The 143,777-nt window shown below is 41.6% G+C and overlaps 4 protein-coding genes and 1 long non-coding RNA gene across 14 annotated transcripts in view; 3 read left to right on the top strand and 2 right to left on the bottom strand.

Annotated features, from left to right (window-relative positions):
• Window positions 1–20,232, bottom strand: part of ZKSCAN5 (zinc finger with KRAB and SCAN domains 5) — a 20,284-nt gene extending 52 nt beyond the window's left edge. Inside the window, exons 1-6 of one of the 6 annotated variants that reach the window (XM_058285830.2) lie at window positions 18,426–20,232; window positions 13,305–13,443; window positions 9,044–9,135; window positions 8,637–8,772; window positions 4,337–4,770; window positions 1–1,619 (exon numbers count right to left, since the gene is read on the bottom strand). The exon at window positions 1–1,619 is cut by the window's left edge and continues 52 nt beyond it. In XM_058285830.2, the coding sequence (XP_058141813.1) occupies window positions 1,587–1,619; window positions 4,337–4,770; window positions 8,637–8,772; window positions 9,044–9,135; window positions 13,305–13,443; window positions 18,426–18,839 (1,248 nt within the window). In that variant the 5' untranslated portion in view covers window positions 18,840–20,232 and the 3' untranslated portion in view covers window positions 1–1,586. Of the gene's footprint in view, window positions 1,620–4,173; window positions 4,771–8,636; window positions 8,773–9,043; window positions 9,136–13,304; window positions 13,444–15,207; window positions 16,730–18,425 lie in introns of those variants that run through there. The other 5 variants (XM_058285825.2, XM_058285824.2, XM_058285827.2 and 2 more) reach the window with 5 other exon arrangements.
• Window positions 20,233–30,191: 9,959 nt separating this feature from the next.
• Window positions 30,192–39,617, top strand: LOC101412069 (zinc finger protein 394). Of its 2 annotated transcripts, XM_058285836.2 has the most exons (3): window positions 30,197–30,874; window positions 33,352–33,478; window positions 38,543–39,617. In XM_058285836.2, exons 1-3 carry the CDS (start codon window positions 30,422–30,424, stop codon window positions 39,610–39,612), a joined length of 1,650 nt encoding a protein of 549 aa, XP_058141819.1. In that variant the 5' UTR covers window positions 30,197–30,421; the 3' UTR covers window positions 39,613–39,617. The 2 variants fall into 2 exon arrangements, with proteins under 2 accessions (XP_058141820.1, XP_058141819.1); XM_058285837.2 differs by lacking the exon at window positions 33,352–33,478 and having other exon boundaries at window positions 30,192–30,874; window positions 38,543–39,612.
• Window positions 39,618–51,611: 11,994 nt separating this feature from the next.
• Window positions 51,612–62,799, top strand: LOC101443236 (zinc finger protein 394). 2 transcript variants are annotated; one of them, XM_004462674.3, is made up of 3 exons: window positions 51,626–52,301; window positions 54,776–54,902; window positions 59,368–62,799. In XM_004462674.3, the coding sequence occupies exons 1-3, from the start codon at window positions 51,849–51,851 to the stop codon at window positions 60,435–60,437; spliced, it is 1,650 nt and encodes a 549-aa protein (XP_004462731.1). In that variant the 5' UTR covers window positions 51,626–51,848; the 3' UTR covers window positions 60,438–62,799. The 2 variants fall into 2 exon arrangements, with proteins under 2 accessions (XP_004462732.1, XP_004462731.1); XM_004462675.4 differs by lacking the exon at window positions 54,776–54,902 and having other exon boundaries at window positions 51,612–52,301.
• A 2,217-nt stretch (window positions 62,800–65,016) lies between these two features.
• LOC105746542 (uncharacterized) lies at window positions 65,017–86,424 on the top strand. Its single transcript, XR_001118871.4, has 3 exons — window positions 65,017–65,104; window positions 82,524–82,637; window positions 86,096–86,424. It is a non-coding gene; the product is annotated as an uncharacterized lncRNA (long non-coding RNA).
• ZNF789 (zinc finger protein 789) lies at window positions 84,188–96,841 on the bottom strand. 3 transcript variants are annotated; one of them, XM_071211148.1, is made up of 6 exons: window positions 96,552–96,727; window positions 93,557–93,635; window positions 93,091–93,315; window positions 90,634–90,760; window positions 88,182–88,295; window positions 85,903–87,011 (listed from the first exon to the last, which is right to left on the bottom strand). In XM_071211148.1, exons 4-6 carry the CDS (start codon window positions 90,665–90,667, stop codon window positions 86,005–86,007), a joined length of 1,155 nt encoding a protein of 384 aa, XP_071067249.1. In that variant the 5' UTR covers window positions 90,668–90,760; window positions 93,091–93,315; window positions 93,557–93,635; window positions 96,552–96,727; the 3' UTR covers window positions 85,903–86,004. The 3 variants fall into 3 exon arrangements, with proteins under 3 accessions (XP_058141804.1, XP_012382291.2, XP_071067249.1); XM_058285821.2 differs by lacking the exon at window positions 93,091–93,315 and having other exon boundaries at window positions 84,188–87,011; window positions 96,552–96,841; XM_012526837.4 differs by lacking the exons at window positions 88,182–88,295; window positions 93,091–93,315 and having other exon boundaries at window positions 84,188–87,011; window positions 96,552–96,807.
• Window positions 96,842–143,777: the final 46,936 nt, after the last annotated feature.

The raw sequence follows: 143,777 nt of genomic DNA, 5'->3' as shown, positions 1-143,777 counted from the left end.
TAGTGGCTGGGATAACCATTTCTAGAAAAGATTCGTTGCTGAGGTACTGAACAGGTCTCATGCTGAAGAGTCCACACTCTTTCCCTGTGCTCTTCCCTGGATAAGCTGCTGTCAAGCAAGGCAGAAACTACAGGTGAAGCTTATTTCTAAAGCATTCATGAAGCCTTTCCCAGGTCAACTTTCTGAGTTTCAAAGAATAAGTGCCACCTGAAAAGTTTTCCTTCTGCTATTCATAGGTTTGCTTTCATCTAGATTCTCAAGCATGAAGGTGCCAAACAAAGCATTTCTCAATGGGGAAAGTGAACAGGTAACTACTGTGGTTTCTCCAGTGTTCCTAAAGGCTAAGTTCTAACTGAAGGATTTCAACATATCTGGTGGCTTTGATGGTTAAGTTGGAGAAAATGCTTGAGGTTGTCTTTACATTCATTATAGGAGTAAAGGTTCTCTTCAGGGAGGCTTCTCTAAAACTCAGTAAGAGCTGTTTCATGATAGAAACATTCATACACTTAAGGTATGTATTGGATCTGTCCTCTCATGGCTTCTCAGATGTTTAAAGAGGCTACAACTCCAACTGAAGCTCATTCCACATTCTTTACATTGAAAAGGCTTCTCACCAGTATGGATTCTCTCGTGTTGATTAAGATGTGACTTCAAAGTGAAGCCTCTTCCGCACTCGTTACACTGATGGGATTTTGTGCTGGAATGGATTTTTTGATGTTGTTTTAAGTGGGAACAGTGGCCATTTCCTCCACATAGATCACATTCGCTGGCTTTCTCTGCAGTGTGAGTTCTGTAATGCTGAATAAGGTCTGAACCATAACTAAAAGCTTTTCCACATACATCACACTTATAAGGCTGCTCTTGTAACTCCATCTTCTTATCTTCAATTACTGTTAAGTTCCAACTATATGTTTCCTCACAAATGCCATTTTTGTCATTTTTCTGGCCCATGTGGAGCACTTGATGCTCAATTAAACTAACATATTGAAAAAAGATTTCTCCACATTCCTGACACTGATGGGATTTCTCTCTTGAGTGGAGTCTCAGATGGCCAGCAAGGTGTGAACGCCTCCCAAAGCACTTCCCACATTCATTACATTTAAAGGGTCTCTCACCACTGTGGACACTCTGATGCTGAACAAGATGGGACCTCACTCTAAATGCTTTCCCACATAAATGACAGGTGTAGGGTTTCTCACCCGTGTGTACTCGCTGATGTTGAGTTAGGTGCACACGCTGATTGTAGCTTTTCCCACATTCATCACACCTAAATGGCTTTTCCCCAGTGTGTATTCGCTGATGCTGAATAAGATGTGCACTCTGAATAAAGCTCTTTCCACATTCATTACATTTATGTGGTCTCTCTCCCATGGAGGATTTTTTGTGGACATACGGGACTTCTTTCAAATTTATCCTCTTTGAAGGGGGCTGTCCCAGTATCTCTTTCATGGGAATTCCCTGCTTTCTGTCCAGCTTGCCTTGGTGTTCACAGCCTTCTCCAAAATCTTGAACTTGAGAAGCATTTCTTTGGATTTTTCCTGATAGTTCAATGTCTGCTTCTGAAAATTCTGAAATTTTCTTAACATTTAATTTTGTATTCTTACTTCTTTTGTCACTGCCTGAAAAATAAAGAGTAAATGCAAAAGTCATCTTTCCTTTTATAGAAAAAATTAAATAATCAGGAAAAAGAATAATCAGATGAAACTATTATATAATAGGAATCTCAAAATTGGATCCATGTATGTATTTGATACCAACAGGAATGAAAAGAACAACAGAACTTTTGGGATTTAGCCGGTGAAAAGAACAAGACAAAGAAGAGACTTATTGGAAGGGCAGAGAATGATTGAGGTTAGGGGATACTAGTGATAAAAATCTGTATTATATAGGAAGGAGGGTAAGGGATTCTGGAAATGGGAGGGGAAATAGAAAATGTACAGGGGATCATTATTCCAACATGAGTTAGGCAGAGAGAATGAGGCAGAATAAGAATATACATTTGGATGGTGAGAACTTAGAAAAAACTGGAAGAATGGGAAGCAAAGGATTATGAAGGGGATATGGAGCTGGGAGAACACCAGATTAGGAGGAAGGAAAAGAGAAACGAGCCAGCAAAAATAAAATACTGTCAAAAGTTTAAGTGGTACATTACTCCCTGCTCTCTTCTTCACCCTTAGTTAATTCTAGCTTCAGGCTCCAATTCACTGTACCCGACACCTCTCCTATGGGAATGTCCATCACTTTTACTATCTGATCCCTGTCCCCTGCCCATCAGCTCCACGAAGGCACTCTCTCTCTTGGGTTCACTGCTATATTCCGAGCACCCAGCACTTGAGGTTCTCAATAAACACGGTGAGATGAGCAAATAAAGGTCCCTCCTTTGATCCCATTCATAAAAAGGGTGGTAGTGGGGGAGGAGGTGAGTATTAACTGGGAAACTAGTCATAAGAATAATTAGGGGGAGGATATCAAAGAAAAGATACTATGCTAAAGTAACTGCTTTCCAAGCCCAGAGTGCCATCTGAGGGTTTCCCCCTATTAGGCTGTCACCAAGTAGAATGGGACAGCTAGTTCCATTCAACCTGGAACTTCATAAACTGCTATTCCGTTAGGGGGAAAGTGGCTGTGTTGTTAATCTGAATGAGGAGGAGCTCAGTTTGGGGACTTTGAAGGCATAATAAAAAAAAAAAATTCTTTGGCCAGTCTTAAGAGCTTTCTGAAGAATATTAACAAGAGCCCTTAAGTTCACAGCACAGTTTACGGTGATTCCACTGTAATGATTAACGTTACTTGAATAGGTAAGAAAAAATATATAAATAAACGAACAAGAAAACTACTTGACCTTATTCATAACCAAATTAATGAAAATGGATACAACAAAGAATCATCTTCTGCTTAGTCAATTTTGTTGAGATTTGTTTTTAAAACCCAGCAAAAATTTAGTAAAATCAATATTCTCATATGTGATGCAAGTTGGTCATATGCATTAAGAGTCAAAAATATTTGTATCCTCTAATTCACTAATTCCACTTTTGGGAATCTTTTACAAGGAAGTAGTCCTATAATATAGAAAAAGCCATAAGCACAGTTACAGTTATCAGGACAAAAGAGCAAAAATTGAGTCAACTATGATGCATCCATACCATGGCAGGTAATATAGTCAAAAACAAAGAGGAGGGCTGGGGTACACTGGCAAATGTGTACATCTAATATTTAATTGTGCTCTATGATTACAACTATATAATAATTGGCATATGAAAAAAGATAGAGGGAAATACACTAAATAATATTAGTTATATTAAGTAGCATGGTGGGATTATGGGTAACATTTTTCTCCCTCTTTCCCTGTACTATTATAATTTTAAAATAAAATAAGTGAAATAACTAAATTGGGAAAAGGAGAAAAAGGAGTAAAAGCATATAACAGAGGCAAACTCTTCATTTACTATAATAAAAAGTCAGGAAGCAGATGTGGCTCAAGCATTTGGGCACCTGCCTACCACATGGAAGATCCGGGGTTCAGTTCTCAGTGCCTCCTAGAAAAGGTCCGGGGCTCAATTCCCGGTGCCTCCTAGAGAAGACAAGCAATACAGCAAGCTGAACTGGCATGGCGAGCTGATGCAACACGATGACGCAAAGAGGAAACACAATGAGAGACACAAGAAAGCAGGGAGCGGAGGCGGCTGAAGTGATTGGGTGCCTCTCGCCCACATGGAGGTCCTGGGTTTGGTTCCTGGAGCCTCCTAAAGAGAAGACAAGCGGAAACAGAGGGTACAATGAATGGACACAAAGAGCAGATACCGGGGGGGGGGCGATAAAATAAATCTTAAAATAAAAAAAGTCAACAGGTAGTATTTAAAATACATCAGTCAAGAAAGAGCAGTATTATATTAAAATGTAGAACTACCAGAAGAAACAGAAATAGCTAAGAGAGCTGAAAGAGGTACTTCTAGGGAAAGGGAAGTGGGGGTAGCGGTGGGTGGAATGGCAGGGTGGGGCATGGACATAGGGTTTTGTTTATTAGGTTGACAATTGTAGTACAAATAAAAATAAAATAAGCTGTTATCTTTGCTCCTTTCTACAACTCCCAATATATCACAGCCCATCTGTCTTATTGTAATAAAACCATTTTTTGTCTCCATTTATACCCAAATACAAACTCCACGTGCATACATCTTTGGGATTTCTCTCTGACGTGCCGTTTCAGATGTTCAATCAGATGTGAATGGCGACCGAAGTTTTTCCCACATTCATTGCATCCGTAGGGCCTCTCTCCACTGTGCACACTATGATGCTGAACAAGATGTGAGCTCACCCGGAAAGCTTTGCCACACACCTGACATTTATAGGGTTTCTCACCAGTGTGGACCCTCTGATGTTGAGTGAGGTGTACACGCTGGTTATAGCTTTTCCCACATTCCGCACATTTAAATGGCTTTTCTCCGGTGTGGATTCGCCGATGTTGAATGAAGTTTGAGGCTTGAAGGAAAACTTTACCACAATCATTACATTTGTGGCCTCTCTCACCATTTGCATTTTGTTTGCGGTTATTGTCTATGATATCACCAAGATCTCTTTTCTGAGTCAGGGTCTGCCTTGATTTTCCCACAGTGGGGTTGACCTGCCACCTTTCCATCATGTCCCCAGGGTCACTAACTTCTGAAAACTCTTGACTCCTTTTACTGCTTCCCGAAGTCATCTGGTGTGATTCACCTCCATCAGAAATCTGCTTTACTATGAGTTCTGTATTGTCATTCCTGGGTTCATAATCTGAAATAATAGAAGGAAAATGGAAAAGTCATCTATTTCCTGCATTAGACTCTGAGAAAGAATTGAGGAATATAGGACAGTTAAATGAAACAAACATGCTAGAAATACATGGCTTTGTAAAATCATCTACAAAATGACATTTCATGCAGGGATGTGGTAAAGAATATTCAAGCAGAAAACCGAGAGGTTTTCAGGAAGCAAGGCTGGCAAAAATGGTTCAAAGGGATGAGACAGGGATGGCAGTCATCCTATTTACTGAAGATGCCATCCTCTTGGTATGGTCCTGACATGCAGTACCTGCTGTGAATACCTGTGCAGTGTAAAGATTCTGATTAAATGTGAAACTGCATTATGCAGTTAACTCAGTCTTCACCTTCCTCTTCCTATTTATTCACAGCCTGAAGAAAGATGATCTTTCTTTCCCAATTCCCAAAAAGATCTAGTTCAGGGGTTCTTAACCAGAGGTCCATGAGCTTGAACTGGAATTCCAAAGAGCATTATTCTTGTGGGGACATATTGGTGCAGGTGTGGTATATTTATTAACTACACAGTACAGTGTGGACTTAGTAAGGGGTTGGTGGTTTTCACCTGACTGGGCAAAGGGGTCCATGGAACAAAAAAGGTAAAGAACCCCTGATCTAGTCTAAAGGGGAGGGGTGGACAGTCTTTCCAAAGACTGTCCACCCCAGAAAAGAACCTATTGCGGTCATGAGCTAGATTAACACTCTGTATCACTGATGAACACAGACATTTAAGTGACTGCAACTAGTTCTCTTGTGCAACTCTGTAAGCAATATCCACTTCACCCAGAGCACTGAAGCTCAACACAGTTTGTAGAGACAAATCTTCAGGACTTAACAAAAAATAGGGACGATTACTTTTTAAAAGCTAGAGAGAGATCATGGCCTATTGAGAGTCACATAATATTTATTTTGTTAAAAGAATTCTCAAATATTGCATGGTAATGGTAGTAAGAGTTAACACTTGTTGAGAGCTTATTATGTGCCCAGCATTACACTAAGTGCTTTACAATTTTATGGCATTTAATCCTTACGATGACCCTTTGAGGAAGGCACTACTACTATCCTTTTCGACAAAGTTGTAAGTTTTAATTCTTATACCATGAAGACAACTTTAATTGTCATTTACCTTATAACTGTTTACTTAATTCTCCTCTTTCTAAAAAGAATGTTTAGTAGAAGAAACAGACATATAAACAAAAAAGAACCCAATCACAAAACCAGACTTTTTACATTTTTTTCCTTCCCCATCTAATTAGGTGGGAATCCCAGGCATCACAATTTGTTTTTCTCTTTTATTCACACCTACTAATAGGAAGAATTTGAAAAAAAAAAACAAAAACAAAACCAGATTACTTCAATGAACCTCTTTGGGGATATGAACAGCTGCCCTTTTCCAGAGAAGGCAATTATATGGCTTATACCAACTGGCGCATAGATGGTTAGGCCTGGGACACAGAGTAATGCAGCAGAGGGTACGAAAAACCCTGGTCAGATTTGATGCTTTACAAATTCATGATCTTTAACTACACTGGGTCTCGTATGGCAGTTATTTCCAAGGTGGGCTCTTTCCCAACTCGTTTTTCTTGGTGGTTGTATTAAAACATCTCCATCACAGAAAAGTGTGGATGGTATGCCATGATTTCACATGAACTTGTACATACAAAGATTCGTCTCAAAATGCTATCAAGGAACTGCTAACAGCTATGGCCTCTGTGAGGGAGCCAGGAGCCTGAGGATCAGGAGCAGGTGACTGACTTTTTACATTATACCCATTTGTACTATTGGGTTTGTTGTTTTTTTTTTTAAAAAACGTGTGCACTTATAATCTTTTTAAAACCAAAGTTCTCTACTGCCTACAAGCCTCTACTCTGCCACCTAATTGCTCTCTACAGGTAACTCTTTCTCTATTTCTGGAAAGCCCAGGCTATCCAGCCAAGAACTCCTTGCACATCCTACAACCATATCTCTACACTTACTGGCAGCCTCAATTTTTCACCCTCCCCTCTCTCACAACGGAAGATAGGCTCTTCCTACCCAAGGTCCATTCTTCCTTCCTCCTCTACCTCAGATCCTAGCAGGAGCTCCCTACATCAATTATCTACTCTTCCCTGCCCCAATATTCCAAACTCACTCTCTCCTAGTTCTTTCATTAACATTCAAATATGCTTAAGCCTCTCCCATTAAAAAAAAACCAGAACATATAAAAATAATCCATTCATCTAACTCAGATACCCTCTTTCTCTCTTCGCCTTTCAGAGTTCTTGAAAATTTATCTACAATAGCTTTCTCAAATTCCTGTCCTATATAATCCTTCCAAAAAAACCCATCTCTTGTTCCCCAGGACCCCAACTATTCCATGGAAAACCAGTCTCCAAGATCCATTCATTTATTTTTAAAAAAATCTTGTTTCTAAATCTGATGGATATTTTTAAATCCTGATCTTCTATGATTATGGGAGGAATCCACTGACATGAAACAAATGTAATGTGGCCTTCCCAAAGGAGGAGGCAGCAGCCACTGAATACATTTTTAACATAGAGGAGTATACTGATGTAGTCAAGATGTAATGAGATGGATAATGAGTGGGAAAAAAAGTTAGAAAGCTAGAGTTTTAAATGGCATGGAGAATGGTATAGAAAATAACTGTGCCAAATACTTCCAAATTTAAAGTCCATTAAATGTTTGTAAATTGATTGAAAAGAATAGAGCAGTACTAACAGACTTAAGTTAGACAAGTGAGCTACCAGAAATTAATTTTAAAAGAGAATAAAAGAATATTTGTATTAAATGTAACATTTACACTATACAAGTAGTTCCTTGCAGTAAAGAAATCACCACTAAGGTCCCAAGAGATAAATAAGCAGAGAAAAGGAAAATAAATCATAGAAAAGGAAATACAAATAAATACCAACAGTAATAAAAGAAATGGAAAACTTAAAAAGGCAGCAGTCAGTTTTGCACCTTTTAAATAGAAGCGTCTGAGTGAACTAATACACTTAAGACAATGTTAACTAGCGTAATATTTTTCAAAAGGAATTCAGCATTATGTACACTTCATCTATGGTCTGCTCGTATGCCTGGTGTGGGGCAGCTCTTCTAAAAGAATTAGCTCAAAGGAAGCAAAGAGCCATAAGCTCCAAAATGTTTGCTACAGTGCTGAGTTTTACAAAATTGCTCCAGACAACATAATTGAAGATTTAGCTTCCAGGATAGTAACTTATTTAGAATAAGAAGTTCCAATCCCCATTTGAGGCACAAAATTCAAGAAGTGATATGACACATGAGAAGGAGATGTCAAGGTGAGCATTGTGATTTAGGTTTTGGTGATATAAGAACTGTAAGGGACAGTGACATCCAGCCATCCATGCTTTAAAATGCAGGAAAATTGGAGTTTTTGGAGGTTTTAGAATAACTCCAATAATATAGTTATATATACGATAACTCCAATAATATAGTAGCTCTAATAATATAGTTACTCAACCAAGTCTGGGATGCTTTCATAAATCAGAATTATTCTGTAAGAATTATCAGAGTAGAATACAATGACCACTAAAAATTTGTCAAAGAAAAACAAAAAACCCAAAACCTATTTTTAATCTCTTTTATTTTAAAACAATAAAAAGACATAATTTGCTGGATTGCCCCTGATACTATCGATCTTCAACCATGCCCTTATTATGATGGAAATAATAAGCTGAATAAGGAATAAAAGTTTGATTTATTCTTTCAGAGAAAAAATGTCCTAGCAATTAAAACATATCTGCCTTTATAGGATATGCTAGGAAGTCTTCACAGGATAACAAATTAAGATGTTCCAATCCATGCAGGCAAAATAATTCTTACCCACTGAAGTAATACTCCCATAATTCTCCTTCCTGTCATCCCTACAGAGGTTCTTCTGGGGCTGGTCCAAATGCCCCCACTCCTCCAGGATGAAGGATACAGCCACATCAGCTACATCTTCAATCTTCACCAACTTCTGAAATATGAGATCGCCACTAAATTCCCATTCCCTGTGTCCAAATCTGGAGTGGGGAAGAACTGAGAGCGTTAAGGAGAGAAATAGGGAAAGGCCTATGCTCCAAAGAGGAGAGGGAGGTATTAGATAGAAAGGAATTAAGTACCAGCCCAAGAGAGGTCTGGTCTCCAGTTAAAGAAAGTGAGAACTCCTGGCGAAGATCAAGGACAGAGGCAGGTAACTGTCAGAGGGCCGAGAGGTCCTCACTGAGGGCAAAGGGATGCCAGCTCACCTGGGACCCAGCTGAGAGAAGTGAAGCTGCCAGCTCCTGGTCACTAAGGCTGTCTTTCAGGGGAAGGGAAGGAACTTGGAGAACAGGAAGGGCTGAAGGAGGAGAAAAACACGTTAAAGCAAGAATACCTTTGCCTAGTTCTTACTGCTGGCATGTTCCTCTTTCACGCAATAATCTATGGCTCCCAGCTGCTTGGAGGTCATATCCTTCTGCTTGGCTTTCAAGGCCCTTGATATTCTACCCTAATGTTTCCCTCTTCTCCCTCCAAAAGACTTCCTTTTGGTCAGGATAATCTCTGCAGTTGAGCCTCAGATTGTGCTAGTCCTCTCTCACCTCAAAGAACAACCAAAGTGCCACCTCTTCTTGTAGCAGAGGCATTCCCCATAGTGCAGGCTGGGTTCTCCAGCTTTAATCGGCAAGCGAATACCTATGGATCTTGTGACAAGGTAGGTCTGGAGTGGGGCCTGATAATCTCAATTTCTAACAAGCTCCCAGGTGATGCCCTTGCTGCTGTCCCCAGGCCCCACTTTTGAGTAGCATGATCTTAATTCACATTTTCTCCCTTAAAGGAATTACAATGGGTAGTTTTATAATCAGTCAAGAAGTGTGTATTATGTCTAATAAGTTATAGGAAGAGGTAGATAAAACAATTCTTGTCTTTAAAAACTTTACTAATGGGGAGGGCAGAAATGTGAGCCTTACTTACTTACAACACAGTGTAAAAGAGTACTACAGGGAGTGGATGAAGCTCATGTGGTTGAGCATCTGCTTCCCAAACACAAGGTCCCAGGTTCAATTCCCGGTACCTCCTAAAAAAAAAAAAAAGAGCCAGAGTGCTACAACTGAAGGTCACCCAAGTTCCAATAGGAACACAGAAGAAGGAGCACCTGAAGAGTAGAGTGTGTAAGGCGGGGTGTGTATGGAGGGGAGTGAGGATGTTTTCCAGGCAGAGTGAGCAGCAAGAGCAGTGCCTAGAGGTTCTGACCTCTGGATGCTGGTGACCCTCTGATCCTTTGATGTCACCTCTCCTTGTTCTGTCTAAGATTTAGGGCTCATCAGATCTCACTGTCTGTGTATGCCTTATTTGGACAGATCTATCTGGTATCACTCTTGAACCTGACCATTTTAGACCTTGCTATGGCTTCCTTGTCCTGGAAATATATGTAGCTTGCTTATTTTCGGTGACTAGGAAATAACCAGCAATGACACAAAAAGGAGATGGTTAAAGAGATGACGAAATCTGAAACCAGGAGTGGCTAAAGAGACAAAAGGACTCAGAAAGGAATGTTCATAGCCCATAGCTGAATAAACAGTAATTTTATTGGAATAAAAAAACTGACCAGGGTTTAGCTAATAGGGCAGAAAAGAGAAGAAGCACTTAGGAAACAGAAGGAAAAAGCAGCTTGATTTGATGAGACACCGAACATGGAATATGAGAGTGACTGCAGAAGGATGGGATTCTGTGCTTGGAGAATCTGGTGGTGAAACAAAGGCAGGCAGTTCAGAATGGGCCAGAGTATAGATTTAGAGTCAAACAGTGTGGGTTAAAATCCCTGCTCTGTGACTAAAGAGACAATGACAATTAAATTCAATACATGATCCCAGACTGGATCAAGTAACAGAGAAAAGGCCCAAAAGGACGTTATTGGGACGTATGAAAAAAATTGGAATATAGTCTATTAGCTTTATATGAATAAATCTACTGAAGTTGATAACTGTATATAACCATATAAGTGAATATCCTTGTTCTTAGGAAATGTACAGGAAAGTATTAAGTGTTCAAGGAGCATGATATATACAACCTACCCTCAAGTGTTCAGAAAACAGACAGAAAAATAGATAGAAAGATGGAGAGGTGGATGAACAAATGGATAAAATGTCATAGCACATGTGGTGAATTTGGGTATCTGAGTGAGGAGGAGTGGTTTATGTTGATGTTCTCTGTATGGGTATTGTATTATTTTTGAAATTGTCCTGTAAGTTTAAAATTATATAAAAATAATTTTTAAAAAATACCAGTTCTGTTACTTAATACTTTGTGACCTTGGACAAATTATTTAACCTTTCTAGACCTTGGCTTCTAAATTTCTAACATGGGATAATAATAATAATACCAATTTCATTGAGTTATTGTAAGGATTAATTCTTCTTACACCAATGAGGTCTACCAGACACAAATTTAGTGTGTGAGTTTCTTTTTTGAACAGTTTTAACTCAAAAACTGGATATTTAAGAGGGTACTTCAAAACTTTTATTCTTTTAGAGGTTTTCTAAGGAATAAAAAGAAAACTTATTTCATTAAAAAAAAATAGAACTAACACAGCCTATCTTGTAATTTCCATAGGGATCCATTGGATCCTTTTATAATTTAAGATGCATTTCAAGATCTGAGTGATCTTATTTTTCCTGTATGTTGAAACATTTTTCTATTTCATCATACTAGGAATTATATCATTATGACTAGTCATTTGTCATTAATAATTCCCAACTATGCCAAAAAAAGACTAAAATAATAAGAAAATGGAAGAACAATGGAAATATTTAGGGATTATGTAATGGTGAAATAAGTCATCATTTCACTATCATTATTGCATTGCCCAAAGTATTGTAATATCCTCCAAGAAGGTATAAAAGAAGACTGCTGGCATCTGCTTTTAGCTTCCATTAAACATAGTGGAAAGTTCAGAATCCTTCATTTCCTGCCCACATCAGCACAGAGAAAATTTGCAGAGGAAGACATTTCACTATTATCAGACAAATCAAAACATGAATGCAGAGAGACAGCACCCCCATCTAATGATAATGATGAGACCAAAAGTATAAGGGAAATCTTAGAGAGTCTTTAAATGAAGATGTCATCATCTGCATTTCCTCAAGCTCAAGAATCAACGATGAATAAGGTAATTTTAATTTCAAAATGGAAACAATGCATTTTCTCATCCATGAGTCGTTCAACAGCAAGGACTTCATCATGCAGTATGTTGTGACAATATCCTGGATGTGCGACAGTACTCTTATCTTTTATGGTGTTTGTGCACCAAAAGTACTTGATATAAGGAGGTTTAATTCTTACCACAATTTCTAAAAAAGCTGTTTTTCACTATCCTGAGATTCTTCTATAAATTATTCATAAAATGACAAAAACATAAAAAATAAAACAAATGCATTAGACCCAGATGGGAAATGGTCAGTCTATTTTTCCTGACACACTGGTTAAATTAGTTTATAGAAGTAAAACACAGTTCCCAACACACAGTAAGTGCTGTACCAGTAACAGTTGCTACTGCTGCTGCTATTATTATTACTACAGTCCAAGAAGAACTGGAAAAGGTTGGGCAGTGGGGCATGTCAAAGGAGAGACCTGACCGCTAAAGGGAGTCTAGAAGAGAGAATGGGACAAAAGAAAGGCAATACAAGTCCATCATCCCTTATCCACAATTCTGAAATCTAAAAGCTCTAAATACCAAAGATTATTTTTTCATTGAATCTGAACTAATTTGACAGTAAAACCTGACCCGATGTGAAGTTATTTAAAGTCTTTATTTAACCCGCTACTATAAATACACATACATTTCACAGCAGAAATATTAATGGGTTTGAGTGTAGGGTGTCACCTCAATCGTAATACTTTACTAAATCTGAAAAATACTGAATTTCAAAGGGTATCTTACACCAAGAGTTTCTGATTAGGGATTGTATTGTGGATATACATCATAATAAATATTTATTCGTCTTCTTCCTTGATGTATCTAATACTGGTTCATAAAATTTTAAGAGAGGGAAAAGAAAGAAAATAAATGCTCCCAAGGTTTCAGTGAGAAGCATTGCTTCAAATAAGATTTCATGGCTGAACAGCCAAAAATGAATGCAATTAGGGGCTGGACAGCTTTTTTTTTTTTTTAACATAAGCATCATGACAAGAAAATCTTTAAGGCAGAGTTGAAAGAATGTTCCAAAACAAGTGTGGTATTTTGTGATGTTCCTCTGTAGATCTTTTAATAAGCCCCTGTACACAGAGCTGTCATCATCTGCATTACTGCTTTTGAAGAAAACCTGTGGCACAGCTTCTAGCTACCATACAGGCTGACTTCTCTTTTAATACCAGGGCCTCAGCTCCACGTCCCCTGCCCTTCCCATATGCATTCCTGCTGGTTGCAGAAATACTGCCCCAGCTTAAAGTCTTTCTTGCAGGCACCACTTCCCACATGGCCACGGCTCCAGCTCTCTAGCCATATCATTCCACAGAATCACTGAATCTCACCATTCTCCTCCAGAAGACAAGGTTTCTGTGGCTCTTGATCAGGCTGGGTGTCCATGGACAGGAGCTGGGGACTGAAGGACTCCTGCATAACTCCAGGTGGCACCATCTTCTGAGGAAGCACTTCAGGACACGTGACAATCTAACAACCACAACCACAACAAACCACCTTAGGTTACAGAGGAGGCTGGGAAAGAATCTAGTAGACTTGACGTTATTCTTTCATTCATTCCTTTGCCTACTATTTTTTTTCTTAGTTTTTTATTTGTTATTCATTCTTTTGCTAAATATTTAATGTGTGCCTACAATGTGCCAGATGCTGATTATGCAGTGGCTTAATAAACAAGATTTACATCTAGTTGGCGAACACATCAACACACAAATATATGAGTACAAACTGGGTTATATGTTAGAGAGGAGAATGTGGGGACATGAGACCAAACAATCGATGAAACTGACTTCAGACTGGGTGGTCAGAGGCTTTTCTGCGGAAGTATCACTTAAGTAAGTACCTAAATGATGAGAGGAAGCCAGCCAGGAGCAGAGGAGGGGGCAGAGTCCCGGGCAGAGAGAATGACCTAAGCAGAGACCCTCAGGCAGAAAAAGTTTGATACAATTTAGGGACCATAAGGAAGCCAGTGTAGGTACCATTTAGTGAAATGGGGAGAGAGGTAAGAAATGAGACTGGAAAGGAAGTTAGAGGACTCAACAAGTCACATTTGGGGAACGGATGTGGCTTAAGCAGTTGAGCACCTGCTTCCCACATACGAGGTCCCAGGTTCAATCCCTGGCTCTGGTACCTCAAGAAAAAAAGAAAAAAGTCATACTTGGTTCCCTGGTGGACCAGGTTTGAGCAGGACATACTAATCCCAGGAGCAAAGTGGTCCACACCAAGGTACTACCATTCTCCTTTCTATTCTTACCTCCTGCTCAACCCAAGGGTCCACAGCCACTTTCTAAAGGCTGTCTGTTTTGGAAAGTACTAGCTCCTGGCATGCAAGCAGGTAATGAGATCCTGCGTTGAGACAGAGCTGCCAGGCTCTGTCCCCAACCCCCTTATGTTTCCAAGCACTTTAAATCTTAACTCTCCTCACACTGGTAAAATGTAGCACAGGAATTACATTAAGAGGCAGCTGCAAAATAGTCGGGGAATATATCACCCTGTATGCAAGTCTGTGTGTCTTTGTGGACAACACAAAAAAAAGAGTTAAGATGATTCCAAGTGTGTCAAAGGGTACTTGGGCACAAAAGCAACAAAAAAAAGCCCTTGAAGTCCATTGAGACCAGGACAAAGAAACCAAGGAGAGGTAAAGGACAATGCTTGAGAAAAGACATGGAAGAGACAAGAACTACTTGGAGATAAAGTTAAAGAAAAACATCAGGGATACTGGAAGGCAGACAGAGAGAAAGGAGAACAAAGTGAGTTGGGGGAGGCCCTTGGGCAAATCCTCTTTGGGCCTGAAGTCGCTGACTCCTACCAGCAATGATCTTTCTCTGTGCCCTTTGCAGAGACAGGCTGCATTTCACAAGGAAAGAAGTAAACAAGTAATTAATATCTGCTAGAAATTCTCAGTTTAGAAATCTTTTTTGCTGTAAACTATATTTTTTAAATATTTAATTCTGTAAAACAGTTGGTAAAAGTTTGTCCATCAGTGTCCCAAATTAGGTTAAAGAACAATAGTAAGCGCTGGATGTCCCCACAAACCTTTCATTCCTGCCCTGATTGAAGCAATATAAAGGTCTGAACATTTCCGTCTTCAGGATAATCATTCAGCACAGTTGCAGTCAGCAGCAACCTCCTCTGTGGCCTACTTGCCTCAGAGTGAGCTAGCCGAGCTTAAAAGGAGAATGTTCTGGAATATTGAAGAATCCCACACTCAGGGAGTAAGAACAATGAGACCAGTACCTTACATTGCAATGCAATGGGGTTCTAAAGAATGAGGGAAATTCTCCAACCAGCTGCAAATTCTTGTAGTCCTATCATCTCATGATTTGTGTTTCTTTGCTACAAAAAAAATTAAAGTTTAGGAGAGTGTGAGCCTAGTAGCAAGAGAAAGGTGGAAGGTTTGGTTGTCAATGAGTATAAGAAAGGCTTTGCAAAAGACTTTCAGGAGGTTTTCTCCTTTTAATGTTTTAAGCTTCAGAATCCATTTTATTAAAAAGAAAATTAAAACACAGTGCATGTAAACAGGAAACCTTCACAGAGTAATTCAATTAGCTTTAGTCCCTCTATTAACCCACTTTTACATGTATCTCTATAACCAGAGAGTTAATTTTGTTTATAGTTGACATATTTTTAATAAGGTATTTGTTTTGTTTGTCAACGAGAAGGCAGATTTATCATAAAGTTGCAGATAGGCCAGCAAATGAAATGATGGGAAAGATATCATTAAATCTCTAATGACATACATACTTGAGTGGTATATAAATAACATTTGTAATAAAATTCAAAACTTTATTAGGTTGTGACAGAATTTTTGATTAGTAAACTGATGAAGTAGCTAAACAGAAACAGAATCAGAGGAAAAGAAAGATAGTGTTTATAAGAAAACTCAGGGCTCCCCAAACCAGCTACTCAAGTACAGCTGGATCTCAGGAAAACTGCTTGGATTAAACCAAAGCCATTTTGAGTTTTAAGAGTTGAAACAGGATACACTTATTGTGAACCCTAACCTAAGGCTTCAAAATGGCCTGTCATGGGATCTGGTATAAACCTGTGGGAAGCATATGAAAAAGGAAGAAAAGGAATTTGGGAGGGAAACCCAGAGATCTTTCCACTGGTGAGAGGCTCAAAGGGGCATAGGCTTCTTTCCGCCCTTTTGGTATAGCAGGCACCCTACATCTATGTAATGAGTACTATGGGTTACCTTACTTAGGACCCACTAACCAGCTGGAGCAAACATAATGCCTGGAGGTCAACCAGACATCTTTCAACCTTGAAGACCAAAACCAAATGCGAAGGAGGGTGAAATAGTGCAATAGAAGGAACCTGGTGCCCTCGTGACTTTTGAAGAGCTGCACCAGCTGTGGCTTGCCTATCTCAGACTCTGATGAGGGGCTGGCTGGGGTTTGGGTTGTGCTTTCTATGACCTCCACGTGAAAACATTCCTGTTTGGGCCACGTTATCTTACTCAGAGTGTTCTATCAATCCTATGAAGTAAGCATACATTCTATTTTAGAGGTGAAAGAACTGAGGCTGGAGAGAAAACCTCACTTGCCTGGTCACAACAAGGTGAATTAGTGGGTACCACAGTGCCATGTAAAACCATGGCTTTGAAAATGCCCAAAAAGTTGGAATAACTCAGGGTCTACTCCCAAGAGCTGAAAAAGCTACATATTAAAAATCTCAAGTGCCCAGGAAAATCATCTGAAAGACTACTCCAAACCATAGGCTAATTCACTAGTGGGGCTGAGTAAAAAGTTAATATACAGAGAATTGCTTTCAAATAGCAAAACAAAAAAAGGTATAATGAAGCAAAGACCCCACTTATAATAGCAACAATAACTACAGAAAAAGTTAAAATGCTTAGGAGTAAATAAAAGAAAATACGCAAGATCTATATGAATAAAACACCAAAATGATTCAGAGGGAAACACACACAAAAAAGACAAACAAATGAAAAGGCATACAGCAATAATGAATAAGAAGATGCAACAAAATAAAGATATCAAATGTCCTTAAATTAATGTATGATTTAATGCAGTGTCAACAGAAATACCAACAGAATTTTGGGGTGGGGGAAACTAAATAAGTAATTCTAATATTAATTAAAAAAAAGAGAAAATGATGGGAAAAAAACTGAAGAGAGAAGAGGTAGCTTACCAGATATCAAAACATTTGACAGAGCTCAAATAATTAATACACTGATACATGAACAGATAATATGATCAATAAAATAGAATAGAAAACCCAAAAACAGACCAAATACATACTACAAAAACTGCTAGAGCAACCAGATAGATACTTTTGGGGGTGAGGGACAGGGGCTTAATCATACCAAACATAAGCCCTAATATAATAAGATTTAAACTCATTGCATAAAAATTTTAAAAATTCCTGCAAAACGATACTCTCCATAAGCAAAGACAAATAATGAAAACAAACTGGAAAAATCACATTTGCAACTCATGTCCTAGATACAGGGTTTATTCCTTTCTGATAAATAAAGAATATAAACAGTTCACACACAAAGGATACACAAGTAACTGTTATGTAGTGTGGTCAAACTCACGAAAAATAAGAAATGCAAATTGAAATTGGTCAGAAATAGAATATTTCATCTTCCAGAATGGCCACAATCAAAAAGATTGATACCATATTGTTTATCAGGCTGAGGTAAAAAAAATCCTCTTACACACTGCTGGTGGGAATATAAATGGGTATAACCCCTACGGAGGGCAATGTCCACGGCTATCGAAATTACAAGTGTGTATGGTTCTAAGCCAACAACTGACTTCTAAGAATTCATTCTATAATTAATGAGGTATGTAAGGATAGTCATGGCAGTCAAAAGTTTGTTACAGTAAAAATTTGTAAACAATCTGAAGGAAAAACCTAAATGTCCTCCAACAGAAGTTAAAGAAATTATGGTACATTCATACAATGGGATATAACACAGTTTCAAAGAGTGAAGCAGCTCTAATTGCACTGCCTTAGAATAAATCAAGATATAGTGTAAGAAAAAATATATACTGATTTGAAAACGTGTGTGTGCCTTTAAGCAAGTCATAGACATATATGTTTATATTGCCTGAACACAGTGTATCTCTATTAGGACACACAAGCATCAATATAACAGTGGTTGCCACTGGGGAAGGCGAGCTAGAAAGCTGGGGCATTAAGGGTGGGAGGGAAATTCATTTTTTATTACACCCTTATGTACCCTTTGAATTTTGTATATGTCATCCAAAAAATAGAGTAATTAAAAAAAATTGCAAATTGTCTTCTCCAAGTTAACATACTGGACATTGCTTCCTTTTCTGGAGTGGCAGGAAATCTACACAGTGCACCAGGAGAACAAAGGAATATGAAAGAAGCACCAGAAAGCTAAGGATCTCATCCCTGATCATCAGTTCCTTAACTCTCTCTCCTTTTTCCATTCTGCTTGAATGTCCTTCACTTACCTGTTGTCTGCGTTCCTCAAGCTCTCTCTGGATATTTTCTACCACAGCCACAGCCTCTTCCCCGCTTTCTGGGTGATGTTCTCTCACCCAGGTCTGGAACTCATCAGGAAGAATGGACAGGAACTGCTCCAGCACCAGTAGCTCCAGGATCTGCTCCTTGGTGTGTAGCTCTGGTCTCAGCCACTCACAGCAGAGCACACGGAGTTGGCTGAGTGCCTCCCGGGGTCCTGATGCCTCATGGTACTGGAAGTGCTTGAAGCGCTGGTAAAAAGTCTCAAATGTTGGTGGATTGTACTCCTGCATCCAGTTGCAGTCTTCTTCTTCCACCTTCACTATTAGGAGGTCTTCCTGCTCTTGTGAAATCTGAGCTGGAGGGTCTAAGTCTATAATTTCCTGGGATTCTGTCATTATCATTCCAACTCGGAGGGAATTATCTTTAGAGTAGCTCTGTGTTACACTGATCAAATTTCTTTTCAACTTTTCAAGATCTTCCAGACACTTTCAATAATGTGCAACCTACTGATATGAGAGGCATTTTTAGCAAAGCGAGATGACAAGGTCATCTATAGTATCAGTGCCACTCAACAGGGTAGTTTACCTAAAATTATGGGCTAAAAGGCAGTCATCACTCCACCCACAAAATAATAGAGAATACTGCCGACGTTTACAAAATGTAAAGGAGAGCATAAAAATCGGACATCGGGCCCACCACAAAACACTTTAGAGGTGAAGAACGTTTAGATTTCTTATAAATAATGGGACAAGACTTACTAACTAGTCCAGACGCAGCTATTCCTTTTCTCTATCACAAGTCAAACTTAAGAACAGGGATTAGAAAATTTACAATGGTCAAAACTGGTCCTGTCCTTCAAGCCACAAGGGCCTGAGAGACCAACGGGACACTTCATTGGTCCCGAAGGAAAGCAGGGTAATCGGTTCAGATTTGGACCTGGGCTCCTTGGAATCGCCCCTGACCCCGAGACACCGAGACCGCCTCGGTCAAGGTTGGGGACAGGACCCTCGTCCGGACACAACGCCCCACCCCTTCTCCTCAAGGCCCTGGTCCCGGGTAGATCTGGAAGATCATGCCCTCCAGAGCCAACGCTGGGAAGATGGGTCTCTTCTGACAAACGGAGAAAACCGAAGCCGACACTTCCCAACACTTCCTCGCCGGAAGTAAGTAAATCCAAGCCAGTCCAACTGGGTTGAGCCATAAATCCCACTTCCGAGTCCTCTCTAGGAATCCCGGAGGTCTTTGCCTCGCGGCGGGTCCAGCGCCTCGCTACTCTGACGTCAGACCCAGCCCCGCCCCGGGAGGGGGTACGGGCCAATCGGCGGGGAGGGTGGGACGCTGCGCGACATCGCAAGGCTACCTGTGGTAACGGAGTCGTTCCCCGCTCCACCGAAGCGGTAGGTACAGCGTCACTACAGCGGGAAGGAAAACTGAGCCGCCTTCCACCACACTTAAACATCCCGAGCTCCTCCCCTCTCGTTGGTGTGGGGGCAAAGCGTGCGGGCCTCACGGGTCGGAGTGGTTGCTAAGGCAACACGTACTTGCTCCTGATAGGTCCCGGGACTTGCTCCTCCCCTGCGCCTCACTTTAGTGAGCTGCCCCTCGAAGTAGGTCCGTACCTGTTTGCGAGCCAGTAACCCTCACTTTCCTTTAGTTTGGGACCCCTCCTTCATTCCAGCCTTCAACAATCCCCGCCTACCCTCTCCAAGCACGCCCATGCCTTTACTTCCCAGTTTGAAAGGTGGAATTCTCCGTCAGAGTTGCTGGAGCCGGCGGCCCCCAGGACTACATTTCCCAGGAGCGCCACGCGGGCCACAGCCTGCCAGCCAATAGTGTCGCGGGTGTCTTTGCAGCCTTGGTCCCGCGGGCCTATCAGAATGCGGGATGGCAGAGAGGCGTTTCCTTGGGATGACCCGTTAGTGTGGCGGGGCAGGTTGGTTCTCATCGCAGATAGCGGAGACCTGGCCCGAGGCGCTCAGCGGGGTAGAGGGACCGTGGAGAATCCGGCCACCAGAAAGGCCCGTACGGTCTGCGGCCCGCCCTCCCACTGTGTCCCTGAGCCCTGCACATCCTCCCCTTGCTCCAAAAAGGTTTTACTCTAGGACATTCCTCCAACCGTGTCAGAGAACCGATTGCCCATTCTCCTCAACGCTATTATCGCTCAGTTCTCCCTTGCCAAGCTTATAGCCAAATGGTATCACCAGTGAGCTCACTAGAGGGGTTGAGCGTTTTTTCCTTTTTTAAAAAAGAAAAAAAACACCACATTTGTATATGTTCCTTGAGTTTTCTGTTCACACCCTTTGCTCACTTTTAAATTCTATGGGTTTTCCATTTTTTTGTTTTTTAGGAGCTTTTTATATATTCAGGTAGTAATCGTTTGTCCATTACGTATCTTACAGATTTTTTTTCTCTCAATCTGTCGCATGATTTTTTTTTTTTTAATGAAGTCTGTCACTGAACTGAGGTTTTAAATTTTAAGGGACTTTATTAATTTTTCCTGTATGATTACCAGGTTGTGTGTTTTTTTTAAAAAAGATCTTCCCAACCCCGAGTTTTTATATATATATATAATTTTTTTTCATTAAAAAAAAAAATACTTTCAACATGTGTAGTTGTTAATGCATCATTCTATAGTCCATCTTGGAGTGGAGGGGGAGGGAAGTGGGGGGCAAGAAGAGGTGGAGAAAGAGAGGTGTTAGATAAGTCTCTAAATTTTTGTCTTTTTTTTTTTAATCAAATAGCCAATTTTCCCAACACCTGTATTGAATAAACCATCCTTTTTATCACTGGCCTAAATGCCACCATTATCGTACACTAGATTCCTATATATATGTGGATCATCTTTGTCCCTTGATAAAATGACTTTAAAACAGTCTGGTTAATCCTAGGTGGGCAAGGATATCAAATACAAAAAGTCAACCTAGAGGGAAGCGGATTTGGCTCAAATGATAGACCCTCTGCCTACCACATAGGAGGTCCAGTTTCAAACCCAAGGCCTCCTGACCCTTGTGGTGAACTGGCCCACACGCAGTGCTAATGCGCACAAAGAGTGCCGTGCCATGCAGGAGTGTCCCTGGTGTAGGGGAGCCCCATGCGCAAGGAGTGCGCCACTCAAGGAGAGCTGCCCAGCGCAAAAAAAGCGCAGCCTGCCCAGGAGTGGTGCTGCACACACAGAGAGTTGATGCAGCAAGATGATGCAACTAAAAGAGACACAGATTCCTGGTGCTGCTGACAAGAATGCAAGCGGACAAAGAAGAGCACACAGTGAATGGACACAGAGAGCAGACAACTGGGGGAGGAGAGAAGGGGAGAGAAATACAAAATAAATCTTTAAAAAAAAAATTCAACCTAGAAATAACAAACTAAACTGCAGGGTAACAAAGGCATTTATTTCAGGACTTAGAATTGCAATTCAGGGAGCACAGATATTTAGGCAATGGTGTCCATCTTGACATTTCCAGGCAAGGGTTTTTAAAGGAAAAGATTATTTGGGGTACTTTTAGTTGTCCTTCGGCTTAGATAGTTAACTGAATTCTTTATCCTGTGGTTTATGGTATCCAGATGTCCTTAGGATTTTCAGGACCATTGTTGCTTACGGTTTTGCATACTTCGGCAGTTTATGATATCTGACTGAGACCCGCATAAGACTAAGCTCCAGAATGACCTCCCCACTTCATTTATTTATTTATTTATTTTAAACCACAATTGCCTTTTTTCCCCCCTAAAGATTTATTTTTATTTATTTCTCTCCCCTTCCCACCCCCCACCCCAGTTGTCTGTTCTTTGTGTCCATTCGCTGTGTGTTCTTCTGTGTCCGCTTCTATTCTTGTCAGCAGCACCAGGAATCTGTGTCTCTTTTTGTTGCATCATCTTGCTGCGTCAGCTCTCCGTGTGTGCGGCGCCATTCCTGGGCAGGCTGCGCTTTTTTTGTGCTGGGCAGCTCTCCTTGAGGGGCGTACTCCTTGTGCATGGGGCTCCCCTACATGCGAGATGCCCTTGCATGGCAGGGCACTCCTTGCATGCATCAGCACTGCGCTTGGGCCAGCTTCACACTGGTCAAGGAGGCCCTGGGTTTGGACCTCCCATGTGGTAAGTGGATGCCCTATCAGTTGAGCCAAGTCCACTTCCCTCTCCACTTCATTTAAATTTCTTAGCCATAGTAACTGTATTTTGTTTTATTTATTTTAACACAACTAACAATCAAAACCCAAAACAGTATATGCTCCAAGGCCAGATATAAATGCTTTCAATATTATTCAGTATTAGTCATATTGCTTATATTAATAATTTTTATTTCCTACAATTGATCAAGAGCAGACTGCATCAATCCTTGTTTATGTGTTTCTCATTCTTTGCCCTGTTTCTTTCGGGAATTAAATAAGATACAGATTTCTCTTTGATCAGTCCTGCACTGATGAAACATGCACTCTGTAGTCTTGGTTTGAGGTTTTCACTTCTTTTCCAACCATCCTTCCCATCTAGCTCTACCTGTTCCCCATAGCAAGGCTCCCCATCCCTAGGATCTGTTACTGCATGCCAACAGAAGGTGGGCCTGAAGGAGATGAGCCACCACAGGAAGCATCGGAGTCCAGAGAGCATCCAGAGGCAAAGTTGGGACAACCAGCACCTGGGCTAGCCCTAGGAGCCAGAAAAGAGTTGTGGGTTGCCCATTTGGTGAGGGCCTAGCTGGATGGTTCTGCCGAGCTCCTCCTTTTGTCTGTAGTCACCTGATGGTGAGTGAGCTAAGCAGTTCTCTTTCTGGGGTTGGCTGGTTGTCAGCTGGAGTGCCAGGCAGCAACTGGCCACTTGTCTCTCATGGATCCACAGGTGGGCCCTGACTTGTTCACTTGGTGGTGGCAGGTTCCAAAAGCAAAAGAGCAGAGATGGCAAGGGCTCTTGAGACCCAGGTTCAAATCTCCTACAGTGTTCCTTCTGTTGCTTTCAGTTGGCCAAATTAAGCCACAATGCCTGCCAAATTCAAGAGGGTGGGAAAATAGACTCTACTTTTCGAAAGGAGGAACAGCAAGGGATTGTGGCCATTTTTTTGCAATACACTACAATAAAATACACTTCCGTGAGAGAGAAGCAAAGGGTTATGATCCAGTTGCGGCTGAGAATGGAATTTTCACATAACCATTAGTCTGCTGACACAATAAAATGTCTGGAATGTGTTGCTCTAGGGACCTTTTGTCCTCATATTAAATCAGACCATCAGAAAGCTGAATACTTAAGCCACACTGTTTTCTCCTTTCAAAGAATCAGTTTGACCGAGTTGTGGTTTGAAACCTTGCCATCAGATAATATTGGACACTTTTATGACTTTTATTATTTTATTTACTGCAGAGTTTCTCTCAGAAACTATGTCACATAGTGTCACATAGTGTCACTTCCCTCTTGCAACCCAGAAAAGCTGGATTCCTCCTAAGCAGCTATTAATAGTTTGCTTTTGCCCACGATCCAATGTGAATCATGTCACTGAGCTTATTTTCTCCTTACGATGGCTGCTAAGGCTTTTCAGAGCCAAATTGTAGACTAACTTTCAAATACACAGGAACTCAAAGTAGGCCTGTCCTAACCCTGGCTCCTTTTTATTTATCCCTGCTTTGTTTTCTTTTTTATTGCAAAAATCTTTCTGTTCTTAATTATTTCTTAAAAGGTAATGCAGCTAGCATTTTTCCAAGTAATTTCTACATACAAAACATGAAAAAAAAAATGGCATTGAGAACACAAAAATATGCCTTTCAACGGTTCAGCAAGAGCACTGGAAGCACTTGACATTCTGCATTTGAAAGCAAAAGCTGCATAACAGAAGAAAGGAAGAGAAGTGCTCAGCAGACCCTCAGTCCCTCGTGATTGGAGCCCACAGTCACACGACCCAGAGGCAGGAGCCGATGGGCTGGGCTGGTAATCAGCGGGCAAGCAGGCAGCACCTGCAGCTCCTCTTGCCAGGCTGAGATGCACAATGCTTGTCCTGATCTCCTAGTTCTTGATATTCTCATGTAGGGGCCACAGTTGGTTATATAGGTGGGAGATTTTCTGAAGTTAGGTTTACCTCTTCTATAAAGGGTTTCCTTCTTTATGAATATGCATTCTTCCCTTACCTCCCTTGCCCACCCTTGGCCATGTGACCTGAGTAAAGCCTTTATCTGCAATATTAGGAAAAGAGCTTTTCACTACCAGCTTTTTTTTTTTTTTTTTTGACTACCTGATTCTGTTAGTGTTCCCACATATATGAGGAAATAGATTTTTACAAAGCTCCCGCCCTCAAGGGATTTCAGACCCCTTGGAGAGAGATAATATAAACATGCAACAAGTTGTAAGTCATTACAATATCTCATATTGCTCCAAATTTCTTGAATGACAAACCTGAGCCTTGAAGGTAGTGAATTTGTTTCTCTAAAAGTGGATGTGTCCTAAAAATCAATCTTGAAATATCTGTCATAGCCTGATTTGATTAGTGCCTAATCAAAACAGACTACAGTGATGGATTAGTATAACCACTTAGCAACCACTCAGGTTGAAAGTAAGGTTGACTCCCTGTGCTTTTGCACAACTTTTGGATAAATCATTAGTTTGCCATTTAAATTTTAGCCCTTGGAGATGTCCTATGGAATTCTGACCCTGCCTGGAACTTTGCATTCATAAATCAGGACATCAGCTGTGCTCATTTAAATAGACAGTGAATGTTTAAGATATAATTTGGATAATTCTTCACTTATAAAATAATGCAAATGATTTCATGTAAATGTCAAACTAATGTACAGTATACTTCAATGAAATTATTTTGACCATTGAAAGTTAAATGAATATGAAACATAAAAGATTATATTTTTATTATATGTTCTGTTTCTTTAAGCAAGGAAAAAAATTTCACCATTAAATAGCTAGATTATTCTCTGTTTTGACTTCACAAGACTTCATCTATCTCCTTGATATTTAAATAAGTCTTCGATATTTTTATTTTCAAATATTTTATGATTATGAGTTACAATTGCATACAATAGTGTCCTAGAGCCAAATTCAAGCCGTCATAAAATATTTTAAAATGAAATAAAAAAACGTGACCAAACTCAGGATTTTTCACTTCTGTTACAAATTGAAATAAGGCTTAGTTTCAAAAGTTTAAAGGCATGATACTTGCCCACCTGGCCTCATTCATTCCAGGATTTCCCCTGGGAGGCAACTCTGCCTCACATCATCTTCTCTTGCAAAATATTTTTGTGTAATGATAGATAAAATTATAGAACAGATAATGAAAGAGAATATGGCTTATGGTTATTTAGAAAATGTTTATATATTTTTCAGCAGTTTAAAATGTATAAGTTTTTATGCAGGCTGACATCAAATTAATTTTAATACCTGAAGTACAGAACAAACAATCAGAAGCCTACTTGGGTATAAAGCTAAATCAGTCCCAAATTAAAATTATGCAACAGGTATTCTATTGTACGCAATATTTAACTAATTTTCTACCAGTTAGAAAAATTCATCTGATCAGTGCTTCTCATCTTAAGCGTTACACGAATCACCCAGGAATCTTGTTAAATTCCATATATTGATTCAGTAGGTACAGAGTAGGTCTCCGAGAGTCTCTCATTTTCACAAGCTCCCAGGTGGTGCCAGTGTTGTCTGCAGCCCCCACTTTAAAAAGCAAGGCCTGGGAAGCAGATGCAGCTCAAACAACTGGGCTCCTGCCTACCACACGGGAGGTTGCTGGTTTAGATCCCGGTGCCTCCTAAAGAAGACAGCAAGCTGGCATGATGGGCACGTGCAGCAAGGTGACACAACAAGAGACACAAGAAGAAAAAACATAATGAGGGACATAACAAAGCAGGGAGCAGAGGTTCCCAGTTCCTCCTAAAGAAGACAATGAGCTGATGTGACGGGCAGGCATGGCGAGATGACACAACAAGATGATGCAACAAAGAGATGTGGGGAGGAAAAAACATTATGAGAGAGACACCAAAGCAGGCAGTGGAGGTGACTCAAGTGATTAGGCACCTCCCTCTTAACATCGGAGGTCCCAGGTTTGGCTCCCAATGCCTCCTAAAGAAACAAGACAGACAGACACAGCAAGTTAAAAAGAATAAGGGGTAGGGAGAGATGAATAAATAAAATAAATCTTTAAAAAAAGCAAGGCCTCACATAGTCCAGTTGTTTCTGAGTGCATGCACATCTGGGCCAGGTGTCATATATTAAAAAAGAAAGATCTTGAATGTGTTTATTTCTGCTCTTTTTAAATTTTTTTCTTTAAATATATTTTTTCTTTCTCTTCTTTTTTTTTTTTTTCCCTTGGATGTGCTGTGCTGAAAATAAAAGAAACAGACTAAAAAAGGGGGTATGGAGCAAGTTTATTGAGCTAAATTTGCATTAATGCAGAAGCAAGTACCAAAGGAGTTTTCTGCTCAAAGGGGTGAGCTGGGGGAGCAGCTTATATAGCTGCTTGAAATAAAGAGAAGGTGTGGGAGAATGGGGAGGGATAAAGGCATGAGTTATGGTTAGTATGTGAGCTCCATGTGCTGTAAGGACAATGTGAACTGCATGGATTATGGAGGCTGTGGACTGTCTGGGCAGGGTGTCCTTGAGGCCCAGTTCATTAAGTAGCGGCTGGAATGCTGGTGTAAGATTATGGCCGTCTGGTGAATATCAGCAGAGTTTACTGGTGTCAGGTGATCTCTTTGTTAATTCTTCCTCCCTGGTGGGGGCAGGGGTATTGATTAGCATCTCAAAAGATCACTAGCATGTCTGCCTGCTTCAGTTAACCTCCATGTCTTCTCTGTAATCCCCCGGATAAAATGGAAGCTCAAGCAATTCAAGATGGTTAGTAAAACCATTTATCATTCCAATTTCACAGATGAGATGACTATTAAGCCACCAAGCTGCCCAGTTCCTGACATAAAAATACCTAATGGGATTTTTCATGCCCAACAAAGAGAGTGAGGTTTTATTAGAAATGAACGTCAGCATTTTTTAACGGTGCAGGTAGGTGCCCAGTGAAGTTTCTTACAGGGAGATCCACTTGCAAGGTAAGGTCCTATTTAACAAAGCTAGTTCTGCATTCACGATTCAGTTTATGGCAGCGATGCTTGATTAATCTGTTTATACCAAATAAGCCTCTGTACCAGCTGTTTTCTTTGGTCTTTGTCCTTGTGACAATAACAAAAGTAAACTAATTTGATGCTTTGCTGTTTGACCTTGAGGCAGGGAGCAAGCTGAGCTCTTTTTATTTCATCTGCTCCAACCTTAAAAAATAGTTATCCTTCATTTCTCCTCAAGTATATTCCTCTTGAATATCCCAAACTGTTTAATTTTAAAACTACCAATTAAAACAAAACAATACAATGACCCTGGAGCTATGAGGAAGATATGGGTAGGCACAGTCTGTGCTTACCACCTCCCTCAATTTCTTTCTTAGTGAAAAGTACTTTCCTCTCACGAATTGCGGGGTTTTCACCTTTTTGACTGTTCTTTCTTTAAAGTTCTAATGCATGAAGGATGTAATTTTTAAACAACCTATTGTTTGAAACAATATTATCACAGAAAATAATCTGGAGGCTAGAAAATTTAAATAATAGAAACCAGAAGAAGCTGAGGAAAGATGAGAGGGGGACAGTGTCTAGCTGGTACTTAAAACTGAGGGACAAGGGAGTAAATGAAGAGAACAGAAGAATTGAGCTTAGAGTAGGACAAAAGCCTTAGCATCTTTGATACCTGAATGTGAGTGGGAAGGAATGAAAAGAAGCCGGGCTTAGGGGACGGATATGATCTATGGTAGATAAATTGCCTCTATATTTATCTAAACCATTTTTGAATTAATATATGATTTGCGCTGACATCACCTTCTGAAACATCCTCTTCTCTGTGAAGACTCTGTACCTTCTGTGTTCTATCTCTAGTTACCTAAATGTGCCCTCTATACACCCCCAACCTGTCGCAATCACAATACTGGCCTGTAAGGGTTTGTTTAAATGTCTGTGTCTCTCAGGAGACTGTGAGATCCTTGTGGACAGGGACTCTTTTACCCAGTTTTGTGCCTATGGTCTTGAGTATAATGACTGGGCGTGTAGAAGATAATCTATAAACATTTTATAAATAAGTGCCCACATGGATGAATAATTGGCACTCATTGTAAAGTTGGATCTTTAACATTTACTAAAACTACTTTTCAAGTTTTAGAAAAAGGTTATCCTTTCATTTGTAACTTTAACCTTAAGGACTCTTAAGGACTCTAATAGAGTATCTCTGAAGGGTATGCAGAAGACTGGCTACAGTGATGCTGGGGGGTGGCGTCACAGGCGGGAAAGGATTTACTCTCTCCTCTAAGCTTTTCGCTTTGGAACCTGTCATATTTGAACAATGTCCATGTTTTACTTATTCAAAATAATTAACGTCCCACTTAAACATTTGCTTTTCAGTCTGAGAGAGAGTTATATGTATATTTTTGTCCCCAAGAGGGACAACCAAACTATCCACAATCAAATACTTGGGGGGAAAACTTGTTAAATTATTTTATTTCTACTGAAATCATTCAGATCATTTTTATGTATTTTTAAAGGTTTGCAATTTTATAATTTCAATAGTTGGCCAATTTCTTTCCCAGAAAACCATAACATCATAGAGATGTGTACTGGAAGTTGCATACAGAGTCCATAGCAAAGCTTCTTTCTTCCTGAAAAGCAACAGGTGAACTGTGCTTCAAGTAAATTCAGTATTCAAAACCCAAGAGATAGTGATTACTTGCGTTAGTGGGATAGCTTGAGGTACTTCTCAAATCTTCTTTCTCTTTTGGCTATCTTGGTTTACTGTGGATAGAGTCGCATTGACTTTGGAGTCAGCTATGTGAACTGCTCTGGCGATTGGAATGAGAGTGCTCTAATGTCTTCCTGAGGGATATAAATCCCATGAGGCTAGAGATACAAGCATACCTTGACTGAACCACGTTTTTATGTATCATGTCCAAATTGATAGGTTGTGCACACCAAATTGGACTGCCAACAGAACAGCAGAGGAAGAGGTGATTCTTCAAATCCTTCCTAGTCTCTGGGTTTTCTTGCTCTCTGAAGTAACCAGTGCTGCCTGTCCTCCACCCCCGACTTCATACAAGTGCTGTGAAGGCAGGAACAGGGTCCTATTTCTCTGCTATAACCTCGTCAACGATGGTTGCTCAGTAAATATTTAATGGACAATTGATGATGAAGACCTACCCTGTGCCCTGCACGTGATAGAGGGGTGCTGTGGCATATGCCAACAACGTTTAAAATTCAACTGCCTGCTTTTCTGATAGCACGTATGCGGTCAGATGTTTCTTTTTCTTTTAGATATTTCTTGAATGAAGGAAGGAAGGAGGCAGGCAGCTTTAGCCACAAATTATTATTACAACAAATAGCATAGGAGTAGAAGACCCTGAGTTTGGAATTTGAATGGGCGTGTGAGTTTCATTCACCAGTAACCAGCGGCTTGACACTGGCAAGGCAACTGCTTTGGTCTCAATTTCTTCCCCTTTGTTAGGCTCAAAGGTGATAACATCTGGCGTACATGGAAACTCTTGGTTGCTTTTTTTTCCCCTCTCCTCCCGACCTTGAATGTTCCCTGTGCTTGACGCTCGGCCATCCTCTGGGTAGCCGACTTATTTCTTGGCTGCGGGAACTGGTCCAGGACCGGCGGCCAGGGGAGGGCGAACCACCGAGATGCAGCCACGCCTACGGGTCGCCTAGAGAGGCCCAGGAAATGCCCGGCCGAAAGGCTCACAAGTCGGTGACGTACTTCCGGCAGGATGTTTGTTTGTTTGTCACTGAAGTGGGAGAGTCCCAGGCTGAAGAGCTGATTGAGAAGGAGGGAGCTCGGCTCGGGGCCCTGTATTTGGGGCCCGACTGTCGTGCGCATGTGCTTTGGGGACGGCCGATGAGTTCTTTAGTTTTTTGCAGCGTTTGCTCTCTTACCTAAAAGTCAAAACTCGCGGGAGGTCGGCACAGGCCGAGGAAAGATGAGTTCGTGGTTGAGCGCCCAGAGGGTTGACGCTGAGGCGGGACACTGCGTGAAGGCGGCGAGGCTCAGCGGCGGCGCAGCCCCGCCCGTGCGGGAGGGACTTTTGATAGTGAAAGTGGAGGAAGACTCCTCCGGAGGTCTGGAATCCGACCTGCCCGGGGACTGTCAGGACTCAGAAACTTTCCGACAGCTTTTTAGGCAGTTTCGTTACCAGGAGGTGGCTGGGCCCGAAGAGGCTCTGAGCCGGCTCAGGGAATTTTGTCGTCGGTGGCTGAGGCCCGAGCTGCGCACCAAGGAGCAGATCGTGGAGCTGCTGGTGCTGGAGCAGTTCCTGACCATCCTGCCCGAGGAGTTGCAGGTGTGGGTGCGGGAGCACGGCCCCGAGAGCGGGGAGGAGGCGACGGCCGTGGTGCAGGCCTTTCAGAGAGCGCTGGTTGGGGCCACACCGCAGGTGAGAAGTGAAAGGCAGCTTCTGGGCGTGAGAATGTGGAACGTGGAAGTGAATGGGATGCTCTGGGTTTCAGGCTTTCTTTCCTTCCTTAATACTTTTTGTGTGAACTTCGGGATGTGCATGAGAACTTCCTTTCTGTGGGAAACAGTGGCAAAGAAATCCATTCGGGAAATGACGGGAAAGAAAGATGTCAGGAGATCTGTACTTTGGAAAGTGGGCTGATCTTCTTAAACTACTTTTGCCAGAAGAACAATTTCCCAGCACTTTGTGAGAATTTCTTTTCTTTTCTTTTTTGAGATATGAGGGCAGGGACTTGAACCCAGGGACCTCAGGTATGGGAAGCCTGTGTTCACCCACTGAGCCACCTGGCACCCTGTGAGAATTCCTTTTTATTTTTTAACGGTTTGGCCACCCCCTCCTCCCACGATAATAATGATTGTCTTTTAAAAATTTTCAACCTACAAACATTACCTAGTGTTCCGTGGAAAGTTTGCATCACTGGTGGGTTTTCAGCCAAGGTAGACTCAGTATAATGTAGTAAGCTTGAAATAAGCCATGCCTTGCTGTAAACCTCCTTCTGTACTGTTTTGTTTCTGGCCATTTATTCCCATTCAGCTGTTGCTGGAGTAAACAAACCTAAAAGTAATTTAGCCATCAAAAAACACAGTCCGGCAGTCAAAAGAATGAAATATTTAGTGACATTGTATTCAGACATCAGCAGAAACGTGTGATCTTGGCTCATAGCTGTGTGTCACGTGTTCAGACTTTTTACTGATGACCTGTCATGCTTTTCCAACTAACTCTTTCTCCCCTGAAAACAGGAGAAAGGGCACATTCTACTGTGTAGTTATCAACACCCTTAAGCAGCTGATGGGAGGTCTCCAAGGTTGGTTTTAAAGGGGGAAAGAGAAGCAGGGGATTAAGCAGCTGTTCGACTTGGTCACCTGGCTGTAGGTTTTCCAGTTCTAACACCTGAGGATTCCTAGTACTCTGTTTGAATGCATTTCTCTGAACATTCCCTTTTGGGTCTCTTACCTAGTTTTTAAACTCTGACCGGGTTGGAAATAAGTACTCATCTATGTCGCTGCAGCATGTAGTTATGTTTTATTTATATTTAATTATCGAACAAACTAATGGCTGGCCAGTGTCATGAAAAGCCCTGCTGGGAGGAGAAGTAATATTTGTAGAAGATGGATATAGTCCATCCGTTGCTCTGAAGGTCTGGCACTTCTAAACGAAAAGGAGTCTAGGCAAGGAAAGGAAGGGTGAAGGGTCAGAAAAACCTAGGAGGCTTTTTCAACTTGTCCAAAGTCTTTTGTTCAGTAAGAAGAGAACTAGGATTCAGACCTGGGGGCTGCTTCCAGAATCCCCGCACTTTACCGCAAGGCCACACTGCTGAACTGGGGAAGGACTGAGAGAAGCAACCAGGAGATTCCGGAATGGTTGACTCTTCATTTCCAGCTGCATTCTTACTGCCATAGTCATAATCTAACCAGCAGCAAGGACAGGCTGTCACTTAAGCTGGAACTAAGGAAGGAATGACACGAGCCAGTTGCTTAGGAAGGGTATGAGGTGCTGAAGCCCCTGGAGCCCAAGGAGGTTCCCGACCATCTCATTCTCTGCATCTCTGGTGTTGGGGAGGAGCCAAGGAGGGCGTTTTACTCCTGTCAGCGCTCTGCATGATCCCTGGCATCCTGTTGGACACATTGTAGGGTGTTGGCTATTGTCTGGATTTTAACACAATGTAAGCAAAAGATGGTGGATGATAGTACCAGCTGTTTGAGGGAGAGAAGGAACCAGTGAAAAAGCAGAAGGTGTCTTCCCAGTCCCCTCCCTTGTCAAGGAGTAAGCGCCTTGGGGTTGGCTTATGACCTGTCACTGTCCACCTTAACAGGTTTAGAACCTTCCCATGAAGAATTGTGGTTGAAGTGCGAATAGTCAATCTATACTTAAATAACCACCCACCTCAGAAGACCCTCTTGTTGGGTAATTGTCTTATTGGAAGTGCTCGGGGGAAGGGAAAGGAAATAAGATTTCCTGAGCATCTGCTCTGTGTGAGGTACCTTCTGTCTTCTTGATATAAACATTTGTAGCCATTTCACATATGAGGAAACTGCGTCTCTGGGAGCCAGGATTGGAACTCAGGACTGTCTGGTTACGCGTTTATCTGTAATCTATATCACGTTTCCATTTTGATAAGTTACAGTGATATGAGGCAGATATTTTGCTCATACCCCATATTTGTGTACACAGTCCACAGAAGACTTTTGAGAGTTGCAGATTATTAGCCTCTGTTTTTGATCACTTTGAAACTCCCTGGTTAGTACAAGACTCACTGGTAAAGACTTCACAGTCCTGATTGTTCCTCCACTGTCAGCACTTCCTCTTTACTCTCAAGAGTCTCGCCTCATCCTGAGACCAGTGACCACACCATCCAGGGACAGCAGGTAGTAAATGGGGATCTCATGTTCTTTCAGGCGTTGGCAACATTCAAAGAAGTGGCCATATCCCTACCTAGGGAAGAGTGCGAACAGCTGGACCCAGCTCAGAGGGACTTCGACAGAGAGAGGGTGCAGAAGGATCACGGAAACACGTTCTCGCTGAGTAAGGACTATCCGTTTGCCTGTTCATAGCCGTGTGTGATTCAAGAAGAGTTTGGTTCAGTATTTTGGATTTTGATCCCTGAGCCTATCTGGCATTTTCAGAAATAGGTTAGAGTCTTCTTTGTGATCCCAGCAGAACTTTTCTGTTGTCTGTTGCCAGGCAGGAGATTCAGCTTTTCCATTTGGTTCTTTTTGGAGATACAAGAAATCGAACCCAGAATCTCATGTATGGGAAGCAGGCACTCAACCACTTGAGCTACATCCACTCCCAGTTTTGTTCATTTTTAATAAAACATTTCCTGTATGTAGAAAAGCATGAAAATACAATGACCACCTGTGTGTCTGTTACCCAAGTTTACCAAATTTAATATTTGTCCATCTGGCTCGATTTTCTTACCCCCAAGAACATTACATTACAGGTGCTATGTGGGGCTCTTGTGTCCTCTCCCTCAGGCTGGTCTCCCTCCCTCTGCAGCGGTAACCAGTGTCCTGATTGTGCTATTTATAATTTCCACGCATATTTTTGCATTCTTCCTACCTATACATGTAGCCACACCCACCCACACCCACCATGTATATTGTTTTTTTACGTTTTTATGGTATATAAATTGTATCATCACTATATGATTCTTTTGCATCTGCCTTTTCTGCTCAACATTACACTTGTGAGATTTATCCATGTTAAGACATGTAGCTGTAGCTTATTCAATTTAACACCTGTATATTTCATTGGAGGAATATTTCAAAATTCATTTATCCATTCTATTCTTAATGGACATGTGGGCTTCTAATTTTCACCATTACAAATAGTTATACTGAACATTCTTGTATATTTCTCCCTGTGTTCACATGTAGGAGTTTCTCAAGAGAATATACTTAGATCTTCCCATTTTGCTATCCAAAGGAATTGTACCTGATTTATACTTCTACCAGCAGTCCATGAGAATTCTTTCTCTGAATCCTTTTCCACATTTAATGGATCCAGCTGATGGTGTGAGGCCCGCCACAAGTTTTTTCTCAATACAGTAGCCAGAGTGTTCCTTTTAAAATGTTAGGCAGGTCGCAACCCTCCTCTATTCAGAACCCATCATGGCTCCCTATTTCATGCAGAGTAAAAGCCTTGGCCTCAGGTGTCTGCTGGGGCATGGCTCCCATTACCTCACTGACCCATCTCCTGCTCTCCCCTTCACCCACTCTGCTGCAGCCATATGGGTCTTGCTGTGCCTTGGACACGCCCTGCCTTGTGGTCTCTGCAGCAATTGCTCTCTTCAGAACTTTCTTCTGTGCTAAATGAACTCACCTGCTTCATGTTGCTCAAATCTCATCTTTTCTGTAAGGCCTAATGTTGGCCACACATTTAATACTGTACCTTCCCTCCACTGTCTTCTCCTCCCATACCACCAGTTCCCCTTACTTGATTCAACTCTGTCCATAGCATTTGTCACCATCTCACAGCCCGTGGAGTTTACTTATTGCCTTTCTACCCCTTCTTGAATGTAAGCTCCACGAAGGCAGGGATCTTTGTCTGTTCTGTTCATTGATAGCCCAAGCTTCTGGGACAGTGCCAGCACATAGTAATACTGGATGGGTTGATGGATGCATGGGATCTTGTTTTAACTTGTGTTGCCCTAGGTTCTACTAGGTTAAACATCTTTTCAGATACTTATTGGGCATTTTGGCTTCCTTTCCTGTGAATTGTGTGCTTTCATCCTTTTTCTCTCTTTCTCCCCCATTATCTTTTAAAAATTCATTTTGTGGTAGTTCTTCATATTTTGATAGTAATCGTTTATTTTACTAGGCATATAAGTGGGTTTTCTTTTTCACTGTTGTGTCTTTTGTTATATAGAATTTTAAAAATTTAATATACTCAACTTTCTCAAACTTTTACTCTTTGGTTTGTATGTTTTGGGTCTTCTTAGGAAAGTATCAGGTCCTCAATCCTGATGCCAACTTTGCAGAGACAGTTAACTTTAACTTTTAGTATTTTAGCTGTGTAGATATAGGACATATTTCTAAATAAGATGCTGATTCTGTTTTTCCCCCAATTTCAGTTATGGTCTCTTGACTGCCTACTGAGGAAGATGAATAATTCTGTTCCTCCTACATGCACATATTTAATAATTACCAATTCTCTCATTATAGTTAAATCATTCCTGTATTCGCCCACATAATGTATATGATTACATTTCTCTTCTTTTACTGTTTTTAGTTTTAATGCCTCCTTTTGCCTTTACCTACTTTTCTAATTGCTGATACTCTCAGTTAGAAAATGTAAAACTCTTTCTAGTGTGTACACATGGATTCGCTGTCAGTTTCATTTTTTTTTATCCTACTTAGAACAGTCCCTCCTGGAGTCTCCCCTACTCCAATGAGAATAGGCTAATTCTCCAGGCCCATGACTCAACTGTTGTCCTACAGCTTCCCTTCACTATCATCCTGGGAAATCCTTTTCTCTTTAATAGATCCCATAACATTTTCTTCTTTGGTCTGTTCCCCTGATTTGGTGGACCCCTTCTTCCAGTAGCCTCCAGAGAACATATACATGGGAGCTAATATTTTTTGAAACTTTGTATGCTGACTGTGTCTACTTTTTTCTCACATTTGGCTCATATAGTATGGCTGGATAGAGCATTCTAGGTTGAAAATGATTTTACCTTTGAATTTTGAAGACAGTGAATTTTCTAGCTAGCTCATCATGTTGCTATTAAGAAACCTGATGCCATTGTACTGTTTTATCCTTGGTGTGTGATCTGTTTGTTCTGTCAAGAAACTGATAGGATCTATTCCTGGTAGTCTGAAAATTCACTATGAATGTGGTTTAGTGTGAGGTTTAAATTTTTATTTTGTTGTTCACTGTTATGAGCAATAGGTGAACCCCTAGATTATAGATACCCATATCTTTGAGTTTGTGAGAAATCTTCTATAATACTATTTCATTTATATAATTTTTTTTTAAAAAGATTTTTATTTATTTATTTATTTAATTCCCCTCCCCTCCCCTGGTTGTCTGTTTTCTGTGTCTTTTTGCTGCGTCTTGTTTCTTTGTCCGCTTCTGTTGTCGTCAGCGGCACGGGAAGTGTGGGGGGCGCCATTCCTGGGCAGGCTGCTCCCTCCTTCGCGCTGGGCGGCTCTCCTTATGGGTGCACTCCTTGCGCGTGGGGCTCCCCTACGCGGGGGACACCCCTGTGTAGCACGATACTCCTTGCGCGCATCAGCACTGCACATGGGCCAGCTCCACACGGGTCAAGGAGGCCCGGGGCTTGAACCGCGGACCTCCCATGTGGTATACGGGCCTCCCATGTGGTAGACGGACGCCCTAACCACTGGGCCAAAGTCTGTTTCCCTATATAATTTTTAATCCCCACTTTTTCTCTTCTCTTTTGGAAATCCTTTTAGTCAGGTGTTGAAATTCATGGACTGACATTTTAAGGTCCCATCCACCCTGCTTCCCATTTTCCTTTTTTTTTTTGGTCTTATTGTTTGACATTCTAGGAGATTCCTTAACTTTATCTTCAACTCTATGTTGCAGTTTTTTCAGCTACAATTTATGTTGTCGAAAGTTTTTTCTTGGTCTTTAAATACTCTTTCTCTTACAGCCTCCTTGTTTCATGGATACAATGTCTTATCTCTCTGAGAATATTAATTATAAGTTATCAAAATTTCCTTTGTTTCATGCCTTGCCTGTCTCATCAGCATTTATAGTAGAGGTTTTCCAGAAATGTTGGTAAATACTAACTTTCCATTTGATCTATAAGTCAAACATGAGAATTCTGACAGGAAACTCTGTCTATTGGAATAGGACCTGTGGTACTGATGATCCTCACTGTAGAGTTGGTAATCAGCTGTACTTTCACTTGGGCTTTCCCATATCTGTAGGTATGTCACTGTCTCTAGGTCTTTAGGCCTGGATCGGTAATTTTTATTAGAGATTAATTCAATAAATATTGAGTGTTTACAATGAGCCAGGCACATGTTGTAGCTACTGAGGATACAATAGGGAATAAAGCATATGAACAGATATAAAAATCCCTGCCCTTTCTTCCCGGAGGTTGGAAGCTTTGGTCCTAACAATTTGGGACCTGAACTTAGGAAGGTGACTAGAGTCGAGGTTCTACCGGTTAGTGCATCAGTTTTCCCTTGATTCCGTGATTTGAGAGTGGTATCTGTCCCTGCTCTCAGCTGTACGTGATGTCCCTGATCCAGAAGTTATCTGGTTCAGCCTTCCTGGAGAGTAAACTGAAAAACTGCTCCTGAATTGAGGGAATCTGGTGATTTGACTATTCCTTTGATAAACTCTCAGCCAGACCTACTCTTATCTCCCCTGTTCCCCACCCTGCCCACCCTGCCCACCCTGCCTTCAGACCTTGGAGGCACCAGCTATGTCTACCGTTATAACTCATCAGATGAATTTCTTTTGTTAAACCAGCCTTCATTCATAGGATAAACTAGTTGGTCTGATACACCATTATATTTTTAAAATACGCCACTGAATTTCGTTTACTAACATTTTATTTAAGATGCATTCATTTATATTTCTGAGATTGGCCTATAATTTTCTTTTCTTGTATAGTCCTTGTTTGGTTATATATATCCTAATGAGTTGTGGAACTACAGAATTTAAGTGGAAAGAGAACCCCCACATCCTCTTTTACTTCCAGAGCCATCACCAACTAGTTGCCAGTTAACCCTGTTCCTCCACATGCCCAAGTTATCATGGCTAGGCATTTATAGTACTGAGCCCATGCTTTACAAAGTTGTAGGCTATACTGTTTTCTGGGTACCCCTTCCTAATTTACCTTTCATGATATATTAGCTTGTAAAACATTGGTGTGGGGCACAGGGAGAAAGATCAGTTGGTGAGAATAGGCAAAGTATAAAGGGAAAGAGAGGGGGTTTGTGCTGTTAGATATGAGCAAATCTGTCAGGTTAATGAAAATATTTTTAACTTCAGGAGAGGCTTAATGGAGAATATTAAAAAGGTTATTTGGTGGTTTTTCTGCTAGCACTTACTTACGTCACTTAGAACATGAATGAAATTCCTTTGTTTTCTATTTTATTGTTGCAGGTTTGGAAACAAGATCTGAGAACAAAGACTTGATTCCAAAGCAAGAAATTTTAGAAGAAGCAGGACAACAGAGGTGGCTACAAGAAGAAGGGTTCCAGAAAAAGGCTCCCCTATTCTCTGCGTTTGGCCTTACCCACAATGACAGAGTAGAAAAGCAGAAAAGAAATCCCTCTGTGTTGAAAGTTGAAAATTCTGAAGATCAAGGATTCACTAGCATGTCGGATTTCAACAAGAATGGTTCCTTCAAAGAGGGAGACTGTAAAAAGAGTAGATTTGGAAACAGGGCCAAATGTTCAAACTTTGTTCTTGACCCGCACAGCCAAACAACAGAGAGGCCCAATAATAGTGCCGTAGGTGGGAACAATTGCAAACAGAGTTTAGATGTGGTGAAACTCCAAACATCTATTGACAGTGAGGGAAATGTCCATAGCCCTGGCCTTTTGGGGACCCAGAGGCAATTCCGTGAAGAAAGACCTTATAAGTGTGATGACTGTGAGAAGAGTTTCAAACAGCGTTCAGACCTCTTTAAACACCAGAGAATCCATACTGGTGAAAAACCGTATGAATGTCAAGAGTGTGGGAAAAGCTTTAGTCAGAGTGCAGCCCTCATTAAACACCAGAGGACTCACACAGGTGAAAAGCCGTATATGTGTCCTAAATGTGGGGAAAGCTTCAGACAGAGCTCCCATCTAAATCGGCATCAAAGAATCCACTCAGGAGAGAAATACTATAAATGTGATGAATGTGGGGAAGTCTGCCATATTTCTAACCTTTTTAGGCACCAGAGAATACATAAAGGGGAGAGACCCTATAAATGTGAAGAATGTGAGAAAAGCTTCAAACAGCGCTCTGACCTCTTTAAACACCAGAGAATCCACACTGGAGAGAAACCTTATGGATGTTCTGTCTGTGGGAAAAGCTTCAGTCAGAGTGCAACACTCATTAAACACCAGAGAACTCACACTGGAGAGAAACCTTATAAATGTCCTGAATGTGGGGAAAGCTTTAGACAAAGTTCGCACCTTATCCGGCACCAAAGAATCCATAGAAATAAAATCTCATCATTTTGACATGCTCCTCTGCATGATCTGGTTTGTTTGTTTGTTTGCATTGTCTAGGATTATATCCTTTGTGTTTGAATTATTTCGGTCAGGCATGGGTCATATTTCTTTGGGTTTCCCACACAAGATAGAGTCAGTCTCACGTGAGGCTCAACAAATACTATTGCAATGAAGGAGGAATGTATAAGTAGGGAAGCTCTCCAAAAGATGAAGTGGTTCTGTGTAAAAGACCTCAATTATAAGAGCAAAGTCTGACATGTATACAGAATTCTGTTCTTGTCATTTCACTCTTCCTACTGCTGTTGGATCAAATCTTGCCCACTCCCAAGTTCTTCCCTAAGAATTTATTTTTAATCACTGGACATCTTTCTACCTAGATGGAGGAGAGGACTTCAAGTACTTCATAAGTATAACAGTGACTTGTAAAGTTCAGTGTATACAAGAGGTGTTCTGCCTTTTTTTTTTTTTTTTTAAAGTTAATTTTGTAGTGTTCCTCTTTCCCGTCCTCTGAGTTTAGGAGTTCAGTTTTATAACTTCTGTTGCTTTCTTTAAAAACAAGAAAGGCAAAAAAAATCCCACACATAAACACAGACACACATTCTTGTTATATCTTTTTCACAGGATTACTTCTAGTTCATAAAAAAGGTCATCACTGAACTTTTCACTAAGAGTTTTTGTGGGTCTTTGAAAAAAAAATTTTTTTTTTTTCCTAGAGAGAATTCTGAATGTTTGGGACATTGGAAGTATTCTCACAGGATTTCCTTGGGGACACTCTTAAAAGAAAAGACAGGACTGAAGCTCCTTCAGTTACTGCTTCTTAAAGCAGTGGTTGCTGATACTATGTACGACTGTTCAGGAAGTACTTCATAGATGTTTTTTCATTTGGTTTCCAAGAAATACTATGAAGTAAGAGGCTGTGTAAACTTTTACAATGATAAATACTTGAAGCTCATGCCTGATGCTTTAAGATCTCAGGAGATCTGATTGTTTGACCAATAAACCTGAGCACTAGTTTATCCCTTTTTGCTTTGGTTGCATTAGTGAATGTCCACCTCCCCATGATTTGCTCATTGTGTCTGACCCCTCTCATCCTCTCTGTCCAGGCAGAACATCTTTGCATGGTGAGCTATGGAGCCCAGTAGAGGGGATGGAGGAGTAGTAGGTGCAGTTGTGTACACTTACATGGTTACCAAAAATACAAGTTCTCAGCTTTAAACTTGATCTTTCTGCTTTCCAGTACTATATTTTTTCCACACCTTGGTAAGCAGATGAGGGAAGGACATGTAATTGCCTTTATTGTTCCCATTGTGTTAAATGGTAGGCACATGACTATTTTGTGAAAGAACTTAGATTAGAATCTAACTCATATCTTTCCAATTATATATACTGATAAAATGTCATATCCAGGAAAACGGACTTTGGCCCAGTGGTTAGGGCGTCCGTCTATCATATGGGAGGTCCACGGTTCAAACCCCGGGCCTCCTTGACTCGTGTGGAGCTGGCCATGCGCAGCGCTGATGCGCGCAAGGAGTGCCATGCCATGCAAGGGTGTCCCCCGCGTGGGGGAGCCCCACGCGCAAGGAGTGCGCCCATGAGGAAAGCCGCCCAGCGTGAAAAAGAAAGAGCAGCCTGCCCAGGAATGGCACCGCCCGCACTTCCCGTGCCGCTGACAACAACAGAAGCGGACAAAGAAACAAGACGCAGCAAATAGACACAGAGAACAGACAACCAGGGGAGGGGGGGAATTAAATAAATAAATCTTAAAAAAAAAAAAATAAAGTACTAACTGTGACAATAAAAAAAAAAAATACAAATAACTTAAAAAAAAAATGTCATATCCAAATTTGTTTAGAACCTTAATTTTCTAAATTAATAGAATATAGGAACATTATTGGAAATTTAGAAAATAGAGGGAAAAATTACCCCAAATCCCACCATCTTGATCCATCTGTTATTGTCATTTTGGTGTTTTTTCCTTCTGATTTTTTACTGTGTGTTTTTTATAGAATAAAGATCAGAGTGCATATATATTTTACATCTTTAAATATAATGCTATGACTTAAGTGTGTGTAGCCATCTTGCTTAATGGCTGTATCATTTCAATGAAGTGGATATAACGATGGAATCAGTTTCCTTTATTTGGGCATGTCAGGCGTTTCTACCTTTACTGTTACAAACAGTGCTGTAGTGAATGTAATCTTAGCATAATCTGAATTGTTCCTTAGAATCTTAAGGTTGGATGCCCAGAAGTTGAATTCCTGGATCTATGTGTGAACTACTTTATGTATTTTATGGCTCTTAATACACATTCCCAATTGCTTGCCCCCAAAGGGAATGCCAAATTGCACTTATAATATTATGAGTTCCACTCTACCCTTGTCACTTCAACAGCCAAAAAATAAATAAAACCATATTAAACACCTTTCAGAGCTCTCCTCTTCAATTGCAGACACCATACTAGAAATAGCATGTGTTCTCTTCTTCACCCTTTATGGTCAACAGCAGGGAATTGTGAGAAGGCTGGCATAGGTGTACTAAGGCTTTAGGGTGTCATGCTGAGAAATTAATTTATTTCAATGAGATTTAGTATTGAATTGTTTGTTTCCTAGACCGCTTAAAGCAAATACCATGAAATGGTTCAGCTTGAATAATGGGGATTTACTAGCTTATAGTTTTGAGACTGAGAAAATGTCCAAATCAAGGCATCCACAAGGTGGTGATTTCTTCCCAGAGATTGGCTGCTGGTGATCCTGGACTCCTCTGCTACATGCAAGGCACATGGCATGTCTACTGCTTTCTCCCTTCTCTTCAGGATTCCTTGATTTCAACTTCTGTGCTTTCTCCTCTTTGTCTTGCTTCTGTTTATAAAGGGCTCCAGTAATAGGATTAAGACCCATCCTGAATGAGGTGGGTCACTCCTTAACTAAAAAATCCTCATCAAAAGGTCCTACTTAGGGAAACGGACTTGGCCCAGTGGTTAGTGCATCCGTCTACCACATGGGAGGTCTGCGGTTCAAACCCCGGGCCTCCTTGACCCATGTGGAGCTGGCCCATGCGCAGTGCTGATGCGCGCAAGGAGTGCCCTGCCACGCGGGGGTGTTCCCCGCATAGGGGAGCCCCACGCACAAGGAGTGCACCCGAAAGGAGAGCAGCCCAGTACAAAAGAAAGTGCAGCCTGCCCAGGAATGGTGCCGCCCACACTTCCTGAGCCGCTGAGGACAGAAGCGAACAAAGAAACAAGACGCAGCAAATAGACACAGAGAACAGACAACCAGGGGAGGGGGGGAATTAAATAAATAAATCTTTAAAAAAAAAAAAAAAGGTCCTACTTCCAGTGGATAAGTAGGAATGGGTTAGATTTAAGTGTATGTTTTTCTGGGGTCTGTACAACTCCAAACTACCACACGAGTGCTGGGCTAAGAATGATATGTCCTAGGTATCAGCTGAAGCACACCATGAGCTGTGTCACTTTGGGAAAGAGGATGGGGACTCAATAGTATGATAAAATTGTTATTGTACATCAACTTATTTTATTTTATCTCTAGGCTTTCCTGTATGCATAGGCATTCTCAGGTAAAAATCAAAGGAGATAACCTTGTAAGGTAGCAGTGTATTCTCCAGACTCATCAATCTTATTTTCCTAATTTCATAGAGCTAGTAAGGGATCAAGCCATATTATAATAAACATCCTAGCCTAATGTTCATTTTACTATACAAACTGGGCAAACTCACAATGCCTGTCATCTGCATTTTCAGCCCCACCCCATTCTTCCCGTCCTCTTCTACCTCCCTGTAGTCATTTACTGTTGCTTGAACACTACTTGAATTTTACACATATATGTCTTTGGTCAAGATGTTTCTTCTGCTTAGAATCCCACCTCCCATTCCCTGGTTTCTAAACCATCAACTTAATAAAGGAAATGAAAGGAAAGTCCCCAATTCTGTAAAAAAATTTTTAAAATATCCCTTTGTTAGGTCCCAAAGCTGGGCCTTTGGTAATAACCAGAGATGTAGGAAAAAAAGCTTTAACATGAGAGTTAGGCAGAATTTAGATTTATTACATCTGCAGAGGTAAGGAGGCAAGGTCAGTCTAAAGCAACTGGGACCTGACTCTGTGGCTGTTTCACTCTTGTTTAAATCCTTGTTTAAATGCATTTGATTATGCATTAGCTTTTAGGCCTATGGATGAACATATCTAGCTAGTTACATAGTTGTATGATTAGTATGTTCAGGAAATCATGCACATACATTGCAGGATCAAAAAAGGTATGGGAATTCTACTATGTTAATTAAGTTGAAGTGAGCACAGCCAGGCTCTTCCGCACAGGTCCAGCCAACCAGTTGAAGCTTGTTTTCATACTTCTTTGCTTCAACAGGATATTCTCAACCACAAGAAAGGGAACTTGGCACCAAGAGAGGGGTTCATCTCATTACCTTCTAATTTACACATAATCCTTCACTTTGCATCCTGGCAACAGAGAGAGAAAGAAGTTACTTTCAGGTATTCATCATCCTACATCAATCCCCATCTCAATGATTCTACCCCAAAACAGTTTCCTTATTACAACACTAGCTGTAGGCTTCGTCCCCTGTCATGCAAACGGATATATACCCTAAGCCATCTTCGATCACTGTATTGTAAAGGGCGAGGAATGATCTTATTACTCTATATTATTCTATATCATTCAGCACAGTGTTCTGCACAGTGGGAATTTAGATTCTTGTTAAAGATTCTTGTTATAAGGAAAAAAACCTGATTGAGCCAAGAAAGAGTAACGAAGCCCTGTCAATCCTTTGTCTTAGTATGTCTTTGCTTATAAAGTGCCCAAGGTCTGTTCTGGAAAGCCCGCATCCGGAATTAAGTACAGGGCTTCGAGGGCAGGGAGGCGGGGCCGGCTGAGGCGAGGCCTGGGCAGTCACGTGGGGCTCAGACGGCGGAGGATCCGCCCCTCAACGGCTGTGATTGGCCTGCGCCAGGGCGGGAGTGGGCGGGAGACGAGGTCGCTGCTCTCACGCACTCCACCAAAGAGTTGCGAAGCCTCCTGGGTTCCTAGAGAGAACGTGGGGCGGAGCCGCCGAGGGGTAAGAGCCCCGGAGGCTGAGGTGAGTTGCCTACCAGAGTCCTACAGTCGTAGGCCACCATTGTTGCCGCTGTAGGTGAATCGGTGGAATGAGGGGTCATTGGACTGTCACAGCATGTCCTGGAGGCCTCCTTGGCCACTTGTCTTGGGTACCCAAAATCCACACATTGCTCCCCGTAAGAACCCACGGCTGAACTCTTGGTGAGCAAAGGGCCTGTCGTGATCCAGCTCCACACACTGATTGTCCAGTTGTCCAGTTGTCCAGGGTCCACTTGCCGGACTATATGGTTTGGCCATTGGCCACAGGCCAAGAATCCAATAAAAAAAATGTCCTCGTGCAGTCTTTGGGGTGAGTCGTTAGTCTTTCTCCTATAGCTTGGACTCGCCTATGATCCAACCCACTGTCTTTTAGTCTTCCACGACGCCACAAAGCTGGTAATTTCTATGTCAGGCGTCATCCGTACAACTGATAGGTTTGAAGTTCCATCTCTGGCCGAGGGCTTCTGGACGTGGCTGCTCATTTTCTGTGACCAGGCCCCTCTGCATCTGGCAATTCCCTATGGCTCAAGAACTAGGGATAGTTCTCCTTCCTGTAATCTCACGAGTGCCTGGATGCTTTAAGTGGTTATTAGAGAGAATCATAAATCCAAACTGTATCAGCCACGCTACTTTTGATGGTCAGTTTGTGTTTTATCATTGTTATTTTTAAAATGTCCTAAGGCTGTATTGATGAGTGCTTTCATTTTGTCATATTTTTACACACTTGGGTTACATCTAACTTTAAAACGTTGCACTGGGTCTTCTTATGCATGACTAGGATGAACTTCACACCTGTGGTAGCCATGCTTTTCTTACCTGTACAAAGACAGATGTTCCTGAAGTTTGGTTGTTTTCAGACCTTCTTGGTAATAAGTTTAGCTGAAAGTTCAATATTCTTTTGTTCTCTCTGTTTTTTAATTGAGTGAGTGCCTTTGTGACTTTTTTCACATATTTGTGTATTCAGAAAAGTGCGACGGTTTGCTCGGTCGGTAGAGGTGGGGTCTGGCTGCGGACGAGGGGTCGGTCCAGCTCTGGACGAGGGGTCGGTCCCGCTTGGGACGAGGGGTCGGTCCCGCTTGGGACGAGGGGTCGGTCCGGCAGCAGACGAGGGATCGGTCTCACAAGGGGTTGCGCGGTTCGGCTGACGGGGTCGCCCGGCGAAGCCGGCGACGAAGGGGTCGCCCGGAGAAGCAGGCGACGAACTGGGGACAAGGGAGGCCAGGCCCTTGTCGGGGGCTCTCAGGACTGGAGGGCGCACGGCAGAAGAACTACTGCGGAGACGAGGTAAACACGCAAGTCTACTTTACTGAGGGAGAGGCAACAGTTTTATAGGGGCTGGGGAAGGCTGATTGGTCGAAGCCACGCCCTGTTCTGATTGGTTGCCGGCGAAAGGTCAGTGGGCGGTACTGGACGGGGGAGGGGTGGTGGTTAGGGATTGGCTGTCGCTGTTGCTGGGGGAAGGGGCAGGGTTTAGGGATTGGTGGCTGCTGTTGCTGGGGTGGAGGGCAGACTTGAGTTTCCCGCCCACGCCTGGCTATTGCTGCTGTCGGGGGGAGGGAAAAAGGGCAGACTGGAATTTTCCGCCCTGCGCCTGCGCAGGGAGAAAGAAGAAGAAGGGTGCCGCCCCACAAGGCATCGTGTGGCGCCATCCAGGAGGAGGAGCGGCCACGGAAGCATGGCTGCCGAGAAGAGGAGACCCGAGGGCACTCTGCGCCCATGCCAAGCTTCCTTCAGGGGTGGCGGTGGGTCCGACCAGCCACCCTATTATGGGGGCAGCGGCTTGGCCTGCCGCGGCTGCTCCCCCGCCAGGCCAGCAAACCACACTTCAGCCCGAGGGGTGACCGCAGAAAAGTATTAGTCATGACTAAGGACCATAACAAAACAGAACAGCAAGAAATTGAAAGTTGTCCTCTGCTCGAGGGAGCTTTGGAGCCGGTTGGGTTGGATTGTCTCCCGAATTCAGTGGATATTGGCTGGCCCTTCATGCTGCACAAGAGTGGGCAGCTCTAACCGTGAAAGCAGTGTAATGGCAAGGCTGGAAGGAGGAGTCTAAGGAGGAAATGACTGCTCCGACCAGGAGAATTTCCACTGGCTGTTCGTGTAATTCCATCCTCATACCTTACCTGGACACCCCGAAGACCTGCATAGGCTCTCAGTTCTTTACCCTCAATAGCCGAGGGTGGTGTGCACACAGAGGAGTAGATCATGGAACTGCAGGTGCTAGAGCAAGGGGGCTCCAGCTTGGGTGCCAGAGGATCACTATGAGAAGTTGACAAGAAAAGAGAGTTGTGCCATTTTCTGAGGAAAATTAGCTGAACTGAGGAACGTGTCTTGCTTCTCTTCCTATCTGGTCTAGAATTCTTGGTCTTCTTACTTATTACTCCGTAGAGAAGATGATGGACATTGATGCATTTTTCAGGCAACTATTTCTTCTATTTAGTCCAGGGATCCCCAGGGTGTTTATGTCCTCTTTTTCATCCTAAATATTCTGCTTCAGTCCTGTTCCTTCAGTGTAATGGATATCTCTTTTCAGAGTAGCTTTGCTTCCTCAGTCCCCAGTCCCCTTTTTCTCCCTTTTCCACCTTGAGTTTAAAAGTAAATACATTGGAGGGAAGCAGATGCGAGTCAAGGGATTGAGCTCCTGCCTACCACACGGAGATTCCTGGTTTGGTTCCTGGTGCCTCCTAAAGAAGACAGCAAGCTGGCATGACGGGCAGATGCAGCAAGCTGATGTAACAAGATGGTGCAACAAGAGACATGAAGGAAAAACACAGCGAGAGATACAACAAAGCCGGGAAGTGATTAGGCACCTCCCTCCCACATTGAAGTCCAGGTTCGAATCCTGGTGCCTCCTAAAAGAAACAAGGAAGATGAACAGGTAGTAAGTGCAAACAACGCGGGGGTGGCGAGAAATAAGTAATAAGAATAAAAATCTAAAAAAAAATTACAAAGAACAATAAGGGAAGCAGATGTAGCTCAAGTGATAGGGCCTTTGCCTACCGTATGGGAGGAGCCAGGTTCAATCCCTGGGGCCTCCTGGTGAATAAAAAGAGAAAGTGTGCTTGCGTGGCGAGCCAGTGCCCATGTGGCGAGACGAGAGCCCATGTGGTTGCCAGCACGGTGAGTCGAGTGCCCGTGCGAGTACCTGTACAGCGAGTGCCCGCATGAGTACCACGCACAGTGTGCATGGGGAGCTGAGTGCCCGCTCAGCAAGCCGAGTGCCTGAGCAGTGAGCCAGTGCCTGCGCAAGTGAGTCACACAGCAAGATGATGATGCAACAAAGGAGAGATGAAGGGGAGAGTCAAGGTGAAGCACAGCAGAGACAGGAATCGAGGTGGCGCAATTGACAGGGAACCTCTCTCCACATCAGAGGTCCCCAGGTTCGAATCCTGGTGAATCCTACAGGAGAAAGACGAGAAGAGAAGAGAGAAAGAAATAGATGCAGAAGATCACACAGTGAATGGACACAGACAGCAAAAACAGCAGGCACGGGTGGGGGAAGGGCAGGGGAAGAGAAAAAAAGATGTTTCAAATCCAACAGCACATTAAAATAATTATAAAAATAAATAAATAGATTTATTTGTACGTGGGAAATAGATGTAGCTCAGTGGTTGCATGCCTGCTTCCCAGGTATGAGCTCACCATCTTGCTTGTCCTCTTTAGGAGGCACCAGGAACCGAACCCAGGACCTCCCATGTGATAGGTGGGCACCCACCTGTTTGAGCCACATCCGTTTCCCCCGGCATTTGCTTTTACCTATGCTATTATCTTACTGGACATCATTATTTCTTCATGTAGCTTTCACCTGTTCCCTATTGCCCTTTCTTAAACTTGCAGAACTCCCTTTAGCATCACTCATAGGGCTGGTCCCTCAGCTTTTGTTTATCTGGGAATGCCTTTAGCTTTCCTCATTTTTTTCCTACTTCATTTTATTTCCCTATATATATAACCTGAAATTCCCCTTTTAGCTACATTCAAATATATAATTCAGTGCCATTAAATATGTTCACAGTGTTGTGCTACCCTCACAACCATCCATTACCAAAACTTTCCCATTGTCCCAAATAGAAACTCCATAACATTTCAAGCCCTTACTCCCTATTCCCCGCTCTCATCCTGTCTGTATTAGCCAGCCAAAGGGGTGCTGATACAAAGTACCAGAAATCTGTTGGCTTTTGTGAAGGGTATTTATTTGGGGTAAAGGCTTACAGTTACAAGGCCCTAAAGAGTCCAACTCAAGGAACTATAAGAGGTACTTCTGTGTGATCTATGTATCTTTTAAAAATAAAAAAAAAATATATTAAATAATTTTTTAAAAAGAGGTACTTCCTCACCCAAATTCTTGTTAAGCGAGATGGCAGGTGATGTCTGCGATGTCCTCTCTCTTTTAATGCTTTGTTGTCCCAGCTCCTTCTGATCTCAGCTGTAGGCTGGAAGGCTTGTTTCCATCCAAGGTCAGCTGTAAACTATCCGGCAAATGGCTCATCTTTCTTCCTGGGGCTGTGGAATCCTCTTCTGTGTCTATGGAGCACCCTTCCTGTTTTCTTGCATATCTCTTCTGTGTTCCATTTATGTAGCCCACAAAGGGGACAGGGACTCAAACTGAGTTGCCCTGATGATGTTGTTGGACCAAAGCCCTAAGCTTAACATAATTTAATCAAAGGCATCTCAGCTGAATCTTTTTTTAAATTAAGATTTATATATTTCTCTCCCCTTCCCTCCCACCCAAGTTGTGTGTTCTCTGTGTATGTTTGCTGCGTGTTCTTCTTTATCCGCTTATGTTTTTGTCAGCGGCACGGGAATCTGTGTTTCTTTTTGTTGCATCATCTTGTTGTGTCAGCTCTCCGTGTGTGCGGCTCCATTCCTGGGCAGGCTGCACTTTCTTTCATGCTGGGTGACTCTCCTTACAGGGCGCACTCCTTGCACGTCGGGCTCCTCTACGCGGGGACAACCCTGCGTGGCAGGGCACTCCTTGCGCGCATCAGCACTGCGTGTGGTCCAAGTCCACACGGGCCAAGGAGGCCTGGGGTTTGAACTGCGGATCTCCCATGTGGTAGACGGAAGCCCTAACCACTGGGCCAAGTCTGCTTCCCTCAGCTGAGTCTAATATAATCAAAGGGTATTAGACCCAGAGGAACAGAGCAGTTTACAAACATGTTCTATATCTCTTTTTGGGATTCATAAAAAATATCAAACTGCCACACCAAACCTCATAACCTATATTCTAGATTCTGACTCTATGAGTTTGCTTATTCTAATTAAATGAATTATTCTAATTAATCTCAGTGAGATCATACAATATTTGTCCCTTTGTGGCTTATTTCACACAACTTGATGCATTCAAGTTTCATCCATGTCGCGTGGATCAACTCAGTCCTTTTTAGGGTTGAAAAATATTGCACTGTGTGTATATTCCGCATTTTGTTTATCTCTTCATCAGCTGATGGACACTTGGGTTGCTTACATCTTTTGACAATTGTGAATAATGCCACTAAGAACATTTGTGTGCAAATATCTGTTGAAGTCCCTGCTTTTAATTCGTTTGAGTATAGACCTAGTAGTGGGATTGCCGGGTCTTATGGTAATTCTGTACTTAACTTTCTGAGGAACTGTCAAACTGTCTCACAGCAATGGCACCGTTTTACATTGACACCAGCAATGAATGAGTATTCCTGTTTCTCCACATCCTCTCCAACACTTGCCATTTTCCATTTTCTTAATATTTGTCATTCTGGTGCATGTGAATAGTATCTCATTGTGGTTTTGATTTGCATTTCCCTGATGTCTACTGATTCTGAGCATCTTTTCATGTGCTTTTTGCTCTTTTGTGTATCTTCTTTGGAGAAATGTCTATTCAAGTATTTTCCCCATCTTAAAAATTTGATTGTTATTCTTTTTGTGGTTGAGTTGAAGGATTTCTTTATATATCCTGAATATTAAACCCTAATTGGATATATTATTTCAAAATATTTCCCCCATTGTATAAGTTGTCATTTTATTTTCATGACACAATCCTTTGATGCACAAAAGTTTCTAATTTTGATGAAATCTCTTTTATTTTTTAATTTTGTTGCTTATTCTTTGGGTGTAATATCTAAGAAACTAATGCCTAAGGTCCTGAAGATATTTCCCTACACTGTCTTTTAGGAGTTTTATAGTTCTGGCTCTTAAATTTTGGTCTTCAATCCATTTTGAACTGATTTTTAAAATTCATTTTTCTCCCCTGCCCCCCCTCATTGTCTGTTCTCTGTGTCCATTTGCTGTGTGTTCTTCTGTGTCTGCCTGCATTCTCATCAGTGGCACCTGGAATCTGTGTCTCTTTTTGTTGCGTCATCTTGCTGCATCAGCTCTCTGTGTGTGCGGCGCCACTCCTGGGCAGGCTGCACTTTTTCTGCCTGGGGCATCTCTCCTTATGGGGCGTACACCTTGTGCGTGGGGCTACCCTTTGCGGGAGATACCCCTGCGTGGCACGGCATTCCTTGCATGCAGCTTTATCCAGAAATTATTATTACAACAAATAGACAGCATAGCAGTAGAAGACCTTAAGTTTGGAATTTGAATGGGCGTATGAGTTTCATTCACCAGTAACCAGCGGCTTGACACTGGCAAGGCAACTGCTTTGGTCTCAATTTCTTCCCCTTTGTTAGGCTCAAAGGTGATAACATCTGACGTACATGGAAACTCTTGGTTGCTTTTTTTTCCTTCTTCTCCTCCAAACCCTGAATGTTCCCTGCGCTGGACGCTCGACCATCCTCTAGGGAGCCGACTTATTTCTTGGGCCGCGGGAACTGGTCCAGGACCGGCGGCCAGGGGAGGGCGAACCACCGAGATGCAGCCACGCCTACGGGTCGCCTAGAGAGACCCGGGGAATACCCAGGCCGAGAAGCTCAGGAGTCGGTGACGCACTTCCGGCACGGTGTGTGTTTCTTGGTCCCTGGGTTGAGCAGGTCCTAGGCTGAAGAGGTGCGGAAAGGCGGGAGCCCCAGCTCGGGGCCCTGTGTTTGGGGCCCGACTGTCGTGCGCATGTGCTTTGGGGACGGCCGATGAGTTCTTTAGTTTTTTGCAGCGTTTGCTCTCTTACCTAAAAGTCAAAACTCGCGGGAGGTCGGCACAGGCCGAGGAAAGATGAGTTCGTGGTTGAGCGCCCAGAGGGTTGACGCTGAGGCGGGACACTGCGTGAAGGCGGCGAGGCTCAGCGGCGGCGCAGCCCCGCCCGTGCGGGAGGGACTTTTGATAGTGAAAGTGGAGGAAGACTCCTCCGGAGGTCTGGAATCCGACCTGCCCGGGGACTGTCAGGACTCAGAAACTTTCCGACAGCTTTTTAGGCAGTTTCGTTACCAGGAGGTGGCTGGGCCCGAAGAGGCTCTGAGCCGGCTCAGGGAATTTTGTCGTCGGTGGCTGAGGCCCGAGCTGCGCACCAAGGAGCAGATCGTGGAGCTGCTGGTGCTGGAGCAGTTCCTGACCATCCTGCCCGAGGAGTTGCAGGTGTGGGTGCGGGAGCACGGCCCCGAGAGCGGGGAGGAGGCGACGGCCGTGGTGCAGGCCTTTCAGAGAGCGCTGGTTGGGGCCACACCGCAGGTGAGAAGTGAAAGGCAGCTTCTGGGCGTGAGAATGTGGAACGTGGAAGTGAATGGGATGCTCTGGGTTTCAGGCTTTCTTTCCTTCCTTAATACTTTTTGTGTGAACTTCGGGATGTGCATGAGAACTTCCTTTCTGTGGGAAACAGTGGCAAAGAAATCCATTCGGGAAATGACGGGAAAGAAAGATGTCAGGAGATCTGTACTTTGGAAAGTGGGCTGATCTTCTTAAACTACTTTTGCCAGAAGAACAATTTCCCAGCACTTTGTGAGAATTTCTTTTCTTTTCTTTTTTGAGATATGAGGGCAGGGACTTGAACCCAGGGACCTCAGGTATGGGAAGCCTGTGTTCACCCACTGAGCCACCTGGCACCCTGTGAGAATTCCTTTTTATTTTTTAACGGTTTGGCCACCCCCTCCTCCCACGATAATAATGATTGTCTTTTAAAAATTTTCAACCTACAAACATTACCTAGTGTTCCGTGGAAAGTTTGCATCACTGGTGGGTTTTCAGCCAAGGTAGACTCAGTATAATGTAGTAAGCTTGAAATAAGCCATGCCTTGCTGTAAACCTCCTTCTGTACTGTTTTGTTTCTGGCCATTTATTCCCATTCAGCTGTTGCTGGAGTAAACAAACCTAAAAGTAATTTAGCCATCAAAAAACACAGTCCGGCAGTCAAAAGAATGAAATATTTAGTGACATTGTATTCAGACATCAGCAGAAACGTGTGATCTTGGCTCATAGCTGTGTGTCACGTGTTCAGACTTTTTACTGATGACCTGTCATGCTTTTCCAACTAACTCTTTCTCCCCTGAAAACAGGAGAAAGGGCACATTCTACTGTGTAGTTATCAACACCCTTAAGCAGCTGATGGGAGGTCTCCAAGGTTGGTTTTAAAGGGGGAAAGAGAAGCAGGGGATTAAGCAGCTGTTCGACTTGGTCACCTGGCTGTAGGTTTTCCAGTTCTAACACCTGAGGATTCCTAGTACTCTGTTTGAATGCATTTCTCTGAACATTCCCTTTTGGGTCTCTTACCTAGTTTTTAAACTCTGACCGGGTTGGAAATAAGTACTCATCTATGTCGCTGCAGCATGTAGTTATGTTTTATTTATATTTAATTATCGAACAAACTAATGGCTGGCCAGTGTCATGAAAAGCCCTGCTGGGAGGAGAAGTAATATTTGTAGAAGATGGATATAGTCCATCCGTTGCTCTGAAGGTCTGGCACTTCTAAACGAAAAGGAGTCTAGGCAAGGAAAGGAAGGGTGAAGGGTCAGAAAAACCTAGGAGGCTTTTTCAACTTGTCCAAAGTCTTTTGTTCAGTAAGAAGAGAACTAGGATTCAGACCTGGGGGCTGCTTCCAGAATCCCCGCACTTTACCGCAAGGCCACACTGCTGAACTGGGGAAGGACTGAGAGAAGCAACCAGAAGATTCCGGAATGGTTGACTCTTCATTTCCAGCTGCATTCTTACTGCCACAGTCATAATCTAACCAGCAGCAAGGACAGGCTGTCACTTAAGCTGGAACTAAGGAAGGAATGACACGAGCCAGTTGCTTAGGAAGGGTATGAGGTGCTGAAGCCCCTGGAGCCCAAGGAGGTTCCCGACCATCTCATTCTCTGCATCTCTGGTATTGGGGAGGAGCCAAGGAGGGCGTTTTACTCCTGTCAGCGCTCTGCATGATCCCTGGCATCCTGTTGGACACATTGTAGGGTGTTGGCTATTGTCTGGATTTTAACACAATGTAAGCAAAAGATGGTGGATGATGGTACCAGCTGTTTGTGGGAGAGAAGGAACCAGTGAAAAAGCAGAAGGTGTCTTCCCAGTCCCCTCCCTTGTCAAGGAGTAAGCGCCTTGGGGTTGGCTTATGACCTGTCACTGTCCACCTTACCAGGTTTAGAACCTTCTCATGAAGAATTGTGGTTGAAGTGCGAATAGTCAATCTATACTTATATAACCACCTCAGAAGACCGTCTTGTTGGGTAATTGTCTTATTGGAAGTGCTCGGGGGAAGGGAAAGGAAATAAGATTTCCTGAGCATTTGCTCTGTGTGAGGTACCTTCTGTCTTCTTGATATAAACATTTGCAGCCATTTCACACATGAAGAAACTGCGTCTCAGGGAGCCAGGATTGGAACTCAGGACTGTCTGGTTATGCGTTTATCTGTAATCTATATCAGGTTTCCATTTTGATAAGTTACAGTGATATAAGGCAGATATTTTGCTCATACCCCATATTTGTGTAGACAGTCCACAGAAAGACTTTTGAGGGTTGCAGATTATTAGCCTCTATTTTTGATCACTTTGAAACTCCCTGGTTAGTACAAGACTCACTGGTAAAGACTCCACAGTCCTGATTGTTCCTCCACTGTCAGCACTTCCTCTTTACTCTCAGGAGTCTCGCCTCATCCTGAGACCAGTGACCACACCATCCAGGGACAGCAGGTAGTAAACGGGGATCTCATGTTCTTTCAGGCGTTGGCAACATTCAAAGAAGTGGCCATATCCCTACCTAGGGAAGAGTGCGAACAGCTGGACCCAGCTCAGAGGGACTTCGACAGAGAGAGGGTGCAGAAGGATCACGGAAACACGTTCTCGCTGAGTAAGGACTATCCGTTTGCCTGTTCATAGCCGTGTGTGATTCAAGAAGAGTTTGGTTCAGTATTTTGGATTTTGATCCCTGAGCCTATCTGGCATTTTCAGAAATAGGTTAGAGTCTTCTTTGTGATCCCAGCAGAACTTTTCTGTTGTCTGTTGCCAGGCAGGAGATTCAGCTTTTCCATTTGGTTCTTTTTGGAGATACAAGAAATCGAACCCAGAATCTCATGTATGGGAAGCAGGCACTCAACCACTTGAGCTACATCCACTCCCAGTTTTGTTCATTTTTAATAAAACATTTCCTGTATGTAGAAAAGCATGAAAATACAATGACTACCTGTGTGTCTGTTACCCAAGTTTACCAAATTTAATATTTGTCCATCTGGCTCGATTTTCTTACCCCCAAGAACATTACATTACAGGTGCTATGTGGGGCTCTTGTGTCCTCTCCCTCAGGCTGGTCTCTCTCCCTCTGCAGCGGTAACCAGTGTCCTGATTGTGCTATTTATAATTTCCACGCATATTTTTGCATTCTTCCTACCTATACATGTAGCCACACCCACCCACACCCACCATGTATATTGTTTTTTTACGTTTTTATGGTATATAAATTGTATCATCACTATATGATTCTTTTGCATCTGCCTTTTCTGCTCAACATTACACTTGTGAGATTTATCCATGTTAAGACATGTAGCTGTAGCTTATTCAATTTAACACCTGTATATTTCATTGGAGGAATATTTCAAAATTCATTTATCCATTCTATTCTTAATGGACATGTGGGCTTCTAATTTTCACCATTACAAATAGTTATACTGAACATTCTTGTATATTTCTCCCTGTGTTCACATGTAGGAGTTTCTCAAGAGAATATACTTAGATCTTCCCATTTTGCTATCCAAAGGAATTGTACCTGATTTATACTTCTACCAGCAGTCCATGAGAATTCTTTCTCTGTATCTTTTTCCACATTTAATGGATCCAGCTGATGGTGTGAGGCCTGCCACGAGTTTGTTCTCAATACAGTAGCCAGAGTGTTCCTTTTAAAATGTTAGGCAGGTCACGACCCTCCTCTATTCAGAACCCATCATGGCTCCCTATTTCATGCAGAGTAAAAGCCTTGGCCTCAGGTGTCTGCTGGGGCATGGCTCCCATTACCTCACTGACCCATCTCCTGCTCTCCCCTTCACCCACTCTGCTGCAGCCATATGGGTCTTGCTGTGCCTTGGACATGCCCTGCCTTGTGGTCTCTGCAGCAATTGCTCTCTTCAGAACTTTCTTCTATGCTAAATGAACTCACCTGCTTCATGTCTTTGCTCAAATCTCATCTTTTCTGTAAGGCCTAATGTTGGCCACACATTTAATACTGTACCTTACCCTCCACTGTCTCTTCCTCCCATACCACCAGTTCCCCTTACTTGATCAACTCTGTCTATAGCATTTGTCACCATCTCACAGCCTGTGGAGTTTACATATTGCCTTTCTACCCCTTCTTGAATGTAAGCTCCACGAAGGCAGGGATCTTTGTCTGTTCTGTTCATTGATAGCCCAAGCTTCTGGGACAGTGCCAGCACATAGTAATACTGGATGGGTTGATGGATGCATGGGATCTTGTTTTAACTTGTGTTACCCTAGATTCTACTAGGTTAAATATCTTTTCAGATACTTATTGGGCATTTTGGCTTCCTTTCCTGTGAATTGTCTGTTTTCATCCTTTTTCTCTCTTCCTCCCCCATTATCTTTTAAAAATTCATTTTGTGGTAGTTTTTCATATTTTGATAGGAATCGTTTATTTTACTAGGCATATAAGTGGGTTTTCTTTTTCACTGTAGTGTCTTTTGTTACATAGAATTTTAAAATTTTAATATACTCAACTTTCTCAAGCTTTTACTCTTTGGTTTGTATGTTTCGAGTTTTCTTAGGAAAGTATCAGGTCCTGAATCCTGATGCCAACTTTGCAGAGACAGTAACTTTAACTTTGAATATTTTAGCTGTGTAAATATAGGACATATTTCTAAATAAGATGCTGATGCTGTTTTTCCCCCAATTTCAGTTATCATACTCCCAGTTAGAAAATGTAAACTCTTTCTAGTGTGTACACATGGATTTTCTGTGAGTTTCACTTTTTTTTCATCCTGCTTAGAACAGTCCCTCCTGGAGTCTCCCCTACTCCAGTGAGAATAGGCTAATTCTCCAGACCCATGACTCAACTGTTGTCCTACAGCTTCCCTTCACTATCTTCCTGGGAAATCCTTTTCTCCTAAATGGATCCCATAACATTTTCTTCTTTGGTCTGGTCCCCTGATTTGGTGGACCCCTTCTTCCAGTAGCCTCCAGAGAACATATACATGGGAGCTAATATTTTTTGAAATTTGTATGCTGACAATGTCTATTTTTTTCTCACATTTTGCTCATATTGTATGGCTGGATATAGCATTCTAGGTTGAAAATGATTTTATCTTTGAATTTTGAAGACAGCGAATTTTCTAGCTTGCTTGTCATGTTGCTATTAAGAAACCTAATGCCATTGTACTGTTTTATCCTTCGTGTGTGATCTGTTTGTTTTGTCAGGAAACTGTTAGCATCTATTCCTGGTAGTCTGAAAATTCACTATGAATGTGGTTTAGTGTGAGGTTTAAATTTTTTTTTGTTGTTCACTGTTATAAGCAATAGGTGAACCGTGAGATTATAGATACCCATTTCTTTGGTTTTGTGAGAAATTTTCTATAATACTATTTCATTTATATAATTTTTAATCCCCATTTTTTCTCTTCTCTTTTTGGAAATCCTTTCAGTCAGGTGTTGAAATTCATAGACTGATGATTTTAAGGTCCCCTCCACCCTGCTTCCCATTTTCCTTTTTTTTTTTGGTCTTACGGTTTGACATTCTAGGAGATTCCTTAACTTTATCTTTAACTCTATGTTGCAGTATTTTCAGCTACAATTTATGTTGTCAAAAGTTTTTTCTTGGTCTTTAAATACTCTTTCTCTTACAGCCTCCTTGTTTCATGGATACAATGTCTTATCTCTCTGAGAATATTAATTATAGGTTATCAAAAGTTTTCCTTTGTTTCATGCCTTGCCTGTCTCATCAGCATTTATAGTAGAGGTTTTCCAGAAATGTTGGTAAATACTAACTTTCCATTTGATCTATAAGTCAAACATGAGAATTCTGACAGGAAACTCTGTCTATTGGAATAGGACCTGTGGTACTGGTGATCCTCACTGTAGAGTTGGTAATCAGCTGTACTTTCACTTGGGCTTTCCCATATCTGTAGGTATGTCACTGTCTCTAGGTCTTTAGGCCTGGATCGGTAATTTTTATTAGAGATTAATTCAATAAATATTGAGTGTTTACAATGAGCCAGGCACATGTTGTAGCTACTGAGGATACAATAGGGAATAAAGCATATGAACAGATATAAAAATCCCTGCCCTTTCTTCCCGGAGGTTGGAAGCTTTGGTCCTAACAATTTGGGACCTGAACTTAGGAAGGTGACTAGAGTCGAGGTTCTACCGGTTAGTGCATCAGTTTTCCCTTGATTCCGTGATTTGAGAGTAGTATCTGTCCCTGCTCTCGGCTGTACGTGATGTCCCTGATCCAGAAGTTATCTGGTTCAGCCTTCCTGGAGAGTAAACTGAAAAACTGCTCCTGAATTGAGGGAATCTGGTGATTTGACTATTCCTTTGATAAACTCTCAGCCAGACCTACTCTTATCTCCCCTGTTCCCCACCCTGCCCACCCTGCCCACCCTGCCTTCAGACCTTGGAGGCACCAGCTATGTCTACCGTTATAACTCATCAGATGAATTTCTTTTGTTAAACCAGCCTTCATTCATAGGATAAACTAGTTGGTCTGATACACCATTATTATATTTTTAAAATACGCCACTGAATTTCGTTTACTAACATTTTATTTAGGATGCATTCATTTATATTTCTGAGATTGGCCTATAATTTTCTTTTCTTTTATAGTCCTTATTTGGTTATATATATCCTAATGAGTTGTGGAACTACAGAATTTAAGTGGAAAGAGAACCCCCACATCCTCTTTTACTTCCAGAGCCATCACCAACTAGTTGCCAGTTAACCCTGTTCCTCCACATGCCCAAGTTATCATGGCTAGGCATTTATAGTACTGAGCCCATGCTTTACAAAGTTGTAGGCTATACTGTTTTCTGGGTACCCCTTCCTAATTTACCTTTCATGATATATTAGCTTGTAAAACATTGGAGTGGGGCACAGGGAGAAATATCAGTTGGTGAGAATAGGCAAAGTATAAAGGGAAAGAGAGGGGGTTTGTGCTGTTAGATGTGAGCAAATCTGTCAGGTTAATGAAAATATTTTTTTAACTTCAGGAGAGGCTTAATGGAGAATATTAAAAGTTATTTGGTGGTTTTTCTGCTAGCACTTACATCACTTAGAACATGAATGAAATTCCTTTGTTTTCTATTTTATTGTTACAGGTTTGGAAACAAGATCTGAGAACAAAGACTTGATTCCAAAGCAAGAAATTTTAGAAGAAGCAGGACAACAGAGGTGGCTACAAGAAGAAGGGTTCCAGAAAAAGGCTCCCCTATTCTCTGCATTTGGCGTTACCCACAATGACAGAGTAGAAAAGCAGAAAAGAAATCCCTCTGTGTTGAAAGTTGAAAATTCTGAAGATCAAGGATTCACTAGCATGTTGGATTTCAACAAGAATGGTTCCTTCAAAGAGAGAGACTGTAAAAAGAGTAGATTTGGAAACAGGGCCAAATGTTCAAACTTTGTTCTTGACCCGCATAGCCAAACAACAGAGAGTCCCAATAAAAGTGCCGTAGGTGGTAACAATTGCAAACAGAGTTTAGATGTGGTGAAGCTCCAAACATCTATTGACAGTGAGGAAAATGTCCATAGCCCTGGCCTTCTGGGGACCCAGAGGCGATTCCGTGAAGAAAGACCTTATAAGTGTGATGACTGTGAGAAGAGTTTCAAACAGCGTTCAGACTTCTTAAGACACCAGAGAGTCCATACTGGTGAAAAACCGTATGAATGTCAAGAGTGTGGGAAAAGCTTTAGTCAGAGTGCAGCCCTTACTAATCACCAGAGGACTCATACAGGTGAAAAGCCATATAAGTGTCCTAAATGTGGGGAAAGCTTCCGACAGATCTCCCATCTAAGCTGGCATCTAAGAAACCACTCAGGAGAGCAGTACTATAAATGTGATGAATGTGGGGAAGTCTGTCATATTTCCAACCTTCTTAGTCACCAGAGAACACATAAAAGGGAGAGATCTTTTAAATGTGGAGAATGTGAGAAGAGCTTCAAACAGCGCTCTCTCCTCTCCAGACACCAGAGAGTCCACACTGGAGAGAAACCTTATGGATGTTCTGTCTGTGGGAAAAGCTTCAGTGAGAGTGCAACACTCTCTAAACACCGGAGAATTCACACTGGAGAGAAACCTTATCAATGTCCTGAATGTGGGGCAAGCTTTAGACGAAGTTGGGACCGTACCCAACACCAAAGAATCCATAGAAATAAAATCTCATCATGTTGACATGCTTCTCCATGATCTGGTTGGTTGCTTTGTTTACAATGTCTAGGATTATATCCTTTGGTATTTGAAGTGTTTCAGTCATGGGTCATATTTCTTTGGGTTTCCCACAAGATAGAGTCAGTCTCACGTGAGGCTCAACAGATACTATTGCAATGAAGGAGGAATGTATAAGTAGGGAAGCTCTCCAAAAGATGAAGTGGTTCTGTGTAAAAGACCTCAATTATAAGAGCAAGGCTGACTCATACAGAATTTTGTTCTTGTCATTTCACTCTTCCTACTGCTTTTGGATCAAATCTTGCCCACTCCCAAATTCTTCCCTAAGAATTTATTTTTAATCACTGGACATCTTTCTACCTAGATGGAGGAGAGGACTTCAGCTACTTCTTAAGTATGACAGTGACTTGTAAAGTTCGTGTCTATAAGAGGTACTCTGCTTTTTTTTTTTTTTTTTAAAGTTAATTTTGTAGTGTTCCTCTTTCCCGTCCTCTGAGTTTAGGAGTTCAGTTTTATAACTTCTGTTACTTTCTTTAAAAACAAGAAAGGCAAAAAAAAAATTCCCACCCATAGACATGGACATATATTCTTGTTATATCTTTTTCACAGGATAACTTCTAGTTTGTAAAACAAGGTCATCACTGAAGTTTTCACTAAGTGTTTTTGTGGGTCCTTGAAAAAAATTTTTTTTTCCCTAGAGAGAATTCTTAATATTTGGGACATAGGAAGTATTCCCACGGGATTTCCTTGGGGACACTCTTAAAGGAAAAGACAGGACTGAAGTAACTAGTTAACTGCTTGTGAAAGCAGTGGGTGCTGATACTATGTACGACTGTTCAGGAAGTGCATTCATACACATTTTTCCATTTGCTTTCCATGCAATCCTATGAAGTAAGAGGCTGTGTAAACTCCTTTTACAATGACAAACACTTGAGGCTAATGCCTCATGCTTTAAGATCTCAGGAGATCTGATTGTTTGACCAATAAACCTGAGCACTAGTTTATCCCTTTTTGCTTTGGTTGCATTAGTGAATGTCCACCTCCCCATGATTTGCTCATTGTGTCTGACCCCTCTCATCCTCTCTGGTCCAGGCAGAACATCTTTGCACGGTGAGCTGTGGAGCCCAGTAGAGGGGATGGAGGAGCAGTAGGTGCAGTTGTGTACACTCACATGGTTACCAAAAATACAAGCTCTCAGCTTTAAACTTGATCTTTCTGCTTTCCAGTACTATATTTTTTCCACACCTTGGTAAGCAGATGAGGGAAGAACGTGTGGTTGCCTTTATTGTCCCCACTGGGTTAAATGGTAGGCACATGACTATTTTGTGAAAGAATGTAGATTAGAATCTAACTCATATCTTTCCAATTATATATACGGATAAAATATCATATCCAAATTTGTTTAGAACCTTCATTATTTTTTAAATTAATAGAATATAGGCACGCTATTGGAAATTTAGAAAATAGTAGGGGAAAAAATTACCTCAAATCCTACCACCCTGATGAACCTGTTATTGTCATTTTGGTGTTTTTTCCTTCTGATTTTAACTGTGTGTTTTTTTATAGAATAAAGATCAGAGTGCATATATATTTTACATCTTTAAATATAATGCTATGGCTTAAGTGTTTGTACCCATCATGCTTAATGGCTGTATCATTTCAATCAAGTGGATATAATGATAGAACCAGTTTCCTTTATTTGGACATTTCAGGCATTTCTATCTTTACTGTTAGAAACAGGTGGCAGACTTGGCCCAGGGGTTAAGGCATCCATCTACCACAGGGGAGATCCGGGGTTCAAACCCCGGGCCTCCTTGACCTGTGTGGAGCTGGCCCATGTGCAGTGCTGATGCGCACAAGGAGTGCCGTGCCATGCAAGGGTGTCCCCCTGCATAGGGGAGCCCCACGATCAAGGAGTAAGCCCAGTAAGGAGAGCCACACAGCACGACAAAAAGTACAGCCTGCCTAAGAATGGTGTTGCACACACGGAGAACTGACACAACAAGATGATGCAACAGAAAGAAACACAGATTCCCGTGCCACTGATAACAACAGAAATGGACAAAAAGACGCAGCAAATAGACACAGAAAACAGACAACCGGGGTGGGGGAGGGAAGGGGAGAGAAAAAAACAGTGCTGTAGTGAATGTAATCTTAGCATAATCTGAATTGTTCCTTAGAATCTTAAGGTTGGATGCCCAGAAGTTGAATTCCTGGATCTATGTACTTTATGTATTTTATGGCTCTTAATACACATTCCCAATTGCTTGCCCCCAAAGGGAATGCCAAATTGTACTCATAATATTATAAGTTCCACTCTACCCTTGTCACTTCAGCAGCCAAAAAAAATAAAACCAAATTAAACACCTTTCAGAGCTCTCCTCTTCAATTGCAGACACCATAGTAGAAATAGCATGTGTTCTCTTCTTCACCCTTTATGGTCAACAGGAGGGAATTGTGAGCAGGCTAGCATAGGTGCATTAAGGCTTTAGGGTGTCATGCTGAGAAATTAATTTATTTCAATGAGATTTAGTATTGAATTGTTTTAGTTTCCTAGACCGCTTAAAGCAAATACCATGAAATGGTTCAGCTTGAATAATGGGGATTTACTAGCTTATAGTTTTGAGGCTGAGAAAATATCCAAATCAAGGCATCCTCAAGGTGGTGCTTTCTTCCCGAAGACTGGCTGCTGGTGATCCTGGACTCCTCTGCTACATGCAAGGCACATGGCATGTCTACTGCTTTCTCCCTTCTCTTCAGGATTCCTTGATTTCAACTTCTGTGCTTTCTCCTCTTTGTCTTGCTTCTGTTTATAAAGGGCTCCAGTAATAGGATTAAGACCCATCCTGAATGAGGTGGGTCACTCCTTCACTAAAGAATCCTCATCAAAAGGTCCTACTTACAGTGGATAAGTAGGAATGGGTTAGATTTAAGTGTATGTTTTTCTGGGGTCTGTACAGCTCCAAACTACCACACGAGTGCTGGGCTAAGATTGATATGTCCTAGGTATCAGCTGAAGCACACCATGAGCTGTGTCACTTTGGAAAAGAGGATGGGGACTCAATAGTATGATAAAATTGTTACTGTACATCAACTTATTTTCTCTTATCTCTAGGCTTTCCTTTATGCATAGGCATTCTCAGGTAAGAATCAAAGGAGATAACCTTGAAAGGTATGCAGTGTATTCTCCAGACTCATCAATCTTATTTTCCTAATTTCATAGAGCTAGTAAGGGATCAAGCCATATTATAATCTGAAAGTCTTCTCATCCTAGCCTAATGTTCATTTTACTATACAAACTGGGCAAACTCACAATGCCCTGTCATCTGCATTTTCAGCCCCACCCCATTCTTACCTTCCTCTTCTACCTCCCTGTAGTCATTTACTGTTGCTTGAACACTACTTGAATTTTCCACATATATGTGTTTGGTCAAGATGTTTCTTCTTAGAATCCCACCTCCCATTCCTGGGTCTCTAAACCATCAACTTAATAAAGGAAATTAAAGGAAAGTCCCCAATTCTGTAAAAAAAATTTTAAAATATCCCTTTGTTAGGTCCCAAAGCTGGGCCTTTGGTAATAACCAGAGATGTAGGAAAAAAAGCTTTAACATGAGAGTTAGGCAGAACTTAGATTTATTACATCTGCAGAGGTAAGGAGGCAAGGTCAGTCTGAAGCGACTCAGACCTGAATGTGGTGGTTTCACTCTTGTTTTAATCCTAAATTACTACTGAGCATTTGATTATGCGTTAGCTTTTAGGCCTATGGATGAACATACCTAGCTAGTTACATAATTGTATGATTAGTATGTTCAGGAAATCATGCACATACATTGCAGGATCAAAAAAGGGGTGGGAATTTTACTGTGTTAATTAAGTTGAGGTGAGCACAGCCAGGCTCTTCCGCACAGGTCCAGCCAACCGTTGAAGCTTGTTTTTATACTTCTTTGCTTCAACAGGATATTCTCAACCACAAGAAAGGGAACTTGGCACCAAGAGAGGGTTTCATCTCATTACCTTCTAATTTACACATAATCCTTCACTTTGTATCCTGGCAACAGAGAGAGAAAGAAGTTACTTTCAGGTATTCATCATCCTACATCAATCCCCATCTCAATGATTCTACCCCAAAACAGTTTCCTTATTACAACACTAGCTGTAGGCTTCGTTTGTCCCCTGCCATGCAAACGGACATATACCCTAAGCCATCTTCAATCACTGTATTGTAAAGGGCGAGGAATAATCTTATTACTCTATATTATTCTATAGCATTCAGCACAGTGGGAATTTAGATTCTTGTTATAAGGAAAACCTGATCGAGCCAAGAAAGAGTAACGAAGCCCTGTCAATCTTTTGTCTTAGTATGTCTTTGTTTATAAAGTGCCCAAGGTCTGTTCTGGAAAGCCCGCATCCGGAATTAAGTACAGGGATTCGAGGGCAGGGAGGCGGGGCCGGTTGAGGCGAGGCCTGGGCAGTCACGTGGGGCTCAGACGGCGGAGGATCCGCCCCTCAACGGCTGTGATTGGCCTGGGCCAGGGCGGGAGTGGGCGGGAGACGAGGTCGCGCTCTCACGCACTCCACCAAAGAGTTGCGAAGCCTCCTGGGTTCCTAGAGAGAACGTGGGGCGGAGCCGGCGAGGGGCAAGAGGGGAACGTCGTCCGGCCCCGGAGGCTGAGGTGAGTTGCCTACCTGAGTCCTACATTTTGTCAATTTCTGAACAGTCGTAGGCCACCATTGTTGCCGCTCCAGGTGAACCAGTGGAATAAGGGGTCATTGGACTGTCACAGCATGTCCTGGAGGCCTCCTTGGCCACTTGTCTTGGGTACCCAAAATCCACACATTGCTCTCCGTAAGAACCCACGGCTGAACGCTTGGTGAGCAAAGGGCCTGTCGTGATCCAGCTCCACACACAGATTGTCCAGTTGTCCAGTTGTCCAGGGTCCACTTGCCGGACTACATGGTTTAGCCATTGGCCACAGGCCAAGAATCCAATAATGTCCTCGTGCAGTCTTTGGGGTGAGTCGTTAGTCTTTCTCCTATAGCTTGGACTCGCCTATGATCCAACCCACTGTCTTTTAGTCTTCCACGACGCCACAAAGCTGGTAATTTCTATGTCAGGCGTCATCCGTACAACTGATAGGTTTGAAGTTCCATCTCTGGCCGAGGGCTTCTGGACGTGGCTGCTCATTTTCTGTGACCAGGCCCCTCTGCATCTGGCAATTACCTATGGCTCAAGGACTAGGGATAGTTCTCCTTCCTGTAATCTCACGAGTGCCTGGATGCTTTAAGTGGTTATCAGAGAGAATCATAAATCCAAACTGTATCAGCCAAGCTACTTTTGATGGTCAGTTTGTGTTTTATCATTGTTATTTTTAAAATGTCCTAAGGCTGTATTGATGAGTGCTTTCATTTTGTCATATTTTTACACACTTGGGTTACATCTAACTTTAAAACGTTGCACTGGGTCTTCTCATGCATGACTAGGATGAACTTCACACCTGTGGTAGCCATGCTTTTCTTACCTGTACAAAGACAGATGTTCCTGAAGTTTGGTTGTTTTCAGACCTTCTTGGTAATAAGTTTAGCTGAAAGTTCAATATTCTTTTGTTCTCTCTGTTTTTTAATTGAGTGAGTGCCTTTGTGACTTCTTTCACACATTTGTATATTCAGAAAAGTATTAGTCATGACTAAGGACCATAACAAAACAGAACAGCAAGAAATTGAAAGTTGTCCTCTGCTCGAGGGAGCTTTGGAGCCGGTTGGGTTGGATTGTCTCCCGAATTCAGTGGATATTGGCTGGCCCTTCATGCTGCACAAGAGTGGGCAGCTCTAACCGTGAAAGCAGTGTAATGGCAAGGCTGGAAGGAGGAGTCTAAGGAGGAAATGACTGCTCTGACCAGGAGAATTTCCATCGGCTGTTCGTGTAATTCCATCCTCATACCTTACCTGGACACCCCGAAGACCTGCATAGGCTCTCAGTTCTTTACCCTCAATAGCCGAGGGTGGTGTGCACACAGAGGAGTAGATCATGGAACTGCAGGTGCTAGAGCAAGGGGGCTCCAGCTTGGGTGCCGGAGGATCACTATGAGAAGTTGACAAGAAAAGAGAGTTGTGCCATTTTCTGAGGAAAACTAGCTGAACTGAGGAACGTGTCTTGCTTCTCTTCCTATCTGGTCTAGAATTCTTGGTCTTCTTATTACTCCGTAGAGAAGATGATGGACATTGATGCATTTTTCAGGCAACTATTTCTTCTATTTAGTCCAGGGATCCCCAGGGTGTTTATGTCCTCTTTTTCATCCTAAATATTCTGCTTCAGTCCTGTTCCTTCAGTGTAATGGATATCTCTTTTCAGAGTAGCTTTGCTTCCTCAGTCCCCAGTCCCCTTTTTCTCCCTTTTCCACCTTGAGTTTAAAAGTAAATACATTGGAGGGAAGCAGATGCGAGTCAAGGGATTGAGCTCCTGCCTACCACACGGAGATTCCTGGTTTGGTTCCTGGTGCCTCCTAAAGAAGACAGCAAGCTGGCATGATGGGCAGATGCAGCAAGCTGATGTAACAAGATGGTGCAACAAGAGACATGAAGGAAAAACACAGCGAGAGATACAACAAAGCCGGGAAGTGATTAGGCACCTCCCTCCCACATTGAAGTCCAGGTTTGATTCCTGGTGCCTCCTAAAAGAAACAAGGAAGATGAACAGGTAGTAAATGCAAACAACGCGGGGGTGGCGAGAAATAAGTAATAAGAATAAAAATCTAAAAAAAAATTACAAAGAACAATAAGGGAAGCAGATGTAGCTCAAGTGATAGGGCCTTTGCCTACCATATGGGAGGAGCCAGGTTCAATCCCTGGGGCCTCCTGGTGAATAAAAAGAGAAAGTGTGCTTGCGTGGCGAGCCAGTGCCCATGTGGCGAGACGAGAGCCCATGTGGTTGCCAGCACGGTGAGTCGAGTGCCCGCGCGAGTGCCTGCACAGCGAGCCACTGTCTGCATGGGAATCTGAGTGCCTGCTCAGCAAGCCGAGTGCCTGAGCAGTGAGCCAGTGCCTGCGCAAGTGAGTCACACAGCAAGATGATGATGCAACAGAAGAGAGATGAAGGGGAGAGTCAAGGTGAAGCACAGCAGAGACAGGAATCGAGGTGGCGCAATTGACAGGGAACCTCTCTCCACATCAGAGGTCCCCAGGTTCGAATCCTGGTGAATCCTACAGGAGAAAGACGAGAAGAGAAAAAGAAACAGATGCAGAAGATCACACAGTGAATGGACACAGACAGCAAAAACAGCAGGCACAAGTGGGGGAAGGGCAGGGGAAGAGAAAAAAAGGTGCTTTCAAATCCAACAACACATTAAAATAATTATAAAAATAAATAAATGGATTTATTTGTACGTGGGAAATAGATGTAGCTCAGTGGTTGCATGCCTGCTTCCCAGGTATGAGCTCACCATCTTGCTTGTCCTCTTTAGGAGGCACCAGGAACCAAACCCAGGACCTCCCACGTGATAGGTGGGCACCCACCTGTTTGAGCCACATCCGTTTCCCCCGGCATTTGCTTTTACCTATGCTATTATCTTACTGGACATCATTATTTCTTCATGTAGCTTTCACCTGTTCCCTATTGCCCTTTCTTAAACTTGCAGAACTCCCTTTAGCATCACTCATAGGGCTGGTCCCTCAGCTTTTGTTTATCTGGGAATGCCTTTAGCTTTCCTCATTTTTTTCCTACTTCATTTTATTTCCCTATATGTATAACCTGAAATTCCCCTTTTAGCTACATTCAAATATATAATTCAGTGCCATTAAATATGTTCACAGTGTTGTGCTACTCTCACAACCGTCTATTATCAAAACTTTCCCATTGTCCCAAATAGAAACTCCATAACATTTCAAGCCCTTACTCCCTATTCCCCGCTCTCATCCTGTCTGTATTAGGCAGCCAAAGGGGTGCTGATACAAAGTACCAGAAATCTGTTGGCTTTTGTGAAGGGTATTTATTTGGGGTAAAGGCTTACAGTTACAAGGCCCTAAAGAGTCCAACTCAAGGAACTATAAGAGGTACTTCTGTGTGATCTATGTATCTTTTTTTTTTTTTAAAGATTTATTTATTTATTTAAATCCCCTCACCCCCCCCCCCCCCCCGGTTGTCTGTTCTCTGTGTCTATTTTGCTGCATCTTGTTTCTTTGTCTGCTTCTGTTGTCGTCAGCGGCACGGGAAGTGTGGGTGGCGCCATTCCTGGGCAGGCTGCACTTTCTTTCGCGCTGGGCGGCTCTCCTTACGGGGCGCACTCCTTGCGCATGGGGCTCCCCTATGCGGGGGACACCCCTGCGTGGCACGGCACTCCTTGCGCGCATCAGCACTGCACGTGGGCCAGCTCCACACGGGTCAAGGAGGCCCGGGGTTTGAACCGCGGACCTCCCGTGTGGTAGACGGACGCCCTAACCACTGGGCCAAGTCCGTTTCCCTGATCTATGTATCTTTTAAAAATAAATAAAAAATATATTAAATAATTTTTAAAAAAGAGGTACTTCCTCACCCAAATTCTTGTTGAAGCAAGATAGCAGGTGATGTCTGCGATGTCCTCTCTCTTTTAAGGCTTTGTTGTCCCAGCTCCTTCTGATCTCAGCTGTAGGCTGGAAGGCTTGTTTCCACCCAAGGTCAGCTGTAAACTATCTGGCAAATGGCTCATCTTTCTTCCTGGGGCTGCGGAATCCTTTTCTATGTCTATGGAGCACCCTTCGTCTTTTCTTGGGTATCTCTTCTGTGTTCTATTTATGTAGCCCACAAAGGGGACAGGGACTCAAACTGAGTTGCCCTGATGATGTTGTTGGACCAAAGCCCTAAGCTTAACATAATTTAATCAAGGGCATCTCAGCTGAATCTTTTTTTAAATTAAGATTCATTTATTTTATTTATTTCTCTCCCCTTCCCCCCCACCCAAGATTTCTGTTCTCTGTGTCTGTTTACTGCGTGTTCTTCTTTATCCGCTTCTGTCTTTGTCAGCGGCACGGGAATCTGTGTTTCTTTTTGTTGCGTCATCTTGTTGTGTCAGCTCTCCATGTGTGCGGCGCCATTCCTGGGCAGGCTGCGCTTTCTTTTGTGCTGGGCGTCTCTCCTTACAGGGCGCACTCCTTGCGCGTTGGGCTCCTCTACACGGGGACACCCCTGCGTGGCAGGGCACTCCTTGCGCGCATCAGCACTGCGTGTGGTCCAGGTGCACACGGTTCAAGGAGGCCTGGGGTTTGAACCGTAGACTTCCCATGTGTTAGACGGACGCCCTAACCACTGGGCCAAGTCTGCTTCCCTCAGCTGAGTCTAATATAATCAAAGGGTATTAGACCCAGAGGAACAGAGCAGTTTACAAACACGATCTATATCTCTTTTTGGGATTCATAAAAAATATCAAACTGCCACACCAAACCTCATAACCTATATTCTAGATTCTGACTCTATGAGTTTGCTTATTCTAATTAAATGAATTATTCTAATTAATCTCAGTGAGATCATACAATATTTGTCCCTTTGTGGCTTATTTCACACAACTTGATGCATTCAGGTTTCATCCATGTTGTCGCGTGGATCAACTCAGTCCTTTTTAGGGTTGAAAAATATTGCACTGTGTGTATATTCCGCATTTTGTTTATCTCTTCATCAGCTGATGGACACTTGGGTTGCTTACATCTTTTGACAATTGTGAATAATGCCACTAAGAACATTTGTGTGCAAATATCTGTTGAAGTCCCTGCTTTTAATTCGTTTGAGTATAGACCTAGTAGTGGGATTGCCGGGTCTTATGGTAATTCTGTACTTAACTTTCTGAGGAACTGTCAAACTGTCTTTCACAGCAATGGCACCGTTTTACATTGACACCAGCAATGAATGAGTGTTCCTGTTTCTCCACATCCTCTCCAACACTTGCCATTTTCCATTTTCTTAATATTTGTCATTCTGGTGCATGTGAATAGTATCTCATTGTGGTTTTGATTTGCATTTCCCTGATGTCTACTGATTCTGAGCATCTTTTCATGTGCTTTTTGATCTTTTGTGTATCTTCTTTGGAGAAATGTCTATTCAAGTATTTTCCCCATCTTAAAAATTTGATTGTTATTCTTTTTGTGGTTGAGTTGAAGGATTTCTTTATATATCCTGAATATTAAACCCTAATTGGATATATTATTTCAAAATATTTCCCCCATTGTATAAGTTGTCATTTTATTTTCATGATACAATCCTTTGATGCACAAAAGTTTCTAATTTTGATGAAATCTCTTTTATTTTTTAATTTTGTTGCTTATTCTTTGGGTGTAATATCTAAGAAACTAATGCCTAAGATCCTGAAGATACTTCCCTACACTGTCTTTTAGGAGTTTTATAGTTCTGACTCTTAAATTTTGGTCTTCAATCCATTTTGAACTGATTTTTAAAATTCATTTTTCTCCCCTGCCCCCCCTCATTGTCTGTTCTCTGTGTCCATTTGCTGTGTGTTCTTCTGTGTCTGCCTGCATTCTCGTCAGTGGCACCGGGAATCTGTGTCTCTTTTTGTTGCGTCATCTTGCTCCGTCAGCTCTCTCTGTGTGGGGTGCCACTCCTGGGCAGGCTGCACTTTTTCTGCCTTGGGCAGCTCTCCTTATTGGGCGTGCACCTTGCGCGTGGGGCTCCCCTATGCGGGGGACATCCCTGCGTAGCATGGCATTCCTTGCATGCATCAGCACTGCATGTGGTCCAGTTCACCACACATGTCAGGAGGCCCTGGGTTTGAACCCTGAACCTCCCATGTGGTAGGCGGATGCTCTACCATTTGAGCCAATTCTGCTTCCCTCATATATATATATTATATATATTATTTATATATATATAAATATTTTGTAATACCCCCCCTGTGGCTTTTTGCATGCTGTCTGCTTTCTGTGTCCATTCCCTGTTCGTTCTTCTGTGTCTGTATTTATTTATTTTATTTCCCCTCCCCCCTTGTGGCTTGCTTGTTGTCTGCTCTCTGTGTCCATTTGTTGAGCGCTCTTCTGTATTTTTGCTTGTCTCCCTGCTTTTTTTGTGTCACCTTGCTGAGGTGGCTCTCTGCAGCACCTGTGGGCTGGGTGGCACTGTGCAGCGCCTGTGAGCCGGGTGGCTCTCCGCAGTGTGTGGGTGAGTCTGCCTTCTCAGGGAGGCCCCAGGATGTGAACCCAGTGCCTCCCGTATGGTAGGTGGGAGCCCAGCTGATTGAGCCACAGTCGCTTCCTCTATTATATTTTTTAATGTAACATTTTGTGTGATCTATGTATCTTTAAAAAAAAAAACGATAATAAAAAATAAAAGCAAAAAGAATATCTTGTTGAAGCAATGAAGTATGAAAACCAGCTTCAACCAATTGGCGGGACCTGCACAGAAGCCCCTTGCTGTCCTCACAGGGGTGGAATTATCCACTCCTTTTTTGATTATGCAGTGTATGTGCAAATGTGATTTCCTGAACATACTAATCATACAATTATATAATCATCTATGTGTGTTCATCCATAAGCATAAAAGCTATTGCATAATCAAAGCAAATTTTAAGTAGTAACAAAGCAAAATTGAAACAGCAGCACAGGGAATCGGATCTGAATCACTGGACTTACCTTTGCTCCTTACCTCTGCAGACATAATAAATGTACGTTTGCCTAAAAAAAAAAAATCAGTCATAAATGTGAGGGTTGATTTCTGAGCTCTCAATTCAATTTCATTGATCTATATGTGTGTCCTTTTACCAGTACCATGCTGACTTGATTATTGTGGCTTTGTAATAAGTTTCAAGATCGAGAAGTGTGAGTTTTCCAACATCATTCTTTTTTTTCCAAGATGGCTTTGGCTATTTGGGGCCCCTAACCCTTCCATATAAATTTTATGATTGACTTTTCCATTTCTGCAAAGAAAGTTGTTAGGATTGCATTGAATCTAATTTGATTTTGGTAGAATTGATATCTGAACAATATTCGGTCTTCCAATCCATGAATATGCAATATCCTTCCACTTATTTATGTCTTCTTTGATTTCTTTTAACAATATTTTTTAGTTTTCTGTGTACAAGTCCTTTACATCCTTGGTTAGATTTATTCGTAGATATTTGATTCTTTTAGTTGCTATTGTAAATGGAATTTTCCTCTTGATTTCTTTTTCTCATTGTTCATTATTAGTATATAGAAACCTGCTGACTTTTTTGGTGTTTATCTAGTATTCCCATCACTTTGCTGAATTCATTTATTAGCCCTAGGAGCTTTGTTGTAGATTTTTCAGGATTTTCTGTTCATAGAACCATGCCATCTGCAAATAGGGTAAGTTTTACTTCTTTCTTTCCAATTTGGATGCCTTTTATTTCTTTTTCTTGGCTCATTTCTCTGGCTAGAGTTTCCACTACAATGTTGAATAATATCCTTGTCTTGTTCCTGATCTTAGAGGGAAAGACTTCAGATTTTCACCATTGAGTATGATATTAGCTGTGTGTTTTTCATATATGCTCTTTATCATGTTGAGGATGTTTCCTTCTATTCCTAGTTTGCTAAGTGTTTTTATCAAGTAAGGGTGCTAGATTTTGTCAAATGCCCTTTCTCATAATTGAGACGATAATGTTTTTTTCCTTCATTTTGTTAATGTGCTGTGTCACATTAATTGATTTCCTTATGTTGACCCACCCTTACGTCCCTAGGATAAATCCCACTTGATCATGGTGTATAATTCTTGGTGCTATTCAATTTGATTTGCTAGTAATTTGCTGGCAGATTGATAATTCATAAGAGATATTGGGGAGGTGGATGTGGCTCAAGCAATTGAGCTCCTTGCCTACCACACGGGAGGTCCCTGGATCGGTTCCCACTGTCTCCTAAAGAAGACAGTGAGCTGGCATGATGGGCAGGCACAGCAAGCTGACACAACAAGAGACACAAGAAGAAAAGTACAATGAGAGCTACAACAAAGCAGGGAATGGAGGTGACTCAGGTGATTAGGTGCTTCCCTCCCATATCGGAGATCCCAGGTTTGGTTCCCGGTGCCTCCTAAAGAAACAAGGAAGACGAACAGACACAAGTGCAAACAACAAAGGGCTGGGGAGAAATAAATAAATAAAAAAACCTTAAAAAAGAAGAGATTGGTTTGTACTTTCATTTCTCGAGTTATCTTTATATGGCTTTGGTAAGAGAATGATGTTGCCACATAGGATGAATTAGGGAGTGTTGCCTCCTCTTCAGTATTTTGGAAGAGTTTAATTCTTGGAATGTTTGGTAAAATTCCCCTGTGAAGCCATCTGGTCCTGGGCTTTCTTTTTTGGGAAGTTTTTGATTACTGATTCTCTCTCTTTACTAGTTAATTGTTTGTTGAGATCTTCTAGTTCTTCTTGAGTTAGGGTGGGTAGTTTGTGTGTTTCTAGAAATTTGTCCATTAAATCTAGGTTATCTACTATATTAGCATACAGCTGTTCATATATATAGTGTTCTCTTACAGTCCTTTTTACTTCTCCCTCATTTTTGAAAGACCATTTTGCTGAATATAGAATTCTTGGTTGGTAATTTTTTGCACTCAGCACTTTAAGTCTGTCATCCCATTGCTGTCTGCCTCCATGGTTTCTGATGAAAAACTGGCACTTAATTTTACTGGGACTCCTTTGTATGTGAAACGTTGATTCTTGTGGCTTTCAGAAATCTCTTTAACAAATCAATTTTATTGGTACATATTAATTAAGTATACATCTATCCAAAGTGTATAATCAGTGGTAGTTTTTATAATCACATCGTTGTGCATTCATCACCTCAATCATATTAGAGCATTTTCATTATTCCAATAATAATAATAATAAAAAAAAACAAATGAACAGCAAAAAAAACTCATCACCTCTCAGTCTCTCTATGCTTCCCCTTCCGTACATAGCTGCTATTCTGTTTCCATCTCTCTAGTTTATTTGTATTTATAGTTTGTAAAAACAATCTTATATATGCAATATTACCCATATTTGTATTTTCACGTGGGGTTTCACTAATTATACAGTCCTGTGTTATATTTTTTAGCTTTCCTTTTAGTAATAAGAAATCTCTTTAACTTTGGCATTCAACATTTTGATTATAATATGTTGCAGAGGGAGTCTATTCATGTTTATCCTGTTTGGAGTTCATTGAGTATCTTGGATGTGTGTATATTCATGTCTTTGCTATTAATGCAAGAATATTAAAATATTGCTGTTAATTATAGTCCTTAAATTACATTAATTGTATTTTTCCCATCCATCACCATATTTTTGCTATCTTATAATAGTGACATACTAGTTGGTGCAAAAGAATTGCAATTTTGGACGGTGAATTTTACATCAGTATAACTAGACTCAAACACATCTTTATTAATCAAAATAGGAACCATTACAATCAACATATTTTGCCAACGAGAAATAAGTTTGTTTATTCCTGTAGCATAGAAATCTGTGCTTCAGGATTCAGTGAACTCTTGGAAAGCATTTTCTGCATCCTGCTGGTTGTGGAAGCATTTTCCCTGCAAAAAATTGTTGAGATGTTTGAAGAAGTGGTAGTTGTTTGGGGAGAGGTCAGGTGAATATGATGAATGAGGCAAAACTTCATAGCCCAATTTGTTCAACTTTGGAAAGGTTGGTTGTGCGAAGTGTGGTCGGGCATTGTCATGGAGAAGATTGGGCCCCTTTTGTTGACCAATGCCGGCTGCAGGTGTTGCAGTTTTCAGTGCATTTCATCGATTTGTTGAGCATACTTCTCAGATGTAATGGTTTCGCCAGGACTCAGAAAGCTGTAGTGGATCAGACCATCAGCAGACCACCAAACAGTAACCATGACATTTTTTTGTGCAAGTTTGGCTTTGGGAAGTGCTTTGGAGCGTCTGGTTTTTGCTGGTTGTCGTATAAAATCCACTTTTCATCACTTGTCACAATCCAATTGAGAAATGGTTCATTATTGCTGAGAATAAGAAGTCAACACTTCACAATGAGTTTTTAAAATTTTGGTCAGCTTATGAGGCTCCCACTTATAGAGCTTTTTCACCTTTCCGATTTGCTTCAAATGCTGAATGACCGTAGAATGATTGACGTTGAGTTCTTCAGCAACTTCTCATGTCGTTTAAGAGGATCAGCTTAGACGATTGCTCTCAATTAGTCATTGTCAACTTCCTGTGGCCGACCACTATACTCCTCATCTTCAAGGCTCTCGTCTCCTTTGCAAAACTTCTTTTTTTTTAGATTTATTTATTTAATGTATTTATTTCTCTCCCCTTACCCCTCCCCCCAAGTAGATTTTTCTGGGTGTTTATTCTTTTTATATAGTTTATATTAGTGAGATCATAGAATTTGTCCTTTTGGTCTGGCTTATTTTGGTCAGCATAATGTACTCAAGATTCATCCATGTTGTCATATGTGTTTCAATTTCATTTGTTCTTACAGTAACATAGTATTTCATCATATGTATATACCACATTTTATGAATCTATTCATTGGTTGATGGACACTTGGGTTGTTTCCATCTTTTGGAAATTGTGAATAATGCTGCTATAAAATCAGTATGTAAATGTGTTTGTGTCCCTGTTTTCAGTTTTTCTGGGTATATTCCTAGTAGGGGATTGTCAGATCATATGGCAGTTCAATATTTAGCTCCCTGAGGAAACACCAAACTGTCTTCCACAGAGGCTGCACCGTTCTACATGCCCACCAACAGTGAAGGAGTATTCCTATTTCTTTATATCTTCTCTAGCACTTATAGTTTTCTGATTTTTTAAAATAATGGCCATCCTATGATGTGTGAGCTGGTATCTCATTCCGGTTTTGATTTGAATTTCCCTAATAGCTAGTGTTATTGAACATTTTTTCATGTGCCTTTCGCCATTTGTATTTCCTCTTTGGAAAAATGTCTAAGTCTTTTTTCCATTTTATAATTGGATTGCTTGCTCTTTTATCATTTAGTTGTATCATCTCTTGATATAGTATGGAAATCAAACCCCTATTGGATATGTGGTTTCCAAATATTCTCTCCTGTTGAAGAGGCTGTCTTTTCACCTTCTTGACAGAGTCCTTTTAAGCACAAAAGTATTTAGGTTTGAAACCTTCACCTACCACCAGGTCTCGAAGATGTATCCCTACATTTTCTTCTAGAAGTTTTATGGTTCTAGCTTTTATATATAGGTCTTTGATGCATTTTGAGTCAATTTTTGTGTAAGGTATGAGATAGGGATCCTCTTTCATTTGCATATGGATATCCAGTTCTCTCCAGTACCATTTGTTGAATAGACTGTTCTTCCCCAGCTGGCTGGGCTTGACAACCTTGTCAAAAATCACTTGATCATAGATATGAGGGTTTGTTTCTAAACAATCATTTCAGTTCCATTGGGCTATATGTCTGTCTTTATGCCAGTACTATATTGTTTTTTTACCACTGTAGCTAAGTAATATTTAAAATCCAGAAGCGAAAGTCTTCCAACTTTGTTCTTCCTTTTTAAGGTTTTTCTGGCTATTTGGGGCTCCTTACCCTTCCAAATAAATTTGTAATTCACTTTTCCATTTCTTTAAAAAGGCTGTTGGAATTTTTATCAGGATTGCTTTGAATCTATTTATCAATTTGGGTAGAATTGACATCTTAATGATAGTTGTCCAATCCATGAACACAGAATGTTCTTTCATTTATTTAGGTCTTTGATTTCTTTTAGAATGTTTTGTAGTTTTCTGAATACATGTCATTTACATCCTTGGTTAAGTTTACTTCTAAATATTTTATTCTTTTAGTCACTATTGTAAATGGAATTTTTTTCCTGACTTCCTCCTCTGATTGCTCATTACTAATATGTAGAAACACTACTGATATTTGCCTATTAATTTTGTATGCTGCCACTATGCTGAATTTGTTGATTAGCTTTACTACCTTTGTTATAGATTTTTTCATGACTATCTTGGTATAGGATCATATCATCTGTGAAGAGCAAAGTTTTTGGAAAAGTTTGAATAAGGTTGGTATTAAATCTTCTTTGAATGATTGGTAGAATTCACCCATGAAGCCATCTGGTCCGGGGGTTTTCATTTTGGAGAGGTTTTTGGTGACTGTTTCAATCTCTTTACTTGTAATTGGTTATTGAAGTCTTCTATTTCTTCTAAGGTCAGTATAATTTGTTCGTGTGTTCCTAGGAATTTGCCCATTTCATTTGTGTTGTCTAGTTTGTTGGTGTATAGTTGTTCATAGTATCCTCTTACAATCTCTTGTATTTCTCTGTGGTCAGTAGTAATATCCCCATTTTATTTGCCTCTCTTTCTCTCTTTTGGTTGTTGTTCTAGCTAAGGGCTTGTCAATTTTGTTGACCTTGAAGAACCAACTTTTGGTTTTGTTAATTCTCTGTATTGTTTGTTTTCAGCTTCATTTATTTCTGCTCTGATCTTAGTTATTTCATTCCTTCTGCTTGCATGGGAAATAGTTTGCTGTTCTTTTTCTAATTCCTCCAGTTGTGTAGTTAGAGCATTGATTTTAGCTCTTCTTCTTTCTTAAAAAATTTATTTATTTACTTTTTTTTTCTTTGTTTGTCCCTTCCTCCCCCAAATGATTCTTTCTTCTGTTTGCTCATTGTTTGCTCACCTTCTCCAGGAGGCACCGGGAACCAAACTCAGGACCTCCCACATGAGAGGTGAGTGCCAAACGACTTGAGGTCACATCACTCCCTGTAGGCTGCAGTGTCTGCTGGCTTGTGGCATCTACTCGTTGTAGTGGAGGCAGTGTCTAGCATGTTGCAGCAAGGATGGTGTCTAGCTCATTGCCACAGGGGTGGTATCTAGCTTGTTTTGGCAGGGGCGGTGCCTAGGCTTGTTGCAGTGGGGGCAGCATCTAGCTTTTTGTGGCTAGGGTGGCATCTGCTTGTCTTCTTTTAGGAGGCACCGGGATCCGTCCCCAGGACCTCCCATATGGTAGGTGGGCACCCAACTGGTTGAGGCACATCCGCTTCCTTATTCTTTTTTAATGTAAGCATTAAGGGCTATAAATTTCCCTGTCAGCACTTCCTTTGTTGCATCCCATAGGTTTTGATATGTTGTGTTTTCATTTTCATTCATTTTGAGATATTTCTGATTTCTCTTGCAATTTCTTCTTTGATGCACTGAATATTTAAGAGTGTGTTGTCTAATCTCCATGTATTTGTGAATTTTCCCTTTTTCTGCCTGTTGTTGATATCCAGCTTTATTCCATTATAATCAGAAAAAGTGCTTTGTATAATTTTCATCTTTTTAAATTTGTTGAGAGGTGTTTTATAATCCAACATATGGTCTGTCATGGAGAAAGATCCATGAGCCCTTGCGAAGAATGTATATCAGGCTGTTTTGGGGTACAACAATGTTATGTATGTCTATTAGGTTCATTTATCATATTCAAGCTTTCTGTTTATTGATCCTCTGCCCAGATATTTTGTCCTATGATGAGAGTGGTGTGTTGAAGTATCCAACTATTATTCCAGAGACATCTACTTTTCCCTTCAGTTTTGGTAGTATTGGCCTCATGTAATTGGGGCATCCTCATTAGGTGCATATACATTTATGATTATTAATATATAATGTCCTTCCTTGTCTCAAATAACAGCTTTGCTTTTAAAGTCTATTTCATCCAATATAATTATAACTACTCCAGCTTTTTTTTTTTTTTTTTTTTGTTACTGCATGTGTGGAATGTCAGCCTTTCATTTTCAATCTCTTTGTATCCCTGGGTCTAAGGTGAGTCTTTTGTAGATGGCATATAGATGGCTCATATTTCTTATAAGTTCTTCCAGTCTGTATCTGTTGATCGCGTAGTTTAATCCATTAACATTCAATGTTATTACTATAAAGGCAGTTCTTCACCCATTTTGACTTTTGGGTTTTATCTGTCATATCTTATTTTCACCACTCTTTTTACACTCTTAGTTACTTTTACCGATATAATCTTTATTTCTAGACTCTCTTCCAAGCCCCTCTCACTTGTCTTTTCTTTTTATGCTGTAGCACTCCCTTTAGTATTTCCTGCAAAGCTGGTCTCCTGGTTACAAACTCTCTCAGTTTCTGTTTATCTGTGAACATTTTAAACTTGCCCTCATTTTTGAAAGACAGTCTTGCTGGATATAATATTTTTGGTGGGAAGTTTTTTTTTTTCCATATCTTAAATATACCACTGTCATCTTGTCTCCATGGTTTCTGATGAGGAATTAGCACTTTATATGCTAATGTGAAGAATTGCTTTTCTCTTGCTGCTTTCAGAATTCTCTTTTTATCTTTGGCATTTGACATTCCGGTTGGGATATGCTCAGAGTAGGTCAGTTTAGATCTTTTCAGATTGGAGTGTGCTGTGCTTCTTATCTCTTTTTACAGCTCCTTTTCATCTGTTTATTGCCCTTTCTTCCTTGCTGGAGGCTGAGTGGGAGCTGAGGATGAAGTTGGTACTGTAAGCTGTCCTTGTTGCCCAGGAACTGATGAGGTTTCGCCCACACTTCTCCCCTGTCAGGGGTGGGGGCAGAGCCGTAGCTGTGTGCAGTAATTAAAGGTGTAAAGGCCAGAACTGTCTGTAGTTGCCCAGAGAGATGCATGAAGCACAGGTCCCCCTCTTCCCTTGCCAGGGCTGGGGATAGAGCCACAAGTGTGTACAACAACCTTGTCCATGTGGGCCAAAAGTGACTGCAGTTGCCCAGAGAGGCTGAGGAAGCACTGTTCCTCATCCTGGCCTGTCAGGGGTGGGGATGGGGCCACAGGTGTGCACAACAGTCTTTTCTGTGTAAGCTGAAAGTGAGTACAGTTGCCTGGAGAGGCTGGTGCAGATCCCCCCAGGTTCCTGCTGGAGGTGGGATTGGAGCCCAGGCTACAGCAGCAATCTGACCTAGGTAAAAAGAAGCTGGTCCCTACCATCAGTGTGATTTTCAATCAGCCCCACCTCCCCTCATGCCAGAGGTGGAGTTAAAATGGAGGCCACGGGCCTCTTTCCAACTTGGATAGTTTAAAACTTTACGTGTATTTAGGACTGGATTTGAGCCAGTTATTAATCAGTAGCTGAAATCAGTGCCCATTTTTTCCTCCCCACTTTTTGGAAAACAGAGCTTCCAGCTCCAGCCAGGGAATAGTTTCTGAGGAGGCATCTTGCTTGTCTGTGGGGGATGGGCACTGGTCTCTATGGCATGGAGGGCTCTACTCATGAATCTTCACCACACATGGCAGTCTTCTCCTTCATTCTTCTAAGGATGTTGCAGGATGCTCTTCTGGTCTCCTGAGACCCCCAAACAGGTGGTTTAGATAGGTCTGGATGATTGCTAACTGCACTGGAGAATGAGCTAACTTTTGGAGCTTTGTATTCTGTTGCTCTTGCCCTTGTCCCTGGGCTGGCTTTTTTTTTTTTTAGTAGGTACTGGGGATTGGACCTGGGACCTTGTATATGCGATGCAGGCACTTATGTACTGAGCTACACCCACTCCCCTGGATTGGCTTTTAATAATTGGAATTTGTTTGTTTATAAGCTTACAGTTTTGAGACTGTGAAAATGTTTAAATCAAGGCATCATCAGGTGGTGCTTTTTCCCCGAAGACCAGCTGCCAGCAATTCTGGACTCCTCTGTTACATGACAAGGCACATAGTGGTGTATGCTGGTCTCTCCCTTCTCTTCTGCATTTCCTTGCTTCCAGCTTCTTGCTTCCATGACTTTGTCTGTATTCATCCCATTTATAAAGGACTCCAGTATGAGGATTAAGACCCACCCTGGACCATGCCTTAACTGAAGTAACCTATTTAAAATCGGTTTATACCCACAGGAATGGATTAGCTTTAAGAACATGATTTTATGGAGTTTGTAAAGTTCTAAATCACACATACCCCTCAGACCACCACCAGACAGATTGACCCAAAAAGACATGCTCCCATGCTGGATATGGGGGTTACTCTGCTCCCTCCAGAACCAAGACCAAGTATCTGCACTGGGAGCATGGGCCAGCTCTACACTGAGCCAGTGGGGGCGGGGGGGGGGGGGGGACAGCCAGGGCACCAAGAGGTCTTACCACTGTTAAGAAGCCTTTTTCCTGATTTGGTGCTGGATGTCCTTTAACAGAGTGAGCTGTTAGTGCAGTCCTTTAGGTGTTTTCTGCCAGTTCTTGCTGGTTGTTCAAAGCTTCTGTAAGGGGAATGGAGCCCTGAAGTGTCTCACTCTACCATCTTGATTCCTCCTTTTGTATTTTAATTATACAATCTTACATCCATAAAAGATGTATTAGCATGGCAGGTAATTTTATGTGGAGTATATTATACTCTGAATACCATTTTGCAGCTAGATGTGCTATTTTTATACTGAATTATGTTCATACATGTAGATCCAATTAATTTAAAGTGCTATAATTTTTTAAAAAGATTTATTTCTCTCCCCTCCCCATCCCCCTGCGCCAGTTGTCTCTTCTCTGTGTCTATTGGCTGTGTCTTCTTTGTCCGCTTCTGTTGTTGTCAGTGGCACGGGAATCTGTGTTTTTGTTGCGTCACCTTGTTGTGTCAGCTCTCTGTGTGGGCAGCGCCATTCTTAGGCAGGCTGCACTTTCTTTTGCGCTGGGCGGCTGTCCTTAAGGAGTGCACTCCTTGCACGTGAGGCTTCCCTACGTGGGGGATACTGCTGCGTGGCACGGCACTCCTTGCGTGCATCAGCACTGCACATGGCCCAGCTCCACCCAGATCAAGGAGGCCTGGGGTTTGAATCATGGACCTCCCTTGTGGTACACGGATGCCCTAATGGGCCAAGTCCACCACCTTAAAGTGCTATAAGGTAATTCCTTAGAGAAAGAGAAATGTGGCAAATATTAAATGTGGTGTCTCTATGTAGAGTACATGGAAGTTCTCTGTATGACGTTACTTTTCTGCAAGTTTAAATTATTTCAAAATAGAAATATCAGTACTAATTCACTATATTAGGAATATGCAGTTGAAAAGGAAATGGGGAAATTTATAACAATGACACAAATAATTAGCAAAGAATTTAACAGAAAAAAGGTCAAAGGGCTTATCTGAAAAAATTATATATTGCCATTCTGTTTTACAATTTACTGTAGAATTTCATGTAGTATTTTTGCTTTGTAATCATCTGCCTCCTAATTCCCCTCTTCCTAATTTCTATCAGTTGGAGAAATATAGACAAATGAAGACGACATCTTGGACTTTGAGATGAAAGCTGCATTTGAACATGGACTTGAACAAGCCCAGTACCAATTCAGGTACTGTCAAAACTCTCACGGTGAGTTGCTGATGGTCTGAGCTGCATAATAGTCATGTAAAATAAGACCATGTTCCAACAAATGACCTTTTATGGTTAATTAACTGTAACACAAGTGTATAGAAATATGTGAAAATGAAGCATTTAAATCCCATTCCCTACCTTAGTCCAGTGGAATTGCACATTGTAGATGCCAGGTGGCTTCCAACAGGAGACACACTTACACTGAGCTAATGGTTGCTGAGTCTGTCCAGGCATGGAGGACAGTAGGTCCAGTCCATTAGCCAATTGAGAACCTTTGGAGGGAGGTCGTCCTCCTCCTTTAGGAAAGCCGAAACTTGAGCATCTTTTCTTGGTTTCCTTCTCTGGAAAGCTAGTTTGGAGCTCTTGCCATTGGCTAAAGGTTTGCAAACATGAACATATATTGACATTGGCATTGCTAATCTGACCCTGGGCTTGGCACCTGTCTAGACTTTTTTGGGGAAGGCAGGAAAACTAGCCTGGCACCCTGGACTCTTTTGAGGCAGAGGCTCCTTAGGAGCACCTGAACTGCTGACATGTTTCTCCAAAAGCAGGTCTATGACAAGTCTTCCAGACCAACCTATTCACGTTTCCTTGCCCACCTGCATCCCCCTCATCCTGCCACACTCTGTGTCCCAGGAATTCAGGGAATCAAATATTCTATGCGGGGGGGGGGGGGGGGGGGGGGGGGGGGGGGGGGGGGGGAGAATCAATTTTATCTTTTTTACTTTTTTTTTTTAGGAGGTACCGGAGATTAAATCCGGGACCTCATACATGAGAAGCGGGCACTCAACTACTCAGCTACATCTACTCCCCATGGGGGGCAATTTTATAGCGGGAAAAGAGGTCTATTTATTTGGAAATAGAGAAATGGTACCAAATACAAGCTCCCATTTTCCTACTCTTTTTTTCTCAGCAGAAAGCCCTTAGGGTCTGTCTGCCTGGACTGTCCAATACTTTTCTGTGATGAAGGGAATGTTCTCTATCTGTATCTGTGCTGATCTTGAAATATGACTTTTGGCTGAGGAACTTTAATTTTAATTAGTTTTATTTCAAAAGACCTCGTATGGCTACTGGCTGCCATACTCAACAGTGTAGCTCTAGATATTTTTGCCCTTTGGACAGATATGGCTGGTGGTAGGTGTGTCTGTTATTTCTGGACGCTAACTTAGCTGTGCCCCTTCCTATCTCTGGAGAGCTGGAGGCTTGGGCATCATCCAGGCAGAATTAGGCGTCACAGCCTGAGGCACCCTCCTGTGTACTCAGGCCTGGACCTGTTTTCACAGGTCCCAATCTCCCCAGGGTTTTTTCAGCAGGACTTCTCTCTCACTGGCTTATTTCCTCCCAAGTCAGAAGTCTTAACTTCATTTTGCTTAGGAAAATACAATTTGGCAACCCTTTCTTCTCACCAATTCATACTAACCAGTATAAAAACGTTGATTATGTATTTTGAACACAATTTACAGTCTGCCACCAATCATGTTCTCCCCTACAAGAGGTAAAACTCCCTGGTCATATGGGCTGCCACGGGCTTTCTTCATTCTCAGTGGAACTTTTAAAATATATATTTTATTTTTATATATACTGGCTAAGAAGTCATTGAATAGGTAGGGGCAAGGAAATAAAATCGAGAAGAAACTAGAAAGGATTTGAGTAATGTGAGAGGGTCTAAATAGCAGCAATTTATAAATGCAGACCTAGGATGATGTCAAGGATGCTGAATAATTTCAAATGGATTTCTTGTTTTAGTGAGCTGTAGGAAATATAAACAGCTCAATCTATTTAACCTGTAAGACAATGCTGAGTAACTGTGCAAACAAAAGGGCTATTGCTCCTTCAGGACTAGAAATACCTTTTGAGCACAAATAGTTTATTGGAGGTGGGTGGTGGAAATAGTGGTAGGAGGACCGGAGGAAAGACACAGAAAAGGGAAAGCAGCCAGTAAAGCAGCTGCCACCGTGGGTGAATGTGTGTAATCCCATGGAGGAAATTCTGAGAAGTTGTAAGAATGTACTTCAGAAATGCTGTACACAAGGGAAGAGAGTGATCTGGTATTTAGACTTGAATTCCCATTAACCAGTGATTGAAGGCTGCAGAGCAGAAGCAGTGGCCTCTCATGGTTTTAGAAAAAAAGCCTGCAGGAAAAGAGATACTGCTGTACATCAGAGGAAGCACACAGAAGAGGGGAAGCCAGAGGGATGGGCCTGGCACCAACAGCCTCTGCTGCAAGTATTGACTTAGAATGCTCAGGAGAACCTAGCAGCATGGTGATTTTGTGAATACATTTTAGTAATTCTTTTTTTTTTCTAAAGATTTATCTCTCCCCTTCCCCATTCCCTGCTCCCCCCAGTTGTCTGCTCTCTGTGTCCACTCACTGCATTTTCTTCTGTGTCTGCTTGCATTCTCAGCAGTCCCGGGAATCTGTTTCTTTTTGTTGCATCATCTTGCTTCGTCAGCTGTGTGTGTGGCACCATTCCTGGGCAGGCTGCACTTTTTTCGTGCTAAGCAGCTCTCCTTACAGGGCACACTCCTTGTGCATGGGGCTCCCCTACATGGGGGACACCCCTGTGTGGCACAGCACTCCATGTGTGCATCAGCTCTGCACGTGGGCCAGCTCTTCACATGGATCAGGAGGCCCTGGGTTTGGACACTGGACCTCCCATGTGGTAGGTGGATGCCCTATCCGTTGGGTCAAATCCACTTCCCTTAGTAATTCTTAATGTCTCACTAGTTACTAGTGTGTAGTCCTCATACTGTTTTTAGAAGTCTACGCAAGAATGGGTATAGCTCAGTGGTGGTTGAGTATATGCTTCAAACGTTTGAAGTCCCAGCTTCAATCCCCGTTACCTCCTTAAAAAAAAAAAAAAAAAAAAAAAAAAAGAGTCCATGCAGTATCATGTCTTCTATATGAACTAAGAGAGACATTCTCAAATCATTCACAATCCACCAAAAGGTCCCCAGCCCAGGAGACCACAGAACAAAGCTAAGTGCCTCCTTTCTGCTTTAACCAGAGTGGAGGCAATCAGGGTCTAGGGGACTTCAAGTGAGACTGGACATAAGGAGTCTATTACATTTATTGCATTTTCTGTGAAGTAATTCTTGACCATAGCAGGAAGGTGAGCTATAAAAAGAGGGTCCCCAGGGGAGTGGGTGTAGCGCAGTGTTTGAGTGCCTGCTTCACATGTATGAGGTCCTCTTTCTAGTGCCTCCTAAAAAATTTTTTTAAAATATAAAAAAACAGGGTTCCCAACAGAAACAAACACCATTTCAGTTTTTTAAAATTATTACTACATTTTAGGAAACAAGTTATATATACTTGCAATGGTGGTATGTTCTGGTCTTTAAATGGTAGCGTTCCTCACTAACGTCATGTAGATACCTGCCCTCTGTGAGTACCCTGATGCTTTATAAAGCTTGTGCGCCAACTGAAAGATTTTCCACATTTGTCACATTTATAGGGTCTCTCTCCAGTGTGAATGACCTCATGTCGATGAAGATTTGTCTTGAAACTAAAAGTTTTCCCACATTCTGTACATTGAAAGAATTCCTCCTTGGTATGGGTTCTTTGATGCTGAATAAGATCTACATTCCGACGAAAGGACTGCCCACATTCACTACATTTATGGGTATGCTGTTCAGTGTGAATTTGTTGGTGGCTCATAAGGGTTGAATGCCGACCAAAGGCTTTTCCACATTTGTGGCATTTATGGGGTTTTTCTCCACTATGGGTTAACTGATGTCGAATAAGAGTTGAATTCTGACTAAACATCTTGTCACATTCACTACATTTATAGGGTTTTTCTTTGGTATGAATCCTCTTATGGTCAACAAGATAGGTGAACTGACGGAAAAACTTTCCACAGTCATGACATTTATATGGATTTTTTTGCGGGTGACACTGTTTATGGGCAATAAGAACCGACTTCTGTTTGAAGGCTTGTCCACATATGTTACACTCAAAGGGATTCTCTGAAGAGTGAATTCTTTGATGGCGAATAAAATTTGCCTTACGTCTCATGACTCTTCCACATTCACTGCATTCATAAGATTTTTTAAGAATTTGCTTATGCCTCAAAAGCAAGGATCTCTGATTAAAGGGTTTCCTGTAATTGTCATATCTGCCCCATTTCTCCCTTCTTTGAGGATTCTGATCTTGAGGTAGGTTCAGGTTTTGAAGGAAGCCCTTGTTACATTCATCACCACCAGCAGGGAATGCAAGCCTGGAATTGTCCACAAATTCCTGACATGCAAATAATTTTCCTGAAGATCTCCTGGTCCTTTTCTGCTTTACCACTGTTATCTTATATGATTCTGTTTCTTCAGAAATTTTCTGCTCTGGAGTTAGCTTTTTCATTATGCATCTGGCTTCAGAACCTAGGCAAAGAGAAGAAAATAGATAAATGAACCATGCACTGCAGAAAGAAAAAAAAAACAAAGAAACAAAACCGAGAAGCCAGTTGTTTGCAACAAAAGACAATCAAACGAAACTAAGACATGCTCACTTTATTACATCATTATTCTAAAGAGGCCAAATGGTGAATTTCATAGTACTCTTAACAACAGAAAGCTTTTGACATCAACTAATCAACTAGAGAATGCACAAGAGTGTGTGCCAGGGAATGTGAGAACAGAAGAGATCCATTCCATTATTGGAAAAGCCATTCACCCTCAGGCTGCGCCCTGCTGATATGTATCAGCAGTGTCACATCAGTGTAGGAAAGGAAGCATTTTACACTTTCTAGATAAGTACGTTTTTAATAATTCTGGGTGAAAATGTTCCTTAAAAATGGAGAAAGTATAGGATAGAAAAGTATAGGATAGAACCAAAGCAGTAGGTACAAAAGTCAACTGAACAGAGAAGTGCTTCTCAACGGGGGGCATTTTTGTTCCCCAGGGGACATTTGGCAGTGTGTGGAGACATTTTTGATTATTACAGTGGGGGGTGGGGGTATGCTCCTGGCATCTAGTGGGTCAAGGCCAGGGATGCTGCTAACATCCTATAATGCACAGGACAGCCCCCACAAAAGGGAATTTTCTATCCCAAAATGTCAGTACTGCTGAGCTTGAGAAACCCTGGAGTAAAGGAGGTGAAAAGGGGAGAAGGGGCAAGAAGGACAAAATCAGTAGGGCAAAACAGGAACCCCAAGGGAGTATGACAAACCAAATGAAAGCAAGGTAACAAGAGATAAGTAATGAGAGTAAAGGAGTTCCTAGGATGGCAGGAGTGCCGTCGCTCAGAAACACTAGACCAGCTACTTCAGAGAAGCAGTTTACTGCAACAAAAAGATGATGGGCTTTGGAGAGACTTGAAATCAAATCCCAACTCTGTCAACCTACCAGCTGTGTGCCAGAAACCTTACACTTGTAGTTTCCCTCGCTGGAGAATGGGGGAGATGCTCACACCTGCTACCTTCCCAGGGCAGGAGGATGAATGATAGAATATGTGCCCCACGCCTGACTTGGTGCCTGGTGTACGGAACGGGCTTCACGAGCGGGACTTCCCTTCCTTGTCGCCATTTTCATTTGGCCCTCCTCCTCACCCACCTGGGCAAGCACTACCGGAAGCCTTCCTATTCCCAGCTCTCGGCAGATCCAGCATCCATGACTCTTCCCAGTGCTCCAGCTGAGAGATGACCTCAGGTTTGGGAAAGTGAAATCCTACCCATGGGGAAGTAAACGGGATGCGGCAGTTAGTGAGTCGCAGACAGACATCCCAGAGCTCAGTCTAAACCCCTTCGGTCACAGTGATAAGCAGAGAGGGCTGGTGAGACTAGAAATTGGCACAGCCTCTGCAGACACATGGCAACCTTTATTGAAACCTGAATAATATTTGTACCCTTGGACCTGAAACCTTCACTCTTAGGGGAAGGACTAAATAAAGTATAACAAGTTAACACAATGAAGGTATGCGTTAGGCAGGTATTAAAAACTCAGGTTTTCAAAGAATATTAAAATAGGAAAAAGCTCCCTATGTATTAGAAAGCAGAACACAAACCTCATATATAGCATGATCAAAATTTTGTTCTAAAAAACGATATGATTATATAAGAAAAGACTAGAAAACAGTAAACTAAAATATTAATAGTGGTTATTTCTGGGTGGGGGACCTGCAGATGATTTTTAATTTCTATTTTATTCATTGATGTATTTTCCAAAGTTTCTATAATAAGTATGTATTATTTTAATAAATAATAAGAGAGTAACAGATGCATTCTCAAATATAGATATTTGATATATTAAAAAGTACAAATTTTCTTGAAAAATTATTTGGTAATATGTGTATGTGTAAGACCTTAAAGTGCTCATAACCTTTAATTCAAATATTTCAGTTCTGGGAAGGTATTTTGGAGAATAATTAGAAATGTATTTAAAGGTTTATGGTAAGAAATGTCCATCGGAACATCATAATATAGAAAATGATAAACCTGCATGCAAGCAAGCAAACAAACAAAAACAAAGCCAAGCTAAAAGTACCAAAATGGAAAAATGATTCACTACTATGGATCACACAATGGAATTATATTATGATCACTATTTATGATGCATCAGTATGAAGTTTAAAAGGGATTACAGGGAAGTAGGTTTGGCCCAATGGATAGGGCATCTGCCTACCACGTGGGGAGGTCCAAGGTTCAAACCCCGGGCCTCTTGACCCATGTGATGAGCTGGCCCATGCGCAGTGCTGATGTGCGCAAGGAATGATGTGCCACACAGGGGTGTCTCCCGCATAGGGGAGCCCCATGAGCAAGGAGTGCACCCAGTAAGGAGAGCCGCCCAGTGCGAAAAAAATGTGCAGCCTGCCCAGGAGTGGCGCCGCACACATGGAGAGCTGATACAGCAAGATGACACAACAAAAAAGAGGCACGGATTCTGGGTGCTGCTGACTAGAATATAGGCAGACACAGAAGAACACACAGTGAATGGACACAGCAGACAACTAGGGGTGGGGGGGGGGTGGGGAAGGGGAAAGAAAGAAATCTTTAAAAAAATAAAAGGGATTACAGAATTATATATAGAATATGCTCAGCTACGTTTTTTAAAAACATAGGACCCAAGCCTAGAAGAAATTCTAATTAACAGTGTTACCCGGGTATGTTTTCCCCTCCCTTCATACTCTTCTGTACCTTCCATATATTTAATTATACTCTTGTAAGGCTTTTAAAAAGACAGTTAACATTACAAAAACCAGAGGTGTGTAGACAATCCCACAAGAGGTGGTCAAGACTGTGCAAGGAATGTTAGCGGGGTGGGAAGCGGGGTCAAACGTGTGGCCCCAGAAAGAAAAGTATTCCTGCGTCTTTACCTCTCCCATAGTAGGAGACAGCGCTTGGAATAAGACAAAGGGAGGCTCCTGGGAAGATGGAAGCACTGAAGGTTCAGAAATGAAGTTAAGAATGACTTCCTGGGCATCCACTGATGTTGCAAACAAGGAATTCGCTCATTTCCAGATAGAAGAAAGCAAAAGAGATTTTTTAAGAGAAGCTAGCCTTTGGAATCAAAATTGGCCATGATCTTTACAAGTGCTAGAGATCATACAGATGGGGAAGATGGGGTGAGGGTGGCGGCAAAGAACAGATTAAGAGTCTCTGAACTCTAAAATAAAACGCAACTATTCATAACCAAGATCCACAACCCCTTATCTGAAACACAGGTGTGTTTCAGGATTCAGAATTAGGCTAGATTTTAGAAAACTTATATTACATAACTCCCCGAATAGGATCTGGACCTGCATCCCCAATCACATTGACATTTCTGAAACTAAATATACAGATATGCACACCAAGTGGGAAAAAAAGGATTAGGAATAGTGTCATGTCAGATGAAATCAGGGTTTGACACCTGATGATTTCAGGTCAGGTTTTGTAGCCAAATGAATTATAAAAATATTTCTGGTGTTCTGAGTTTTTTCTGATTTTGGAATTGCAGATAGGAGGCTGAGGATATGAGGAGATACTCAAAACACAAACAAAGCCAAAACCTAAGACCAAGTCATTACCCAACAAGATCATGTTTTTATAATTCTCCAGCATCACATCTCGGTAGAGGTGCTTCTGGGCCCAGTCAAGATTTTCCCACTCATCTCTGCTGAAGTACAAAGCTATGTCCTCAAATGACAGCAACTCCTGGGGGGAAAAAAAGTTAATTACAACTTTGATTCTTACAGTAACTGTGGGAGTTATTATTCTATAGGTGAGGAAACTGAAGTTTGATGAGGTAAAGGGACTTGGCCAAGTCACTTTATCAATAAGTAGTGATTTCAGGAATCAACTCACAACTTTTGACTCTAAAGCCAGGCACATTCTGCCTTCTGTTCCACAGGTTGACGAACTCTTACTGTAAAGGGCTGGCCAAATAGTAAATATTTTTGGCTCTGCAGGCCGTTTTGTCTCTGCTGCAGCTATTCAACTCTGCTGTTGCAGTGCAGAAGCAGCCACAGGAAGACAGATGGGCATGGCTGTTCCAGTAAAACTTCATGAACAGGTGCAGCCCACTCTGCCCACCCTGCTCCATAAAATATTACTTTTTTACAGATAATATACGTCTACATTAGATATATAAAGAATGGGCAAGTGAGTTGAGAGTAATAAAATCTGCAACTGGAAGGGTGCAGACTGCATGCGTCTATCAGGTACCCATAGGAAACAGACGGCACACACAGATGAGATAGCTAAGGACAGGTTAGTGTGAGAATATGTACAAAGGAATGGACAGGCTTCGTGGAAACCACCAAGGTATGTTGAAGCATGACACACTGGGTCTGATGGAGTAAGGTCAGAGACAACCAAAATGTCAATGGAAAGGGTGCAGGACTGTAGCTGAGGCCTTTGAGAAGGCAGCCACTGCCATCCTGCAGCCTCGCTGTGGGAATAACCACCACCTGCCTTCCTGCCCCTGCTTTCTGTCCCCCTCCATCCCATGCTAGAAGCCAACCAAAAGCCAGAGGCAAAGGAACCCATGGACACTGGATTTCAAGGTCAGCTCCCAGGGTGCAGACTGAGGTGGAGAGTGGATCTGGAGGGGCAAACGTCATCCAGCACAATGGGGGAGCCAGAAGCGGATCTTGGTAATGGTGTGCCTGACTCATGTGGGCTGAGATGGGGATGCCCCAGTTGTGCAAGTGCCGCCTCTGGAGCTGAGGCTTGCTGTACAACACTCTCCCTTCTCTTGTAGTATATTACATCGTTTAGAGTTATTTTGTGCAGAAAAAGGGTAAAAATTATCTATTGCTTAATTGAGCCGTAATTGGAAACATCCACCCCTATCCTGAGAAGCTTCAAGTAGCTCTGCTCTGCAGACAAAACCAGAATCTCCCAAATCTCAGGCCTTTCTTTCCTTCCTCTCAACCCTGACTTCTATAGCTATGGTTTCAGACTCCCTCTTGCCATCACCCTGATGTCCCTCCTTTGACCAGACTTGCTCTGCCATCTCCTCAACTTGACCTTGCCACCCACCTGCATTCTCTGTTACCTACAAGAAGGTTAACAAGCACTGGGGGAACACTTGGGCTGCATCCCCCTAGACCTGGCTCTGCAAAGGTGCTGTTAAGGAGCCCTTAGGGTTGCTCAGTGCATCTGCTCTCCACATTCCTCAAAACCCATTGTTCCTTCAGTAAGCCTTTACTGAGGGCCCATGTGACAGCTTTTGTGCTGTGTGCCAGCGGGTAACATAGCCAAACAACTTCAGGTAGCAGGAAAGAGCTACCCATGACTGGGCCCCGCCCAACTCTGCTTGGAGGGCGCCCCAGACCCACTCAGTGCACAGCCTGCACAACCACAGTGGCTTCAGGCAGATGGGTGACACCAAGAGGTAATCGGGTCCAGGCCAAGTTGCTCAGCCCCATTCCCCTCCCCCCCCCCCCCAGAAGGCACCACCAGCTCTTCCCAGAAAACAGCCCTCAGACACACTCTCTAGTTCCCTCACTTTCCTGCCACTCCCCTGGGTTTCACCTCTGTTTTTACTTACACCCCTCCTTCTCAGAAAAAAGCTTTTCCCTTCTCCTGGCACTCCCTCCTCCTCTCTTTGACTTCATCCTCTCACATTTCCTCCAGGCTCTTGCTCCAAAGGACTTCCTTTCCTACATATTTGCCCTCTTTCCCCTCTCCACTAACCCTGAGCCTACAAGAACGCTCAGATCTCATGTACCTTAAAAAAAAAAAGACAATCCTTGCTCCCTCCTTCCGTCTTGCTCCTACTCTCTCCTCTTTCCTCACTGCACCTGCCTCCCCTCCCTCCCCCCCCCCCCCCAGCCATTCCTCTGGAGCTGTTCTTCTAAGCCTCCCACTGACTGCCTACTGGGAAGCACAGGAAGGAGGAATCTAATCAACTCAATTCAGGAAAGTCAGAGATTTCAGAAATGATTTTTTAGGTGAGTGTTAAAAGATGAGCAGGTGATTTTGCCTATTGACAGAGAGAACAGCATGTACAGAAGGATGGTGGAACGAAAGCACCGTACGCTGCTTTGTGCACATTCTTTGGCTGTTGGGGAGAGGGTGGAGATGGAGCTTCAATCCCTCAGACAATGGGGACACACTGGAGCCACATGGTCAAACTCTCTCTGGGCCAAGATGGTTCTTCCCGAAGATCTGCTGCTGGCGATCCTTGACTCCTCTGTCACATGGCAAGGCACACGGCAGCATCTGCTGGTCTCATCTCTTCTTCTCAGCCTCGGAACTGTAAGCTAATAAATCCCCATTGTAGAAGCCAACCCATTTCTGTTATAGTGTTTTCGGCAGCTCAGCAGCCTAAAGCAACCTGGATCTGAACCTAACTTCACAGGCTATGCTCTTTACATTGTTCCAAGAGGTCAAACAAACAAACAAAAACCCCGTGATACAGATGGCTTGACCTGAACAAAGGGGTTATAGCCTTACCCCGACAGCAGTGGTTGTAAGGGAGGAAGCAGAGGAAGTACAGCTCACCTTCCACCTGGCTGGTGGGTGCACAGCTTCCATGGCCTGGTCTTTTGAGGTGGGACAGGATTCCAATGTTCAGGCTGAGCTGAAGGAGAAAAGACAGGGAGTAAGGCCAGCCCTCACGTGAAACTCTCTCACTTGGCAGACCTGGGACAGTGGAATTCCACTGACAGTGGAATTCCTCCCAAATACCCAAGCTAATATAAAGCCATTGTGCTTGGTTTGGGAATATATGATAAAATGAGTTACAAAAGTAGGAAAGTAGTCCTCTTAGGAATTTCTGAAGCTAGATCAATTTTCAAAGCTTTTAACCTAGTGAATCCATGGTTCCCTCTCCCTGCCCCCGTACAGTGTCAGCTGAGTGTCAAAACTATTTTAGGACTGCTACTAAGGTGTCAGGCTACATATCATACACGTGGAGGTCATGTAAGTTCAATATTGTTAATCTTAGGGACTCTATGCAGAGTCCCTAAGGTGATCTTCATTTTCTTGTGCTTTTCTGTATTTTCCAGATTCTACAATGAACTTACTTTACTCTCATCAAACAAACTCACACACACAATAAATAGGTTTTATCCCCCCCATCACCTGTCATTTGAAAATAAAATTAGCCACATGTGGTAGTATAAGGCTTTTATGGACCCCAGAAAAGATCATATTCTTAGAGCTAATCCCTTCCTGTGGGTGTGAAACTATTATAGGTGGGACCTTTTGATTAAATTACTTCAGTTAGGGGTCTTTTGATTAGATTATTTCAGTAGGGCATGACCCAGGGTTGGTCTTAATTCTCTTACTAGAATCCTTTATAAATGGGATGAATACAGACAGAAAGCCACAGACTGAGAAAGCCACAGGTAGAGCAGCCAGAAGTTGAAAGCAAAAGAGCCCTGAGGAGAAGAGACCAGCAGACACTGTCCTGTGCCTTCCCATTGTGACAGGAGTCCAGGATCACCAGCAGCTGTGCCTTATAACTGTAAGGTGCAAGCCAATAAACTCCCATTGTAAAAGCCAACCCATTTCTGGGATATTGCTTTTGGCAGCTTTTAGCAAACTAAAACACCATCAAATTGGCAAGACATAGAGACACTAATCTCCAAGCTGACCCCCCTCCCTCAAGCCTGGCTGTAATGACCTGAAATAAGGTCACTTCAAGTAATGCCACAGGGCTATTTCTTTTTTAGAGCTTTAAAGGCCAGCGTGTCCCCAATCCTTCTCTACTGCTTGTCCCACCCACTAACAAGCAGATTTGGGAGGTGTTTTGGGTTCCCACAGCCACCCTCTAATTCAGTGATCACTAGACAGACTCACATGATTCAACAACAGTAACAACATGAACTTTCTCATCTGGGAACTGTAGGGACACATCTACAGAGCCCTCTCAGGCCTCAGGCTTCAGAGCTATTATATTATAGGAAGCTGGCCCCTCTGGCACATGCTGCTCCTTAGGACCCCAGCACAAAGGCCAGGTGCACATCATAAATCTTGATATTTAAGTTAAGCAGTTCTCACAGGCTGGCATGTTGCCTCCAGTGCATAGCATGGCACCTTTAATCAACACTTTTCATGCACAACAGTTCTCTAGGCTAATCCAAGGCTCTATACCAGGGGGCCAGCCTCCCCTGGAGAAGAGTAACTTTAAGTAAACCAGGCCTGCTTCTTTTAACTTTCCTTGCAGGAGGTTTTAAATTCAGAGATCCTAGGGCTAGCACCAGTTCAGCTTAGGAAAAAAAAAATTAAGTCGTTTGTGTCCAATAAAAATTACATGTAACATTAGAAAAAAGAATTAACCACTCAGTCTACACACACAAAGATACATGCTGTTAATTTATTTGTGGGTTTCCTTCCCTTTTTTTTTTTTAAAAAAAACAAAAACCCTTACAGATAAATTCCAAATACATTTTGATTACATAACATCATTCACTCATTCAATATATTACCTAGGTGCAGAAAAGGGACCATTAGTCTAAATTCCAGAAAGAGCCGTCAAAAGAAACAAAGTCACCAATATAATCAAGGCTGCAGATTTACGGAAAGAGAAAACTGCTGGAGCAGGGAGGGAAGATCTGGGGAAGTTGAGTAAGAGTCTCAAAATGGTGAGCAGGTTAAGGGCAATTAGAAGTTACAATGATTACTGGACATTAAAGTACCTCCTTACAGAGGAGGCTCTTACAAGGCAGGGGACACACAGACACTGGTCAGCGCGGCATATCTGTCTATTTCTAATAGGTTGTCTCTACTCAATGGAAACTGGCTCGATGTCAAGTGTTGCTTAATCTGCAACTTTGCCTGGCATAACTTGTTTTTCTGGAAACCCCCCGTGGTCAATTGTTTTTGTTTTCTGGAAAGTCCCCTGTCTCGCCTGCAATGCCCAATGCAGGTGGCTATTTTATTCGACTTGACATATCTTAGGAGACACACAAATTGAAAGGAGGCTTAAAGTCGGTTCTTTTCTTCCCATGGCTACTGGAGGGGCATGAGAATCGACCCATTCCAAGTGTTTCCTTTCCACAAACCTCTAAACTGAGCACACCTGTACACCAGAAACCAACCGCCAGTTAAAGAACTAATAATAAACTGTCTCGCCTAAAGAACATTTGGAAAGTCTCAAATATCCACCAATCATAATTCTTAACAATTTATGTAGTTTTTCTCTTTTTCTTTAAAAACCTTGCTTGAAAAACGCAAAACGGGACACAATTTGAGTTGCTGCCCAAACGTGTGCTCCTTAAATTGCAATTCTAGGACCCCAAATAAACGCTTTTGTTTACTTGCAGCTCAGTCTGCAATTCCTTCAGGGACAAACCAAACCATAACCAAACCACAGTATTAGTCAGCGTTGAACTCGCAAGACTTTGTTCCTCTTCCAGGCTGAAGATGCGACACCCCCCAAAAAGACTGTAAAGCTCGTGCCACAGCCCTCAAGACCTTCCGTAAAGGCCCTGGAAGGGGCCCTGGAGGCCCGGCGGAGTTACGCCTCCCACGGCTCCCGGCAGACAGTTACCTTCTCCCCACACCTGCTCGGTGCCTCCTTCCCCCTCTTCCCCGCCGCAGCCTCTTCCGGGGAGCCCTCAGGGTGGCCTTTTGCGTTCGCCCGGTTCCTGGGCCGCCTTGAGGTCCGGTCGTCGACCCCGCCCTTAACCCCAACTGGTCGCCTGAGGTGGCGGACGAGGAAGAACCACCGATTCAACCTTGGTCCACTTTCCGTGCCCCCCGCCGCGCTCCCCGCCGCCTCTCTAGGAACAGCGGAGGCTTGCAACTCTCTGGTCAGGCCCGTAAGTGCCGCGGCCGGGCGCCTCCCACCTCTGTCCCCCTGGACTGGACCAATCAAGGCCTCTGAGGGGCGGTGCCTCGGCCTACAGGAGCGCCACGTGACTGCCACCCGCCTCCACCGGCCCCGCCCACCCCAGCCGTCAGGTGTCGGCGAATAGCGAAGGGCCTTGAAAGTGCTAACTCAAGAGCCTACCTCCCGGCCAATTGGATTAAAAGCCTCCAGCTGAGGCAGTTCTTTTGGGTATTTTTTTTTTCTGGAAGTACACGGTTTTTGAACCCAGGACCTATACATGGGAAGCAGGTGCTCAACTACTGAGCCACAGCCACTCCCTTAATTGCCTAGTTTTAAAAGCTCCTCCTGTGATTCCAATGTGGGACCGCCAACTTTTTAGAGCGCCAACCACGGACACAGTCATACTGGACCAGGAAGCATAACATAATATATAATGAATTATTGTACTTCTGTTATTACTTTACCATCAAATTATGAAAATATGTCTTTATTTGAAATTAAATATTTTCCCATGTGGTTTACTTTTCTGTTAATGAATGCTGTTATTTAAACAACGAGGCTAGTTAACAGTGGCAATTAGTTGTAATATGACTAGTAGGGAATAATATGTGTGAGAAAACAATAGTTTTAAAATGTTTCTGGATATGGCAAATTATTTTAACAAACTCTATTGAACATTTACATTTTGTAGGCTATATATTATTGTGTATTTTCCAGATAAATAAATGAATAACTTTTAAAATCAAGACTGTAAATATAATAGGGCTAATGAAATTTATGTTATTTGAGGGAAAATAGTAGGAACATGGTTTGAAGTTGAAACATTTCCATAACGCAGACAGAAAGTGCAGGCTTTGGAACACCGGGCCTTGACTAGATGGAACACAGGCTAGTCAGCCTGAGAAAATGTTTGCATGATGAGGCTTTTGAACTTTGTATGATCTGTTCCTTATTATTGTAAATGTTGCATCCGTTCCTTATTATTGTAAATAACAAAGAGCAGCTTGTTAGTTCCTAAATAAATACGATGTGGAAACTAGGGTTGAGGTGCTCAGCTCCAGAGGCTGTGAATTCCCTGGTCCCATCTTTATTTCCTCTTTTGTGTCTCTCTTTCTGTCCTTTTATTTCTTTTTTTTTTTAAAGATTTATTTATTTATTTAATTCCCCCCGATCTCCCGGTTGTCTGTTCTCTGTGTCCATTCACTGCGTCTTGTTTCTTTGTCCACTTCTGTTGTCAGTCAGCGGCACAGGAAGTGTGGGCGGCGCCATTCCTGGGCAGGCTGCACTGTCTTTCGTGCTGGGCGGCTCTCCTTACGGGGTGCACTCCTTGCGCGTGGGGCTCCCCTACGCGGGGGACACCCCTATGCGGGGGACACCCCTACGTGGGGGACACCCCTGCGTGGCAGGGCACTCTTTGCATGCATCAGCACTGCGCATGGGCCAGCTCCACACGGGTCAAGGAGGCCCGGGGTTTGAACTGCGGACCTCCCATGTGGTAGATGGACACCCTAACCACTGGGCCAAGTCCGTTTCCCTGTCCTTTAATTTCTTAAGTTCTTTGTCACCTTCCCTTCAAGCCAACCTATTGCTGAGCTGGTTCACAGCAGTTACTTACATTTAAAAAATTATGACATATTTCTTGCTATCCTATGACACAATAGGATGTTTTTGCTTTTTGTTTCCTTTTCCAATAATCTCTGAATTGTGGGAAAGACTTTGGGACTTCTTTTTTTGTGAGGGATAAGATGAAAACAGACAAAAGTAAAATTCACTTTAACTTGTAGCTCTGCTCAGATTCCTGGTGTCAGTCCAATGTGATAGTATAAAGCTAAGAATTCTCTTGTCAAATGAGAAATAACAAAATAAGCTGCAAGACAACAGAGGCATTTATCTGTAGTCTTAAAATTTCAATTCGGGGGCACAGATCAGTAGCAACCCAAACAGTGTCCCATCTTGGCATTTCCAGGCAAAGGTTTTTTGTTTTGTTTTTTTCCTCTTTTTTGTTTGTTTTTATATTTTATATTACTGTTGGGGCATGTTTTTAAAGAAAAACAAGATTAGACAAGTTGTTTGTGGTTAGTGGATATTTGGTCTACTCCAGTTGTCCTTCAAGTTAGATAGTTTACTGAGTTCTTTATTTTATGGTTTGTTTTATGATGTCTGAGTGTCCCTGGGGTTTTGAGGAACATTGTTATTTGAGGCTTTGCATTCTTTGGCCCTTTGTGATATCTGGCTGAGACCTGCATAAAGGTAAATTCCAGAATGACTTCCCAACTCCATTTTAAATCTCTTAGCCATGATAACTCTGTTTTAATTCTATAAACATTTCCCCCTTTTGATCAAGATAGTTCTCTGAAAGCACTGCTGATCAACATTTGGTGTTGATCCCTCAGAGCCAGGGAGGCTTATTCCTGGGAGTCATGTCCCACACAGCAGGGAGAGTCATGTATTAGCAGAATTTGGCTTCGAGAGAGGCCACATTTGAGCAATAAGGTTTTCAGGGAGTGACTCTTCCTTAGGCAGTAATTATAATTAGGCTTAGTTGCCTCATTTCAGAAATAAGTTTTATAAGTGAAATCTTCAAGATCAAGGGTTTGGCTCATTAGCATAACTCAGGAGGTAGTTGCCGCTGTTATTCTGGAGATGAGACAACAAATAAGAGACATTGCATGAATTGTAAAATAAAAAGGATTAGCCAGATTTCAAAGTATGTTAGGAAACTAGTCAACCCAAGATCTAAGATTTAACCAGTTAAATAAATGTCTATGAGTGACAGATACAGGCCATTGTATATTTTGTTGGGACCTATGGAATTGTGCAATGCAAAGTGTAAACAATAATGTAGGTCATGGCTAATAACAATGCTTCAATATTTGTTCATCAATTGTAACAAATGTACTGTAGTAGAATTTGAGAGAGGTTCAGTTATTTTCGTATAGAGAGGCCAGGACTCAGGAATGATTTTGAGAAGAAAAAATGGTTTATTGACGGCAGGCCAGACTCGGGAGCTTTCTGTTTCAATCCCGAGATCTGAACAAGATTTTCGAGTTTCTTTTTATACAGACAGGAAAGGTTAAATGGTCCTTTCGTTCCAGTTCTCAATAGGCTTGAATTAGCATATATATCTTCCACATCTTAGGTAAGCTTTTAGCATGGACTTCATACATTCTCAATAAGCTTTTAGCACATTTGGTTTGCATTTCCCCTGAATATTTAAAGTTTATAGACCTTGCATTGTTAAACTGTTTCCTGGGATTGGTGTCGTTGCCATGGTCACCAAGGGCAGGACTGCAGCCTCTTACCATCTCACACACACAAGTCACGGACAGCTTAGGTTATCTCTGAAGAGACAAAGAGCTTCCCACCCATAGCCCACATCAGTACCACACTTATGAAAAATGTTATTAATGGGGGAAAGTATGAGAAGGGGAGGGGTTGGGGTATATGGGAATCCCCTATATGTTTGATGTAACTTTTGTGTAATCTAACACTTTTATAAAAATAAAGAAAAAAAAAAATTAGTGCCTGTGGCCATGGCCAATAACTGTGCCCTTCTCTGGAGCCTAAATGAGCACAGATCCAGAAATCTGATAGAATGCCTAGATGAATAGTCCTTTGTATGGCAGGGAAAAAGTGATAGGGAATGACAAGGGACCAGGAAGAGATGGTAAGGATGAAAAGACGAGTTTAAAAGGGGTAGGATTCATTGCAAGAGGGATATAAATGGACTGGGGTACAAAGAAGGGGTGAGGGATAAGAATGTGAATAAGAGAGCTAATAGAATAATAATGAAGGTTACAGCAGTGTTATTGAGTTCATTTCAATCTGATTGAAATCAGGTCTGGACTTGGTTCTTGGGTTAGCCAGTCATATCAGGTAACTTCTACTTCTGGGTGACTTAAGCCTAAGATCATCAGTAAGTATTAATTATACAGGCTTGGTCCTGGTTTTGGGATAGCTGTCTGTATCAGATGCTGTCGACTACTGATACTTGGTAATTTTGAGCTTTAGGTCCCCAGCAGGGATGGATTTCTAGGCAGGGTTAGGAGCTTTTATAAAAATAAGAAATATGAATCCAAGAATCAATATCTTCAAACTTAGGTGCTCGTGGGTAAGTCAGAAGTAGCTGATAGGGTCCTTTCCAGCAAAGTTGGAGTGCATCTTTATGGAGGTGTCTTTCCCAATATACAAAGTCGCCAGGCTGAACATTGCAGTTTTGATTATCTTCATCTCCTGTGTGCACACTGTAAAAGGATTGTTCTACTAGGGTTTCATTTTCCTTTAAAATTTTCATTAGTTTCTGGCACGAGGTTAGCATATTTCCTTTTATGAGACACAGCTCATATATTCCAGAGTTTATTTTCGTTAGGTGTATTAGTCAGCCAAAGGGGTGCTGATGCAAAGTACCAGAAATCTGGTAGCATTTATAATTGGTATTTATTTGGGGTAGAATCTTACAGTCACAAGGCCATAAGGAGTAAATTTCTTCCCTCACCAAAGTCTGTTGCCACATGTTGGAGCAAGATGGCTGCCAGTCTCTGTGAGGGTTCATCCTTCCTCTTCCTCCTAAGGCTCCATGGTCCCAGCTCCTTCTGCTCTCAGCTGTAGGTTAGCATAAGGCTTGTTTCCCTGGGGCTTGTTCCTTTCTGGGCTTTCTCAACTGTTCAGGGCTCTGGTCTCTTCAGCTGCAAACTATCAGGCAAACAACTTCGCTCTCTCCCTGGGACTCCAGTGTCCAAAACTAAACTCTCTGTGTATTTATTTCCCTGTCTTTGATTGAGCATCCATTTCTATAGCCCACAGCTGTAGGCTAGCTGTAGGTGGGGACTCAAACCAAGCTGCCCTAATGGCGTGGTCAGATAAAAGCCCTAATGGCGTGGTCAGATAAAAGCCCTAATCTTAATCTAATAAAGTGAAAGTGGGAAGCAGACTTGGCTCAACAGATAGAGTGTCCACCTACCACATGGGAGGCTGGGGGTTCAAACCCAGGGCCTCCTAACCCATGTGGAGCTGGCCCACGTGCAGTGCTGATGTGCACAAGGAGTGCTGTGCCACTCAGGGGTGTCCCCGCATAGGGGAGCCCCACATGCAAGTAGTGCACCCCATAAGGAGAGCTGTTCCGTGCGAAAGAAAGTCCAGCCTGCCCAGGAGTGGCGCTGCACACACGGAGAGCTGACACAGCAAGATGACACAACAAAAAGAGACACATATTCCCAATGCCACTGACAAGAATACAAGTGGACAGAGAAGAATACAGCGAATGGACACAGCAGACAACTGGGGAGAAAAGGGGAGAGAAAAAAAAAAGTAAAAGTGAAACCTCTGAGTCTAAGACAATCTAATATTCCCAGAGGAACAGACCAGTTTACAAACGCAATCTAATATCTATTTTTGGAATTCATAACAATACCAAACTGCCACAATAGGTTTCTCTGTTATAGTTTTAAATGTTATATGTTTTCCCAAAAGGAGTAGATTTTAGATTTAATAAGACTACAGGTAAGGCTTTTGGCCGTGGTAGATTGAGGAATTCCATGCTAACTTAGCTAACTGAATTTTAAATTACACCAGTTGTTCTTCCTATTAAGTCTGAGGATTGGCAGGTGATGGGCATAATGAAAATATTGCAAGATAGGCCATGTTTTGCATATTATTTTCATAATTTTCCTATAAAATGGATTCCTCAGTCACTTGAAGTTTCAAGGGAATTCCCCAATTTGGAATTTAAAATAATAATACCTTTGCTTGTCTACAGGAAAAGGCTTCAGCTCAATGGGAGTACATATGAATCATTATTAAAACATTACAGCCTTGGAATGGGGGTCATTGAATGAAGTCCAATTGCCAAAATTCACAAGGTCCAATAGGTAAGGGAAAATGTCTTTGAGAGGTATGAAAAGGTTTTCCTGATTATGTTTGGGACAAATGAAATAATTGTGATAGATTCTCATAGCTGTTTTAGGGGATGGTTTCCAGAAATATTACTTGCCTCGGTTTACTTTTGTATCAGTATTCCAGTGAGACATATTATGAATAATTTTCAAAACTTGTTTTCTGGAGGCAAGTAGAGAGGATTGGTTTACCATTAGAGCTAATCCATGATTTAATTGCAGGCTTATAAAAACAACCAGCATTTTCCCATTTTTTTAATCTCCTGAGGAGGGGTATTTTGTTGAGTATCAAGGAGTAATTTTTTAAAATGTTTCCAATAGAGTTATTTTGTTCAAAAGTCATTATAGAAATAAGACTAGAATTTATTGCTACATTTTTTTGCAGCTGTATCTGCCATGTGATTGCCAAAGTTCTCCTCCATATTTGTTTGAGACAGGAATTTTAATTATAGCCAAAGCCTTGGGTAACAGTATAGCATCTAGCAATTCCATAACATAAAAGCTGTTTTTTATTTTTTCACATTTTTCCTCCTTTGGATGTTAAAAAAACCCAAAACACCTCTTTGTTTCCATAACATCCCCCAAGTCATGAACAACTCCAAAAGCAAACTCTCAGTGTATATATTTTGTTGTGCTAAAAGTAAAACAGACAGACTTAAAAAAAGGGTGCAACGCAATTTTATTGCGCTAAAGTTGCATTAATGCAGGAGCCACACCAAGAGAGGTTCCTGCTCAAAGGGGTGAGCTGGGGAGCAGCTTGTATGACTGCTTGAGACAAAGGAGAGGTTGTGGAGGAATGGGGAGAGATAAGGGGACATGATTTACGGTTAGTGTGTTCTGTAAACTGTGTTGAGCTATGTGGGCAGGGAGCCCTTGAGGCCCCGTTTGTTAATTAGCAAGCAGGATGGGGATTCAGGATTGCAGCCATCTGGTGAACGTCAGCAGGTCTTGCTGGTGTCAGCTGGAACCCTTTGGTACAGTTCTTCCTCTCAGGCTGGGGCAGGGAGTTTTATCACCACTGCAAAGGATTGTTGGTATGTCAGCTTGTTTCATTTAACCTCCGTTTCTCCTTTACAACTCCCTGGGAAAAAAGGAAGCATAAGCAAATCAAGATGGTTGGTCAATTCATTTATCATTCTAATCTCAAAGTTTGCTGGTTTTCCTTCTGCAAGTATACAGGTTCTTGTGAGGTCAAGAAGTTCAGTTTGCTGGGCGGAGGTGGAATTAGGTAAGGAATTTGCTTCTATTTGTTTTGTGGTTAGAGTTAACAGCAAACCCAGCGCAAGAGATTCCTGAGTTATCTTTAAAGGTGGTAACTAGCTGTATAACAGATAACATCTGCACTATTAATTGTGAGGGTTTTTTTGGGTACATTTATTCTTGGGGTTAATTATTAGTCGTTAAAACTATGCAGTCATGGGGAGTTTCCTCAGAAATAGTAGGAAGTTTCCTCAGAAATAGCAGATTAAGGTTGTGACAACCAACAAAGGACACATTGAGAGAGCAAAGTGAGAGAATTTCGTAAGAAGTTCATCTGTTGGTAGAGAGATGTTGAGTGTGATGAGAATTAAGAAGCCATCAACAGAATGAGAAACATAAATAGTTAAAGGAGATACCGTAATTAATGTTTCCATTGATTCTAGAAGTTTAACGGTTGCAGCAATGGACCTCATTCAAAGGGGAGTCTTGGCTAAGGCGTCTAATTTCTAGCTTTAATATCCTAGAGGCTTATATTGGTCTCTATGCTTTTGTGAAAGGAAATTGTTAATGAAATATCTGAGAGAACGTCTTTAAAGGCAAGAAGGGAGTTTTACTGAGCAAGAGCGCATGCATGGGAGCAGCACCAAATGAGAGTTTCTGCTGCTCAAACAGCTTACGCGGCTGTTAAGGAAGACGGAGCGAGGGGGTGTATGGGTTAATCAGTGTGGAGTGTCCTTGGGCAGTGGTTGGTAAATCAGCAAACTGCAGGAGTAGGGTGTTTGTGCAAGAAAAGTGACATTTGGTGACTGTCAGCAGACTTCCTGTCACCAGCCTTGATTGCTTTTTCCTTTTCTTACAGGGCCAGGGGTCTTTGTTGCTACTGCAAAGGATCACTGGTATGTCAGCTTGGCTTAGGTGGCCTCCTTTCCTTCTTCATAGCTCCCCTGGATAAAATGGACTCTCAAGCAAATCAAGGGGGTTAGTAAAGTCACTTAGCATTCCATTTTCACATTCCCTCCTTTCAGTCAAGGGAGTCCTTTGAGTCCCCGAAGACCAAGTATGGCTTTCTTAGGAACTTATGGATTGATAACCTAGATTTCTAAGGGATTTTGAAGGATAGGTCATGTAGTTTCAAAACATAGCATCAGCATTAAAGAGGCATCTGGGTTACAGTACAGTGATTTACAACAGTTACAGATATTTGCATCTGGCTACTTTAGAAGGCCATAATTAAGTAAACTTAAACTATTAGAGTTTTATTGGTCTTTTCTTTTGGCTACAGTGTAAACTATCAGAAAGTTAGCAATTGCTGAAAATACAATTCATTGAGTCAAAACACAATTTTTTTTAAAGTTACAAATCTCCTATCTTCTTTTTGCTAATTCCTTAATCTTGAGGGATTTATAGGCATCAATCATTACAGCTACTTTGTGCTGAAAAGGGGTGATGTGCTCATATTCTTAGGGGTTGGAGGAGGGAAACGTCTTAGATTTCAACTGCACCTACTCTTTGACTTTGGGTTTCTGCTGGACTATTAATGCCTTTTCTGCTACTTTAGTTTGGCAAGACTGAGATAAAAAACAAAGACAAACTTTAAGAATGAGTATGTTTATAATTATTAACAATGATATTATTAGACATACTTGTAATATGGAATGGAACCAGTGCTATTCTTTTTTTAAAATTTATTTTTATTTTTATTTATTTAATTCCCCTCCCCTCCCCCGGTTGTCTGTTTTCTGTGTCTTTTTGCTGCGTCTTATTTCTCTGTCCGCTTCTGTTGTCGTCAGCGGCACGGGAAGTGTGGGCGGTGCCATTCCTTGGCAGGCTGCTCCCTCCTTCGCGCTGGGCGGCTCTCCTTATGGGTGCACTCCTTGCGCGTGGGGCTCCCCTACGCGAGGGACACCCCTGTGTGGCACGGCACTCCTTGCGCGCATCAGCACTGCGCATGGGCCAGCTCCACACGGGTCAAGGAGACCCGGGGCTTGAACTGCGGGCCTCCCATGTGGTAGACGGATGCCCTAACCACTGGGCCAAAGTCCATTTCCCACCAGTGCTATTCTTGAGGGAAGTTAGCACCCCTTTTTTTTGAGGCTTTGCATACTGTGGTAATTTGTGATATCTGGCTGAGGCCTGCATAAGAGTAACCTTGACTCTGTTTGAAATCTCTTAGCCATAGCAACATTATTTTATTTTAATATTTCTCCCATCCTTCTGGTTATGATTATTCCCCAGAAGCATTGTTCATTAAAATTTGGTGTCAGGAAGGCTCATTCCTGGAAGTTGTGTCCCACGTAGGAGAGAAGGTAGTAAATTTATTTGCAGGGTTTGGCTTAGAGAGGAGCCACACTGAGTAACTAACAAGGAGATTTTTCTGAGGATGACTCTTAGGCCTTAATTATAATTAGCCTTAGTTTTGTCACTATAGAAATAAGGTTTATAAACCTTGTAAAGTTCTTTGTAGTTTCAATAAACTGGGAGCTTTCCTTGCCTGAGAGAGTGGCAAGAATTCTAATTCCCAGATAGGGAAGTTTACAGTGCTGTGCTTTTCTTCCTTAGTCCCTCAAAGGACTTTACAAGTACTTTTATATTTTATGCCCCAAACTTTCTGAACTGCATTAAAGTATTAACTTGTATAGAGTAGTAGGATTTCACTCCTTATTTTATATTCTGTGTTAAATAAGTCTGAGTATGGTTGTTCATATAGAATAATTAGGTTAAATAATTAGACAAAAAAGTTTAAATCCTTAGACAAAATTAATTTCTCCTCCTTTTTGGTTTCACACAGAAATTAAAATTTTTAAAAATATAGACAATATCATTCTTTCCCTCTAGTCTTAACTAGATCTGTCCTGTCACATTTTTAGTTGAAGATTTTTAATTGATGTCTGATTCCTTCTTTAGTTTCTTAAATAGTGGCTGCCTGGAGTTATCTTTTAGAATTAATGCAGCTTTTTCAGTATTTCCAGAGCTGGAGAACTTTAACTCTGAGTTTCAGGTATCACACTGTATTTAAAGTTCCCGGAAGTTACTAGGTTGTATATAAAGAAGAAAGCATTTTAAAACTTAGAAGTAACAAAGTTTAAAAACAAATGTGACTATTTTAAGAACTTACAATCTAGGCCTTAATTTCTTTATGAGCATTTTTTAAATGAAGCTATTTTCTGAAATAAAAAACACTTGAAATTAACATAATGAGGTTATTAACCATAGACTATAGCAGAAACTTTTGTTTGTTTGTTTGTTTACATTTTTACTAGGGTTATGCTATTTAAAAAGCAGAATATAATTTATAGACTTGCTTTTTTTTTTTTTTTAAGGAGGTACTGGGGATTGAACCAAGGACCTCATCTGTGGGAGCCGGTGCTCAACCACTTGAGCTATATCCGTACCCCCTTGCTTTTCTTTTAAAGTTCCTTTTTTCTGATCTGTGGTTGACTGTGTGTACTATTAGAGAGGCAATAGAGCAAAACAATGTAACTAAGAAAAGTTGGCTGCTTTTATGACATACAATATCTTTAGAAAGCTAAAAGCATGACTAATAACATTCTACTGTCATCTAATATTATGCAAAAACCATTGTCAAAGCTCTTGGAATTTTATGCAATTTAAAAATATTTATATGAACATTTTATCCATACAAATTTAGTTAACATAAGTTTAGAAAATCCCTTTTAATTTTTATAATACTTTTTAAGTATTTCCCATGCAACTTATAGCAAATGAACTTAAATATTTTTTAACACTTAACTTTTTACATGGTGAAAGAACAAGTCTTTTGCAATAGTTTGAAATAAAAAGGTATCCTTTGGGGTTTGACTATGAGAAGGCAAGATGTTAAAAGTTGTTAGATTTGAATATTATGTGCTTTTAAAAGCAAAGACTTGTTTTTCTTAAACAATAAAGTTAACAAAAGGTACAAGAAGTTATTTTGATAAAACAGGCTTTTACCTTTTATACTGATTATTCAGGAGAAAAACTCTTTATAACCTTTTACTAAAAACAGACTGATGATTTAAGAAAGTTGGTCACTTTAATAGAGAAAGAAACAAATTTTAGTTTTGTGTCAGTATAATTTTTGATACTAAGGCTTTTAAAACTTTATAGATCAACCCATCAAATCTTACCCACAAGGAATTTTGACCACAAAAATTCCTTTTCTGTGAACCCTCTTCATTTTCTACATTCACTCAGGTTTTGTCCCACATTTCCTTCTTTCTTAATAGCCATTCATTTTATCTCAGGACAAAATTAGTTCTTTTTCCTTAATTAAAAAAAAAACACATTCTATTTACCTCATGTATTTAAGTTATTAAAATGATTTTGGAAACTCTCTTCAAACATTTTACAACATACAATTACCATCAAAATTGTCAGAATAATGACTTCAGTTAAATGTGAATATAATTTCTTTCTTCATTTTAAATACTTCGTAGATACAATATTAGCTTCTTTGATGAGTAAATCTGTATAAACTTAGGGAGAGCATATTTGAAGTATTTTTTTTTCAGTTTACTGTTTTATCAGTATTTTAGTGAAATATGTTAGGAAACATTTACAAAAACACATTTCTGGAGGCATATTGTGGGGCTGGTTGCTATCATGGCTTAGCCATGATATAACTGCATGTTTGCAAAAGTGGCCAGCATTCTTTCTATCTTAATCTTTTTCTCTTATAGAGTTATCTAGTTCAAAAGTTACTAAATTTCAACAGCACCAATTTTATTAATGTGGTTATCTGTTGGAAAGAAAGACATAATGATCTCATATGGATAGACATGCTGTTTCCCTGGTAATGCACTGTAAGAAGTTCGGCAGTTGGGAGTGTTGGGCAAGCAGGACGAAGCTGTCATGGGCTACAAGAGTAATGAACATATTTACTTGGTAGTTATACAGAACATCTAGAGTTTGTACTCCAAGATAAGCTCTTTTAGTTCCTTGGGATGGATGGGTAACTTGAGATAATAGTTGATTGAATTCCATAGGTTATAGGTAATATTAATGATTAACTATATGTAGCTGCTGCTTGTTCGCACGTATGCTGGGGTATATATAGAAGCCCCTCTGAGGCAAAAAATTTGTCTGATGAGTCTTTACTCACAGAGCCCCTGATCCCTTCTCTCTTTGTTGCATTCCTGATACCCTTCAAGCCCTGGTCTCCAACATCTGGCACCCAACGTCGGGCTGAAAGAAGTGTCAGTGTCTTCCACAACAGTATCAAGGAACCAGCGGAAAGGGCTCCTGAGAGGGTCATGGGTGTCGTCCAAAGAAGTTTGACTCGAGTCTTTTTGGTAAGTAACATTTCCGTGGATCATCAGGGTTATGGGTAATCAACTGACGTTTGGAAGATTATTCTCAGGTTCTAAAACCTTTATTGACTAATGGGGTATCTGTGAAAACAGCTGATTTATTGGAGCTCTTTGCATTGGTCCAGAAACACTGCTACCGGTTCCAACCTCAGGGTCGCAATCTTTTAAATTTGAAACAGTGGAAATGTGTAATGAAGGCTTTACGTAGAGCAGATCAAAAGGGAGAGTCTATTCCACTCTAAGAATGGGCTTTGTGTTAACAAATAGCTGCAGCATTAGACCCTTTACAGTCAGAAGATGAGGAAGAAGAAATTACAATATTTTCTAAGCCAATAAATAAGTCAGAGCAGCAAAAGGATGAATCTGAGGAAACACAGGAAACTGAGGATGATGAAGAGTCTCTTGGCTTTACGCCTCATCCTAGTACCAATCCTTTTGCAGATAAAAAGAGAACTGTTGGTACTTATGAAATGTCCGATCTGCACATGCCTCATCCAGGTGCTTATGCTGGCGTATATTCAGTTCAACCTACTGTGCCTGGTGAGCCGCCACTTGTGGCTGCCTTGACCTCAGCACCTGGATTTTTTTCAGATACAGCAGATGCTTTGCCTTATACTAATAAAATGTTTGTGCCTACCCCAGCTCCTCCAACACCTATGATGTGCTGTTTATTGCAGGGATCTAGACAGGGGTACCGTGAAGCCACGCAATTATTATCTGCCTTTCCAGTAACAATATGTCCGATACCACCAGATATAAATAATCCTCAGGGAGGTGCTGAATTCCGTCATGAACCAATACCTTTTAAACTATTGAATGATTTAAAACAGGCAGAAGTGCTAAATAAGGCCCTTGTTAGTGAAATCAGGCTTGTAAGAAAACTCTCAGTTAAAGTGTTAACTAAGATAAGGAAATTATTCTGGTGGCAACTCTGTAAACCCCCTGCTGTTTACATGGTAATGTAGCTGTGGGCTAATGGGGGTTAATAGAATTAAACCACTGGAAAAGGAGAAAAACATTGCAACATTGGTGTTCTGTTTTCTTTCCATGCTAATTCTAATTGGGCCTATTTAACCAAACTAATAAAATTAGTACAAAATTTTTTATCGAGGTGTTAAAAGGAATTTTCAGTTTTAAATCAATAGTTTACTCCTGAGCTTCAAATCTCAGTGTAGTCTTAAAGAGTAGTAATCTAAAAAATTTGTGTTAACAGTCTGTCTAAACTGCTAAATAAAAGGCTTAACTACCTTTATGCTGCTCAAGTTATCTTAACTAGTTGCTAATAACTAATAAAAGTGTTTCCAAGCACAAGCTTGCATGTTACAGGCAACATGGATTCCAGAAGAAATCTTAAAAACCGTAAAATCTTAGATGTGAAATAATGGAGAACTTGAAAACAGCTATATCGAAAATGTAAGAAAGTAGAAATTATGAGTCAAATAGTAAATTTTATGTTTCTATTGGTGTGTTGTATGTGTTTTGTGTTTGTTCAATGTCAGTGTATATTTTGATACCTCTGGATGGTAATATAAATTAATAAATACAAATTTCTAAAAGAGCGCTATTCATATGGTCAAAAATTAAATATAAGCACTTATATTAATACTTAAGTTTAAATGTTAATGAGATCTCTACAATGATAAAAATTTTAAGTCTTAATTAATGAAATTACTATGTCTCTTTGTAAAAAACGATTCTTGCCTAAATTGAAATGAGTTTATTTTTCTTCACAAAATAAAATAAAGGATGTTAAACTTGAATAAATATTTTAAAAGGTAAAAGTTTGTAGAAGTGCTAACTAAAATTTGATACGTTTGTTCAAAAAAGTGTATTTTGTCCTAAAATGAGACAGCTGGTTTTCATAAAATCAGAAAGAACATATGCAGGATGGGACTTTGAATGCACGTGGTAAGTTATAAAGGGTATTGTGGTAACTTTGGGTAAAGGAATATGTTCTGTAAAGGTAAAATTTGTCTTAGGATAATATAATTATAGTCTATATGGCTATAAATAATAAGTTTATGGAAGTATTGTTTAAATTAAAGTGTCTAAATGGCAAATTCCAAGAAGTCATTGTTAAACAAAACTAAATTGATAGTAACAACAAAAAGTAATTTTACAACAGAAAATCATGTTGGCAGCCAGCCTCCCCTGCCAACTTGTTTCTAAAAACTGTTTCTAGTATTGCATGCTACTAGGTATTTGAAAGAAAGAAAAGTTATATTTGCATATATCCAAATTGAATCATTATTTTTGACAAGTTTGTTTGTGGTTAATTAAAGTTAAGTAAGATTTGATGGGTCTGGCTATAAGGTTTTAAAAGTTTTAGTATCAATTAGTATACTAATACAAAGTTAAATTTTGTTATTTCTTAATGTTTCTCAAGTCATTATGTTGTAGAAATCACGAGAAGTTCAATTATTTGCGTATAGAAAGACCAGGACTCAGGAATGATTTTGAGAAGGAAGGAGTGATGTATTGACGAATGGCCGGACCTGGGAGCTTTTTGTTTCTGGCCAAACAAGATTTTTGAGTTCCTTTTGTACAGAGAGGAAGAGGCGAATGGTTCTTTTGTTTCAGTGCTCAATAGGCTTGAATTTGCATATATTTTCCACATCCTAGGTAAGTTTTTAGCATGGACTTCATATGTTCTAGATAAACTTTTAGCACATTTGGTCTGCATTTTTATAGAGTTTGCATTGCTAAATTGTTTCTCCAGGACTGGAGTTGTTGTCATAGTTACCAAGGGCGGGGCTGCAGTTCTTACTGTCCCAGGAGGACTGCACAGAAAGCATGCTGCTCTGGTTATCTACGAATGTATGAACAGCCCCCCAACCCAGAGCCTACATTGATTAGTCTGTTTTAGTAAAACTTTATAAAAAGTTTTTCTCCTTAATAATCAGTACACAAAAAAAGTCTGTTTTATCAAAATAGCTTCTTTTTTTTAAGATTTATTTATTTATTTATTTAATTTCCCCCCCCCCCCCCCGGGTTGTCTGCTCTTGGTGTCTATTTGCTGCGTCTTGTTTCTTTGTCCGCTTCTGTTGTCGTCAGCGGCATGGGAAGTGTGGGCAGCGCCATTCCTGGGCAGGCTGCACTTTCTTTTCACGCTGGGCGGCTCTCCTCATGGGCGCACTCCTTGCGCGTGGGACTCCCCCACGCGGGGGACACCCTTGCGTGGCACGGCACTCCTTGCGCGCATCAGCACTGTGCATGGCCAGCTCCACATGGGTCAGGGAGGCCCGGGGTTTGAACCGCGGACCTCCCATATGGTAGACTGACGCCCTAACCACTGGGCCAAAGTCCGTTTCCCCAAAATAGCTTCTTATAGTTTAACCTTATCATTTCCTTGGTTTTCTAAGAAGAAGCAAGTCTTACCATTTTCAAAGGAACATAATGTTCAAAACTGCTTTCTCAAGGTCAAATCCTGAAAACTATCCATTTATTTCAAACTCTTGCAAAAGATTTGTTCTTGCCAAAAGGAAAGTAATAAAATAGCTGAGTTCCTTTAATATAAGTCAAATGGAAAGTGTTTCAAAGTATTATAAAATTAATTGGAATTCTTTAACCCTCTGTTAATTAAAGTTGTATGAGTAAAAAGTTCATATGAATACTTGAAGAGTGTATAAAATTACCATTGTTTCAGCATAATATTAAACAAAAGTATTTACTGAATTGGCAAAACAATTTATTATGGCAGGCTGCTCTTTCTAATTTTATTGGGATACTTGATACACTTTTTTTATTATCAAATAAATTTCTAACATTTTTTCAAAACACAACTTTTGTCATCAATGTAATGGTATGGGACCAACCAATAAAAAATGCTAGTATATATTTTACAGATGGAAATGGAAAAGGAAAAGCTGGATATTATAGATCTACTTTCAAAAAAAATTATTAATACTAAACAAACCTCACCCCAAAAAACAAGAGTGTCAACTGTTATTCATTTACTTTCTGATGTACATGAACCCATTAATATAGTAGTTGATTCTGTTTATTTTTGCTATACTGTTAACCATATCGAAACTGCTTATTTTTCTGAAAGTATGGAGATTGATTTACTTTTGGCAAATTAGCATACACCCATGTAACTATAACTACATGTAGTAGATTTACTTAGCCTTCTGCTATGACAGGAGAAACTGCAAAACATGTTATTCATCATTGTCTTGCTACTATGCTATTATGGGTGTGCATAATAATATTAAAACTGACTATGGCCCTGCATATACTAGTAAATCATTTTCTAATTTCTCTAAAGCATGAAATATCCAACATAGTACTGGAGTCCCCTATAGTCCCGAAGGACAAGTTATCATAGAAAGAACTAATGGTATTTTAAAAACCTATTTATATTAACTTTTAAATAAAAAAGGGGGAAATGAAGGGACATTCCCCCATAGACATAACATAGATGAGTTTAATTAATGATTTTCGGCCAGCAGTTATATGATCAAAGCCCTTTGCCCTCTGAACATTCCTAACATTCAGGCTAACACTCATACATCAGCAGTCGGATGGTTCTGGGAGGGAAAATCAGGACTTTGTAAAAACCTTCAATAACTGATATATTATAAAGAGCTTTCAGATAATACATGGTACACTGCTATGGTAAAAGTTGGTGGGGGGGGCGAGGATATGCTCTTGTCATTACAGAAGATGGGGAACAAAATTGGCTGCCAGCTCAATGGATTAAACTGCAGATAGAGGAGAAGAAAGAATTTTGATGATGATTTCTCCTCTCCTGATTGTATTAATGGTAACTCTGGGTCATGCAGGTGAAAATCATACTTACTGAGCATACATTCCTAACCCACCTCTAATACGTGCTCTAACATGGAGGGATCCATCATTTCCTATACTTTTGAATAAAACATATGTTTCCTAAGCCTATGGATGATAGACTACCCTTAAAACCTAATGAAGAAAGGAGGAAAATATATACTCTTACCCTTCCTTTTGATCACAGACCATCATGTATAGAAATAAGTCCTCCCTGTATGCAAACACAAAATTGTACTTTGATAACTATGAAAGCTAATAGTACCAAATTATTAATAATGGTATTTCCATCATACAATTCTTTTCTGACCAAGACACAGAATTATAATTGTCCACCCCAAGAACCTGGAGAGAAAGAAAGATGGGAAGAATGCCATATAGAAAGAAGATCTGTCATTTCTAATGATTCCTATGGAATAGTTCGGGATAGTGCTCCTATGGGGACTCCCAGTAATAGCAGCGGCAGTTGTGCTTGGTATGGACTTAACAGTAAGAGTCAAGTAATCAGTAATATGCAAGATCCCTTTTCATGGTCTGCAGAGGAATGAACTGTATTTACTAACAAATCTATTAGGTGGAAATACCAAGGAAAATGGATACTGGTCCCTTGGGTTAATGACACTTATAACCATAATATACAAAAGAATTTGTGGAAAATATTCTTGGAATTGCCCCTACTTATGAATGGTTGGGAAATAAAAATAAGACAGGACAGTATTTGACCCTTAATCAAACATATCATCTTAAAGCCTATGTTAGAAATCCATTTGTTTTCATAGCTGGTAAGATAACTATTAAGTATGACTCATTGTTCTATGAAATTGGTGCCTTGTATACTTGTCTATCAGAAAGTGTGTTGCAGGATGGAGAAACAATAATGATGGCAAGAAGAAGAACAGGCATCTGGATACCTGTAAGAATCACGTGATTTTGGCAATCCTCCCCTGAAAGCCAGTTGCTGCTTCACTTGGCACAAGAATTTCTGAAGCGAACAAAACATTTTATTGGACTTCTTATTGTCAGCATCCTGGGACTGATTGGAATTATTACTGCAGCTGCTACTGCAGCCATAGCCTTACATGAAACCGTGCAAACACAACAATATGTACATGATTGGCATAAAAACACGAGTGATTTGTGGCATAGCCAAGAATACATTGATGAACAGTTAAATAATCAGGTAAATGATTTAGAATCGGCAATTTTGCATATTGGCAATCAATTGTATAATTTAAACTTAAAAGGATGGAAATGTGATAGGAATGAAAGCAACTTTTGTATTACTCCTCTTGCCTATAATTCATCAGATATGGTATGGGAAAAAATTAAGAATCATTTCTTAGGGCATAAAAGTAATATTTCTCTAGAAATAATCAAATTACAAAGGAAAATATTAGAAATGTCTCAAAATCAAATTCATGTAGCAAATGATATGGATATTTTCTTGGCTATGATTTCTCATATTACAAAATTTAATACAGTTAATTGGTGGAAATCACAGCATTTCCTGTCAACTTTAGGAATAGGGCTAATCATATTTGTTCTGTTGCTCATGATTTTCACCTGTGCTGGACAGTGCTTCAGAAGAAAATTGCAAAGCATAACAGCCATGGGACAAGCTAATAATTTGGTGCTAGCAAAAGCACTTCAATAACTTCCCCTAGTCGAAGAGCTTGGCTGGTAGTCAATGACGGGTAAGACTCTTGAGAGGAGGGCAACCTAAGACAGGCACAGTCACCTCGACTAAAACAAAAGGGGGAAATGTTGGAAACAAAGACATAATGATCTCATATGGATAGACATGCTGTTTCCCTGGTAATGCTTGCAATGTAAGAAGTTCGGCAGTTGGGAGTGTTGGGCAAGCAGGACGAAGCTGTCATGGGCTACAAGAGTAATGAACATATTTACTTGGTAGTTATACAGAACATCTAGAGTTTGTACTCCAAGATAAGCTCTTTTAGTTCCTTGGGTGGATGGGTAACTTGAAATAATAGTTGATTGAATTCCGTAGGTTATAGGTAATATTAATGATTAACTATATGTAGCTGCTGCTTGTTCGCACGTATGCTGGGGTATATATAGAAGCCCCTCTGAGGCAAAAAATTTGTCTGATGAGTCTTTACTCACAGATCCCCTGATTTCTTCTCTCTTTGTTTCATTCCCAATACCCTTCAGGCCCTAGTCACCAACAGTTATCTAGGTCCAATTAGAATTTACATGGAAACAGAAGAGAGAATATTAATGTTGTTAAGGTTTTTTTTTTTTTTTACTATTATTCCTTGTTCTTTCTATATAATATAGTGAAACTATACAAATGAAACTGAAAACATGTTTTGCTCAAGCAGATTTGTTAAAATACTTGAAACACCTTAGTCAATGCACTTTAAAACAGTAATATACAATTTTTAAAACAAGTATTAATGGCCCATATAGGTATTACATTATGTTTCCTAAAAAAACCAACAACAATGCAATGTATACAGTTGAATTTTATATGAATTTTGAAACTCATGAAGGTATTTTGTCTCTACAGTTTTGCTAAATCCTTTGTAATTTGGTACATAGACAAATTCAATTCATACAAAGCTTATAGAGATGCTTTTTCCTTAAATGAATTACTTTTATTTATTTTTTATTATACTCTATTTTTATTATAAGGTTCTCAGACTGCAGTGATTGAAAAACACCTTAGCTTTTTTACAAATAGTTCTATCTGCTGAAAGAGTCTGGGATATTTGCCCCAGACCCTTTCCGCATGAGGGTCCCTGGGGCATCTCCTAGCAGGTGCTGGGCCGTGCCCACCCAGGCCTCAGTCTGGCCTACAGATGATGTGTGCTGATAGATCCCCAACATGACATCACATCACAAATCCCCAATCCACTGCCACGTGCATCAGCTCCCAGGCTGGCAGCGGGAGGGAAAGAAGCCTGTTCTTTGATATCAGAGATGACCCCGGATTCTCTGCAGGCAGCCAAAGGGCCCCCTGGGCCAGAGAAAATCTCTGGAAAAAGCCAGGTATTAACTGGATCCAAAGAATGAATGAGAGAGAGAGAGAGAGAGAGAGAGAGAGAGAGAGAGAGAGAGAGAGAGAGAGAGAGAGAGAGAGAGAAGAAAAGAAAGGAAGAGGAAAAGAAAAGGAAAAGAGCAAGAAAGAAAAGATGATCCCTTAAGCAAATTGAAAACTGAGGAAGGGATGTTTATAATAGCCAGGGAAGTAGAGTCCCTAGCAACTTGATACTTGATAAATATTTGTTGGTTTACTAGTTGGATGGATGGATGGGTGGATGGATGAAGAGCCTCTAATATGAGATGGGTGGATGGATGGATGGGTGGATGGATGGATGAAGAGCCTCTAATATGAGATGGGTGGGCGAATGGATGGATGGATGGGTGGGTGGATGGATGGATGGGTGGATGGATGGATGGATGGATGGATGGATGTATGGATGGGTGGATGGATGGGTGGATGGATGGATGGAGGGATGGATGGGTGGGTGGATGGATGGATGGATAGCCTCTAATATGAGATCACAGGGCTGGGAGGAGGCAGGAGGGGAGGAAAGGTGGCTGCAAAGGCTCGTGCATGCACATGTCAGCGCTCCTCTTTCTCCACTGGCCCTCCCTGGTCCAGGAACAAAAAATTAAAAGTCCAAGTGTGGCAAAACAAAACAAAACAAAAAACAAAACAAAACAAAACAAAACAAAACACACAAAACAAATAGTTCTATCTATCTACATTTTTACATGGCTTTTACAGCAGTCATGTAAATTAATTGGCAAGGTCTGACTATCCAGGCTGATAAATCTGAATGATAAGATTGAATTCTTTGTAACACCCACTGAATCTTCATTAGGACTTGGAAAATCTTATCGTTATAGGAAGGGTGTTAAGGTAAGATAGAACACAGAGGGAGAAGACAAAAGGATTTTCAAGAACACTAGAAGCTCAGCTTCTCCAATTTTTTTTGAGACTCTAGGAGTATTAATTTATATATATACTCATATATATGTATATATACACACTTATTTATCTTTAAGTAATTTGAATGGAGCCCTTCTAAGAATTTTATTTGTTAGTTTAGTATTACTGCCTGGAGGTAGGAAAATATACATCAAATAAACAGATATAAACCACAGAAACAGAGAAGCACAGAAATATAAAACTTACTAGTCTGAACCATAATTTTGCACCCATTTCTGCAATTTCTTATTCTGATTTTAATTCAGCCTTATGTTCCCTTTCTGTGGACTCTAGGAGCCATTTGTTAAAAAGCATTTAAGTTTTTCTCTCAGTTAAATTTGGCTTGGTCAAAAGAGTCCTATTGTGGCCATGCAAATTTTGGTTCATCAGAAATTTTCTTAACCCATTCACTAAAAATAGTTGTAACTGTTGATACTGAATTCTTATACACGTAATAAGTGGTTGTTCAGACAGGAGTTTCCCCTAAGGGTGACCTCAGTTGACTGTTCACCACCCATAGTCACACAAGCAATAAAACAGTCAACAAACTAGAGAACTCTTACCTGGCAGTTCAGTAATGAATCCACAAAGACAGGTGTACAAAGACAAGAAATTCAGTTATGAATTCACAATGGCCTTACCAGGCTACTTGCTCAGCAAAATAGATTTTGACCTCAACAAAAAGAGACAAAAGTTTGAAGATGTGAGTTGGAGCTTCCAGCTCTCCTCATTGATGGTACCAGAGAGGATGGAACTCAATGGGCTCCTGTGGTTGTCTTCAAGTTGTGGCAGGCGGGCAATGGAGTGCTCAATCAGATCCCACTTCTGACACCAGAAATGTTGACAAAAGAAATCACTGAGAGACCTTCTATAAAGCAAGAAGGAAGTTTTATTGAGTAAAAAGCACATTCATGTGAAGAGCACCAAATTGGAGGTTTCTGCTGCTCAAAGTGTTAAGCAGTAGAAGCAGCTTATATGTTCAGGTAGGAAGGAAAGTACTTAATCCTACATCCTGGTCTGTTGAATATGGTTCTAAGAGTTCCAAGTTAATTTCTGCCTTTTGGAAGAAAGATATTCATGCTTGGGAAAATCCAATGAAATCAAATAGCTAGAGGACAGGTAGAAGTGGCCTGAAAAAAATGTTTTAGGGTTTAGGGCACTAGGGGAAGGCTGAACACCACCCAGAAGACAGAGGAGCAAAAGAAAAGAATCTTGAAGGGAAAACTCTGTGAGTAAAAGTTGCAACTGCAGCTGCCGATGCCCATCCCCCCACCCTTGGAGTACACAGCTTTGAATTCTCCATTCTCTGGCCAGTGGCAATGGACAGAGAGGGCCATACAGATTCACCTCACCAGGAAAGGGGAGAGAGAGGGATGCAGCTTAAAGCTTAATCAACTTTTGGCCAACAAATTTGGTCTGCTGCATCCCACAAGCCTTTCAGGCTAGGTGGACCTGCACCATTTTTTGCCTTGGGAGCCAGCACTGAGCTAAAGAGATCCAATTCTCACAAACACACTCTCTACTGACAAGGACTGGTTACTGAGGATGGAGAAGGAAGTGGAATTATATCCTACCCAGAAAAAAGGAGGGGTCTCCCAGCAAAGTTTGGAAAAAGCCTCTGAGAAAGTTTGATTTGCGAGGGTCTGAATAGCCTTGAAGCAGGATCCTCTGTCACATTGTTTCTGTTGGGCTTGCAGCAAACACATTCCAACCAGGGTTTGAACTGAGAGGGATGTCTAAGAGTGCCACCTGCTGGTGAATCAAGGAAGTGCATGTGAGGAACTTAAAAATAAATGAGGGTTTTTTGGACTTTTATAGCCTCCCACCCCCAAGGCCCTTTGAAGCAGGTCTGCAACCCATTACTGGGTCCATGGCCTGGATTTGAGCAACCAAATAAGCATAATGCTGATGAGCTAGAACATGTTGAACCTAGAATCAAAGAATGGCAGTAACACACAGCCTCCTACCACTAAGACCCTATGCAAGAGAGAAATTGAGCATTAGAGTAAACTCACCATCATAATCAGATGCTTAGACATCAGCAAAAAATTTCAAGCCATACTAAGTAAATGAAAAGATATGGTCCAAGTAAAGGAATATATCAAAGCCCCAGACGAGACACAGGATTTAAGATAATGAATTCGATACAAATCTCCTAAATCAAATCAATGAGTTGGAAGACACTATGGCTAAAGAGAGAAAGGGCATCAAGAGGACACTGGGTGAGAACAAAGAAGACTTTGAAAACCTGAATAGAAAAATAACAATTTATAGGAATGAAAGACACAATAGGTGAGATAAAAGACACATTAGAGGCATACTACAGCAGACTCAAAATGATAGAAAAAAGACTACATGATACAGAAGACAGAACAGCTGAAATTGAAGAGAGAGAACAGAGAGAAAAGAATGGGAAAAATTGAGCAGGGGCTCAGGGAGGTGAATGATAACATGTATAACAACATACATGTAATGGGAGTTTCAGAGAGAGAAGAGAAGTGAAATGGAGCAGAAAGAATATTTGAGGAAATAATGGCTGACAATTTCCCGAATCTCATGAGAGAAATCAATTTATGTTTTACTCCAACATTTGGCAACAGACTTTGTTGAAGGAAGTAACTTACGCATTAGGGCCTGGTAACTGTAAGCTTCTGCCCCAAATAAATATTCTTTATAAAAGCCAACAGATTTCTGGTATTTTGCATCAGCACCCCTTTGGCTGACCAATACAAAAGTATTACTGTAGGCATAGCTATTTCCAATAGCTAGGCCCTCCTGATCCAGTGCCACAAAGGACAAATACATCTCTTAGTGAGAAGGTGATTTAATGTGAGTGCACAGGCAAGGAACTGGGGGAATATTCCCCAAACCAATTCAGAGTAAGAATGGGAGTTAGGGATTTTATAGGCAAAGGAGAGGTGTGGGGAGAAGAAAAATAAGTGATGTCAGGGGTCTTGTGAAGAGGGTACATGCAGTTTCTCAGTCCTGTGTTGTCTCAAGCACATCAAACTTCTCCTTGATTTCAGTGACTAATAAACCACAGTTTAGATATAGTTGTGCAGATGCAAGGCCTTCATGGCTCCTTTCTCAGCCAACCCTCAAAGATATCAAGCTTTTCATATCTGAGAAAAGTTACAGATTTACACCATTCTGTCTGGCTTTGCTTTGAGACATTACTTTATTCCTGTAAGCAAAACTAAGGAAGTCTGGTTAATAGCCTTCAAGGAACTAAGTACAAACAGTGAACTTCTGAAATTAGATTAATAGAAAACCAGCTCAATTTGTTTTAGAATGTTCAGAGCCGCTTAGGTAAAGAAATTTTGATAAGTACATTTTCCAGCTGTCAGAAGGTTCTGTTGTCTGATGGTTTGGGCCCCTGTGAACTGCAGGCAAATCTGACAAAGTTTTTTTGTGTGCTATTTGTATGAGCAGAAACACTCCTAGCCTGGACTGTCAGAGAAGGGGTGAATTGAAGGAAGGATTTCTTTGAGGGTAGAACCATGGAAGCCAAGGTCTGGACTGAAGAGGTCTCCTTGGGCCAAGAGAGCAGGTCCCCTTGGGTGTGGAAAGGGCACTTCCACCCCTGCCTTTGGAGGGGGCAGGCCGTTTTCCCAGTGCTTGCGGAGAAATGCTCAGCGAGGCTGGAGCCTGTGTCCTAGCTGCAGAACAGAGACTGACCACCATTCCAGTGCTTAGAGGAGGTAGAGCCTTCATCCCAGTTTTCAGGGAGAGCATGGCCACTGTGTAAGCATTTGGGAGGTGTGTGGTGGCTGCGTCATCAAGCCTGGAGGATAAAACATCGATCCAGGGATGACTCTCTGTCCCAGGCATGGCAAGGAGTTGTGTAGAACGACGGCTTCCCCCCAAACCTAGGTGGACACGTCAGACCGGAGAAAGACTTGGACAAGTCCAACTTGGTGAGTAATGAGCATTTATTTTGGGGGTTATGTGGGATCCTCATCCTTGGTGGCAGGAGAAGAGATAGCATTTTCCAGGCTCAATCCTTCACCCTCACTACAAAACAAGAGGGGTCTTCTGTAATGCATGTCTACATGCAAATGTGGAAGGCATGTGAGGGGCAGCAGGACTTCTAAAGAAGCAGTGTGACAAGACGTACTGCTCAGTCACCAGTTCACAGCCAGTTCCCAAGGCTTGCCCTTTAACTATTTTGGAATGGAAAGTTGTGCAATTGGAAGGGGAAAGAACTAGAAGCATTGGAAGAGAAAAATGCAAAGTCACAAATGCCACACTTTCAGACCTTGAAATCTAAGGGAGTTTGTCCTGTTTGGTTTCAGATTTATTTGAGACCCCTGGCACCTGTTTTCCTTTCAGTTCTCCATTATGGAATGGGAACGTTTATCCTATGCCTCTCCTTCCATTGTATATTGGAAGCAGTAAGCTTGTTTCCTAGGTTTCACAGGTCCGCAGACAGAAGAGAATTATGTACCGGAACAGACCACATCCATTGCCCATTTTGGATGAGACTTTGTACTTAGTGTTATTACTGAAGTGACTTAAGTAAAAGCTCGGAATGTTGTGATGGAATGAATGTATTTTGCATGTGGAAAGAACATGTCTTTTTGGGGTCCAGAGTGTAGACTGTGGTGGCATAGAGCTATGTACCCCAGAAAAACACGTGCTTAAACTTAATCCATTCCTGTGGGTATGGATCCATTATAATAAGATCTCTTCAAGATGTTACTTCAGTTAAGCTGTGAAGTTTAATCTGGGTTATTAGAGTACTTCATAAACAGAATGAAAGTCAGATGGAAAAAAAGCCAAAGGAAGCAGCCAGAAGCTGAATGTTAACAGAACCTGGAAAAAAAGGGAGAAGCCATGAGGGGCTGTCATGTGCATTTCCGTATGACAGAAAGTCAGGTACCAAGGATCTGTTCTGCAGCTAGCCCCAGAACACCAGTCTTCTGGGGGAAAGCATTGCTTTGATAACACCTTGATTTTAGACTTCTAGCCTCAAAATCATGAGACAGTTATTCCCATTGTTTAATGCATTGCATGGTTTTTGCTTTAGCAATGAGGAAATTAAAACACCAATTAAGGGAGATTTCCAGGGAATAAGGTGGAGTAGGGAACTCCAGGACTCAGTCCTCCCACCAAAACAACTATTCAAGAGGCAGGAATGGTCTAAAACAGCTATTTTCAAACTCAGAGCCCAGAAAAGCACTATACAGCATCCATGGAAGAGCAGGAGGAAGAGGCAGAGAAATTATGGTTAAGAACTGTAAATTGCTCTCTCCATGTGATGCTAACAGCATCCACCCCCCTCTTTTGGCAAGCCACCACAGGTCCCAGTCTCTGGCTAGCTACTGGTGACAGAAAAGGACATAAAAATCCTCATCCCCAAGAACAGGGCTAGAGATGACTGATTGCTGATCATGGTTTTTGATTAGCAAATTCATATTGCTGGTTCTCAGCTCTGAGAGCAGCTATTGTTTCAACCTGCCCTAGACAAAGACAGTACCAACTATTGTTTCAGCCCTCCCCAGACAAGAGAGGAGGTGGTAGAGATTTAAAAGTGCAGCACTTCCTCAGGGTTGCAGAGGACAGTTTGATGAGGGGCTGCATTTGCTGGGAAGGTCAGGAAAGCTCAGCTTTGGGGAGCCATTGGATAAGATTTGGGAGCCCCTCCTGCTCCCTGCCTCAGGGCACTTTGGATCTGGTCAGTGTCCTTGCCCTGTTTGGGCTGGGAAAGACTGAGTTGGGAAAGTTCTGTCCTTGGTGACCCTCTTCTCCGAATTTTCACTCCAGATGAAAGCAGCATGAGATAATGAAAGGAGTGTAAAAAGCTACAGAGGGAAACGGACTTGGCCCAATGGTTAGGGCGTCCGTCTACCACATGGGAGGTTCGCGGTTCAAACCCCGGGCCTCCTTGACCCGTGTGGAGCTGGCCCATGTGCAGTTCTGATGCGTGCAAGGAGTGCCGTGCCACGCAGGGGTGTCCCCCGCGTAGGGGAGCCCCACGCGCAAGGAGTGCACCCCATAAGGAGAGCCGCCCAGTGCGAAAGAAAGTGCAGCCTGCCCGGGAATGGCGCCGCCCACACTTCCCGTGCCGCTGACAACAACAGAAGTGGACAAAAGAAACAAGATGCAGCAAATAGACACAGAGAACAGACAACTGGGGGAGGGGTGGAATTAAATAAAAATAAATAAATCTTAAAAAAAAAAAAAAAAAAAGCTACAGAGGCAGATAGTCTGGAACAAAGGCCTGCCAGTACCAAATACCCAGGAGAGGGAGGTCTATCTCCTGGGAAAAAGAGGGGACAACTAAACTCCTGTAAACAGGGAATTCTGAAACAACTAACAAGCACAAGCCTAGGACAGGAGAGAGGCCCAGAAAGACAGGGAAAGTTCTGTTCACTGCATACACCTTGGACAGACATTCCTGATGGGAAGGTTAAAGCTCAAGAAAATCTCTGTCTTGTCACTATCTGGTTACAAAACCAAGATACATATACCCCAGAGAGTAAATCCCAGACTTTTTTTTTTAAAGATTTATTTATTTATTTCTCTTCCCTCCCCTGACCGCACCCCGGTTGTCTGTTCTCTGTGTCTATTTGCTGCGTCTTGTTTCTTTGTTCGCTTCTGTTGTTGTCAGCGGCACGGGGATCTGTGTCTCTTTTTGTTGCGTCATCTTGTGTCAGCTTTCCGTGTGGGTGGCGCCATTCTTAGGCTGCACTTTCTTTTGCACTGGGTGGCTCTCCTTACAGGGCGCACTCCTTGTGCGTGGGGCTCCCCTACGCGGGGGACACCCCTTTGTGGCACGGCACTCCTTGTGCGCATCAGCACTGCGCGTGGGCCAGCTCCACACGGGTCAAGGAGGCCTGGGGTTTGAACCACGGACCTCCCATGTGGTAGACGGACGCCCTAACCACTGGGCCAAGTCCGTTTCCCAAATCCCAGACTTAGTATTTTAAAATATTAAAATGTACAGTGTACAACAAAAGAGTGTAAGACAAAGAAACAGTAAATGATTGCCCACCCAAAGGAAGAGGCTAAAAATACAGAAAACACCGATGAAGAATAGGAGAATGTGGACATACCAAACAAAGCCTTTAAAAAAGATGATCTTAAAAATGCTCAAGGAAAAACAAAACAACAAAAATTTAAAAAATGCTCAAAGAGATGAAGGAAAGTACAGAGAAAGAACTAAAGGATATCAGGAAAACAATGAATGAACAATATGAGAGTCTAAGTAAAGAGCTAGAAATTTTAAAAAGGAATCAAACAGAGCTACTAGAGTCGAAGAGCAGAATAACTGCAATGAAGAATGCCCAGGAGGGCTTCAAGAACAGACTGGAGCTGGCAGAAGGAGGACTCAGTGAACCCGAAGACAAGACATTTGAAATGAGTCAGGCTCAGGAGCAGAAAGGAAAAAGAAACACTAAAAGCAAAAATAGCCTAAGACATCTATGGGACACCATCAAGTGCACCAATATATGCATAATGGGAAGACCAGAAGGAGAAGAAAGAGAAAAAGGGCCAGAAGGAACAGTCAAAGAAATAATGACAGAGAACTTCCCAAACTTAGAAAAAGACATGAACTGGCATATTCAAGAAGCTCAGAGAATACCAAAAGGGATAAATATGAAGAAAAAGACAGCCTTCGTATGAAGAGAGTTCTGAAAGCTGCAAGAGAAAGGCAATGTATTACATACAAAGGAATCCCAATTAATTGAGTGCCAATTTCTCATTAGAAACCATGGAGGCAAGAAGGTAGGGGATTGAAACTCTTAAAGTGATGCAGGAAACAACTGCCAGCCAAGAATTTTATACCCTGTGAGCCTCTCTTTCAAAAATGAAGGAGAGATTAAGACATTCTCTCCCAAAAGCTGAGGGAGTTCATCTCTACTAGATTGGCCCCACAAGCAATGCTAAGGGGGGTTCTTCAGACTGAAAGGAAAGGATAGACGGTGGCTCAAAGCAGCATAAAGAAATTAAGATGTGTGGTAAAGGTAGCCATATGGGTAATTATATAAATGCTAGTGTTATTGTATTGTGTCATTTACTATGTAACTCCACTTCTTACTTCCTACAGGTGCTAAAAAGCAAATGCATAAAAAAAGATTGTAAATCTAGGTTTTTGGACATACAAGTTACAAAAATATAAGTGACAGCAAATAAACAATTGTGGGGAACAGAGGAGTTTAGAAAAAGTACGCCATCCAGTTACTAACCAGGCCCGACCCTGGTTAGCTTCTGAGATCAGACAAGATCAGGCACATTGAGGGTGGTATGGCCATAGACTGGTATAGGAAAAGTATATGTGCATGCTACTGAAGTTAAGTTGGTATCAAACCAAATATGATTGTTATATATTTGGGATGTTAAATTTTAACCCCATGGTAACCACAAGGAACATAGATGAAAAAGATATCCAGATAGAAATGATAAGGCACTCAATATGGTACAACACAAAAAGCAAATAAATATAAAAGTAGGTTTTATCAGAAGTGAGGGTGAAGTGGATGTGGCTCAGGTGTCTGGGCTCCTGCCTACCACATGGGAGGGTGATAGTTCAGATCTTGGTGCCTTCTAAAGAAGACAGCAAGCTGACGTGATGGGCAGGTGCAGTGAGCTGATGCAACAAGAGACACAGAGGAAAAACATAATGAAAGACACAGCAAAAGCAGGGAGCGGAGATGGCTCAAGCAATTGGGCACCTCCCTCCTGCATCAGAGGTCCCAGATTCAGCTCCTGGAGCCTCCTAAAGAAACAAGGAAGATGAGCAGACACAGCAAGTGAAAAACAAGGGGGTGGGGATAAATAAATAAATAAGTCTTTTTTTAAAAAAGAAGTGAGGGACAAAAAGTATATAAGACTTACAAGCTAAATAGCAAAATGACAAACCGAAGACCTGTATTATTAGTAGTAACTTTAAATGTAAATGGATTAAACTCTTCAGTCAAACAGCAGAATGGATAAAAAAGCATGACTCAACTATATACTATCTACAAGAGACTCACCTTAAAGTCAAAGATACAAATAGGTTGAAGATGAGAGGATGGAAAAATATACCATGCAAGTAGTAACCAAAAGACAACTGGCTGGGGTGGCAATACTAATATCATATAAAATAGACTTTAAGTCAAAAACAGTTATGAGGGACAAAGATGGTTATTATGTACTGATAAAGAGAACAATTCAACAGAAAGATATAACAATTATAAATATATATGCATCTAACAGCAGAGTCCCAAAATACAAGAAGCAAATGCTGACAGATTTGAAGGGAGAACTTCATAGTTCTACATTAATAATAGGAGGCTTTAACACACCACTCTTTTTAAAAATTTTTATTTAATTGTCTTTTTTAAAAAGATACATAGATCACAAAAAAATTTTACATTAAAAAATATAGGTGGCGGACTTGGCCCAGTGGTTAGGGCGTCTGTCTACCACACGGGAGGTCCGTGGTTCAAACTCCGGGCCTCCTTGACCTGTGTGGAGCTGGCCCATGCGCAGTGCTCATGCACACAAGGAGTGCCATGCTATGCAGGGGTGTCCGCTGCTTAGGGGAGCCCCATGCGCAAGGGGTGTGCTCTGTAAGGAGAGCTGCCCAGTGCGAAACAGAGTGCAGCCTGCCCAGGAATGGCGCCGCACACAAGAAGAGCTGACCCAACAAGATGACGCAACAAAAAGAGACACAGATTCCCGTGCCACTGACAACAACAGAAGCGGACAAAGAAGACGCAGCGAATGGACACAGAGAACAGACAACCAGGGTGGGGGTGGGGCGGGAAGGGGAGAGAAATAAAAAAATAAATATTTAAAAAAAAATATATATAAAAGGTTCCCTTATACCCTACACCCCACCCCCCTCACCACTCTTAATAATGGATAGAACATTGAGTCAGAAGATCAATAAGGAAGTATTATATCAATAAGGACTTGAATGACAACACTAAACTAACTAGACCTAACAGAAATATATAGAATGCTTCACCCAATTAAAACAAGATGTACATTCTTCTCAAGTACACATGGATCATTCTCCAGGATTGATTATGTGTTGGGTCACAAAACAAATTTCAATAAATTTAAAAATATTAAAATCATACAATGCATTTTCTCTGATCACTATGGAATGAAGCTAGAAATCTATTAACAGAGGAAGAAAGGGAAAATTCACAGATATGTGGAAATTAAACTGCAAATTCTTAAACAGCCAATGGGTTAAAGAGACAATCAGAAGTGATATTAGGAAATACCTTAAGGAGAATGAAAATGAAAATACAACATTCCAAAACTTATGGTACAGTGAAGGCAGTGCTGAGAGGGAAATTTATAGCTCTAAATCCCTACATTAAAAAAAGAAGGAAAGCCTTCAAATCAGAGACCTAATCTCAAACAGGAAGAACTAGTAAAAAGAAGAGCAAACTAAACCTGAAGAAAGCAGAGGAAGGAAATAGCAAAGATGAGAATGGAGATAAATGAAAGAAAAAAAAATAGAATCAACAAAAAAATTTGTTTCTTTGAAAAGATCAATAAAATTGACAAACCTATAGCTAGACTAACAAAAAAAGAGACAGGATACAAGTAAAGAAAATCAGAAATGAAAATGGGACTATTACTACCAACCCTGTTGTAATATAAAGGGCTATACGAGGATACTATGAACAACTGTGTGCCAATAAAGTAGATAACCTAAAGGAAATGGCTAAATTCTTAGAAACACACAAACTACCAACATTGCCTCCAGAAGAAATAGAAGATCTCAAAAAACCAATTACCAGTAAAGAGTTTGAATCAGTAATCAAAAACCTCCCCAAAAAAGAAGTCCAGGACCAGATGGCTTCATAGGGAAATTCTACCAAACATTCCCAAGAAGACTTAACTCCAGTTTTGTTCAAATTCTTAAAAAAAAAAAAAAAAAAAAATGAAGAGGAGGGAACACTCCCTAGCACATTCTATGAGGCCAACATCAACCAGATAAAGATACTGCAAAAAATGGGAAGTACAGACCAATATATCTTATGACTATAGATGCAAAAATCCTCAGTAAAATACTAGCAAACTGAATCCCACAGCATATTCAAAGAATTATACACTATGATCAAATGGCATTTATCCCTGGAATGCAAAGTTGGTTCAACAAAGAAAATAAATTAATGTAATATAGTGCATTAACAAAATGAAGGAAAAAAACACATGACCATCTCATTGATGCAGAAAAGGCATTTGACAAAATATAGTACCTTCCTTGATAAAAACACTTAGAATGCTAGGAATAGAAGGAGACTTCCTCAACATGATAAAGGGCATATGTGAAAAGTTTGCAATTGACATCCTACTTAATGGTGAAAGACTGGAGCTTTCCCTCTGAGATCAGGAAAAGGATGTCACCACTGTTATTCAGCATTATACTGCAAGTTCTTGTCAGAGCAGTTAGGCAAGAAAAAGAAATAAAAGGCATCCAAATTGGAAACAAAGAAGTAAAACTTTCCTTGTTTGCAAATGACATGATCCTCTGTATAGAAAATCCTGATAAAACTGTAACAAAGCTCCCAGAGCTAATAAATTAATTCAGCAAAATAGTGGGATATAAGATATCAACACCCAAAAATCAATAGTGTTTCTGTACACAAGCAATGAACAATCTGAAGAAGAAATCAAGAAAAAAAAATCCATTTACAATAGTCACTAAAATAATATCTAGGAATCTATTTAACCAAGAATGTAAATGACTTGTACACAGAAAACTACAAAACATTCTAAAAGAAATCAAAGAAGATCTAAATAAGTTGAAGGACATTCCATGTTCATGGATTGGAAGGCTAAATATCATTAAGATGTCAATACTACCCCAAGTAATTTATAGATTCAATGCAATTTCAGTAAAAATTTCAACAACCTTCTTTGCAGAAATGGAAAAGCCAATCAAATTTATATGGAAGGGCAAGGGACCTCGAATAGCTAAAATAATCTTGAGAAAGAAGGATGAAGTTGGAGGACTCACACTTTCCAATATTAAAACTTACTACAAAGCCATAGTAATCAAAACAGCATGGTACTTGGCACAAGTACAGACATACAGACCAATGGAATGGAACCAAGAGCTCAGAAATCAACCCTCACTTTTATGGACAACTGAATTTTTTTTGAGATAATGGGTGCCAGGGATTTAACCAAGGACCTGTATGTGGGAAGCTGGCGCTCAGCCACTGAGCCACATCAGCTCTCCTGAGTTGGTTTTTTTCATTAGTTTTTGTGTTTTTTTTGTTTTTTTTTTTAAGGAGACCCTGGGAACCAAACCTGGGACCTGCTATGTGGGAAGCAGGTGTTCAACCACTTGAGCCACATCCACCCCCCTATGACCAAGGAGTTGGAGAAATAATCCAACTATGGATGGAAGGTTGCCCACTGGGGTAGGAGAGGCTACTTGGTTACTGAAGAATCTACCACAACCCATCCTCAGGCCACAAACCATTCATATTTTTCCCACAGAAAGGTGAGTATTTATGTATGTATTCACTTCTCCGATCCAGGAACTTAGAAATTTAAAAATCCTTGTGGGAGTGAGGATGGGTTAAGGGAACTGAGAGGGCAGACGTGAATTAGGTAAGAATATTTTTTGGTGTGGCTAATGCTGTGCCTACAGATGAAACAGATGGGCAAAATAATAATATACCACAGAGTATAATAGTAATATTCCCAAATCCAGCATGAGTAAGCCTTCTCCACACTGCACTTTTGGCATCATCATTTCTTTGCACAAAGGTTTTTCCAACTGCTGATGATTCTGATTGTTTAAAAACTCCTCCCCTCTTATTTTTTTTTTTTTTTAAAGATTTATTTTTATTTCTTTAATTCCCCTCCCCTCCCCCGGTTGTCTGTTTTCTGTGTCTTTTTGCTGCGTCTTGTTTCTTGTTTCTTGTTTCTTTGTCCGCTTCTGTTGTCGTCAGCGGCACAGGAAGTGTGGGCGGCGCCATTCCTGGGCAGGCTGCTCCCTCCTTCGCGCTGGGCGGCTCTCCTTATGGGTGCACTCCTTGTGCATGAGGCTCCCCTACACGGGGGACACCCTGCGTGGCGCGGCACTCCTTGCACGCATCAGCACTGCGCATGGCCAGCTCCACACGGGTCAAGGAGGCCCGGGGCTTGAACCGCGGGCCTCCCATGTGTTAGACGGACGCCCTAACCACTGGGCCAAAGTCCGTTTCCCCCTCCCCTCTTATTTTGAGAAATATATTCTCTGTGGGAAAATAGCTTGAATTTGAATGTGGGAACCTGGCTTGAAGTTGAAACATTTCCATAATGCAGATAAGAAGTATGGGCTTAGGGACACCAGCCTTGACTAGACAGAATGGTGTCTGGATAGCACAAAAGTTGTTTGCATGTGGACACGGTTGACCTTTGTTACGGCCTGCTCCCTAGCATTGCCGGTGCTACATCTTTAATAACAAGCAGCCCTGAAAATAAACATAGATAACTACTGCTTTGTAATTTCTAATAAAAATGATGTGGAAACTAGGGCTGAGGCTCTCAGTTTCAGAAGTTGTGAGTCCCCTGGTCCTATCTTTACTTTCTCTCGTGTCTTTCTTTCTGTCCTTTTATTTCTTCAGTTCTGTGTCGCCTTCCCTTCATGCAAATCTGTTGCTGAGCTGGTCTCAGCAATTCTCATCATGTCCCTGCTTTCTCCAGCAAAGGAGAAAACTCTAAGAACCCTACAGTCCTTTATCTGGTACAGCTCACCAGGAACCATTGACCTTAGTTTAAAATCGCCGGTGGCCTCTCTCGCCTACCTGTGCTGTGCCCCACCTTCAGGTGACAGCACTTCTGCTGACCATCAGTTCTTTGCCTGTTGGGTTCATGGGATCAAAATATCCAATTTTCACAGAGGCGAAGGAATCTCTTGCCAGTTCAAAATGCCTTATCTTTCAGAAAAGTCTTCATTGCCATTGAAGGACATCTTTTTCCCATACGGGGCTTGGAAGTGCACATTCTTGATGTAATGAAAGAGCCAGGGAGACAGGAGGTGGTGAAGGAGTGCCAGCGATTGTGATGTGTGTGTATGTGAGAGGGAGAGGGAGAGGGAGAGGGAGAGGGAGAGGGAGAGGGAGAGGGAGAGGGAGATGGACAGGGAGAAGAAGAAAAGAGAAAGAGGGACAGAATCACGGGCTCAGGGACTGGGTCACTTGTGTCAAGCATGGTTTCTCTTTTGACTCTCCTTGAACCCACAGTGGTCCCATAATTCCGTGCTATCATTATTTTAGGGGTTTGATTGGAATTCAATACATGGTTGTTAGATGGAAAAAAAGGAATGAACGAGTAAATTATTGGCAAGAAATCAGAACTCGTGGTTATACTAGGACATTGACCCAGAGCTCAATATTTTATTTCACTATTCCGACTAAAACAGGGAAAGGGAAGTTGTGTAAAAGAGTTGGGGAAGGAAGGGGCAGGGTTTTCTTTTACTTCCCAAACTTATGGATGCCCATTTCTGCCTGCCCCAGGCCTGGCTCTAAGGTGTGAATATAACAACCTGCTTACAAGATTGGCTTGCCTGTCTCTGGAGCTCTAAGAGCCTTCCATAGCATTTTATTTGAGCCTCTTCCCAACTAACTGAAAGGAAATAGTCAGCTCCTCTACCTACCTACCTACTCTCCTTTCTTCCTCCCTCCCTCTCTCCCTCCCTCCCTTCCTTCCGCCTGTCTGTATTATATGCCAGGCTCTTTGCTAGGCTATAGAAAGAACAGCTGTGAGGCTCATGAGGTTATCATCCCTTCTGTATGTCTGTGAGTGACAAAGCTTTAGGTGCTGGACTCTTGTGTTTCCTGCCTATCTCTCACTTTGGTAGGACTTCTGTCCCTATTGCTACTTGTTGGTTGACACTCCAGCTCATCTCTGGGACCACATTCTAGCTTGGAAATAAGTTTTCTGGGGTCCTGACTCCCTTATCTGGTTCCTGTCAGTCACTTCCAGTTCTATGCCGGGTTATACCGTGTGTTATTTCTTCTGCAAGATTAGAAAGAATCCCATTCCATTATGTAGGACTTCACCAGAAGCCTCACCCAGACCCTCTACCAGCCCTTAAATTGGACTCTCCTGGATATCGATTCTGCCCTGGATACTAGTAGAATTTGTTCTTGGAGATTTAAATAATTAATCCCTCCCTGGAATGGGTCTGTTCATTTTCCTTTATGCTGGCAGAGGATGCTTTGCAGCCACATGCTCTGTAAATGTTTATATCTAGGCCACCACCCACAGGAAATCTCTCCACACTCTACTCTTCATCTCTTTCTCCTGGTCCCTGCTCCTCGGTTTGCCCTGTCGTGTGTTCTGTCATTAGGCCAAGCATCTTTGGGTTGACATTTCAGTTTTACTCTTAACTACTTTAATAGTTTGGTCTTACCCACAGGTTCTGTCCCTTGGTCACTCATGGGCTCCACATTTTGCAGCCCATGTACCAATTCCATGAGCCTCAGCCCAGCCCAGCCTTCAAAACCCCAGGCTTTTCCAAAAGAGTTGCTCCCTGAACCATGAGGCAAAATTTGCTTATCCCTACGCCTAAAGCCATTCTCAAACAGCAGCCTCAGGGTGCCATGTTTCCTCCCTGGCCCTGTACTACAAAGTTAATACCTGTGCTGCTGTGAGCACTGGTGCTCCAGCCCTCAGGGGAACTTCCAGAGTTCTGGACATGCCCTCCATGACCCCAAGCTCTGGCACCCACTAGCACATTTATGGCCTGGAGGGCCTGGAGATGAACTTGAACACATCTAATAGAGTCCCGAGGCCCAGGCCAGACACGGTTTCCCACAGTGTGGACCTGAGGCCCAAGCCAATACAACAGGTGCCTTGAACATCGTTGCAACTCTTGCTCCTACAACTTCATGCTGGTGATACCAAGACCCTGATCCTCTTTCCTCCTCAGATGCAGTTGTACAAGGAAAAGCCATACATCATCACTTGTAGTCGGAGGTGGTGTGGAGATTGGAGATTAGGGAATTCCCTTATATGTTTCTGAAAAAAGTTGATCTGGGCAGGCCCAGAGGGCGATGCTATGTCTTCCTATCTGGTAGTCCTCTTTTTGAGGGCCACCCATGCATGCATCTCTGTGGTCAGCCTGCACATCACAACCAGTGTACTGGTGGAGACCCACACATTTCCGCCAGCTACACCTCCCACCATAGCAGAACCATCTTCAGACTCTGGAGTAGACGAGACTCCTACTAGGCTAGATTCGTATTTCACTTGATGGTAGGGGCTACCCTGCCCCTTTTCCCCATTCATAGCCCCAATGCCCCCAGCCTTTGCAAAGATTATAGAACCTCAATGGAGATTAATTAGGATAAATAAAAAGGTTCTACATTATCCATTTTGTCTTTTTTTTTTCCCGGTATTGGTCAACAGAAAGTGCCTAATTCTTCTCCATGACAATGCCTGACCACACATCGTACAACCAACACTTCAAAAGTTGAATGAATTGGGTTACGAAGTTTTGCGTCATCTGCCATAGTCACCTCTCACCAACCAGCTACCACTTCTTCAAGCATCTCAACAATTTTTGCACGGAAAATTGCTTCCACAACCAGCAGGATGCAAAAAATGCTTTCCAAGAGTTTGTTGAATCCTGAAGCATGGATTTTCACACTACAGGAATAAACATTGGCAAAAATGTGTTGATTGTAATGACTCCTATTTTGATTAATAAAGATGTATTTGAGCCTAGTTATACTGTTTTAAAATTCATGGTTCAAAACCGCTGTTCCTTTTGCACCAACCTCATAATTTACCAAAAGTCATGTAGCTGGTGAGTGAGAGCGCCTGGAGTAAAACCCAGACTGTCTTTGTGGCTTATAGACTAAATCAATGTAATAAACTGCTTCTGAGATAGGTAGATAGATAATTTGGATGCAACTAGTTGAAGAATAACAAATGAGGGTTGTAAATAAAGTTAGATCTCATTTTACTGTAGAAGCTTGAGAAAAGGCTCCTGCCAGGAGAACTGGGAAGGAACGAGAAGCTACCTAGAGAGTGAGATGAGGGAGTTGGCATGGAATCTGACCTACGTAGAAACAGAATTTCAGACTGAGAAAGCTGTAAGTAAGAATTTAAATGTATATGCGCCAACAAAATATATCCCAAATATATTGCGCAGAAATGGACATAGCTCTCAACAGCTGCTGGAGCAAGCAAAAGCAAAAACAAAACAAAGAATATGAAGATCTGGACAACATAAATAACTAACCTAAACTAATTGGTATTCATGGAACACTACCACCCAAACACCTGCAAAATACATTTTCTTTTCAAGTACATCTGGGATATGAATCAAAGTGGACAGTATGCTGGGCCACAAAGCAAGTTCTTAACAAACTTCAGTAGGTTGAAATCATATATATTATGTTCTCTGACTGCAGTGAAATTGAGCTAGACATCAATAACAAACCAAAAAAGGAGTATCAATGACTGGGGAATTACAAAATATACTTTGAATAACCAAAGAGAAAAGAAAACAAAAAACAGAAGTTAGAAAATAATTTGTCTGAATAATAGTGAACATGCAACATATTTAAACTTCTGGGATACGATTAAAGCAATGCATAGAAGGAAATCTATAACATTGTTTCCTGAAAGAAAAGAAGAACGTTTGAAAGTCAGTTATCTAAGTTTCCATTGAAAAACTAGAAGCAGAAACAAATTAAATACACAGAAAAGGGAAATACATAATAGCTCTTCCCATATTTTGTTTTGATTTCTGAGCCATTATCTATTACAAAATATGTACTTTCCATCCAGTGCCATTCCAAGTGAAATTGGAATCTGATGGAAAAAAGGAAAACATGTGTCCCTATATACACTTATCAAAATAACTTCCCATGTTTTGAACCACGTGGGAGAAGTTAATAAAACTCCACCATCAGCAAACGTGACTACATAAAAAGCTTGCATCATCTGTCTGCAAGCCATTGTCAAGCCTCATCAACCTTGATGGAGAGAGATGGGATGGCTTCAGAGCTAATTGGAAAGGACTGTTGCCATTGCACAATAATTCAGGATTGTAAAACAAGCAAGAAAACAGCTGTCTTTATTAAATTTTGCTCAGGATGGATTATTGCATTCATTTCAATTGTCTATTTAAAATATTGCATTAAAATATTATTTAACTTGATTACTGAGTTTTTTGGTGCCCCATTAAATTTTGCATGTAATTGAATGCCTTGCTTGCATCACCCTAACTCTAGCCCTGTATCAATCTTTTCCCTGAACATCTTTTCTGGGATCATTTGGAGCTGAAAGAGTCAGAATAAGAGGGGATTAGGAGTGATTTTTGTTATGCCCAAGGAAAGTAAAGAATATTTTTGGATATAGATAGTCAAAAGCCCTCCAAGGGACTATAACAAAATTGGTAGATTTAAGAACATTCTTAAATTTCTCTTGTACTTTTTAAAAAACTTTTAAAAATTGAAATATATCACTCATACATAAACATACATAAACAATAAATGTATAATAGTTATAAACTTAGAAAACAAACATATAACATCAAACAAACATATACAACATCTCACCCTACCACCAATAACTTGCATTGTTTTTAAACCTTTTTAACTAATGATTGAAGGGCATTGTCAAAATATTACTACTAAACAATTTTCCCCCTAACCAATCCAATAATATTATCTTTATATCATTTATATATGAATATACATAAACAATTAAGTGTATAGTAAAAGTTGTGAATTTACAAAGCAGACATGCATAAAATCATGCAGGGGTCCCATACATCAACCCTCCACCAACACCTTGCATTGTCATAAGACATTTGTTACAAACTATGAAAGAACACTGTCAAAATCTTACTACTAATCATAGTTCTTATCTTACATTTGGTGTGTTTTTCCCCCAACCCACCCTATTATTATTTTTTAAATATTTTTTTATGACAGAAATTGTAAACTTATAAAACAACCATGGGCATGTGCAGAATTCCCAAACAACACCCCTCCATCAACACACCACAATGTGGTGTGTCATTTGCTACAGATAAAATAATATCATCTGATTATTGCCATGTCCATAGCATACATTTGGCCCACTTTTTCCATACTGCCTCAGTATCAACACAGGACATCTTTTGCATAGATGCAAGAATATTATATTATTACTACTAACCACAGCCCATAGGTCACTCCAGCTGTATTTTTCCCATGCTTCTCCACATTCCCAACACCCTGCAGTAGTGATGATACACATTTGTTCTGGCTTACAAAGGACACTCTTGCATCTGTACCATCAACCACAATTCTCACCCACCTCTTGGTTTACTGTGCTATCCAGTTCCTAGATTATTCTCAAGCATTCTGTCAACTGGCATTTACATAACTAAACTCCCATTTTCAGTCACATCCCCATTTATAAACTAGCTGTTACTCACTGTGTGTTACCATCCACTCTATACATTTCCACAATTTTACAGTAAAGCTAATTAAAACTTCTACATACATTAAACATCAGTAGTCTATCTCAGTCCTTCTCTTATCTCCTTTAAGAATCCACTACCTACCACCAGGTCTTGAAGATATTTTCCAATAATTTCTTCTAGAAGTTTTATGGTTCTTACTTTTATTTTTAGTTTTTTTGACCCATTTTGAGTTAATTTTTAGATAAGGTGTGATATAGGGGTCCTCTTTCCTTCTTTCAGCTATGGATGTCCAATTCTTTCAGCACCATTTGTTGAATGGATTGTTCTGCCCGAGCTGTGTGAGTTTGACAGGCTAGTAAAAAATCATTGACCATACCTGTGAGGGTCTGTTTCTGAACCATAAATTTGGTTCCATTGGTCTATTGTGTCTGCCTTTAGGCCAGTACCATGCTGTTTTTACCACTATAGATAGGTATTATGATTTAAAGTCTGGAGATGAGGGTTTGCTCTTCCTTTTTATGATGTTTCTGGCTATTCAGGACTCCTTACCCTTCCAAATAAATTTAATGATCATGTTTTCAATTTTTTTCTTTAATGCTGGTGGAATTTTTATCGGGATTGCATTCAATCTGTATATCAACTTGAGTAGAATTGACATCTTAATGATATTTAGTCTTCTAATCCATGAGCATGGAATGTTCTTCCAGTTATTTAGGGCTTTTTTGATTTCTTTTAACATTGAGTTGCAGTTTTCTGAATACAAGTGCTTTACATCATTGGTTAAGTTTATTCCTATTTGAGTTTTATCTGTCATATTTTATTTCACCATTCTTTTGACACTTTCAGTTACTTTTATTGATATAATCTTCATTTCTAGACTCTCTTCCAGGCCCCTCTCTTCTGCCTTTTCAGGCTCTAGTATTTTAGTATTTCCTGAAATACCCTTTAGTATTTCCTGAAATTCTGGTCTTGCTTAGAAATTCTCTCAGTTTCTGTTTATCTGTGAATATTCTAATTTCACCCTCATTTTTGAAAGATAGTGTTGCTGGATATAAGATTCTTGGCTGGAAGTTTTTCTCTTGTAGTATCTTAAATATATCAGACCATTGTCTTCTTCCCTCCATGGTTTCTGGTGAGAAATCAGCACTTAATCTTATTGGATATCCCTTTTCTCTTGCTGCTCTCAGAATTCTCTCTTTGTCTTTGGCCTTTGACATTCTTATGAGTAGGGGTCTAGAATTTGGTCTGTTCGGATTTTTTTGGATGGGAGTACATTGTGCTTCTTGGACAGGGATATCTATGTCCTTCAATAGGGTTGGGAAATTTTCTACCATTATTTCTTTAAATATTCCTTCTGCGCTTTTTCCTTTCTCTTCTCCTTCTGGGACACCCATGACACGTATGTTTGCATGCCTTTTGCTGTCATTTAGTTCCCTGAGACCTTATTCAATTTTTTCCATTCTTTTCTTCATCTGTTCTTTTGTTTGTTCACTTTCAGAGGCCATTTCTTCAAGCTCACCAATCCATTCTTCTGCCTCCTCAAATCTGCTATTATATGATTCCAATGTTTTTTATTTTTTATTTTATTTTTTTATGCAATTGAGTTTTATTATTCATGAACATGGTATATTTCTCCATTTATTTAGGTCTTATTTATTTATTTATTTTTGTCTTTATTTATTTTTTCCAATGTTTTAAAAATTTCATTGATTGCACCTTTCATTCCCATAAGATCTGCTATTTTTCTATGTATGCTTTCAAAATCTTTGTGTTCATCCAATGTCTTCTTAATATCCTTAATCTCTTTAGCCACCTCACTGAATTTATTAAGGAGATTTGTTTGAACATTTATAATTAGTTGTCTCAACTCCGTTATGTCATCTGGAGGCTTATCTTTTTTTTTTTAAATTGTATTTTTTATTTTTTAAATTGATTTTGTAAAAATATTACATTAAAAAAATATATATGAGGACCCCTTCAAGCCCACCACCTCCACCCCACCACTCCCCCCCCCAGCAACACTCATTCCCATCATCATGACACATCCATTGCATTTGGTAAGTACGTCTCTGGGCACCTCTGCACCTCATGGTCAATGGTCCACATCATGGCCCATACTCTCCCTCATTCCATCCAGTGGAATTTACAGTGAGGATTTACAATGTCTGGTGATTGCCCCTGAAGTACCATCCAGGGCAGCTCCAAGTCCCTAAGACGCCTCCACATCTCGTCTCTTCCTGCCATTCCCCATACCCATTAGCCACCATGTCCACTTTTCCCACTCCAATGCCACCTTTTCTCTGTGGACATTGGATTGGTTGTGTCCATTGCACCTCTATGTCAAGAGGAGGCTCAGATTCCACATGGATACTGGATGCAATCCTCCCACTTTCAGTTGTAGGCACTCTAGGTTCCATGGTGTGGTGGTTGTCCTTCTTCAACTCCATCTTAGCTGAGTGAGGTGAGTCCAATAAATCAGATTGTAGGTGCTGGAGTCTGTTGAGGCTCAGGGCCTGGCTATCACATTGTCAGTCCAGAGATTCAGATCCCCTAAATATATCTTAAACCCCGACACCAACTACAACTCCAGCACAGTAGCATGAAAGTCTTAAGAAGAGAGGTCCCATCTGAGTCCAGATTCATCATGCATAAACACCAGCTCCAAAGAAGGGCCATTTGACATGGCAGTTAACCCCATCTGCCATGACCATAGCACCCATGGGCCTCTTTAGCCCTCAAAGGAACCAATATCTGGGGGTTGTATCTACTTTATCTGTCTCTTAGACTCTGCTCAGTTGTGCATAAGGGCAATCCTTCTGACAGCCTCCAGACTCTTTTTTTAGAGACTCGTAGCCATATAAACTCATTTCTCCTTTCCATTTCCCCCTTAGATTAGGTCAAACAGCATTTTAAAGTCATGTTATTTTATGTAGACAGGGATATTCTGCTGATCCGCATTGAACCTTCCATTCAAGGTCATTCTCCAGTTGCATCATCAGTTGGTAGTTGATAGTGATCCCTCGGTGCCAGGGAGGCTCATCTCTGGGTGTCATGTCCCACGCTGGGGGGAAGGCATTGCATTTACATGCTGAGTTTGGCTTCGAAACTGGCCACATTTGAGTAACATGAAGGCTGTCAGGAGGAAATTCCCAGGCACAATGCTGCTCTAGGCCTTGTTCTTATTTCAGGCATATCAGCTCACAAGCATAGTCATTAGCGTCAGGGGCTCACTGTTGGACCCTCGTTCCTTCCCGGTCCTTGCCGCTGCACCTGGGAGACTGTCGCTGCTCCCCTAGGGACCACGACAGAGCACCACCGGCCAGGAACCCAGTACACCCCCAGCTGTAGTTTTTAATTGTTGCCACTATGAGTATATCCAAACATTACCATGCACCCTGGACATATGCCCTGTATAGCTCCCTGTCAGTCATATATCACCTGTCAATAGTATCCTATACCAGTATTCCTCCGTTGCCATTGTTGAACCACTCTGTGGTCCAGAACTTCCTGAAAATTGAAGCCCAATATAATGTCAGGATCCCTTACTAGCAAAATGGCATATAGCGATGGGTTTAAAGGTTAGATATAGAATATGTGTTGACTTGGAAAAAAATCTACATCCTATCTTTTTCCTTTTCTTTTTTTTTTTCCCCTAATTATTGAACTTCTCTTAACAAGAGCCCTAGACCACAGCAATTCATATATATAATATACAGCACTCCCACACATCCACCACAAAACCTTTTCCCTTCCACAGCAATACTCTTACACCCTATTCACATCATATTTACTTAAAGTGATGTACAGAGTCTGAGACAATAGCTTTCAAACAAGGTGACATCTGTGCTTACATTGTGGTGCTTACTTTAGGATACACAGTTTTCTAATTTTTTAGTTATCCTATGTTTTACATTATGGTTTACATTATCAGTCTGTCCTCTCCTATATGTTATGGTGTAATATTACATGTTTTATATCCATCCTTGTGTACTCTCGCAAAACTCCTCTCTTACCCCCCGTTTACCTTGGTTCCACACATTTAACATCCATTTTCCCATCCACCTTGGTGCCCACAGTGACAGCCAATCTCCATTTCCCAAGGAGCCCCGTCCAGAGATGCTTGCAACAGTGTTCAGGGCCTAACTTGCTCAACTGCCCCAATGCCCTGGGAGCCACCCTTTCTCTCGAGAGATACAGTTCCCTCTATTTGATGGCATTAGTCCTCCCCAGGATGTGGGTCCACCCCCACTCTCACTACTTGGGTCTCTACCCAATGGTGCCACCCACTCTGGCAAAATGAGCATTCAGACATTCCTCAGGAGCCTGTCCCGCATCGGTCCATCCCCTCCGAGCATTCTAAACAGGTAACCCTCTTAATTATATTTTGATACGATTTTCTCGGCATTTTACTCTCCACCAACACCTGACACTCTCCTATGTTCGTATGCTAGCCCTCCCTCCCCCCACTTTTGGACAATATTACCCATCCGCCCATCCCCAGCCACCCTCAAACCCGCAAAGCCCCTCCCAAAGGCAACCCCTTGCCCCCATGTTATCTCTTCTTTGTGTTCATACTTACCACCAGCTCGTCATAAATTCCACCCCTGCAGACGTTGGCTCACATCCTTCTGGAGGCTTATCTTGTTCCTTTAACTGGGCCATAGTTTCCTGTTTCTTGGTGTGGATTGTAATTTTTTGTTGGTGTGTTGGCATCTGGTTTACTAGAATATTTATTCTGGATGGAGTTTTTCTCTTTAGTTTAGGGCTTCCTATCATTTCTCCCTTGCTGGTTGTGCAGTAGGAGCCAAGCATGTAGTTGGTGCTGTAAGCTGTGGAGGCTCAGGCTGCCCTCATTGCACCAGGGACCAATGATGCTTCTTCCAACTTTCTCCTTTGCCAGGGGTAGGGACAACATCCCAGCTATGTGGAATAGTCCACATGTAGGCTTAGACTGTATTTTTTGCCCAGAGAGACTGATGAAGCTTCACGCTCCTTTCTCCCCTGCCTGGGGCAGGGATGGAGCTGCAGGTGTGGGCAGCAATCTATGCAGTGTGGGTCCAAGATGATGGCAATTGCCTTTGTAGACTTCTGATTTTCAGTCAATGCCAGCCAAAGTTCTCTGCAGTTACCTATATAGGCTGGTGCAGGGCTCCTCAGCCTCCTCCCTGCCAGAGGTCGGGCTGAAGCCTAGGTTTGGGGTGCAGGCTGATCTACGTGAAAGAAAATGGTTCCTGCCAACACTGAGAGTTTCAGTCAGCCTGGCTTCCCCTCAGGCTGGGGGCGGAGTCAGAACGGTGGCTACTGGCCTCTCTCTGACTTGGGCTGGTTCTCACCCCATCTGTTCCCAGGGTTATCTCTTAGCCAGCCAAGTCTCCCAGTCTGTAGCCGAAATCAGCAGCCAACTATCTCCCTCTCTCCCGTTTCTGGGAAATGGAGCTTCCAATTCCTGTCACAGAGCAGCTCCTGGGGTGGCTCGTGCTGCCAGAGTAGGACAATCACCGGCCTCCGCGGCTTGGCCGGCAATTTCCGGGAGAGGCAGGTGCAGGTCCCCACAGCTTCCTCCCTGCTGGAGGTGACACGGGGCCTAGGCTGGAGCTGCAATCTGACCTGGATGGGAAGAAGCCGGTCCCCACCAGCACTAGGACCCTCAGTCCGCACCGCTTCCCCTCGTGCCAGGCGTGGAGTTAATTGGCAGCCCCCGGCCTCTTTCTGACCTGGACAGGCTCAAACCTTAGCTGTTCTCAGGATCATACCGCAGCCCACCAAATTTCCTCATCATAGCTGAAACCGGTGCCCACCCATCTCTTCCTCCCCATTTTTGGGAAGTGGAGCTTTCAATTCCAGCTGCAGAACAGCTCCCGAGGCGGCTTGTGCTTCCCGTGGAGGATGGACAGGCCTCCGGGGTGTAGAGCCTCTATTTATGAGTCTTCTCTGCAGACGGGCAGTCTCCTCCTTCCACTCCTTCAAGGATGTGGCAGGATGCTCTTATGGTCTCCTGGAGCCCCCAAAGAGGTGCTTCCGCTAGCTCCAGAGAGCTCTGGGTGTTTGCTAACTGCCCTGTAGCAGGAGCTGACTCTAGGCATGCCTTACTCGGCTGCCATCTTGCTCTCTCTTTTTACTTTTTACTTTTTAACACAGAATAACAGCCTGGAGTTTTGGGGCAATTCAGGTCTTCATCTTTGCTACCAAAGAAATCAACAGTGACATCTGTTTGTTACCCACCCTCACTCTAGAATTCTCCATTTAGGACTCTGGAAACTTCATCTCAGCGGCCCTTCAGGAACTGTGAGCCTCCTGAAAGGTCAGAGACCCCAGAACCAACTACAGCTGCTGAGCTCACCCCCTGTCCTTGCTGTCAGTCAGCTCTGTCCACCCCCATCGCGAGACTGCTGGGGCTGTACAAATATCCCCGGG

The sequence above is a fragment of the Dasypus novemcinctus genome, chromosome 23, assembly GCF_030445035.2.
Source record: "Dasypus novemcinctus isolate mDasNov1 chromosome 23, mDasNov1.1.hap2, whole genome shotgun sequence".
NCBI lineage: Eukaryota > Metazoa > Chordata > Mammalia > Cingulata > Dasypodidae > Dasypus > Dasypus novemcinctus.
Note: the sequence above shows the minus strand (reverse complement) of the source record. Positions and strands in the feature narration are given on the sequence as shown.

Coding starts and splice junctions, on each gene's coding strand:
- LOC101412069 (XM_058285836.2), top strand. CDS start 30,422: ATGAGTTCGTGGTTGAGCGCCCAGAGGGTTGACGCTGAGGCGGGACAC. Junction 30,875..33,351: donor TGGTTGGGGCCACACCGCAG/GTGAGAAGTGAA, acceptor ATGTTCTTTCAG/GCGTTGGCAACATTCAAAGA. Junction 33,479..38,542: donor CGGAAACACGTTCTCGCTGA/GTAAGGACTATC, acceptor TTATTGTTGCAG/GTTTGGAAACAAGATCTGAG.
- LOC101443236 (XM_004462674.3), top strand. CDS start 51,849: ATGAGTTCGTGGTTGAGCGCCCAGAGGGTTGACGCTGAGGCGGGACAC. Junction 52,302..54,775: donor TGGTTGGGGCCACACCGCAG/GTGAGAAGTGAA, acceptor ATGTTCTTTCAG/GCGTTGGCAACATTCAAAGA. Junction 54,903..59,367: donor CGGAAACACGTTCTCGCTGA/GTAAGGACTATC, acceptor TTATTGTTACAG/GTTTGGAAACAAGATCTGAG.
- ZNF789 (XM_058285821.2), bottom strand. CDS start 93,589: ATGGAAGCTGTGCACCCACCAGCCAGGTGGAAG. Junction 90,761..93,556: donor ACCCACCAGCCAGGTGGAAG/GTGAGCTGTACT, acceptor TTTTCCCCCCAG/GAGTTGCTGTCATTTGAGGA. Junction 87,012..88,181: donor TTCCGGTAGTGCTTGCCCAG/GTGGGTGAGGAG, acceptor CTCTTTGCCTAG/GTTCTGAAGCCAGATGCATA.